The sequence below is a fragment of the Mirounga angustirostris genome, unplaced genomic scaffold, assembly GCF_029215605.1.
Source record: "Mirounga angustirostris isolate CCGP_5_RB_7025 unplaced genomic scaffold, mMirAng1.0.hap1 SCAF_8, whole genome shotgun sequence".
Lineage (NCBI taxonomy): Eukaryota > Metazoa > Chordata > Mammalia > Carnivora > Phocidae > Mirounga > Mirounga angustirostris.
The window spans coordinates 16938866-17083044 of NW_026991716.1; the positions used below are offsets into that span (position 1 = coordinate 16938866).

The following is a 144179-nucleotide window of genomic DNA, read 5'->3' on the forward strand; positions in this document are numbered from 1 at the left end:
AAAACAATTCTACTGAGAAAAATACCCAGCTATTTTGGATTTTTTTTTAAGGGGTTTTATTTATTTATTTATTTCAATTTATTTTATTTTTTAAATTTAAATTCAATTAATTAACCTATAGTGTATTATTGGTTTCAGAGGTAGAGTTCAGTGATTCATCAGTCTAATATAAACACCCAGTGCTCATTACATCACATGCCCTCCTTAATGCCCATCACCCAGTTACCCCATCCCTCCCCCCACCTCCCCTCCAGCAACCCTCAGTTTGTTTCCTATGATTAATAGTCTCTTATGGTTTGTCTCCCTCTCTGGTTTTGTCTTGTTTTATTTTTCCCTCTCTTCCCCTATGATCCTGTTTTGTTTCTTAAATTCCACATATCAGTGAGATTATATGATAATTGTATTTCTCTGATTGACTTATTTCGCTTAGCATAATACCCTCTAGTTCATCCACATCATTGCAAATGGCAAGATTTCTTTTTTTTTTTTTTTTGATGGCTGATATTTTGGATGTTTTATGCCACTGGGAAAACAGGCCAAAAAAAAAAAAAAAACAGATTATGGTTTTGGCTAGATTGATAAACACTGATTACAAGGGATAAATAAGGTTTCTGCTGCAAGTGAAGGGCTAAAAAGATTATACTTGGAACTTGGCTGCTGGTACTACCGTGTCCAGGGGGATGAATTAATAGGAATTCACTTCCATCTTATACTGCTGTGCAATTAATTGTCAGAATTCCTGCAGGAATGATAACTTCAATCGTACCACCAGATGAAGCAGCTTAACTAACTGCGGTTTGGGGTGTGTTCGGTTGGTTGGTTAGTTGGTTGGATTTTTGGCAACTTTTCATATTGATATATTTTCATACTTACAGAAAAACTGGAATAACAGTACAAGGAACTCCCTTATACCATTTACCCAGATCCACTAAATGTTTGCATCCATCCCATTTACCATTCTGTGTGTATACTTTTTTTTTGTGAAACTTTTGAGAATATGTTGGAGACATCATGCTACCTTATACTCTAGACACTTTGGTACAAAGTACAAAGAAAAATTTTTTTATATAATCAGGAAATTTAACAATGACACAATAGTATTATCTGATTCATAATCCACATACTATTTTTCTCTATGATCCCAGGAATGTCCTTCATACCTTTTCTTTATCCTTCCAGTTGAAAATCCAATCCAGGATCATACATTGCATTGATTTTCATTTCTCATTAATCTCCTTTAGTCTAGAAAAATTCATCAGTTTTTCTTTATATCTTTGAAGAGTACAGGCCAGTTCTTTTGTACAGTGTCAATCAATTTTGGTTTGTTTGATGTTTTCTCATGACTACAACTTCAGTTTATATACTTTGGTAGGAATACCAACCACCACAGGGATGTCATGTTCAACTCTGCTTTCTTCCAGGAGGTCTGTGAGTTGACTTGTCCCAGTGTTACTGATGTAACTTCACTCACTTGATTGGGGGATATCTCCAATTTTTTTTCACTGTAAAGTTACAATTGTACCTTTACAACTAATAAATAATCTGTGGGAAGATATTTTGAAACTGTAAATATTCTGTTCCTTATCAAACTTTTGCCCACTAGTTGTAGCAACCATTAATGATGTCCTAACTCCATCATTCGTTCTGTATTTATTAGTTGGCCTTTTACTGTAAGAGCTTTCCTTCCTCCTCCATTCATGTATGTATATATACATGTAGGGGTTCATGAACTCATTTTATTAATTGGGTTACAATCTATTACTTTCTGGGGTGCCTGGGTGGCTCAGTTGGTTAAGCGACTGCCTTCGGCTCAGGTCATGATCCTGGAGTCCCGGGATTGAGTCCTGCATTGGGCTCCCTGCTCAGCGGGGAGTCTGCTTCTCCCTCTGACCCTCTTCCCTCTCGTGCTCTCTATCTCTCATTCTCTCTCTCTCAAATAAATAAATAAAATCTTTAAAACAAACAAACAAAAAACAATCTATTACTTTCTAAATATTTATTTTGATGCTCAGAGTGTCCCATGTTAGCCAGTAGGAACCCCTTCAAGGTGACTCTGGTGCTTTTGATTTGTTCTCATCGTTCTTTGAGTACTATCTACTTTCTGGTACCACGTTATGGTGCAGACTCATACTTTCCCCGCCCAAACTCCAGATCCAGTCTTTTCTCCAAGGAACACTTGACTGTGAAATTTTAGCAAAGCCAAGGAATACATGGGTAAAATCGAGTCCTAGCATCCAGCTACAGCCTTGGTGATCAACTGCAGATAGCAAAACTCTAATCTCAAAATGTCCCCTCTTGAGGAGAGGCCTTGCCTGACAGCCTAATGTTTTGTTTTGTTTTGTTTTTAACAGGGTCTTTTTCTTACTTGAAGTATAGTTTATATACAATAGTATATTAGTTTCAGGTGTACAGCAGAGTAATTCCACATTTCTATGTGTCACTAAGTGACCACCATGATAAGTCTAGCTAGTCAGTGTACAAATTTATTACAATATTTTGATTATATTCCCTACATTATACTTTATATCCCTGTGACTTATGTATTTTATGACTGGAAGTTTGTACTTCTTAAACCCCTTTACCTGTTTCACCCATCCTCCACCCCCCTCCTCTCTGGCAACCACGATTTTATTCTCTGTATTTAGGACTTTGTTTCTGTTTTGTTTGTTCATTTGTTTTACATTTTGGATTTCACAGGCAAGTGAAATCACGGTATTTGTCTTTCTCAGTCTGACTTATTTCACTTACCATGATACCTTCTAGGTTTATCCATGTTGTCAAAAATGGAAAGATTTCACTTTTTTATTGCTGAGTAATATTCCATTGTATTTATATACATATACATCTTCTTTATCCATTCATCTATCAATGAACACTTAGGTAGCTTCCATATATTGGCCATAGTAAATAATGCTGCAATAAGCATAAGGGTGCATATATCCTTTTGAATTAGTGTTTTTGTTTTCTTTGGATAAATACCCAGAAGTGGAATTGCTTGATTATATGGTATTTCTATTTTTAGTGTTTTGAGGAACCTCCATACTCTTTCCCCATAGATCCTGCACCAATTTACATTCCTACCAATAGTGCACAGAGTTTCCTTTTCTCGGTGTTACGCTGAGTGAAATAAGTCAATCAGAGAAAGACATGTATCATATGACCTCACTGATATGAGGAATTCTTAATCGCAGGAAACAAACTGAGGGTTGCTGGAGTGGGGTGTGGGGTGGGAGGGATGGGGTGACTGGGTGATAGACACTGGGGAGGGTATGTGCTATGGTGAGCGCTGTGAATTGTGCAAGACTGTTGAATCTCAGATCTGTACCTCTGAAACAAATAATGCAATATATGTTAAGAAAAGAAAAAAAAGAAGATAGTAGGAGGGCAAGAATGAAGGGAGGGAAATCAGAGGGGGAGACGAACCATGAGAGATGATGGACTCTGAAAAACAAACTGAGGGTTCTAGAGGGGAGGGGGGTGGGAGGATGGGTTAGCCTGGTGATGGGTATTGAGGAGGGCACATTCTGCATGGAGCACTGGGTGTTATGCACAAACAATGAATCATGGAACACTACATCAAAAACTAATGATGTAATGTATGGTGATTAACATAACAATTTAAAAAGTAAAAAAAAAGGAGTTTCCTTTTCTCAACATCTTCACCAACACTTGTTATTTCTTATCTTTTTGATACTAGCTACTTTGACTGGTATGAGGTGATACTTCATTGTGGTTTAGATTTGCATTTCCCTGATGATGAGTGATGCTGAGCATATTTTCACACATATGTTGGCTATCTGTATTTCTTCTTTGGAAAAAATGTCTATTCAGGTCCTCTGCCCACTTTTTAATTAGATTGTGGTGGGGTTTTTGGTGGGGGGGGTGTTTAATTTGTTTGGTGTTGAGTCATATGGGTTCTTTATATATTTTGGATATTAACCCCTTATCAGATACATCACTTGTAAATATCTTTTCCCATCCAGTAGGTTGCCTATTTCATTTTGTTGATGGTTTCCTTAGCTGTGCAAAATTTTTTTAGTTTGCTGTAGTCCCAACTGTTTGTTTTTGCTTTTGTTGCCCTTGCCTGAGGAGATGATCCAAAAAAAAAATATATAGCTAAGACCCATGTGTAAGAGTTTACTGCCTGTTTTCCTTTAGGACTGACAGCCTAATCCAAAGGAGCCCCTCTCTCTCTACGTCTGTTGATCTCTATCACCTCACTTTGTTTTCTTTTCCTCACAGAACTTAATCACTATCTAAAATTATCTTGTTTGTTGATATATTCTTGTAACTTTTCTGTCTCTTCAACTTCAATATGAAAGATCTATCAGTCTTAATACCTAGATATATTACCAGAAACTGAACCTGGCACAATTTCTTTGTTAAATATATATGAACAAATGGAATCTTCCTGCTTAAAAATCCTATGAAAACACAACATATTTCTTTACCTTTATTTTATATAATGAAAGTTTTTCAAATGACATTTGCCCTGATTCCCACCTTTCCTTAGAAAAGTTTCCTTGGGGCACCTGGGTGGCTCAGTCGGTTAAGCATCTGCCTTCGGCTCAGGTCATGATCCCAGGGTCCTGGGATCGAGCCCCGCATCGGGCTCCCTGCTCGGCGGGAAGCCTGCTTCTCCCTCTCCCACTCCCCCGGCTTGTGTTCCCTCTCTCGCTATCTCTCTGTCAAATAAATAAAAATAAATCTTTAAAAAAAAAGAAAAAGAAAAGAAAAGTTTCCTAATTACATATACAGATAGGAAAATTTTGATGTATGATAATGACTACCACATTAGTATTTTAAATTTCCTACATTTTCATATATTTGTCTACCAGTCCATAATGTATTTAAAGTCACTCTGTTGCTTTTTGTAACTGTATCCCCAAAGAATCCCATGCTATTACTGTGGTTACTCTTTAAACCATTCTTCTTCCACTGGGTCATCTCTGATACACAGCCATGCAGGTGGAAAGTCTAATTTAAATACTTCTTGCTGAGTCCTCTGTAAAGGCCACCACATGAATGCTAATTGTGGAGCTTCCATGCCTGGCCCACTCAGAGGTATGCAGAAGGGGATCACCAAAGGTGTTAAACGTCAGAGTTTAAATGTGTAGACATGGCAGTAATCAGTGCTTTTCCTCTTAGCTCTTCATGACCCATTAAATCTATTTAGTGAAATCCTGAGAAAATGAATCTACATTAGAGTTTTCCAACCAGTGAACTGTAAGATACAAGATACATTTTAACCACCATACACCTGTTTTCTTCTCCACCATTTTCTTAGTGATATGACTATGGATCTACTCTTCTTTTTCTTTTATCTCACTTCCATAGTCTGGAATAGAGAATGTACAGAATTTTCCTCTCCATAGTACAATTTTCATCGGGAAATATCACTTGAGACCGGTCCCTCGCTTTCATTTGGTCTAATATGATGGTACTACATGTTATTGGGACTCACGACATACCATCTGGTCTGTCCTGTGCAAAGGTAAAAGTCATCTGGCCACAACTCTCAACACACAGCTGGCGCAGAGTTAAAAACCAAACAAACTGGTTTTGATCATTAAACTTTGATTATGTAAGATGTTAGCATTGGAAGTAGCAGGTTGAAGGATATACAAGAACTCTTTGTCAGTTTTGTAACTTTTTCTCTAAGTTTAACCTTATTTCAAAGTAAAAAAAAATTTTTTTTTTAAGATTTTATTTATTTATTTGACAGAGAGAGTCACAGCGAGAGCAGGAACACAAGCAGGGGGAGCGGGAGAGGGAGAAGCAGGCTTCCCGCCGAGCAGGGAGCCCGATGCGGGGCTCGATCCCAGGACCCTGGGATCATGACCTGAGCCGAAGGCAGACGCTTAACCGACTGAGCCACCCAGGCGCCCCCAAAGTAAAAAATTTTAAGGAAGCCCTCTAAAACCCTACATTTTTGCCTTGTGTACCTGGCCTGAAGTTCACTAATACTTCACTTTAGCTGAAATAAATGGCCTGAATTTCATAAATAATTCACTTTAATCTTGCACTAACTTTCTTAACTGTTTCTCCTCATATCCTCAGCTCCTGATGACAGTTAAGCCCGAGATTCCCTTCTACCGTTTGACGATTGATGCTGTTCATCAGTTTCTGAATTCTGTCCTCTTTTCTTAAGAACCATTTATTTTTGGATCATTCAGCCCACTTATCTGATATAGACCCCAGGATCCTTCCCAAGATATAGGTTAGGCTTCCTGGACTCACAACAGGACTTGCCAAGTTAGTCTTCCAGATAGCTACAGTGGGTACCCCACCTTCTAAGTTTGTAGATGTTCCTCATGGAAAAGTGAGCATGGGCAACTTCACCTCTTACCCTCCTCCTCTCAGACATATTGCTGTTAGTTCTCTTGCCAAAGTCAGAACTTGGCTCTGAGAGGTTGACCTCTGGTCTATTTCCCATTGGCGCTTAATCCCTGAGCCATCCTGACCAGAAGAGGGAGTAGTTACAACAAGGAATCTTCCAGCTCAGTCATTAGTAGTCTTCTCAAACTTCAACTGTTTGCTTAGTCTGTTCAAAGGGATCCCTGCTCCAGTTTCCCACTTGACATCAACTACTATACTAAATTCTTACTGTTTAAAGTTTAGGAGTAGTGACTTTTTATCCTCATTTTTTGAAGTAATATATGCAAAGGAAAATTTTAAAAACTAGTCACCCATAATTGTATCATGCAACAAAAAAAGAGATAGCAACTGGGATATATATATATATTAGAGTCATAATATATTTCAATGTATCTTTATTTTCTGGTATTCTTTTCAATAAAGAGTATCTACCAGAAACCTATATCAAACCTCCAACATCATGCACGAGAGTTAACATGCCCTTTAATGTTGGGAACAACTCAAGGGTACCTGCTATCATTGCTACCCTTTAAAATTGTGTTGCAAATTTCTGCCAATGTAAGAAGACAAAAATAAAAAAAGAAATAAGATGATTTAATTTTGGGAAGGAAGAGGCAAAACTGGTATTTATAGATAATTTTCAGAAAATGTGAGGTATAATAGATTGAGAAACTATTAGAGAACACATTTTGATGACTTTAACAATTTTGACGGGGTACTAGTGGGCTATTTTGTAAGCCCCGCTGTTTTTGTCTCATATTTTGCTCATGATTAGATTGGACTTCTGGGTTTGGAAGAGGAAGACCACAGGGTGGCTCAGTTGGTTGGGTGTCCAATTCTTGATTTCAGCTCAGGTCTTGATCTCGGGGTTGTGAGTTCAAGCCCTGCAATGGGCTCCATGCTGGGTGTTGAGCCTACTTAAAAAGAAAAGAAGAAAAGAAAACACAATGAGAAACTATTAGGAATAATGAAAAAGTTTAATAAAATCCACATACACGATCAAAATCAATTGTTTTTCTTTATGCTACCAACAATAAAACAAATAGATTTTAAAACTCCCATTCCCCCCAAAAATAAAAAATAAAAAATAAAAAACCCATTCCCAGTAAGCACAAAGAACTCTTTAAAATACAGGCAATTAAGGGCGCCTGGGTGGCTCAGTCGTTAAGCGTCTGCCTTTGGCTCAGGTCATGATCCCAGGGTCCTGGGATTGAGCCCCGCATTGGGCTCCCTGCTCCGCAGGAAGCCTGCTTTCCCTCTCCCACTCCCCCTGCTTGCGTTCTCTCTCTCTCTGTGTCTCTCTCTGTCAAATAAATAAATAAAATCTTTTTTAAAAATACAGGCAATTAATAATAACATGATATGTGCAAGACTTGCATAAGAAAACTGTATTAGTAAAATACACAACAGGGGGCCTGAATAAATAGACATATTACAGATCAATATTGTCAAGGTATAATTACCTCAAAATTAATCGATATGAATTCTGTACAAATTCCATTAAAATCCTGACAGGATTTTTCAAGGAATTTGATAAGCTGTTTCTAACATTTGCCTGAAAGTAAATGAGCAAAAATTACCATGAAAATGTTGAAAAAGAGCAGTAAGGGATTCTTTGTCTTGCCACAGAGCAGAGATTTACTGTAATTTTTGAAATACAATTTTGGCATGTGGATCGACAAAAAAATCAGTAGAGCAGAATAGATTCCAGAAAAAGACTCCCAAATATATGAGAATTTAATACATAATCATATTGGCATTTCAAAGCAATGGGGGAAAGGTATTGGGATAACTGGTTTTCCTTAGCAGAATAAGAATTTAGGGGCCTACCTGAAATCATATGACAAAATAAATTCTAGATGGCTAAAATCCTTAACAGTTAAACAGAGAGAGAAGAAAAAAAAAACAACTATGAAAGTTAAAAAAGAAAATATAGGTACAGTTTTGTATCATCTTTTGTGTGGGGAACATGTTACAGGTGAGGTTCTCCAAAAATCAGGCTCTAAAATGATTAGTGTGCAAGGGAGCTCTTCACATTCAGTATTTATGGAGGAAGAGAAGGGATTAGGATTAAGGAAAGAAGCTGGGCTGTGACACAATAAAAATAAGGCCTTGTTCCACCCCAGAGAGCTCATCAGGTGCTATGGGCCCAAGTTAAGGTGAGGGCATTGGGCCTTTATAGCCCCACACCCTCCTGGCATTGGGTGTAGGCTGACCCCAGATGAGAGTAATTTCCAGGGAAGGCTAACAGCTTCAGTCCTGAGAAGATCGCATTTGTCCAGTGCACCATCCACACTTGAGCAGCTTGGATCAATTTTGTCCTATAAACTGAGAGAGCAGCTCCTCCAAATCCTGTGAGTGTCCTTTCTTGGGGAAAGCTTATAAAGGGAAGATTAGTGGAATGACCTACAGCTTCCAGCACTGCAGCTGGTCTTGAAGTCATAACAGATACCCAGTGTCTCCTTCTTCTCTTTCCCATTTCAGATTCCCCATATCCTTCACTAGCACCTCTGCTAGTCTGTATGGCTTACTTGGTGAGGTGACCCAGACCCTCATCTGAGAGTCTGAGCCTCTGATCACCATGTACTTCTCATGCCATGGCTATTATACTTGTCATTTATCCTCAAAACTGAATAAGGGAATAGTAAGAGAGGCTTGACTGGAGCATCTTGCAATGCCAGAAAATAAGAAAGTGTTCAAGGAAAAACCCACAGTGATGGGGATGTGTCAAAGACTTGGAGCCGACTGAAAGAACTACCTATGGCCATAGCTGGAACAATTGGAGAAAAAAAAGGTAGTACTGGATTATTTATTTTTTTTAACATTTTATTTATTTGAGAGTGAGGGAGAGTGAGAGAGAGGCCACGAGCAGAGGGGAAGCAGGGAGCCTGATGCAGCACTCGATCCCAGAACCCTGGGACCATGACCTGAGCCAAAGGTAGACACTTAACTGACTGAGCCACCCAGGTGACCAAGGTAGTATTGGATTATAACCTGAAGTTTAAAATAAACATCTATGAGCCCACGTTGATGTAAACAGATTTTTTAATAAGTAAATTGGGGAAAAGAGACAAATCTCCTTTATAGAAGAATTCTAAATAATTTATGTATTCTACTCCAAAGAAGGTGGAGCATAACTCCCTATTCCTTATATACAGGTTGCGAATAGTGACTTCCTTCCAAAGAGTACTGTATGGAAAGGGGAAAAAAGAGTAGCTTTTCAGTGGAGAAAACTGACAAACAGTACTTAAGTCAGGTGATCAAGGTTAGCCTCAACTCTGATAAGTCATGTAGAAAGAATGGACCCTGGCTCTTCACCTCTGTGGTCTTCCTCTTCCAAACCCAAAAGTCCAATCTAATAATGAGCACAACATGAGACAAAATTGAGGGGGGCACTTTACAAAAGAGCCAACTGGTACCCCTCAAAACTGTCAGGGTTATCAAAACAAGAGAAGTCTGAGAAAGTCCTAGCCCAGTGAAGTCTGTTGACTAAACATGATGTGGCATTCTAGATGGGATCTTGGAACCAAAAAAGGACATTAGGTAAAAATTTAGGAAATCTAAATAAAATGTGCCATACTAATGTACTATGTTGATAATGGGAAACTGAGTGGGGTGTATATGTGAACTTTCAGTACTATCTGCAATTTTTCTGTAAAGTTTCTATAAAACTAAAGCTATTCTAAAATTAGAAGTTTAATTATTTTTATGTATGTATGTATTTATTTATTTGTCAGAGAGAGTGAGACAAGCAGGGGGAGTGGCAGGCAGAGGGAAAAGCAGACTCCCTGCTGAGCAAGGAGCCCAATGTGGGGACTTGATCCCAGGACGCTGGGATCATGACCTGAGCTGAAGGCAGATGCTTAACCTACTGAGCCACCCAGGTGTCCCTATGTATTTTTTTTTTAAAGATTTTATTTATTTATTTGACAGAGAGAGACACAGTGAGAGAGGTGGGAGAGGGAGAAGCAGGCTTCCCGCCGAGCAAGGAGCCCAATGTGGGGCTCAATCCTAGGACCCTGGGGTCATGACCTGAGCTGAAGCAGAAGCTTAACGACTGAGCCACCCAGGCGCCCCTGTACTTTTTTTTTTTAAGATTTTATTTTTGAGTAATCTCTACACCTGACATGGGGCTCAGACTTACAACCTTGAGGTCAAGAGTCAGGTGCTCCACTGACTGAGCCAGCCAGGCACCCCTCTGTTTGTATTTTTTTTGTAAAAATGCTCAAAGAATTACCTTGATAAACATGGTCTTTAGTGGATATTAACCAACCATCAGATAAAAATACACAATAGCCCCAAAGGTGAAAACAATATATTAATTTATTTCCAAGATAACAACATGGACCATCATTGCAAACAAGGACGGATTTAGTAGCTTCAGCCATCCCCATGGGCTAGCGGAAACCCACTTGCCCAAACACTACAATCTTCCAATATTAAAGTATTTAAGAGACACAGAGATGACCAGCAACAGACATGTAAACATCTTCTATTCCAAAAGAGTTCTCGTTCTAGATGAGAAAGATCCAGTGTAAAACATTTCTTCTCGGGTGGGGTCATTTAAAGAAGTTGAAAAAAAAAGATGATTCTTAGACTCCACCATTAGCTCTGGGTGTGTTCCCTACGCTTCAAGCCTTTACCACTCTGTGCAGCTCCATCTTTTTCAGTAGCAGGGAAAAAAGGCTTTATTTCAAAGGCATTCCCTTAAATACGATTAACATTCAACAGGCACAGTCACAGAAAAAAAAGAATAAAAATAGTGTGAATTAAAAGGTATCATTAGTTGTAGTAACTTTTTTTTTTGTTAGAATAAATAAATATTAAGGAACTCAATGGATTTAGGAGTACAAAAGTAGACTTCACATTTTTCTGAGGTGACAGCACATTTTCTCATATTAACACTGAGACCATTCTTAAAACCTACCCTCTCTGTTATACTAAATATGGCTTTATTTCACCTTCTCTAAATATTCTCAGGAAACTGAACTGAGACCAGTAAGAACATCCCAATCCTCAGAGAATTCATTTCCTCATGCTTATTAACAATTTCTCTAAGCCTCACTTACTTCATCTGCAAAATGGAGGTAATCATGTGAGCCTCCCAAGAGTGCTGTAAGGTGTTAATGCAATGAGCCATAAGGGAGCTATTCGGATGCCTACAACACAACAGGATTTAGCTTCTGTCTATTCCTTCCTTTCTCCCTTTGGAATGATCTCTGATTTAGACCTTGATTTCTTTTTTTTTTTTTTTAAGATTTTATTTATTTATTTGAGAGAGAGAGAACGAGTGGGAGGGGGGGCAGAGAGATAGAGGAGAAGTGGACTCCACAGTGAGCAGGGAGCCCGACATGGGGCTCAATCCCAAGACTCCAGGATTATAACCTGAGCTGAGCGCAGACGCTTAACTGAGCCACCCAGGCACCCCTAGACCTCGACTTCTAATTACTCATATTCTTGGCCTGATATCCCAGTCTATAACTCTGCATATGAATGCATTAAAATACAAGCAATCCGTGAGATTCTCTAGAGCAGCCTTTCCAACGTTGATGCTATGACCAAGAATTTTAGAGTGAAAAAGCTTCTCTCTTCATTTTCTCCTTGTGTCAAATCGGTCTGGTATACAATAGGCACTCAAGAAATATTTATTGACTGCATGCTGAGTGAATGAATTGGATAAAGGATAAGGGGTAAGTGTAAGCACAAGGGATAAGTGACACAGTGGAAAGCTCTTAAAAATCTAGGCACTCTTATCAGCACTAAGCATTGTAAAGCTACTCAGAGAATACTCTCTGAGAATAAGCTACTCAAAATCCTCTGGAGTCCTTAAAGCCTTCATGGTGTAGAATTTGGACTCCATTTTGCAGGTAAGATCACTTTGGTGGGGGTGGAGGGTGGTGACCGAAGAGGAAAGTGATTCATTCTGAGGTTAGAGATCTGGGACAAGATTCATGCAATAACACCTCTCTTCTAGAAATATCTTCATTCTGTGGGAACGTTTCAGCGTTCTCCATGGAAAGCAATGGTAGAGGGACTAGTGAGCATTCTGACACACCACAAGAAATGTCCTGTTTCCCTGCGATTCCTTTGCAGAAACAGGAGGTAGTGGCCGCATTCTATACAGGACTTCAGACACAGTAAACTGGGAAGGCTAGTGTTGAAACCCGGGAACAAGATCTAGTTCTCCCTTCTGGTAGCTCAAGTTGTAAAGGAGATTGCTGAGTTGCCCAGAAAGTTGTTTCTATGCCTACGTGTGGCTGAACAAAGAGGAGTGGTGTCCACGGATGTGTGGCTATAGATCCGTCATAGAAGATTCCTTCAAAGAAACACAATTGCTATTTTCCTAAACAGTATTATCTACAGTTCTCCTTTTCATGAGAACATTTCTCTATAATGAGTATCCGGTGCAGAGGTCTGACATCAGTTCAGTTGATCACTGATCAGAGAGTTAGCCTGACGCAGAAGGAGCATCAGGAGGCTGCCATTGTGGCCAAAATGCCAGCATGGCCCTGTGCAGCCATTCCGATAGCAGAGTTCACAGTGTCCAGTGGATGGCTGGCTGCACACAGAATAACATGGCCAGGTCCTGCAGCCATAACCTCGTTCTGGCAACGATTCACATAAGCAAGGCAAAGTTCTCTCACAAAGAAAGGCTCTTCTTCCCAGCTGCAAGCGCCCGTCGAGCCCATGTTACAGTGGATCAGAAATACCAGCTGGGCTGTATTACTGTTTCACTCTGATTTAGGGTTCTTTCTCGAAGCCTCAGTTCGAGGCATTCCACGGTGAGGGGGTACGTGGAAAGCTCAAACTTGTTAGCAAAGAGGCTGGGTGAATTAATCAACCACTTCAAGTCTCCGTTTCCATAGATACAGATGCCGTGGACATAGTGGCCTGCAGAGGAGAGAACAAGAGACAGTCAGAACATGCTGGTTTTCCAAAGTTGGGGGTAGTGAGGCTGCCCAGCCGTAGAGTCTTGCCTGCCTACGGAGTAGCTAAAAGTGTGCCATGTGCTACAGGATTTGAATGAAACAGGATCGTGTAGGCCCAGCCCACAAGGAAGTTAAGCTCTTTATAGGAAGACAAAGGGAACACAGAGGTACTTAAGTAACAGGAGAGTGAAATAATACAAAGTGAGAACATAATAGGTGTCACAGGACAATTCGTGTATTATCAAGTGAGCGTGATGGATGAGAGAGGTTCTAGAAGTGTACAGACGGGACAGGTCTTGATGGGTTGAACTGCTCAGGCCTGTTCTGTGAGCCTCTCCAAGTGCCTACTTTTATCTCCACTTAGGTGAGAATGAACCTCACTGATAGGACATGTCAAGACTCAACTCCTCACCCACCTCCAAGTCCCCCTGGGTACTTCTCCTCCTTTTTCTCACACCCCACATCCAATCTGTCAGCAACTGTGTCAGCTCAACCTTCAAAATACTAACAGAATTTGACCTCTTTCCACCGCCTCCACCACCATCATCCTGGCCCACACCACCTCCACCACCCTGTCTGACTTGTTACAGTAATAACTGGATTCCAGTGCCTCCACCTTGGTCTGTTAGTATATTCTCAGCACAACAGCCAGAGCGATTGTTCTAAATGTTAAGCACATCGTGATGTCTCCTCTGCTCAAAACCCTCGAAGGGCTTCTCATCTCATGTGGAGGAAGAGCCAAAATGTGAGCAATGGCATTGAAAACTCCTCAGAGTCTGGCCTTTACCTCCCACCACTTGCTCATTCACTTACAACCCTTGCTCACTCGCTTCGGCCACACTGGCTTCCTCGATGGACCCGAGCACACCACGCATGCTGTACCTGAGAATCCACGTTGCTCTTCCTCCCCCCGCCAGCCCCCTTCCACCAGACATCCTGGAGGCTCCCTCTCACACCACACCCCAGGTTATCTGCCTCAAGGCTGTGTTCTCAGTGAGGCCTTCTCTGACCTCTCTTTCCTCCTTCCCTGATTCATCTTCCTCTTGGCTCTCATTACCAACAGATAGCTATGTGTGTCAGTGCCACGGAGACAAATATTTTGTTTATTGACTTTCTTTCCAGATAGTTGTTTATTGTCTTTCTCCCAGGACTAGAACATAAGGTCCAGAAGAGCTGGAACTTGAGACCATTTTGTTCTCCTCTGTGTCTTCTGCATCTGGAACAGTACCTGGTAAATATTAGGAGTTACATTAATAGCTACTGAGTGAATGGATAGAGAAGGATGAGTGGAGAGTTAGTAGAAGCATAGAACTGGCGGTGGGGGCGGGCAGCAGGGGCACAGACGGTGGCTTCATTTGGGGACAATGCCTCTGGAAAAAATGTGCAAAGGTGTGAATTCTCTGCTAGAATCTGGAGTTTGGTTGGGAAGTGGGTTAGAAGAAAAATGGTAGGAAGTTGAACCTCTTTTCTAGAGGTTTCTTGGCATAGAGTAGAATGACTACAGTTGACTGACCTAAAACAAACTAAAGGGCTGGGCCTTTTTTTTATCCCATAAATAGGCAAAGTCTTTGAAGATTTTTGAATGGAAGAATCAAATGGTGAAACGAATTTTAGCTAGATTAATTTTGCAGAGCTTTGCAGGGTACATTAGAAATCAATCATGAGGCCACACTAACAACTTAATGTAAACCAGAGAACTGGTTCAAAGTTAATGGTTGCCATAAGTGGGGAAGGAAGGGTATTAGAAACAGAACAGAGAAGGGCTGACAGGATTTGTGATTAATTTAATGTGCCTGGGAGGAAGTACAACAGAGAGTGGAAACCATGGGGCACAGAAGCCAGAGTTGTGGGAAGTCAGAGGAGAACCCAGGGGGGAGGTGGTGAGAAGTGAATGCATAAGCAGCACGTCAATGCTTAAGAGAATGAAGTGAACAGGAGCGACCGTTTCACGTGGATGGAGTAGAGGCTACACAGACAACTTGGTCTTCCGGCTAGAGGCAATCACTACACACTTGAGAGAGAAGAGAATCACTCCCCACCAGCACAGAGGGCAATGCAGGACGGCAAGAGAGCAAGGGGATCATTTAGGGGAACCTGCACAAAGCTGAGACCCCCAGACCCAGGTTGTGAGGATGGGTAGCTTTTCCTCTCAGAACAGGAAGGAACAATGAGAATGTGTGCAAAGTACCCTGAGATGGAGGAATGGAAATGGCATGACAAACTGGTAAGGGGATTTTGATGGTATGTCTTGAAAGTTCTTCCTCAAGTTGAAATTGTTACCTTTTGAGGGTGGAAAGGCTGTAAGATTAAGAGGTTAAAGCAAGCAGGAAAGATGAAAAGGACACCAGGAAGATAATGAGGTGAATAAAAGAATAAATAGGCAGCCAGGAGAGGAGGGTCTAGCCTCCCTATCGGGGGTGAGTTTGGGACAGTTCTGTAAGAAGTCTCCAGTGATGCTCTGCTCAGGGAAACACAAATGGCATAAAGCAGATGCTGGTAATCGTTATGCATAGGAATGGACCTTGTAGGGTCAAATGGCAGAGGAATCTGGAATGTCGAGTGAGAACAGCATGGGACGGCTGACCCAGTACACAGGCTGGACAGAAGTCCTCAGAAGGAAGCTAGTAGAAGGAAGCAGCTGAGACAGTTGAAACCTTGGCAATCCCAATTTTAAAAAAGCAACCCCATTTCAAACAACAACAACAACTTATTTTAGGTGTGGGGATATAGCAATGAACAAATTGGTCAAAAATCCTAGCCCTCTTGGGAGCTTCTATTCTGCTCTGGGGAGAAAGACAGGAAGATATAAAGTATGTAAGTTGGTGAAGAAAACTAGTAGACTGACAAAAAGACTGTAATCAAAGGAGGAAGCTCCAAGTTCAAGACCACATCTAGGTGGTCCCGTGATTCTAAGTGCTAACAGGGCCTTATAGAGTGTGTACACATCCACGGGTTTAGGACAAATCCTATTACTCACAACCAAGGGGGAAAGGTCCAGATTGGACTCCTGACTTGCTGGTTTGGCATGTACTGTTCTGCATCCTCTGGGTTCTTTTTCTTTTCCCTATCTAGTGGTTTGGGGGACAAACTATTTTTCTGCTCTGCACTGTACAAGGCTTTCAGATATTCATGGCATTACAGGTGCTAAGAGAAGAAAAATGAGACATTTGTCTGAGAGGCTTGGGCTGCCCAAGCTTTGTACCCTAGGTAGGTCCCTGGCTCGGGGATACTCTCATGGGCCCACCTGTCATGTGATAAGTAAAGATCCCTCTAAAAATGCAAACCTGACTAGCCTATATCTTCTCTATGGGGTAGGGCCTGGACACAGGTGAAGACAAGGAGACTGAGGGTAAGGCTCTACGGAGGGGCGGGGGTTTGGTGACTGATGCAGTGGGACAGAAGCTTCTGTGCGGGGGGCTGGAGCCACAAAGTAATGATGTCACATGGGTCCTGCTGTGGAGGCTGAAGTTCTCCCGAGTTACAGCTGGAAAGGAGGTGGAGAAGCAGATCAGAGGATGACCACGGTGGTCCTCGAGGGAGGGTGACAGGGTTATGGGAGGACTTTGGGGAAGGCAACACATCTCAAATATTGAGACCCCAACTGATGGTGATGGTCTCTCTTCTAAAGAAGACTTAGGACATCCAAAAGCAAAGCAACCTCCTCTCCACCTGCCTCCTTCCACCAGGAGGTCAGGCCACAACGAAATGCAGGCAGGTGGCACGGGCTGTCCTTTGGGGACAATATGTTGGCTGATTAAGGTAAAGACATGAATACACTAAAGAGCAGACTATACAGTGACATGAGGATATTGCCATCTGCAGCACAAGGGGATGCTCAGAAAGACAGGTGAAGGGGGTGGAGCGTAATGGAGAGCTGCAAAGAGGCAGCTATTTGGAGGTTTTCCTCTGAAATATTAAGTGTCAATGCGATGGGCCAGAGAGGGAAGCCAGAGACTGCAGGTGGATGGACTGATGGACAAGTGGAGGAAGCAAAGCTTTGTCACCACAGGGAACAAAGGGGAAACCCTCACACTTGCTCTTTCACTTAACCACTCGCCCACCTCCTGTTATGGGCTGAATTGTCCCCCTCCCCAAATTCATATGTTGAAGTCCTAGCCCCCCATACCTCAGACTGTGACCATATTTGAGACAGAGCTATTCAAGTTAAAATGAGGTCATACAGGATGGGCCCTAATCCAGTATGAGTGGTGTGGGTATAAAAAGAGGAGATGAGAACTCAGATGCACACAGAAGGAAGACCATGTGAGGCCACGGGAAGAAGGTGGCCATCTGTGAGCCTCTCAGGAGAAACCAAATCTGTAGCCACCTTGCTCTCTAACTTCTAGCCTACAGGAGTATGAGGAAATAAATTTCTGTTGTTGAAGTCACCCAGTCTCTTGTACTTGGTTATGTTAGCCCTAGTGAATGAATACCATGCTCACTATGTATCAGGCAAGAATCTCAATGGAATGTAGACCAGGGCTAATGAAAGCCCTTCTTTATAAAGTTCTATAGAAATGAAAACTACTGGGGCGCCTGGGTGGCTCAGTCGGTTAAGCGTCTGCCTTCAGCTCAGGTCATGATCCCAGGGTCCTGGGATCGAGTCCCGCATCAGGCTCCCTGCTCAGCGGGGAGTCTGCTTCTCCCTATGCCTCTGCCTTCCCCCCCGTTCATGCACAAGCACTCTCTCAAATACGTAAAGAAAGAAAGAAAGGAACTATCTCATTCTTGTCCGTCTGGAGGAGAAATATCTTGTTAGTGTTGCCTGCCATCATGCCAGAGCTGCAGCAAATACCTCTAAGCCAGCTGGAAGCTTGTCCGCGGGGGGGTGGGGGGGACCAGAGGCTGGTGTGAGAGGCAGGGGTGGAGGTCCAGCTTGCTCCGTGGTGAGACCATGACATCACGTCTCATCCTGACCACTTTCCCCTCCTAACCGCTGCACTCCCAAAAGGAACAGAAAGAGGAGTAAGTAAGAAGAAAGCAGAAACTAGCAAGAAAGTATCATCATAAGTTGAGCCCACCCACTCGGTAGTCAAGAGTCGGAGAACATCAGTGAGATAACTTCATGTCATGTCATTTCTCTTCTCTTTCTTTCTTTCTCTCTCTCCCTTTTCCTTCCTTCCTTCCTTTCTTTTTTAGCAGGTTCCATGTCCAGTGTGGGGCCCAGTGTTGGGTTTGAACTCATGACCAAGAGCTGAGCTAGGATCAAGAGTTGGATGCTTAACCAACTGAGCCACCCAGGCACCTCCCTCCTAAATTTACAAAGTCTTGAAGTCTCTAGCTACTCCAAGAACTCACAGATTGTTCTAAATACACCAGCCGTTCTCTCCATGAGAACCCCTGTATTTCACAACGACCTTCATGCCAACGCCAACAAGCACTCAAAGTATGGCCTCAAAGTATGGAATCAGTGGCTCACCATGGCAGCCTCCATGTTTATCTTCCATGTCAATCCACTTGACAGCCCTGAGGTTACCGGTCCACGATGCGTTTGGCATGGAGCCAGGGACACCTGCAATGTTGATAAAGAAGAAAAGCAGAAATGAGAACCAAGAAAGAAGGGTGTCATTTCATCAATGAAGCCTCCAAGTTATGCTTATGTTTTTGGTAGATTATCTTTCATGTTAGATTTTCCATCGTCGGTGTGCAAAACCTCAAAAGCTTACAGTGTGAATAGTTGGTGGTTATGAACCTTGCCTTGCCACCATTAAAAAAATATATATGCATAATTTTTTTGGTCATAATGTGTGCCCAAGCCTGCAAAATAGAGTTTAAGAGATACCACAGCATGAAATCATAATGCAGATGGAAAAGTTGGGGGATTTGAGGTTATCTCTCAATGGCCTTCAACTGAATTTACTTTCAATCCTAATATTACAGCTTTTTAAGACTTCAGATGACTTGTAACTTAAAATGAAGCTCAGAAAACCAGCTACTCTATGTGCTAAGCACTAATAAGTGAGAGCCCTTTATATGAAGTTGCAATATTCAGCATACAGAAGGGAAATATCTTGTTCACTACTTATAAGCTCAAACAAATCCCTTAACACTCTATCCTTTTTAAAATTTTTTTTTTTTTACAAGCAATCTCTATACCCAGCATGGGGCTCGAACTTATGATGCCAAGATCAAGAGTCCCACACTCTATTGACTGAGCCAGCCAGGCCCCCCTGACACACTATCCTTTTTGTTAAAGTGCTTCTTGAGCATTTGATGTTGCCAAGCATTGTGCTGGGCCCTGGGGAGAGCGAGAGAGAAACAAGATGATTCTCCAACACCCAGTGAGGATAAACTGTTGACCCCAAGCAGTAAGTTTGATCTTTGCGTTTCTTGGAGGAAGATTGGCGCGCACTGACCTACCCATCTTCTCTATTTCTTTCAGCTGTTCTTTGGCCCAAAGTTTAGTGGCTGATCCATTAACTAATGAGTTATCTAATTCACCTTTAAAATGTAAAGAGCCTTAAAAAGGGGAGGAGGGCTTTAGGTCGCCACTAAGCTAGGGCTTTTCCACCTTGGCATTACTGACACTTTATTTTTGCATATTTTAAATATTTATTTATATACATTTATATTTTTATTTTATTTTAAACTTATTTTATTTTATTTACATTCAATTAATTAACGTACAGGGCATTCTTGACACTTCAGACTGGATAATCCCTTGTGGTAGGGCCGGTCCTATCCTGTTGTTGATATTTAGCAGCGTGCCTGGACTCCACCTACCAGATGCCAGTAGTATATAGCCCTCAGCTGTGATAATCAAAAACATCTTCAGGTGTGGCCAAATGTCCCCAGGAGGGAGGGTGGTTGGGCAAAACTGCCCCATTTGAGAAACGCTGTGCTAAACTATTTTTTTTAAGATTTATTTTAAGATTTTATTTATTTATTTGAGAGAGAGAGAGAGAAGAAACAGCATGAGAGAGGAGAGGGTCAGAGGGAGAAGCAGGCTCCCCACTCGATCCCAGGACTCCGGGATCATGACCTGCGCCGAAGGCAGTCGCTTAACCAACTGAGCCACCCAGGCGCCCCTAAGATTTATTTATTTTAGTGAGAGAGAATGAGAGAAAGAGAGAGAGAGCATGGGCGGGAAGGGTAGAGGGAGAGGGAGAGAGAATCTCAAGCAGATTCCCTGCTGACATGGAGCACGATGTGGGGATTGATCCCAGGACCCTGAGATCATGACCTGAGCCAAAATCAAGAGTCAGACATTCAACCAACCCGAGCCACCCAGACACCCCTGTGCTAAACCATTTCAAATAACCCTCTCCATCTCAATAAATTTTGGATAAGTCAGAGATTAAAGGGTCCATTTAATCCTATAGAGTAGAGTAGTTTTACGCCAAGATTTCCATTACTGGAAAGTAGGTATATGGGAATCAAAGGTAAACGCAACAAAAGAACTATTTTGTTTTATAAGAGCTCCAACAATTTTCACCAATGAGCAATACAATCTGAACATAATTTTGATGTAATGGCACCACGCTCATGACATCTGTACCCAGACTGTAATAGTCCTTTCTCAGAAGATCCAGTAGGCAGAATAACGCCCCTCCCAATGACATATATCCAAAGAAGTCTGGATTCTAATCACTGGAACCTGAAATTATGTTACGGGGCAAAATGGACTTCAGTTTGCTAATCAGCTAACCTTAAAATAGGGAAATTATCCTTAATTATCCAGGCCGGACCAATGCAATCACAAGGGTCTTTAACAGTGGAAGAGGGAGGTGATGAGCTGGTCTTTTTTTTTTTTTTTTTTTTTTTTTACCATTTGAAGGTAGAGGAAGGGGCTAAGGAACATGGGTGGCCATTAGAAAAGGCCCAGACCCTACAGAAAGGAACAGAGCCCAGCCAACGCTTTGGTTTTAGTCTGGTGAGACCCATGTCAGACTTCTGTCCTACAGAATTGTAAGATAATACATTTATGTTGTTTAAGCTGCTAAGTCTGTGGTAGTTACAATGGCAAATAAAAAACTAATATACATACTAATGAGAAAAAAAATTACCTAGGATGATAGATATTTTTTAATAAGAAAAAAAAACTGGACAAAACCAATACTTTTCAAAAATTTTAACTGGATTAGGCACATAAACATGTTTCCTCTTTAAGAACATTAATAAAAATGTGCATTTTCAGAAGAAAAAAGCTCTGTTCTTTTTCCCTGATGTCACATGACAATTATATGATGATCTAAATCAAGAATTGTACCAAGGTCTCCCAACTAAAATTAAATTTTGCACAGCGTTTCCTGTAAATGGCATGAATTCTTACCCCTAAGGGCTTGCTATAAGACAGATTCTTTTTCTCTTCTCGCTGCCAAACTTGTAAAGTTTGCTTATAAATATTGAGTAGTCCCCAAGAAAAATACCATTTATTAAGCGATATTTCTTCCTATTGCTTTGATTTGCATTTATTACTTTAAAAATTACTTTAGCGCTTGCTTTCCCAAGAGAAGCTTCTTTATTTTGTTCTTAGTACACATTTTAAAAGAATTTAGAATAAAACTTGCCTTGGTTAAGTTGGGGGTGGGGGGGAGGGCACTCCAGAAAACAAAGAGATAATTTGGTATATTTACTTGTGTCTACAAGATTAGCTGACATGGATGTAATTTTTACAAGTCTATTTTGATGAAAAGCTACAGCAGAAGAGTGTGAAGAACATATTGCCCTAACAAAATGTCCCTACCCTCCTTTACATGAGTACATTTTTTAAAGGACAAGATATTTTTTTCCTCTTTCATTCTGCACCAGAATCGGCATGTTCACAAGATCCCCAGAGCATCCCGGCACGTAATCAAGTCTGAGAAGCTCTGGGCTGTAACCAGCATTTGAGTAGACCTCTCAAATCACCTTCTTTTTTTTTTTTTAAGATTTTATTTATTTATTTGAGAGAGAGAATGAGATAGAGCGAGCATGAGAGGGGGGAGGGTCAGAGGGAGAAGCAGACTCCCTGCTGAGCAGGGAGCCCGATGCGGGACTCGATCCAGGGACTCCAGGATCATGACCTGAGCCGAAGGCAGTCGCTTAACCAACTGAGCCACCCAGGCGCCCTCAAATCACCTTCTTGAAGACCATCAGCCCACCTGGCGTGGGGAAAAGCCGTGTCGAGCAGAAGACCGGTCCTCAGGGTGCCTTGAACTCACAGCACTGGGCCCACGGGGGATTCCCAGTCAATGTTAATGGAGTGAATGGGTGTGGCGTGCAAGGGTTGCCCAGCAACTCAGTCTTCAGGGGTGATGGTAGGACCACTTAGATTGTGTGTGGCTAAGACAGGCCTGCTTGCCACCTTGGTTTCCCAACAGGTCACTGTACTTGCAGGTGTAATCATGCTCTACCTCTCAGTATGAAAAGTATTTATTCTCCTCTCTTAGCCAAGGCCAACCTGTTTCAGTTTGCCCTACAGCAATTGCTTAAGCGGCCATCAATCACCTATTTGCCACATCGGTCCTGCCTGGTACAGCTAGCTTTGGGAGGTGTTAAAAACCCTCAACAAGACTTCTGGAGACAGCTCAAATATCAACTCAATGTGAATACTTTGCAGGCATCGCTTGATTATTATTGTGAGGGGATAATGGCAAGCAAGAGATTGAATGGTCTAAATGTACCGTGTGCCCACTATGCAGTAATTTAATGTGGCTTGGGTTAAAACACACGTGGAGACCCCAAAGCTAGATCCCATCCCAACCCGGATGCCCCTTCTACTTCCTAAAAGTATCTACTAAGCATAATTTTCTCCCAGAGATTGACCTGCGGCAGACGCCACCCTCACCCCACCTCACCCCCATGCCCCCGTGGAACACACTGGCCTTTCCCCTGGGATTGGGGAACTTAGTTCTTACCCTAGCTTTGTCACTAACCAGCTGTGTATCCTGGAACCATCATTTAAGGCCACAGAGACTCACCTTTCAAATGAAGTGTAGAACAGATCAGTGATTTCTCAACCGTTTAGACTGCAATCCACAAAAAAACAATTTACGTCATTGTAGGAGCGCAAACATACATAAAGCCAACAAAAGTTTTACAGACGCCTTAGGCTTATTACGTATGGTGCACTTGTTTATTTTGTGTTATCTTCTCATATTAAAAATACTGGTCAAAGCCTACTAAAGTGATTTCTGGATCCACTCGTGGGAAAGCGTGCTCTTTTAAAAATACTGGACTGGATGACTGTGTTTTTTTTATTGCTGTTATGATTATGATTATTCTTACTTGTCAGGATTCTAGGAGGGTAGTTATGAGGTATATGGATAAAGTCTACCCTCAATTCACAGTGTCCTAGGAAGGGTCTCTTTTGCATTATTTCTAGGATGGGGCAAAAAGAAGACACTAATAGTACTGGAGAAACTATTTTAAACTATAAACTCCAATTCTCTCATTTGCTCTTCATAGGCTTATTTAAACAAAAGATTTGAGATAAGTTTACAGAGTAACCAAGAATGTTTTTCTTGGAGCTTAGCCATTATTAGTCAAATAACTGCATTTGTTGAATTAATGAATACGGTTCTTTGAAATGCAAGCTTTATTTATATTGACTTGACTTTCTTCTTACTGTTCTCACACAGTGTAGTCCTCATTTTGGGAGACCTACATGTGGTAACGAAGTCCAGCAATTGCTTATTATTGAAGCTCAGATATATACTTTTTAATTTATTGAACAAACGGGGCGCCTGGGTGGCTCAGTTGGTTAAGCGACTGCCTTCGGCTCAGGTCATGATCCTGGAGGCCCGGGATCGAGGCCCGGGATCGAGTCCCGCATCGGGCTCCCTGCTCGGCAGGGAGTCTGCTTCTCCCTCTGACCCTCCCCACTCTCATGTGCTCTCTCTCATTCTCTCTCTCTCAAATTTATTGAACAAACAAGGGATTTTGTTTTTAAGTGTCAAAAGCCAATGCTGATGCTCACAATGCTCACAAATTAATGGTGGTGCCGTAAATTGGTATAACTCTGGAAAATCAATTTGGAAATATGCAGGGAAAGCCTCTATAACCCCCAATTCCCTCTGGCCCTTTAAACCAATAGCTTCAAAATGAGCTAAGCTAAGCCTAAGTATCTGTATGTGAAGATGTTCCTTTTGACATTATTTATACATGATTAACAGCACAGGCTTTGAGGTCAGAGTCCACATTTCAAATCCTTATCTCGGCTATTACTGGTTGTGTGACCTCGAACAGTTACGTAATCTCTTTAAGCTATCACATACTAACCTTCAAAACGTTACAGGGTTTTGTTCATGTGAAATAAGATAACGGATGTCTTGTGCTTAGCACGGTGCCTGGCACACTTCCCTAAATAAATGGTTGCAAGCATAATCCCTCTATTAAAGTCACGGGGACAGCTGTAGCTGTGGAAGAGACTGCTTTTTTTTTTTTTTTTTAATTTTTTTATTCTTATGTTAATCCGCTTACATTACAACATTAGTTTTAGATGAAGTGTTCCATGATTCATTGTTTGTGCACAACACCCAGTGCTCCATGCAGAATGTGCCCTCCTAAATACCCACCACCAGGCTAACCCATCCTCCCACCCCCCTCCCCTCTAGAACCCTGTTTGTTTTTCAGAGTCCATCGTCTCTCATGGTTCGTCTACCCCTCCGATTTCCCCCGCTTCATTCTTCCCCTCCCGCTACCTTCTTCTTCTTCTTCTTCTTTTTTTTTTTCTTAACATATATTGCATTATTTGTTTCAGAGGTACAGATCTGAGATTCAACAGTCTTGCACAATTCACAGCGCTTACCAGAGCACATACCCTCCCCAGTGTCTATCACCCAGTCACCCCATCCCTCACACCCCACCCCCCACTCCAACAACACTCAGTTTGTTTCCTGCGATTAAGAATTCCTCATATCAGTGAGATCATATGATACATGTCTTTCTCTGTTTGACTTATTTCACTCAACATAATACCCTCCAGTTCCATCCACGTCGTTGCAAATGGCAAGATCTCATTCCTTTTGATGGCTGCATAATATTCCATTGTATATATATACCACATCTTCTTTATCCATTCATCTGTCGATGGACATCTTGGAAGAGACTGCTTCTTTACTATAACCAGAAGCAAGTTTACCAGCCTCGATCGCTTCTCGGCCTTTTGGCCAAGATCAAGTTTACCAGCTTTGGCAGTACCGACATTTGGGCGGCAATGACATTCTCATTGCTGGGGGGGCTGACCTGAGCCTTGGAGGATGTGGAGCCTTTATCCACTAGATGCTAGTAACAGTCCCCATACCTGTCCCATCCTCCTACCTCCTACCCCCCCACACCCCATGACAACCCAAAAATGTTTTCAGATGTAGCCAAATGTTCCCTGGGGAGCAAAACTGCCCCGATTGAGAACATTAAACTGTACATTATTAATAAAATCATGTGCAAATATTTGCATGTAAAATGAACTTTTTTTTTTTTAGTTTGCAAAAACTTCTTTAATGTTACTGCTTTTATATTTTTCATACGTTTATTTATGTACCTCTGAGGCTTCCTGGCTTTGCTGACTTAGTCATTGTACTTGTGAATATTCTAAGAATAATTCAACAAAAGACATAGAAATGCACAATGTTCAGTGGTGATTGGCTTTACCAACCAAAAAAAAAAAAAAAAAAAAGGAAAATTACCTAGTAAGTGGGAAATGCGGTGTGAAGGAACTTGTAGCCCTTTTTTCTCACTGTAATTGGGGTCATGTTTAGCAATAAAAAGGTCTATTTTTGTTTTTACCTACAAAGTTGTTCATTAATCACTTAGGACTTTTAACGCATGAAATTTACTAAAAGAGATCCTGTCTTGTTTCTTATGGATGTTTTCTAGAGTTCTGAGTCTTTGTGATCATGGCATAGTATCCTTAAAAAACGACACCCCTGCATTTACCTCTAGTAATTGTCAACAAATTGATTCTTCTTTGGTTGTAAAAGGAAAAGATGAAATGAGTAAAGGAAGAAAAACCCAGAATTTTAGACTCAAAGGGATTTTAGAAATTTTAATATGCTTTACTATTTTAATATATTCCTTCTCATTGGCATGCTGTGTAAATTTAAGTGAATTGCCCAGGAGTGTGGACGTCCTTAATAATTTACTGATTTTGTTTCAAGATAATTTACTCAATTATTCAAACAGTTTTCTTGAATGTTTCTTATGTTCTAGAGTAGATGTTGAGGGTAAAGCTATGAATGAGATGTTCTTGGAGCTTTTGGCCTAGTGTATCCAGAAGGGTTTATATTTATTAATATTTCTACTAGCAGCCCAGACACCTCTACTCAAGTCTTTCCCTGACAGTCTTCTGGTGAAGAACAGGGAAGGTCAGTGACACGTGTAGAAAGGTCGAAAATCTCTGACCCAGAGCAGTTCAGATTTCAATACAATCCTGACCTAAAGGCTGACCTTGACCCATTGACCAGCTGCCTACATTTCTCTTTGGCTGCTTATCACCTTTAACTCTTCTCAAACACTCCTTTATTCATGGCACATTTTTCTGAGATGGTGAAGCCCTTCAGTTTTACCACTTCCAGGCTTGGAGGTTGTCAACTTGCCTTCCTTTCTTCCACTAAACCATGACAGTTTTCAAAATCCTTCACCTTTGCAAGGAACCCAAATCCACTCATTAATCGCTTCCAGCTACGACTTCACCATTTTGTGCAGTACGGGAGCCCCCAACTGATTTCCAATCTACCGGTGGTTCTCCCTGGCTTATAATGATGTTGCTTCCCTTTGCTGGCATGGTCGTAATTCAGGGGCTTCACATCTCTCGCCAGAGACTACTCTGACTGCCTCCAATCTGTCCACTTTATTGGCGATTCCACTAGATGGCTTTTTCTATAATCAGGGTTGACCTTGTTTACCTCCTATTTGGGGGGGTGTGCAGGATTACTTTGAACTGTCTGCCCCATGTCTGTTTCTTCAAGCCACTTTGAGATGCTTACCCATCAACCACTCATCCCCCAACAAATGAAAGCAAATTCAGACTTGCCATCATCTCAAACCTCTCCCAAGGGGGCCCATTCTGCCTCTTACTGGAATTCTCACTCCTCACACCATTGCTCATTTTACATTGCTGCTTCTGATCCCCCTGGACCCAGTTTAACACTTATCTCCTCCCTCAAAAGCTTGACTCTCAACCGGCATTTTTAACTTTTGGCTTCAGACTGTCACTAATCAAGCAGCTGGCCCCAGCTAGCTCCTCAGAATGGAAACCCTGGCTGAGACCAGCAGTTCACTGCTAGAGTTCACATTCTGGCCAGGAAGGTACCAAAATACTGACCATGACAACAAAAGGATCATTGCAATCTCGTCTCCCAGGCTACAAACAGAAGACGGGCAGCTCATAAGCCACATCTGATCGCAGGCTTATTTGGTTTGACCCTCATCAAAATGGGGGTTGAACACTGAAAAAAAACAGAAGGTTCCCCACAGAACTTTGGACTGCCAGTGTCCAAATAATTTGGACACTTGAGAACAATTCACTGGGGCTTTAAGAAGCCAGGAACTCTCCTGATGCCCTGATCCCCATCATACTTCACTCATTCATCTTGTCTACCTGGCCCGGATCAACACATTGTGTGTAATACTCGGTTTTAAGACCTCATCTTTCACACTGCCCACCTCATCATGCATCACTGTCCACACACACCTGGCTGTCCTGGCACCCTTTTGGGAATTCCTGAATTGGTCTTCCATTTTCACTGGTCATTGGTTAAGGCCCAGATACTGATGGTTTTCAAAATGCCCATATATAATCGTACTGGGTAGCCAGGGTTGAGAACACCTGTTCTTCACAGAATATTTTATGGAACATCCCTTCATAAGGATAATCCTTTTTAGCTTCTCAAACACCAAGCATTGTGCCTCAGTAAGGAGAGATTTTATTTTTCACCAAATAAAGCAATTTTAAGTGTTAGAGGTTTTAAAAGCACAGAAAAGTGCAAAGAGACCAGTTGTTTATTTTCCAACTCCCCAAAATTAACCAGTGTCAAGCACTATGGTACATCTGCCTTGTGAATCTTCCCTTTTTCTCTTTCTAAAAAATATTATTCTATAATTCGTGAAAAACTGAACCCTGGTTATTAGAATGGATTCAAATAATGCATAACAGTACAAAGAACAAAAATGAAAGTTAAAAAAAGAAACCAAAACATTACAAAATCTTACACGTACAGATAACAATCATTAAGAGAAGATTATTTCATAAGAAACAAGTAATGAGGACGTGGAGAAAAAGGAACCCTTATGTACTGTTGGTGAGAATGCAAACTGGTGCACCCACTGTGGAGAACAGCATGGAGCTTCCTCAGTAAGTTAAAAATAGAACTACCCTACAGTCCAATAATTGTGCTACTGGGTATTTACCCCAAAACCACAAAAACGCTAATTTATGCACCCCGATGTTTCTAGCAGCATTGTTCACAATAGCCAAATTATGGAAGCAGCCCAAGTGCCATCAATAGAAGAATGGATAAAGAAGATATGGTATACATATACAATGGAATATTACTCAACCATAAAAAAGAATAAGATCTTACCATTTGCAATGATATGGATGGAGCTAGAGAGTATTATGCTAAGTGAAATAAGTCAGTCAGAGAAAGACAAATATATGATTTCACTCATATGTGGAATTTAAGAAACAAACAAACAAAATGGGCAAAGAGAGAGAGAAACCAAGAAATAGACTCTTGACTATAGAGAACAAACAGATGGTTACCAGAGGGGAAGGCGGGTGGGGGGACAAGTGAAATAGGTGATGGGGATTGAGGAGGGTACTTGTTGTGATAGGGTGATATATGGAAGTGCTGAATCACTATATTGTACACCTGAAACAAATATAGCACTGTATGTTAACTACACTAGAATTAAAAAAAAAGAATAAAAAAATTTTTTTCATAAAACATCTTCTTATACAAATAAATACTTCCATGTCCCCTTAGGACTTCAACATAGCTATTAACTAGTTGACTCACCTATATTGGATATAGATTGCAAATAACCTTTCACAAGCAGCTTTTATCATTGAGATATATGGGTTGTTGGGGCACCTGAGTGCCTCAGTTCGTCAAGCGTCTGACTGTTGATTTCAGCTCAGGTCATGATCTCAGGGTCATGAGATCGAGCCCTGGGACAGGCTCCACGCTGCTGAGTGTGGAGCCTGCTTAAGATTCTCCCTCTCTCTCTCTCTCCCTCTGCCTCTCCCCTGCTCACGTGCATGCTTTCTCTCTCTCGTTCTCTTTCTCTCTTAAAAAAAAAAGAGAGAGAGAGAGATGGATTGGGTTTCTTTAAATGAGTCTGGGCCCACTCCATATGCACAAGTTTACCACTTTCATAGGTTTATCAAGTCAAAAACTGTTTCCTGAGGACTTATGTTTTTATAGATTCTAGAAACGGGAGATTCTGTTGTTATTTGGAGCATGTGAACATCAAGTACTGTAATTTTCTCTTGATCTGTTTAGATGTGTTTGTTTACAGCCTCAATTAAGTATATGCACTTCAAGTGGCATTTCCTAGATTTTACATGACTGTTTCAAATAAAAGCATTTATCAGATTGACTTCCCTTCTCACTCCATTACAAGATAAGGGATTTCATGTCAGGATCATTCCCTATTGGAGGTAAGAGAACATTGCATGCCCTGTACTACTTCGTTGGTTGTCTGGGAAAAGGTTCTTAACAAATCCATTAGACAAATTTTTATCTTGCCCAGTACACAGTGCCTTCTTCACCTTCAAAACAAGGCACCAGGCTACAGCCAGTTGGACGTAAATCAAGAATTCATTCGCAAGTTGTAAAACATTCCCTCCAATTCCATGTAGAAGCAGCCAAATAAAAACCATACTTGCTTAGGACTCTTGTCTAATTTCAATCCCTATTTTCAACCCAAGACCTTTAACAAAAGAGTTAAAGGTCAGTGGTAAGTTCCATTTGTTGCTGCATGTACTGGGGTATATATAAAGGTTGCTAATTCTGGGAACTAAGTGCTTATCTATAGCAAGCAATCTTTTATACAAAACTGGAGAAGTAGTTCTTCTGTTTACACTCTTCTTCTGCAAAATATGAGAAACATCTAAATAAACTTTCAAAAGAAACACAGGAGAAAGAGTCTTGGGATGTGCCCCTGGTATATGGGTATCCCCCACCCCCAACGCCATGGAGTTTGCAGCAGTTTGCAGCAGTTTTTAGAAATACAGAAAGTCAGGGCGCCTGGGTGGCTCAGTTGGTTAAACGACTGCCTTCGGCTCAGGTCATGATCCTGGAGTCCCGGGATCGAGTCCCGCATCGGGCTCCCTGCTCGGTGGGGAGCCTGCTTCTCCCTCTGACCCTCCCCCCTCTCATGTGCTCTCTCTCATTCTCTCTCTCAAATAAATAAATAAAATCTTAAAAAAAAAAAAAAAAAAAAAAAGAAATACAGAAAGTCACAGGGTAGGCCTAGCATTTCTTCTGGAAACATCTCCTGAATCTGAACATTTGGATAAAAAGCACAGGGCTACATTTAGGAGTCACAATAACAACACAAAGACAGGCGAAAGTAATTTTCAGTGGGGATGATTGTCACTCTTGGAAGTGACTGGAGGGGTTTCTTTGTGTATTAGCAGTAACATATTTTCTTGTGCAGGTTACTCAGGTAAGGATCAGTGGAAAATTCAGTGCTCAATTCCAATAAGTGCAGTTTTATGTTTATGTAGTATTTCAATAGAAGTTTAAGTTATAGATGTATTTTTTTTAAAGATTTTATTTAATTATTTGAGAGAGAGAGCACATGAGACGGGGGAGGGTCAGAGGGAGAAGCAGACTCCCTGCTGAGCAGGGAGCCTGATGCGGGACTCGATCCAGGGACTCCAGGATCATGACCTGAGCCGAAGGCAGTTGCTTAACCAACTGAGCCACCCAGGCGCCCAGGAATGTGTATTTTTATAAATTTGTAAAATAAAACATGAGACTTCAAAGAAACGTTGGCCCCTTCAGTTCCTTGCCCTGGCCCCTTTTCTTCTGCCCAGGGTCATCCTTGGGATCACGGTGCTGGTTTTGGGTCTCCAGCTTTCAGGTTTCTGGGCCCTGATTCTGAAGTACTTGATATTGGTGTTCTCATTTGTATGATAGTTATTTCAATATTTTAGAAACTCTGAATTATGGACATTTTTAGATCAAGACCAATGATTAATACATTTAATTTATAGTAAAAGATAAACTCTTAAGCCACCTACAAACCTAGACAACTCTTCTTCTGTATGAGTCTTTTGTTTGTTTTTTAAGTAGGCTCCACACCCAATGTGGGGCTTGAACGCACAACCCTGAGGTTAAGAGTCGCATCCTCTACTGACTGAACCCGCTGGCGGCCCCCAAATGAATTCTAATAAGAGGTCATATTAGGATGTTGGGATGTGCTCATTATGATGCTCTCGTATGACTGAGTGAAAGGACTCACGATGGAAGTTTTGTGAATCTGTCATATGTGTTTCTGGAATAAAAGTGAAATTAAGCTTGTGATGTTCCTACTGTTTACAGATCTTCCTTGACTTCCACTGGGGTTAAGTCCCAATAAACCCACTGTTAGTTGAAAATACATTTAACACACCTAACCTACCGAACATCAACACTTAGTCTAGCCTACCTCAAGTATGCTCAGAATACCCATATTGCCTTTGGTTGGGCAATATCATCTAACACAAAGCCTATTTGATAATACGGTATTGACTACCTCATGTAATTTAACTGAACACTGCATTGAAAGCGAAAAACAGAATGGCTGTCTGCGTACAGAATTTGTCAGCGCCTCAGGGTGATGGGCTTGTGATGGCAGGGCTCACTGGGATCTGCAGCTGGCTACTAAGTCCCATGAGAGGGGGCAGCATATCACTAGCCCGGGAAAAGATCAAAATTCAAAATTCAAAGTACAGTCTCCACCCAATGCAAATTACATTCACACCATCTAAAAATTGAAAAATAGGGAGTAGAGCCAGACCCATCCTAAGTCGGGGACTATCTGTATTCGGAATCACAGTTACCATCAAATCAAAGCTAACAAAAGCTTACCAAATTAAAGCTTAGTAATGATATAACTACGTACTGCATTTACTTTTAGTTTATTACCCCAGTGAATAATATTACTAAAAAATGACCATGCTTTTTTTTTTTAATAATAAAAGCTCCAACTGATTCTATTATTTATGGAAAATAATACATAAATAATATGGGGAAAGTCTGCTAAACGGAACCAATTATCAACAGCTATTAAGACGCCAGAGGGTCTATAAGAAACTATCATATTCACCTTGGAACTCACAACATTTATTCCAGGCAGAGGGAGAAGCAGGCTCCCTGAGGAGCAGGGAGCCCAACGCAGAACTTGATCCCAGGACCCTGGGATCATGACCTGAGCCAAAGGCACACATTTAACCGACTGAGCCACCCAGGCACTCCGTATTCATTAAGATTTTTAAGGAGGCTGAATAAGAAGCTGCTTTTCCAGACCCCAAAGGCTACATACTCTAAGATTCCATTTTTATGACATTCTGGAAAAGGCAAAACCATAGGATAGAGAACAGGTCAGGATTTGCCAACGTGGTAGTGGATATATGACATTATGCAACTGTCAGAGCACATGGGACTCTGTGAAAAGTGCATATGAATTTAAAAATAAAAAAGGAAGCTTCTCCAAATTCAACAATATTGTATAACAGAATAGGTCTCCTTCATGGTAAATGGATATATTGAAAAATTCCATTTTGTAGTATACCAATAAAAAATTTTCATTTGAGGTATATGAATATTCACTACCTTTTTTGATGAATTTGGAACACATTTATAGAATCTCATCATTAAAACTTATCTTTCAGTATTGGATAACATACATACCAAAATGTTACTGCCCTTTTGCTCCAAAATCTAGAGTATTTCAGAAATAAATTGTGAGAAGCACTAGACAGACTATTGTATTATGACTTAGAAGTCCCATCATCGTGACCCAATTCAGCTGCTAAATCAGGTGACCCAAACAAATCACTTCACCTTCCTGGGCTTGGTTTCTCTAAACCTAAATGATGCGAATATCCCTTCCAACTCCAAAACAAAATTACCCATTTCACTTCACAAAGTCATTTTGTTCTTCTTGAAGTAGCCATTCCAAGTTTTTACTCTTTCTGCATGGTCCACTTAAAACAAAAACAAAAACAAAACCTATCCCGAAAACCACATTCAGTGAGCACCTTCTGTGAGTCAGGAGTGGCATTATGGGCCTTAGAGTTCTGGCTGGAGTTATAAGTTACTAATTATAGAGTTACGGTACAGTTAAGAGTTACCACTTGATTCATCTTAACAACACGTGCTTCCTTTCCCATCACCACCATGAGATTAGCAGCATCATTCCTAGGCTGAGGAAATGGAGTTTGAAGAATTGAAGGGATCTGCCCAAATCACGAGCTAGAAGAAGCCATGGTTTGAACCCCTTCCCCTTTGAGGGAAGGGAGCCCACATTCCTCATTCTACCACAGTTCTCAATTCCATGTGGGCCACTGGAGGGCTCTGAAGGTAAAGGAGGCCATGTCTTTCATCTGGCACACTCCTCACTCCACGTGTCCTTCTTGGGACACAATGGATGGAAGCGGACAGGGAGATGGACCAGATGCTTCCCGAGATACCGTTTTAACCTGGTTCAGGTGCCCCCTCATTCTGGTGGAAACAATACTGCATTTTTTTTTCAATTGGGGCAGAGAGGAGATTGAGGTTATCTGGAAATTGTAGGTATCCTCAAGAGTCAAGATGCCAACATTGACACAGGATTGTTGTTGAACACCTGTGTTTCTTCGTATCTAAGCATGAACTTGCCCACCAAAAAATGATGCACGTGAGACAAATACTCTCACTAACCAGTGTCATACTACAGTTACTCTTTTCCTCTCATTTCCACACAAGGAGAGTAGTATTGGAAGCTGGGGGGGAGAGGAAATTCAAGCTGATTTTGTCTGAGATCCAAAAAATCTTCCAGATCCTTTGTAGTAATCTCAGAAGCCTTTGCATCATGGAAAAATTGTGTTTTCCCAGTTCCTGTTGTCTCTTAATGAGGACAATTGGGTGGAATAAAAACAAAAACAAAAACCTAACAGTTATTAATACTTACCAGGCACTATGCACGATTTTTGGCATTTGATATGTATTACTACACATAATTCACTTACAATAGTAGGTACCATTATTGTCCCCATTTTACAAATACAGAAACTGAGATTCAGAGTGATTACATCATTTGCCTCAAATTGTATACACTAGAAATCTGCAAAACTGCATTTGAAACCAAGTCGTCTGGCTCCAGAGGGCCTCCTCCTCTCCCCCCCAGTTATATATTACACTAGCCTTCATCTAGCTCAGTATTTATGGGCGTGCCCAGAAAATACTCTCCAGAAACAAGGAGAAATGTGCTATATTAAGACAGCCAGGCAAATGGGGTTATTGTGTTAGTACTCAGTAACTAACATCCTCATTTGGTTAGAATTTTACAGCACAAAAATCACCCACACCCACTGCCTATGATGATTGGCCTGAGTTTTATTAAATGCTGGCAGGAGTGGCAGTTGGCATCTAAACATAGACATAGTGACTGTGACAAGGAGAGAAATTCATTGCCCAGAGGCCATTGTTCCAGTAATCCTGTACTGGAAAAAAGGAAGGATGGAAATGGTCATACAATCAACGAAGGCTGAACTGGGAACTACCTTCTCCATCATCTTATAAATTGCTAGTATTGTCTCCATTTTATAGATGAGTCAACTGTGGCCCACATAGGATAGGTTAACTGCTCAAGATCAGCCAGCAGGTAAATGAATGTGTAAAATTTTTGCTCCTTCCACTGCATGCTCCTGAGTTAAAGCAAAATAATGCAGGAGAATTTTTCTGAGATCACCCAGCCCACTTTTTTCCTTTTACTGAGGAGGAACCTGAGGCCCAGAGAAGTTAGGTGACGTACCTAGGGTCCTACAAGGACAGAGGCTAGAACAGAGGCTAGAAGATAATTTTGCAGTGTGCATACCTAGGTCATTGGCCCTTCTTATGTGGTCACTGCAGTGGTTGGAGTGTGAAGAACTTATGAAAAGGAAAATAAAACATTCACACCAGGCTCGTAACACTTACAGTCCATTTGTTTAGTATTCTACTGTTTTTAGATGTGCAGTGTGAAGTGTTGAAAAAACTCAAGGTCCACAAACTGCTGTTCTAATTCTTTTTTTTTTTTTTTTTAAGATTTACTTATTTATTTTAGCGAAAGAGAGAGAGAGGGTGAGAGAGAGTGAGGGGCAGAGGAGAGAGAGAATCTCAAGCAGACTCCCCGTCAAGCTTGGAGCCTGACATGGGGCTCGATCCCATGACCCCAAGATCATGACCTGAGCCAAAATCAAGAGTTGGAAGCTCAACCAACTGAGCCACCACGCGCCCCTGCTGTTCTAATTCTTGAGTGTCCTTTGGGGTCATCCCAAACTCTCCTCCTTAGAGCCACCTCAAGATTCTTCTGGCTCTTTTACAAGCATCTTTGAAAAGAAATACTAGCAAGTCAGAGCCACTGCTGTGAAATGCATTATTCTACATATTTATATATTGAGGAGTGAAATTGAATCAGAACTGCCCAACACACAATCTTACTTTTTAATAAATTCCCAAATACCTTCCAAACTTTCTCTAAATTCCTAAAACCAAAAATTAACTCGGGCTCAGGTTGGTAAAGTAAACTTGCCCAGTGTCAGACCAGCTGTTAACTGATGAGGCTGGGATGACAACGTTGAAATTCGTCCCTCCACACAGTCCTGCAAGATGAGAGGAGCCTCGTGCAAAGCTCGGAAGCTTGAAACCTGGGGAATCTCAGATGAAATCACACATGTGAAAAATTAACAAGATGACTGAACCCAGCAGAGAAGGCTTGGGGCGCCTGGGTGGCTCAGTCGGTTAAGCATCTGCCTTTGGCTCAAGTCATGATCCCAGGGTCCTGGGATCGAGCCCCGCATCGGACTCCCTGCTCAGCGGAGACCCTGCTCCTCCCTCTCCCTCTGCCTGTGCCCCCTGCTTATGCTCTCTCTCGCGCTCACTCTCTCTCTCTCAAATAAATAAATAAAATCTTTAAAAAGAAAAAAAGAGAAGGCTCTGCGAGAACCAGCGGTCATGTTAAATACATTGATATATAGCTGAAAGTGAAATATCCTTGTGTCATTTCCAAGTCAACATACAAGGACTCTTAAAATAAGAAGACCGTGTATTTGTCCTTCTTTTGTTTTGTTGTGTTTTTCTTAAATAGAGGAAGTGGATATTCAGTAGCAACAAGAGATGAACAAAAGTATCTCTGAACACTGCAGGTGGAAGGGTCTATCCCACTAAATGAGTTTTACTATTCCTAATAACATAACAAGCATCATTCTGACTCTTGCTTTCTAAGGCTTAAAGAGTTTGTAGATTCAGCTTTGTCCATTAAAAAAAGGGGGGGGGGCTGGAGAAGAAAACACAATCTGGTTGATGTAATAGATCCTAAAAGTTTAGGTTGGATAAAAAGATTTTCACTTTTCAGCAAAACACTATCATGGGATACGCAGAAAGTCTCAGCCTGGACTACTGGAATTTTATATTTCCTTTGAAAAGAGGAAGCTACTCATGTCTGAAAATTATAGAGTCAATTCAAAGATTTTTCATAAATTTTGTTTTCTGGCTTTGGGTTTGTGTAGTATGTTGGCAGTTGGAGAAACTGGTTGATGGGCACAAGAGGGTTATGGAGCTGCGTGTTGGTGAATTTCGTATTAGGGTTTATAAATTATCCCTGTGTGAGTAGCTAGGAGGGGTAACGTTTGTTTTAACTTTGAGGAAGTTGAACACCCAAAATGGGAAGGATGTGGCTGAGCCAGAAAAAACCTGTATAGAATGATTGTGAAAAAGCTCTCATTTCTTTCAGGTCCTGGCTGTGCTGATTTCCTTTTCTGAGAAATTATATCATGTTCTAAACAAATACCACGTAAGTCCCTTCTGGGGCACGGTATGCTTTCAGAAAACAAAGCAACCTATGAATCCCAATTCCTGTTCCTTTCACCTGATGTGTTCACAAAAATGAAGTCCTGAAGACAATACTGACATCCTTTGGATTTTTAAGGAAACACTTCTTATGGATAATACACACCCAGCAATATTCGTGTGAGGACCAAGTGAACTATTTTAGTAGTTTCAAAAATTACACCGATTACACTAAGGGAAATCAAAATTACAAAGAATAAGTGCCCATCCCAACATGTGAAACTTGCTTACATTTTCCTATACTTCCTCCTGGTTTTCTCTGGGTATATCTACATCCAGTTGTACTTGGTGGTGGAGCCATAGTGTAGACATGCTTTTATAGTAAAAAGATATTTAAATTAATTGTATTTAACACCTTGAGGATCTAGTTAGTTTAGGAACTCTAGACCACATTAAGGTTTTCTTTATACATATTCATATTACTAAGTGGATAAACACCTATCCTGTCACTCATGACACTCAACTTTTTCATTTAATTCTCAGAACTTATTTTTTTTCTAATTCTTGCATAAGCTTTATTTATTTAAGTCATCTCTACACCCAACATAGGGCTCAAACTCACAACCCCGAGATCAAGAGTCCTGTACTTGACCAACTGGGCCAGCCAGGTGCCCCTCTCAGAACAACTTATTAAGTAGCTGTTGTTATCAGGACCGTATAGATGAGGTGTCTGAGGTTAGAGTTACCCACAGTCACCAAGCTAATAAGGACCAAGCTAAAACTCATCAGCGGGTTTGCCTCATTCCTGAGCGCAGGGGATATTTGCTCAATAGGAATACTTTCCCACCAGGCCTTTGCACAGCACCTTTACAACACCTTCTATTTTCCTATTTATACACCCTCAGTTTCCTTTGTCCTGCTGGCTGCCTTTTTTTCTCAGTCAAGGAGAGTCTCTGATGGAAATCAACAGAACCAACATTTGCTGCAAATCTATACGTGGGCCAGTCTCCGTAAGAGAGGGTCTCCTAGACAAGGAGCACCAGGATCCCCTGGGAGCTTGTTAGAAATACAGATGTTGGGGCTTGCTCCAGACCTGCTGAATCAGAAACTCTGGGGGGAGGGCCCAGCAATCTGTGTCAACAGGCCCTGTTGGTTCTGGGGCTCTGTCTGAGAACCACTGCACTATATGCATTATCTTACTTAATACTTATAACTTCTCTGGGAACTAAGTGCTATTTATTATTCCCATCATCACAGATGGGTAAACTGGGGGTCAGCATACACTAAGGCAATACCACATAGTTAGCAAATAATAGGATCCGGGACTTCAACTTTGTCTGGCTCCCGAGTCCTTTTCATAGTATTGTGTGGACTCAAAGGCAGATGGAAGGAGATGTTGTTTAATGGTTCAGAGAAACAGAGTAGAGATATTTATGTTAAAGAGATCATTTTGACATTGATTATACATTTATTAGGGCTTTGATATACAAAATATTTTATGTTGTTGCTTAAAGAGTCATTGAAATGCAATATTATGTTTTTGTTTTTAAAAAAAGGCAACTAAGGCTTCTAGAAAATATTTGTCTTATACAATTTGTAGACAGTGATGGCAGGTTGAAAGAACGTTGGACAAATGGTCTTGCCAGTTCTGAAATGGTAGCTACATTAATCCTTTCCGCCAGAATTCAAGTCATGGTAAGCTCAGTGAATATTTACCAATCATAATGGTATTTATATTTAATTAAATCTTCATATATACTTTAATCCAATTTTTTGTCTTGCATAATGTTGTTTTAGAGATTAGGAATTAAAAGCTAATTAAGAGCAGTGTTTCCGGACTTTTTCCTTCACAGGGGTGGGGAGCAAAGAATGTTTGGGCATAGATTCTCCAGGAAAGATGATCCAAATATTACAGCACAGCCAATGCCTGGAGGCATCATAAATGATCCTTCAACTGCCTACGGCTTCAGCAGAACTTAATTATCTAAATAGTAGGCAACCTGCCTAAGGTTTCTCTACCAGAGCTCACCATTTCATGATATAAACTTACCAGTCTAGGTACTCAAGAGCCAGGATAAATTGTAAATCATCAATCTTCCCCAAATTACTGGCCCGAGAAGAGCCTTGAGCCCTTTTCTAATGGAGGAAAAACAGGGCAAAAGGCTCAAATCACTGACATAATATTTTAAAAATCATGTCCAAATTTATTATGTGTATTTGGTATTATCTGGCTATACAAAAGTGGCATCATTTTATTTATTTTTTTGAGAGAGAGAGAGAGAAAGAACATGCATGGTGGGGGGTGCAGAGGGAGAGAGACAGAGAGAGAATCTTAAGCATGCTCCACGCCCAGCCTGATGAGGGGCTCAATCTCATGACCCCGAAATCATGACCTGAGTTGAAATCAAGACTCGGACGTACAACCAACTGAGCCACCCAGGTGCCCCTAAAGTGGTATCATTTTAAAACTGTTAAATGCATAAGGATCCATGGAAGTTTCTGTTTTATATAATTTCTCCTTCAACCAGAATTTATCTCCACATCCAGTGTGGATTATCATCTGGCCACACACACAAACTCAGCTTTCTGGTAGACCTGACTGTTCTAATGACATTCATGAGGACAGGACTCCACCAGGCCATCAATGTTTCTAATTCTCGGTCATTGGTACAGTCAGCATGATTGAATGCATCCTTTGTGGTTCTCGAAACTGACTTCTAAATTTAGGCTGATGTACAGAGCATACAATACATACTTTGAAAAGAACTGGGACTGAGCCAGCCCTGCCCAGATTTAAGGGCCTGGTAACCTTTCCGTGGAGAACACATAGCTTCTCAATGGCTCACTGTTTACATTTGCTGGGAGCTACACCTGGAGAAATGTTTCAAGTTTTCTTTCTATTGTTGGCTTTTCCTAGCCTTTCATTTCCTTATACTCAGGGTTTTTGTTTTGTTTTGTTTTTCCTAATCCATTAGCTGCGAAGCAGCCTAGATCAAATTACGGCAGTAGAAGCCCACTGCAGGAACGTTGAGTAGGTCAGGAAGAAGTACCACCCGCAGGGTTGGGTGGGTGCCAGGTTGTGGGAGAAACTCAAACCAGGTGCAAGTAAGGTGGGAACTAACTGGAGGCACCCACATGGGGTACCAGTGCTTTCTCCTGGAATCAGATGCGAATGCATGATGGGCCCAGAGCGGCTACCTGGAAACCAGATTTTTTTAAGGAGGAACTTTGCCCTATTAACATTTCAGCTGGAACTCGGGCTTGCCAATTTCTACAACGTCTTTCTGGTATCTTTCTCTTTCTCTTTACTGATACCATTGGTGGGACTTCGTTATTGTGGAATGACACCTCCAAGCAGTATCTTACCTCCTCTTTCTCCAATCCTTACTCGAAAATTCGCCCCACCCCACCCAGAGACAGGACACTTTTATACATCCTTCCAAGCTTCTCATAACTATCTAGCCCCTCCCCACACCTTCCCCACAGCCATCCAGCAAGCTATAAATCCTCAAGTCAGGCACGGTGGTAGGTGGTAGTGTGGGGTAGTGATAGGGAAGACAAGGATGGTCGTCCTATTTCTTACCCTTAAGGAACCCAAATGCTGAGGGGGTAGGGCAGAGGAGATCCACACTTAGCAGGAAATTATAATCCAATGCTGGCAGCAGTGCACTGAGTAGAGGAGAACCCAGAGTTGGAGTCCCAATGATCTGGGAGGTGGGTGATTGGAGACGGCTTCCAGAGGTGCCATCCAAGGTGGCTTATAAAGGATGAATCGGAGTTACACAGAGATGGTAGGAGGGATATCCCAAAGACCGCCCCTCCCCCCAATTAAGTGAAAATTGGGAAAGTGTGTAGGGCTAAGGAGTTGCTGGAACATGAAGTCTGAGGCATCAAGTAAAAATAAAGTAGAGAGATGGGTCAGGGAAGGGCAAGGGGGAGAAGAAGTCAGGTCATGGAGGTCATGTCACAATAAGAACTTCAACCTGATCCTCAAGATCATGAAAAGCCACTGCAAAGCTTGACGCAAGGAAACAAGCATTGTACTAACCTATCTGAGAGTTGCACGCACTTGCCATTGTTGCGTTCTGGGAAGCAAAGATCGCTGGAGACTTAGTTCCACCAAACGGTTTGGGTCCGGATTATAAAATGCTTCCAAATAAGAAAAACGTAAGCATTTAAATTAAAATCAGCTTCCTAAATATCTGCATATGATCTATGTAAATAAATAACATATCCAGTAGTCCTTTGTTTCTCACGAACAATAGGGTGCCTAAAATAAAGATCATTTTTCTTTTTCTCTGTATTTTTGGGGTAAACTTAAAAACAGTATATGTAAAATGAACAAGAGGCGCCAGGCTGGCTGTGTCGGTAGAACATGTGACTCTTGATCTCGGGGGTTGTAAGTTTGAGCTCCAGGTTGGGTGTAGAGATTACTTAAGAAAAAAAAAAAATCTTTTTTTAAAAAAAAAAAGACTTCTACTCATTGTAAAGACAAAGTCCTCAAGATACTTCACAGTGATTAGGTTGCTCCTCCCCTCACCAGCCTTTTGTAAGAACATTAACTGAAGAACACCTCCCATTTCCACTGGCTCACAGAAGGAAGAGCCAGACCAAAGCCTGTTGCAGATGGGGACTGAGGAAACTGGCACAGAAGCCTGTGTGGGGTTGGCAATCAGTTCTGGCAAGGACACCTTCCCATGACTCCAGCTGGCACAGTGGCCCTGCTAAGCCTCAGCATGTTCACTGTGTTCCAACACACACACACACACACACACACACACACACACACACTAGCACTCCATATTCCTGCTAACCTTATTTCCAGCTTAAAGTGGTCAGGTGGAGCTTACTTCCACTGTTCTTCCCCCCCCACCCCCCATCCTTACCCTATCCCCTTTCGGGAATTCTGCAGGGGATTTGCTTTACTTTTTTTTTTTTTTTTTTTTTAAGATTTTATTTATTATTTGAGAGAGAGAGTGCGTGTGAGTGTGTGAGAACAAGCAGGGGGAACGGAAAGGGACAAGCAGACTCCACACTGAGCTTAGAGCCCAATGCAGGGCTTGATCTTAGGATCCTGAGATCATGACCTGAGCTGAAATCGAGAGTAGGACGCTTAACCGACTGAGCCACCCAGGCGCCCCGGGAATTTGCTTTAGATATAGGAAAGAAGAAATGATTATTCCTTCCTTTCCTGGTGCAAGTTCAAACTTCAGGTCACACGAATCCAGGATTAGATCCCAGCTTTGCTTGGACAAGCTGTGTAAAGAGGAGCATATTACTTCAATCTCTCTAAGCCTCCTTTTCTTCCTCTGTACATGAGGATAACAATGATTATTTCTTATCCTTGAAAGAAATGATGTAGAACATAAATCTGGAGCAAACTATATTAACCAAAACAGTATTAGATGGCACCTAGTGCATATTTACATGTGTTTAAAATAGTCATTTGTAAACAGTAAGAATGAACACTCACTACACTCTGGTAAGTGTTGGTTTACTCCCACTCCTACAAGTCTTTGTGATTTGACAATTCAGTAGCCCACAGGATAGAACATGTCTCTGTTCCCAGTCACCTTGCCTGTCCTCTTTCTGCCCTGAGTAGACTTTGTGACCACCACTCCAACTTGGCTCTTAGGAATGCCGAATAATTGAGAAAAGAGTCACAGCTATGAATCTACTTTCAGCTATGAAGGTAGCTTGAAACCTCACTCAAATGTGTCCTTGATAACAATAGTCCACATAAGCGCAGGGATAGGGCCACCCTCACAAGGGTTGATAACCAGAGCCACGCTGTCACAACAGTGGAAACTCGTTTATTGGGCACACAGGTGTTCTCAGACAACATACGGAAAACAGAATTTTGAAAAGAAACTCAGTCCTGAATCAAAGAGGGAATTTGGAGCTGTTTTCTGCCTTCAGTGGCCCGGCGTACCTCGGACCCCTTTCCAAATGATCATAAACAACAGAAAAGGCTTCCCAGTCTATGAAATCAAGAGACTGCAAAGTGGAATTTCCAGTAATCTGTGACTTCAAAATTGAGAATTTACTTTGGATCACCTCCAGCTGTTGATCAACTCTGGGGATTCCAATTCATTTTACCCATTCTTCTCGACAACAAAATATCAGACTGTTTTTGTTGAACCAAGTTGGTTGAGACCTGGGTACTTGATCAGGTCTTAGATTAGAGACATTTAACTGAAGAGACAATTTATCAACTTCCAAAGAAGATTCACAGATTCTAAAAACAGCCCCACCGACTTTGAGCAATGACTTTGAGGATGAATGGGATACTGTGTGACATGCTCTGAAAGAAACACTACCTATTTCAAGTCATAAATTCTAGAATGCTTATTAAAAATCAATTTCAACACGTTATGGCTGTGCTTATCAAGGACATGAAAAGCATTCATTCACAAGACTGAGCTAGTATATGTCAATTACACTTCAATTAAAACACACACACACACACACACACACAAACAAAAGACTGAGCTACATGATACAAGATCAAAGACAGCTTTGCCAGAGCTCCGGCAGCTCTTGCATACTTCTTAGATCACTATACCGCACAGAGTTACAAGACAGTTGGCACTAAGCTGGTCACTAAAAAACAACCAGACTAATAGTTTTCTAAGCATTAAATTTTTTCTTTCAAATAATTTCAAACAAGTCTGTTCTCTAGAAGCGTTGGATGTTAGTGAACTCAATCTATGAGTAAGAAAAAATTGGAATGGAAATCAGCACATACCTGGAACCCTATTAAGTGTCACCCAGAAATGTTCATCGGGGCTGTAAGTATCTTTTGACCAGTGTAGTAGATCAATGGCCCTTTTGTCATGGAGGACAAAGTTGACAAACTCTCTGGTAAGGGCCACATAGGCAGTGCCAAAGTAGATGGTCAGCTGATGTGGAGGTGAGGTTTTCAAAATATTAGTATTTTTCACAAAGGAGCCATCTTTGCCTATATGCTCCCGGTGGACGAATTTAGTCCGCTTGATTGCGTGAGCTGGGGGCAGCACCCCCGGGGTAATGTTCTTCCCTTTAAAGCCTTTCAGATACCGAATTATCTCCTTGTTGGTTTTCAGGGGGAAGTCTTGCCCGCACGTGTTGATGGCGTACTTCCACGGCACCTTGGACGCCGCGAGGTCTTTTAGACAGTTCAGGTCAGCCTGGAGCCTGGAGATCCCCCCATAGACCACTGGCTCCACCTTGGAAGCAACAAAAGCATTTGGGAAGCAGCTCAGTAACTGCCACACAGATTCCTTAAACTCAGCTGTGGCTTTCTCATCCACGTGAACGCAGTAGACATTTTGGGGCATATAGATAGCCCTGAAGAGCCTTTCAAAAGTATCAAAGTCCTTATGGATGACCATGACATAAGCCAAAGGAAAAGCAACTTCTTCTTCCGACAGGGGGCTGGTGATGTAGTGATTTTGGATCAGGTAGTCCTTACACGGGACACTCCCCAAAGGTGATGGCAAGGTCTTTCCCCACAAAAAAGTGGACTTATCTTCTAAGGCGTTATCACAGGCATGTATTCCAAAATACCTGTGACTGGAGCTATTCAGCGTCCCGAAATTCTTTGGCAGGTGTAACGGGCTATTATAAAATATCACAAAAATAACCCCACTGAACACAGTGAAAGCAAAAAAGCAGTACCTCCAAAAGTTCATTATCTTCACTTCCTTGGGGAAGGAATCTCTCTCCAGGGACTGAGAAATGACCAGTCCCTTAACCCGCAAGTGTGAAGAGGTGGAACCGCCTGTCTTCCCAGTCCTGAATGTCGGCAAGCTTCTCCAGAGGGCTTGAGTCCTTCAATCCTCATTTACTGTCCGCTCCAGCGTGGCGTCCATCCTCTGCGGCGCGGGCCGGACGAGAGATGCTGCCCTAGCTCGCACCGCTCTTCTCGGACTCCGGGTGCTGAATCCCGAGCAGCCAGCAGCGCTTCGCTCAGCCCAGCCCCGCTTCCGGGAAGCCCTCCTCATATGCATACGAAATGCAAGTGGCGGATCTTAGCAAATTACGTTCTGGAAAGGACTGACGGGTCCTTTTCACTGGGGCTGAGTTTCCCTCGCCTCACCCCGCCCCCCTTCCATCCCATCAACTCGGATCTGGTCTCCCGGCTCTTCTGCAGCTCTCTCCTCCTCGCCTTTCAGAGTAAGTGCTTCTACTTTTTCTGCTTCGCCCCCGCAAACTGCCAGCCCCCCTTGCAAACCACAACATTTAGGACTTCTGCCCCTCGGCTTTATCCGTCTTCCCGTTTCTCTGCCCCTCTTTTGCATTTCAGTGTTATTTCTGCCTCTGGGCACACAGACACAGATAAGAAAAAAAAATGCACTTGTAATGGGCGGAGGTAAAAGATTATCAGTGGCCAAAGAGTCTGTGGCGAGCTGGGTTAAATCCGTTTCCAGTGGTGTTACATAGCATATACATGTTTGTGTAGGCTATGTATGGGAAGAGAGAAAAAAGAATTACACTCTTGGGGCATGGGATGAGGGCAGAAGGAACCTAGCAGTGACTTGTAACATTAAAGGGTCGGTGTGGATGACATAAATGAAAGAAACACACTTCCGTTTGCACGCGAGAGGGAAAGGTGATAGTGATTGCTCCCAGAAAGTTGGTTCCCATTTTCACACAGAGCTTCAGATATCTTCAACTCCTGACACGGCAGTATCTACAATATGTGGAGTCACTTGCCCCTGGTCTTTGGAAAAGTCTGACATCTTCCGATCTGAGGCCGTTTCATAGAAATCAAAGAAGTCTCTTTCCCACCCAGCCCCCTCTCTCCCACTTCCTTACTCTGAAGAAACAACAAAGGCTTCGGAGCTGCTGCAAAATTCCTGGAAGTACCAGTCAGTGTAATTCAGGGGAGGCAGGACTGGAAGCCCAGCAGGTCTGGTCACATTACAGAGTGGTTGTCATAGCTCACCTCTGCAGGTGCCTGGAGCACTCAGCAAATGTGGAGTGCGCTGTAGACTTAAGAGGGTGGTAAGGATGCTTCTGGGGGAAAGGAACTCGTCCAGCTAAAAAAAACCATCAATTATGGCAGCCACAGTGGTAGCTGAAAGTGGCCTGCCCCCCTTGCAGCCTGCAGTCACCCAGCCTTCCTACCTATCTGGGCACCGTGTGGCCATTGGAGCAGTTGTCTCTGTTAGGAAAGTGTTTGCTGTATAACGCGGCAATCTCCCTGCCCCCTTCCTGTCCCACACCCCCCTTAGCTTACTATAATCCACGGAGCTAATGAATGACAACAGTGGCCTGGAGGTGACGGGTATTGATTTGGAAACAGACTCAAAGATCATCTAATACGACCCTTTATTTTACAGATGAGGAAATGGAAGGCAAGAAGAATATTTTTTTTCCAAAGTCATTCAGCTGGACTGAAGCCAGAAACCTTCACTCTGCAGCTCCCTTGTCCAGATGCTGAAGCCGGTCTATTTGACTTCAAATCGCCTCTGGTCAGTGACCAGCTGAGAGACCAGGCTAAAGTTACTTAACCTCTCTTAGCCCTGGGTTCTTCCTCTGTGAGATGGAAAAATGACAGTGGTTCCCATTTCTCGCGGTTGTGAAGAATAGTAAATGCGATGACTCTTGTTGAAGGTTTGGGTATACGATCACGTGTTCAATACGCATTACCAGCTACTGTTGTCATTTCTCTTTTGAAAAATATCCAACATTTCTTACCGTGTGAATGAACTGATATTTTGACTTCTGTTCTTAGTAATGGAAAAGAGAAACATTTCCACTGGGTTGATTTATTCCCACTGAACACGAGGGGAGGTTAAATCCCATTCTTTTTCTTCCCCATCGCTAGCCCCCTTTGGCCCAGACAAAAAGTAGAAATACGGCTATGGGAAGGGAGGAACTGAATTGTCCGTTTGGATGCCTTCACTTCCCTTCATTCTAGTTAGAGCCACACCCTTTTCTGAAAAATACATCCTTGGTCAGACTTGTGGAGAGTAGGAGGGAAAGAGCCAAAGGGAGGAGGGGAAGCACGGGGCTCTCATCACAGATTCTGTGGGTTCTTCCTTCTTTTTGCCTTGAGCCTTGACCGCACAAGAGGGAGCCCCGCTGGAATGCCCATCCAAAGCAAACCCAACAAATCTTTAATCATGATTTAGTCAAAGCAGATTGCAAATGGGGTGGGGAGTGGTGTGAGGTGATTGAGAGTTCAAAACACCAGTACCCCAGAAACCCTTCTATAGTCTGTCCCGCCTTATTTACAGTGCTTTGGATGAACAACCTGTCTTGAAAATGGGATGCCTGCTAAGCACTTAGCCCAGAGGGTAGGTTTGTTTTGCTTGGTATCTGGGGCAACTGAACAGGCATTTTCTTCTAGCAAATCACTGGGCGGGCTAAGCTATCAACTTCCAACCAGTACGTTATTTCTGCTCTGTTCACTCTAGTTGGCTTCACAAACTGAACACTGTCGTCATGTGGACATTTTGTATCACACTCCCTGCCTCTCTCGGTCCCAGGATAATCTTGAACATCACCAACAAGGAGACAGCACCTGGACAGCAGCTAACTGTGCATAATCCCCTCAGCTCAACATGGAAGCAAAAGGCGAGGCTCTGGGGGGCTTTCTGAGAACACTGTGGGATCTTTTTTCCCTCACAGGCCCGTAGTTCTCATGAACGTTCTAGGAGCTCTGTGTCCACCGCAACTGGGCCGCGAGAGGTAACCGCGAATGCTGGTGCGGTGGTCACAGGGGCAGGGGAGGAATCCGAGCCTGACTCCTTCCCAAGTGCTCATAGTTCTCCTTGACCTCAGATCGCTCCTCCCAGTTTAATTATCGCTACAGAATCAAGGTGATGCTTTTTGATGGGCCCCCTCAACTCGGCCAAGGGTACACCATTGGGTGTCAGTCTGACAACCCGAAAGACTTTGGCTGCACGGGAGATCCAGAAAGTAAACAAGATCTCCCAGCAACCAAAACAACCATCACAACGCCATGGACTGGACTCACACACTGGAACATATAGAGGACCGTAAATGAAAAAAAGAAGTGAAGCTGGTGGAGGAAGGGAAAGACAGGGCTAGTAAGTTCACAAGTGGCAGCGAACACTTGGCCAAGGTGTCATGGACACCTTGAGGGTGAGGGGAGGGTGGGGACTACAGCAAAGAGCCTGGGTCCCACCTAAAGCAAGCAGCAGCTCCAGCTCAGCGCCAGCTATTAATGCCATGCTGGCCATAGGGCCAGTGTTGCCAACTCTTCAGATATTTTAAGAGAAGTGAGAAAGCTGGATTTTATATATATATAAAATCCCAAACTCTCTAAATGTTACCAAGTCACTAACACATTTGTAAGACACAAGTGCATGCATGCATATGCACCCCCAAAGACTGCATTTGGCCCTAAAGATGCCAGTTTATCATCTTTGCTTTAAGCATTAAAGGTCATGTACTTTGAATCCCCCTTGAGACTTAGCCTCTGGACTCTTCGTTTAGACACAATCGTAACAAACTGACTCGGAACTGAACAGATAAGAAGTCACAGATTAAAAGAGGGACGTAGCACTGGGGAACGGGGCACCCTCGTCAAGAGGTGGTGGACAGAGGATGAAGTAGGTTCCAGAAAAACTCCAGGAGCAGAGCAGTGCACGATCATTCAATAAAAGGATGGCTGGCATTCATACAGCTCAGTGACTATTTTATTACTGTTGATCAGGACCTCCAGTATTTGTGAATTATCAAATAAGTTAATGTCACCATGAAAGGGCTTGACAGCCGTAAAGATCACTGCAAACATTGGGCCAACCAGACTTTCTTTGAAAACAAGCAGAGTACTAACATCTAGCAAATAGAAATATAAATGTATTTCTATATCTTATGTATACATGCTGCAGATGCTATTTAAAAAGTCATTTGTGGGGGCACCGGGGTGGCTCAGCCTGCCTTTGGCTTGGGTCATGATCCCAGGGTCCTGGGATCGAGCCCCGCATCGGGCTCCCTGCTCAGCGGGGAGTCTGCTTCTCCCTCTCCCTCTGTCACTCCCTCTGCTTGAGCTCTCTCTCAAATAAATAAATAAAATCTTAAAAAAAAAAAGTCTTTTGTGAAATATGTTTATTCAGAATCTTTTTTTAATAACCTTTTTCTGTGCAAAAGGGGACGCTTTTGGTTAAACTCACAATTATGACAAAAATTTTTCCCTGAAAATATTAGGCAATTATGTTAACCACATGATCCTATATCAGGCATCAGCATTTCTTTTATAAAGGGCCACGTAGTAAATATTTTAGGCTTGTGGGACTTTTGGTCTCTGATGCAACCACTGAGTGCTGTTGGTCTCTGATGCAACCACTGAGTGCTGTTACCTACTTTCATGCTGAGTGTCCCAGCATGAAAGTAGGCATAACCATATTGCCTGTGTCTTGCTAAATCTTAATTTATGGATACTGACAGCTCAAGTTCATGTAATTTCCATGTCACCAAATCGTCTTCTTTTGATTTTTTTCCCCAACCATTTATTTTTTATTTTTTTTAAGATTTTATTTATTTATTTGAGAGAGAGAGAATGAGAGAGAGAGAGCACATGAGAGGGGGGAGGGTCAGAGGGAGAAGCAGACTCCCCACCGAGCAGAGAGCCCAATGCAGAACTGGATGCCGGGACTCCAGGATCATGACCTGAGCTGAAGGCAGTCGCTTAACCAACTGAGCCACCCAGGTGCCCTTCCCCAACCATTTAAAAATGTAAAGTCACTCTTAGTTTGTGGACACTACAGAAACGGGCCAGATTTAGCCCAGGGGCTGTCTGTAGTTTGCTGATCTCTGTTCTAGATTGCAATCGTGATCCTCCAGGCCCACATTTTGCAGTATTGGAGTCTTTGCCATCACCTAGAATTTCTGTATCTTTGCAGATAAAGGAATGTGAAATGAGGGCAAATAGTGATGTTGGTCATCCTTAGACCCGCATGGAGGCCCTTATACACACCGTCTGGGCTAGAGTGCAGGGCACTGGATTATATGCCTCAGTGTCCTTCTTTTTCTAGAAAAGGGAGGTGCTAAGAAGACTGACCTAATAGGGTTCTAAAGAGACTTATTTATTTATCTATTTTAAGATTTTATTTATTTATTTGATAGAGAGAGAGAGTGCGCGTGCACAAGCAGGGGGAGCAGCAGAGGGAATAGGAGAAGCCGGCTCCCCATGGAGCAAGGAGTCCAAAGCGGGGCCTCGATGCAGGGCTCCATCCCAGGACACTGGGATCATGACCTGAGCCAAAGGCAGTCGCTTAACCGACTGAGCCGCCCAGGAGCCCTGGGTTCTAAAGAGATTTAAATAGGTCGGGACATAAAAAGAGCTTAGAACAATGCCTTGAACAGAAGAATGACTCAACACATCTTCAGGCATCTCTCTGATGGCAAACTTGGCTCACCTAGGAAACTACCTGACCCGTCTGCCTTCCTAGCTATGTTTAGTGAAGCAGAACAGCTGTGCTTGAGAGGTCATTCTGCCACCTAAAAGATCCCGAAGGATAGGCAGGAGCTCTCAAGGCCACTGTTATCATGGGTAGCATTGGCCTCTTCTGCCCTGTCCCCCTGCCTCAGGGTGGGGCAACTACTCTTCATTCCCAACTGCAGCCCCTTCAGACTCTTTTTTCAAACCACATCCAAATGGTTACCTCTTCAGAGTGCCAGCCTGCTGGTGGACCCCACAAAAAGGCTATGATAGAGACAAATACAACCCCATAAAAAGGTTATGATAGAGACAAATACACAGCACAGTGGGGAAGACTGAGGCTTTGGAGCAGGGTTTAAACAAGGCTCTGCTGGGGGCGGGGGTGTGTGCCTGGGTCATCCAGTCGGTTAAGCAACAGACTCTTGGTTTCAGCTCAGGTCATGATCTCAGGGTCGTGAGATGAGCCCGGCATTGGGCTCCACGCTCAGTGTGGAATCTGCTTGTGATTCTCTCTCCCTCTGCTCCTTCCACTTGTGCTCTCTCTCTAAAATACATAAATAAATCTTTAAAAAAAAAAATCCAAGGCTCTGCTGTTTCCTACACGACCCTGAAAAAGTCTCTTGGGATCACTTTACCTTAGTTTCCCAATTTTTAAAAAAGGAGTAGTCTATCCAAGTGGTGGAAAGTAAATCTGGCTAAGAAGGCTTCTTCTGCATTTTCTCCACCTGCTATGCCACACAGCACAACCTCATTCTTCCGGGGTCCCACTCCTTTTCCTATTTTCCTAGAAGTAGTATTCTTCGGGTAGCAAAGTTCTCTCCCTTCTGGGGTGAACTGCCCAGATTTAATTCTAATTGCCCACACAAAAACAAAAGTAAAAACCAAACACAAAACACAAACAAAAATTTTTATCTTTGGTTATATTCTGTTGAATTTCAAGAACAGAATAGGTGACTGTCTTTCTATGCAACTTTTCTAAATGTCTCCTTTGAGAAAAAAAAGATTGCAGATTCATGAAGAGAACTTGCATGTCCAAGGTCTGTCCTGATCTAGGATAGTCTTCTGCCACCTTTCTGACACCAACTACCTCCAAACTCCTCCATCTCCGTATTTTTGATCATCGAACTGACATTGCAAGGGGATGGTATTTCTATTAAGAGAGTATTTTTTTTTAATTTGGCAGTTTCATTTATTAAATAAACCATAAACCTTTTACCAACAGATAGCATTACTCAGCAAGGCGATGGTTAATTTATAATCATTAATTGTACTGGAAGAGGGCTTGAAGCAAACATCTCCATTTTTTTTTTTTTTTTTAAGATATATTCACTGGGGTACTTAGGTGGCTCAGTCAGTTGAGCATTCCACTCTTTGGTTTTGGCTCAGGTCATGATCCTAGGGTCATGGGATTGAGCCCTGTGTCGGAATCTGCACTCAGCAGGGTGTTTGTTGGAGATTCTAAGAGACAGTATTTTATCATTCAGCAGCTGCCAGAGAACTGTATCTTGAAGATACTCCTTATCTTTTGAACATTTTCAAATAAGTGGAAGCAAAACCATCTTAAAATAGAGATAGGCAGTGGCTCCCTCCAACTTCTACTTTTAATAGCCCTCTTAAATTCTTGACTCGTGTTCAGTTTATTCAATCCACTCTCCTACTAACATCTTTCCCACAGAACCTGTCATTAACTTGAGTTTAGACAGTTTATTAGGGCAGAGGGCTTGGATCAATCCCAAAACGCAGACACTTCTTCTTTCCTAGACATTAAAATGCTGGAACAAATTTTTCTCCAAGATATGTCCTATGTTTGCACTTCATTGAAGATCTTTGCATTTGATTTCTTCCACTGGTTAAAGTGGTTTTAGATTCAGATTTTATGTGTACCCATTTATCCTTTTAAATGACTTCCTTAAACTCTAGCCTTTCTCCTCAAAAACAATGGAAAAATTGTTATAAATAGAGTAGGCTTGGCCCCAGTCTGCTTTGGTTAGGGCCCTCGTGACTGATAGCGCAGTTTCAATCACTACCCTTTAACCTATCTTCAGTATGATGAACCTGCATAACTGAGTGGTTTGATTATAACCTGTTTCCAGTTTATTGATCAGTGCTGTTCTATGGAACATAAATATCTTGATCCTGAGATGACCTGGGCATTGGGAAATGAGTAGGAATGTGCTGGGGCAGCGCTTAGGGTAACCATCTGTCCAGTTTGCCCAAGATGGAGAAATTTCTGGGGAATGTAGGATTTTTAGTGTTAAAACTGGGAAAGTCCTGGGCACACCAGGATGAACTGGTAACCCTCGACACCAGCAGTCCTACCCACTCACAGCTGAGAGGTATTTACTTAAGAGTATTCAGTAACTGATCAGTGTGTGGGGCATCTGGGTGGTTCAGTCGGTTAAGCCTCTGACTTTTGATTTCAGCTCAGGTCATGATCTCAAGGATGTGAGATCAAGGCTCCCCACCCTGCCCCGTACTGGGCGTGGAGCCTGATTAAGATTCTCTTCCCCTCTGCCCCTCTTCTCCCTCCCTCTCTCTCTCTCTCAAAAAAAAAAAAAAAGAAAGAAAAGAAAGGTTAAAAAAAAAAAAATACCAGGGGCGCCTGGGTGGCTCAGTTAGTGAAGCATCTGACTCTTGATTTCAGCTCAGGTCATGATCTCAGGATCATGAGATCAAGCCCCACATTGGGCTCCTCACTCAGTGGGGCTCCGTGCTCAGTGGGGAGTCTGCTGGAGATTCTTTCTCTCTGCCCCTCCCCCTGCTCGTGAGCTTGCACGTGCCCTCTTTCTCTCTCAAATAAATAAATCCTTAAAAAAAAAATAACTGATCAGTGTGGAAGGGAAAGAAATGTTTAAGCCATTATCTGGGTGGGGGAGCATGCAGACCATCAAAAGTCTGCAAACTGTAATGCATAAAAACTACATAACCCTTCCCTACATATCCCAAACCACTGAGGAATGGGGACAAAATGATTAGCATTTGTGGGACAGCTTCACAGTGAACCAAAAAGAACACACATAAATTGTTCTACCTACACAGATGTTCCCCACTGGATATAAGAATGTCTTAATAACAACCTACATAATGAAGGGAGAACCCAAAAGGAAAATAACTGTTATTATAGTGTCAATGGATTCTGAAATCCCCTCCCCTCCACATCCCATGTGACTTGAGAGGTCTTCTTTCTGTTAACACAAGACTAATAAAAAATATGGGGGTCTTATGAATGGAAACGCTTATTTTAACATTTGCAATAAATGAGGCAACAAAGCCAGAAAATGTTCACTTATTTACGGAGCAGCAGAGTCAACCAGCCATTTGAGCTCTCTGACTCTCATTTCCCAAATTTGTACAACCTTAGGATTGGAAGTAGACTCTCCCTCGGGCTTCTTTCAGCTCTAAATGCGGTGATTATTCTAAATTCTGCCCAGAATAAAGAGGAGGCTGTTTTTACAGGAAAACTGCACTGGGGAGTTTTGTTTGGATTCACTAAGTGCAGGGGAAAGTCCAAAATGTGGTAGGATAACTGACCCATGATAAAATCAAGAAGACTTGGAGGCGGGTAGAGGGCAGTTAGCTCAGACAGACCAAAGTCCTGGGAGAGGAGAAGCCAGATGGGGGTGTGCAGCCTCTCCAAGAGACCACCGGACACCTAGCCAGGACTTCAGGGTCTAAACTGCGCAGTTTTCAGGTGGGATGTGGGAGAGCGTTTGGAGTCCCAGGCAGGAGGTCCTTCTTCTTGTAGACCCCCAAGGAACTCTGACTTGAAGCCAGAATTACAGATTTTCATGAAGGAGGAATCCTGTGAAGATTGGGGCTAAGGAAGGCGGTGGGGAAAGAGGAAGTGTCTAGAAGAGGGGACTTAGGATGGCAGGAAGCTAACTGCATTAGGATGATCTGAGTATCTTCAGTCTGCTAAAAAAATAAAAAGGCAGTTTGGGGGCTCCTGGGTGGCTTAGACAGTTGAGAGTCCGACTCTTGATTTTGGCTCAGGTCATGATCTCAGGATGGTGGGATCAAGCCCCGCATTGGGCTCTGTGCTCAGTGGGGAGTCTGCTGGAGATTCTCTCTCTCCCTCTCCCTCTGCTGCTCCCCTGCTCACATGCACACGTGCACTCATGCTCTTTCTCTCTCTTTAAATAAATAAATCTATATAAAAATGACAGTTTTACTCCCCAAATGTTCACAATTAAGTTCTGATCTTTTAAATCTGGCTGAAAAGAAAGATTATAGGGAATCAATATCATCCATCTATTCTCTGAAAACATGGCACTGACGTAGATACGGGATAAATATATTTTGGGGAAAACCTGACATTCATGGTTTTGTCCAGAAACATCTCAAGAAAGAATGTCAAATACTCTGTAGGTCGGAGGATGAGATAAAGACAGGCTTGTAAACAGCTCTGGCATTGAGAAACCACACTAAGAAATGGTTAGTTAGGAAAGTAACTAATACATCTACTGCTTTGGATGTAATTTTCTAAGATTGCAAATTGTCTACTCTGAGTTTCAGAGAAAAAAAAAAAAAATCACCCAAGATCTTAACAAGGTCATTTCCCTAACCAACTGATGAGGTCTTTTTTCCATCAAAGAAGCAGCCTTATGGGGTGCCTGGGTGGCACAGTTGGTTGAATGTTCAACTCTTGGTTTGGCTCAGGTTGTGATCCCAGGGTCTAGGGATTGAGCCTTGCACTGGGCTCCCCACTCAGCTGAGAGTCTGCTTAAGACTCTCTCTGCCCCTCCCCACTGCATGCTCTCTCTCTCTCTCAAATAAATAAATAAATCTTTTTTAAAAAAGCAGCTTTATGAAAACCCAGGGGCCTCTACTGTTGGGCTGTTCTTTTTACTTCTTTGGTGCAGAATAAGGCACCAGTTTGGTAAACTCAAAGATGGTAGACCTCAGATTGAAGCATAGTCTGGCTTGAACCCATACTGCTCCCAAAATAAGCTTGGCATTGGGAAGCATTCCCAAGGTGAGCAAGATGCTTTGGAAAAACTGAAGGAGAGAGACCAGTCCCATTGCTGTTTACCAGGAGCAGAAAGGACTTCAGTAAATGTCCCAGAAAGACTGAACATGGCTAGAAAATGCTGTCTTAAGTTGATCCCTCAGCACGTTGCAAAGTAATCTAGGTTGTGTGTGTGTGTGTGTGTGTGTGTGAGATGATGGGGGTGGGGGTGGAGGGGATGATGATTTGCAGCTGACTGAGCAGAAGGGCTGAGCGGCATATTAAAAATTATTTCTATTTAGAAAAAACAACACTGGAATTATCACAATCCTGGATTTCAAGATATACTACAAAGCTACAGTAACCAAAACGGTATGGTACTGGCACAAAAATAGACACATAGATCAATGGAACAGAGTAGAGGGTCCAGAAATAAACCCACACTTATATGGTCAATTAATCCATGGCTAAGGAGGCAATAATATACAACAGGGGAAAAGGTAGTCTCTTCAACAAGTGGTGTTAGGAAAACTGGACAGCTACATGCAGAAGAATGAAATTGGCTTTCTTACACCATATACAAAAATAAACTCAAAATGGATTAAAGACCTATATGTGAGGCCTGAAATGGTAAAATTCCTAGAATAAAACATATGCAGTAATTTCTTTGACATCAGCTGTAGAAACATTTTTTCTAGCTATGTCTCTTCAAATGAGAAACAAAAACAAAATTAAATAATTGGGACTACACCAAAATAATTTTGCACAGTGCAGGAAAGCAGCAAAAGACAACCTACTGAAAGGGAGAAGATAATTGCAAATGATATATCTGATAAGGGTTAACATCCAAAGTATACAAAGAACACATAAACTCATCACCAAAAAATCCTATCTGATTAAAAAATGGGCAGAGGACCTGAACAGACATTTTTCCAAAGAAAAAATACAGATGAACAATAGACACATGAAAAGATGCCCAACATCACTCATCATCAGGGAAATGCAAATCAAAACCACAATGAGATATCACCTCAGACCCATCAGAATGGCTAAAATAAAAAACATAAGAAATAACAAGTGTTGGTGAGGATGTGGAGAAAGGGCACCCTCGTGCACTGTTGGTGGGAATGCAAGCTGGTGCAGCCACTGTGGAAAACAGTATGGAGGAGCCTCAAAAAATTAAAAATAGACTTCCATTGATCCAGTAATTCCACACTGGGTATTTACCCAAAGAAAAAAACCCACTAATTTGGAAAGAAAGACATATGCACCCTTATGTTTATTCCAGCATTATTTACAATAACCAAGATACAGATGCAATCCAAGTGTCCATCTATAGATGAATGGATAAAGATGTGGTATATATATACAAAGGGATATTACTCAGCCACAAGAAAGAGTGAAATCTTGCCATTTGTGACAATATGGATGGACCTACAGGGTATAAATCTAAGTGAAATAAGTCAGCCAGAGAAAGACAAATACCATAGGATTTCACTCACAAGTGGAATTTAAGGAGAAAAAAAAAGTACAAAGAAAACAGAGACAAACAAAAACCCAGACTCTTAAATACAGAGAACAAACTGGTGGTTGCCAGAGGGAAGGTTTGGGGGGAGGGGGGAATGTTAATAGATCAAGGGGATTAAGAGTACACTTATCTTGATGAACACTGAGCAATGTATAGAATTGTTAAATCATTATATTGTACACCTGAAACTAATATAACACTGCATGACAATTATACCTGAATAAAAAATTATTTCCTTTTAAATCAATTCAGTAACTATTCTTATCCCACTGGATGCTCACTATGTTGGGCTGCCAAAAATATAAAAGACCCAAAAAGAGATTAGATAGTTCAGTCAGGGTAATACGATAGTCACATTCAAAATGTAGAGGAGATTATAGAATGACATGAAAGAGTTATGACAAAGGTTTACAAAGTGTATAATTGAAAAAAAAAATCAGGGGAAGCTTCCTAAATGAAAGCCACTGAATGCGGTCATATTAAAACCATTATTTAAATGTGAGAGATGGAGGAGAATGGCCCATGTAGAGAGAATGACCTGAAGAAGAAAAATGCCAAAGGCAGGAATACAAGGCACAGTGGTTTTTCTGGGAAAACAGCAGTGGGAACTGACAATGAGGTGAGAGTTACTAGGAATATGCTGATAGGCAACATGCCACATTGAGATGTCTGTACAGAGTAATTTAATAAGCCATAAGAGCCATGCCTTCATGAGAAAAATATGTCAAGAGTGTTAGAAGAGAGAGACCTGGGCTAGAGAGTGCACTTGGACGGGTCTAACGACTTATTAGAGTGGCATGATGGGCTGGGGTTATAGTGCTAACGATGGGAACAGGGCGGGTGATACTCGCTAGAAACCATCCCAGACAGAATGTACAGAATGTGCTGATTAGATATGGGGTGGAAAGCCATTGGCTAACAGGAGAGAATGGAGGTGGCAGTCACAGAGATTATTGAGAAGTGGGTTTGTGGGGAGTAGGGAGGTGGAAGGGGGAGCATGTCAGTGGGAGCCTCAGGAAGAGATAGCCAATAGATAGGCGGAAATGCCTGGGAGGGCCTGGGGGGCACAATGCAGGATTATGATTCATCAGTACCAAGCAGTGATGAGCTGCAGACATAAATTAGAATCACCGAGGGAGAGAGAACATTAAGAGCCAAAAAAGCAAGCTGAGGAAAGACCCCAGGGGGACGCTTATTGAAAATTCAAATTTCCCTAATTCTGAATTTCTCTGAGAATAGTGACTCTAAAATCAACTATTAACGAAGTCTCAACTCAATAGTCGGTAACCAAGAGTAAGAAAAGAACAAAATTATCCATTTAAATACAAGTTTCTCAAAGAGGGATTATAAAAGCAATGCCCTTTAACACATTTGGCAACATGAGAGCTTTTATTGAATCATAGCTGAAGAAGTTAAAAATAGAACTACCCTATGATCCAGCAATTGCACTGCTAGGTATTTACCCAAAGAATACAAATATACTAATTCAGAGGGGTACACGCACCCCGATGTTTATAGCAGCATAATCTACAATAGCTAAAGTATGGAAATAGCCAAAGTGTCCACTGACTGATGCACGGATAAAGAGGAGGTAGTATCTATACATGATGGAATATTACTCAGCTATAAAAAGAAAAAAAAATCTTACCATTTGCAGTGGCATGGATGAAGTTAAGAGTTAAGAGAAATAAGTCAGAGAAAGACAAATACCATATGATTTCATTCATAGGTGGAACTAAGAAACAAAACAAATGAGCAAAGGGAAAAAAAGAGAGGCAAACCAAGAAACAGACTCTTAACTCTAGAGAACAAACAGATGGTTAAGGGAGGGAATGGGGGTGGGGGGGGGCGGGATGGGTGAAACAGGTGAAGGGGATTTAGGAGGGCACTTGTGATGAGCACCAGGTGATGTATGGAAGTGTTGAATGACTATATTGTACACCTGAAACTAATATTACACTGTACATTAACTAACTGGAATTTAAATAAAACTTAAAAAGATAGGGGCGCCTGGGTGGCTCAGTCGTTGGGCGTCTGCCTTCGACTCAGGTCATGATCCCAGGGTCCTGGGATCAAGCCCCGCATCGGGCTCCCAGCTCTGCGGGGAGCCTGCTTCTCCCTCTGCCACTCCCCCTGCTTGTGTTCCCTCTCTCGCTGTGTCTCTCTCTTCAAATAGATAAATAAAAAATAAAATCTTAAAAAAAAAAGATAATGTACCTTTACAGGTATGTAACAAATGAAAAATAAATCAATAAATAAAACTAGATAGTCCTCAAGAAAAAAAATTTCCATGACAAAGTATTGTTCAAAGACTACTGGCTTTAGTCTTTGATAATTATCTCTTTGCCGCTCTTACCCTATCTGCCTTTCTAAGTAAAAATGATTTTTATTATTTCTTTATTTTATTTGAGTGAGAGAGCGAGAGAGAGCATGAGCCAGTGGGGGGGCGGGGTAGCGGGGGGAGGGACAGAGGGAGAGGGAGAAGCAGACTCCCTGCTGAGCAAGGAGCCTGACACTCAACTCGATCCCAGGACCCTGGGATCATGACCTGAGCTGAAGGCAGACGCTAACTGACTGAGCCACCCAGGTGCCCCTAAAAATGACTTCTAGAGAAGAATGATTCTATACATTCACTGTAGGGAGGACAGAGAACACTGGATTAGCCCCAAACAATTTGAATTCATGTTCTGAGTTTGCTGATTACTAGCCGTTCAATAAATTCAAGACATATTGAGAGAAAGATATGCATCCTACAGGGAGTTTAGGTTGCCAGGTCAGTGTATAAAGGGGAAACAACATACAGTCAAAATTCCTCTGGAGAAATCCCTTGGGAATGTGCCACATTAAGATGACAGGGAGTCTCCATAATTCTAACATGACCGATTTTCCCTTTAATCTTGGTCCAGATGGTGGTTTCTTCTAACAAGCACCAGATGAAGAAGTTGGCTCTAGTTGAGGAGCTATCTTATGCGATATACACAGTATCTTTAACATTAGGGAGCCATGGGAACCAAGGCCCATCATGGGAATAAGCAGAATCCACCTCATGTTCACTCTCCAGACAAATTGGGTAGAATGGAGGGCAGGGTAGGATGGCCAAAACCATCTAAATTTACACATTGTATGTGCATGCATGCACTCGCATGTGTGTGTGTGTTTGTGTGTATGTGTGAATACAGTTGAGTTTATGCAAGTTAAATGAATATAAGTTGAGACTCCATTGTATTGAGCATTGCTCATGTACCAGGGGTTGTGCTAGGTATAAAGAAAACAAAAATTAGCAGGTGCAGTTTCTACCTTTGAAGCTCAGTCTAGAATGCCACTGGGAACACAAACACAGCATTCCGAGACTCTTAATAGTACAGTATGATACAGGAGAAGTGAGTCCACAGGAGTGAGAATTACGAAAGTCTTTTTAGAGAGTGACTATAAGCTGAATCTTAAAAGAAAGGCAATGGCAGTCAAATGAGGGAGAGGGAGGAAAAGTCCAGAGCGTCCTGTCAGGGGGACTGACATGAGTCAAGGCAGGGAGGGTGGGAGTGGCACATTTGGGACTCACAAGTCCTCCAGTAGAGCTGGATTACAGTATGGGATGCGGTGCGTAGCAAGAAAAGGTGCTAGAAAGGCTAAGAGTGCCCTGTGCCCAGTGAAGGGCTGGGATGTTATTTTGGAGGTGATGAGGATGCATTGAAGGTCGTCAAGGAGAGAGATGATTGCATGATCAATTTTTATAAAGGTCATCCTGCCACTATGGAGAATGGGTTAAAGCAGGCTGAGAATGGAGTCAGAGAAAACACAGTTGACCGTTGAACAATGCAAGGGTTAGGGGTGCCCACCCCTGTGCAGGAGAAAATCCGCATACAACTTTGGACTCTTCCAAAACTTAACTACTTATAGCCTACCTTTGACTGGAAGCCTTACCGATGACAACCAGTCAACACTTATTTTGCATCTGATATATATCATATACTCTATCCCAACAATAAAGGCACCTGGACAAAAGAAAGTGTCATTAAGAAAATCATAAAGAAGAGAAAATATTTTACAGCACTGGATTGTTAAAAAGTCCACGCGTCAGTGGACCCACATGGTTTAAACCCGCGTCGTTCACGGGTCAGTGTAGTTAGAAAGAAACGAGACGGTTGTAGGAGAGAGACAAGGGGACACAGATGGCAGCACCAGGAGCGGAGAAGAGCCGGATTCCGTTTATTGACTGTTTAGTCTGTATCCAGCGCTATGCCAAGAACTTGTACTCATCATCTTGCTTTTTCTGCCAGTAACCCTAAGAAGCTGGTGTTGCTGGGTCGTGTCATCCCCGTGGCCGTCCCATGAGGGCCTTGCCCACCTCATCCCAACTCCAACCCTCACCGTCCTGCTCCCCTGGGACCTTTGCAAGCCCCGCCCCTCCACCTGGCACCTTTTTCTCAAGGGCATGGCTGGCTCGTTCTCATTTGGGAGGAACAGCTCATGTGCTCCTTTCTCCAAGAAGGCTTCCCCGACCCACCCCATTTTGAAGCAGGTCGCTTTCTGGATCAGCCTGTCTTTCCTTCATAGCACTTACCATAATCTCTAATTATCTTATCTGTCTGCTTATTCTTATCTATGTTCCCCATCTAGAACATACGCTCCATGAGGCCAGCGGCCTTCTTTGTCTCACTCACTACTATATCCCCATACCTAGCATGGTACCTAGGTGCTCAATAAATATTTATTAAGTGAATATGCATTTTATAGGTGAAGACAACAAGAACAATAATAAAAATTAACACTTAAATAGGGGCTGGGCACTAGTCCAGTTCATTTAAGCCTCATATATTTGATATAAATGTTATTATTTTCCCTATTTTATAGATGGCAGGTAACCTGTCCGAGGTCACACAACTTGTAAATGGCAAAGCAGGGATCCAGAGCCGGGCAGTCTGGCTACATGCTTTCAATACCTTTGCTCTATTACTCGAAGCTGGTGCTTTTTTATTAAGTGTCGGGCCGCGTGGCTGGGGATGGAAGAACTAGGATTCCAACCTGGGTCTCTCCAAGTCTTGGAACCCAAGCTCCAGGGAAAGCCAGATCCACAGGGATGGGGCAATGAGAGAGCGAGAGAGTGGGAATCCAGCCTGTGGGGTGGAGCTAAGAGAGGACCGTGTGGGATTCAAGGGCACACAAAGGTGAGGGTGTAGGTTGAGGTCTGAGTGTGCAGGATTTGATGTTCTCGTTGTACCCATTCTCTCCTTCGCTGTGCCTTCTACTTTTGGAGCAAGGCACATTACTCAACTATTCCGATTCCATCTTCTCGTTGGTAAAATGTGGGTTTAAGTACTGACCGGACAAGATTCTTGTGAAGATTAAACTAAGATAAGGCAGACCCATTGGCAGATGTACAGTAAACAGTCCCCTCATTTTTCCTGTACCTCCCACTCACAGGAAAAAGCCCAAGTTCCAGGAAAATGGGCTAACTATCCAGATGACATAAGGAACAAGAGAGAACACTCTTGGGTGAGGGTCCAGCCATCTAACCATTCCACAAACTTTTTTTTTTTTAAGATTATTTATTTATTTATTTGATAGAGAGAGACACAGCGAGAGAGGGAACACAAGCAGGGGGAGTGGGAGAGGGAGAAGGAGGCTTCCTGCTGAGCAGGGAGCCCTATGCGGGGCTCAATCCCAGGACCCTGGGATCATGACCGAAGGCAGACGCTTAACGACTGAGCCACCGAGGTGCCCCTAACCACTCCACAAACTTAACAAGACCTACAATGAGCCAAGTTTTGTCTTTGGAACACTTGCACTTTTTACAATAATTAAATGAAGAATTCATTAAACTAGGTACATTTTAATCTAAATGTATAACACAAGTCTACCCTCTCCTTCTAGATGTTTCTTTTCATTCTTACTTCTTGCTAGGTATATGAGGTATTTATCTTTGGACAAGTCACATATTTTAGTCTTCAAGTTTCTCATCTGCAAAATGGAACAGTAGTCCTTTTATAGGGGTCTTATAAGGATTAAAGATTATGTGTAAGTACTTTTGCAAAATAAGTACTCTCCAAACATAACAAAGGAATGTTATTAAAAATGTTTTTATGGGGGTGCCTGGCTGGCTCAGTTGGTAGAGCACGTGACTCTTTTATTTTTATTATTATTTTTTAAAGATTTTATTTATTTATTTAACAGAGAGAGACACAGTGAGAGAGGGAACACAAGCAGGGGGAGTGGGAGACGGAGAAGCAGGCTTCCGGCCAAGCGGGGAGGGCGATGCAGGGCTCGATCCTAGGACCCCTGGATCACGACCTGAGCCGAAGGCAGACGCTTAATGACTGAGTCAACCAGGTGCCCCTATTTTTATTATTTTTTAAAGATTTTATTTATTTATTTTTGAGAGAGAGAGAAAGAGAGAGGGAGAGCACAAGTGGGCTGGGGAGGGAGAGAAGGAGAAGCAGACCCCCTGCTGAGCAGTCCTGATGCCGGACTCAATCCCAGGACCCTGGGATCATGACCTGAGCTGAAGGCAGACACTTAACTGACTGAGCCACACAGGTGCCCTGAGCATGTGACTCTTGATCTCGGGGTTGTGGGTTCGAGCCCCATGTTGGGTGTAGAGCTTACTTAAAAATAAAATCTTAAAAAAATACGTTTTTATGAGGCAGAAGGGATATGCTTCTTGAGATCATGCCACTTCCACAAAGTAACTTAATTAGTATTCTCCAAATTACAATTGCTCAAGGGCTTAAAGTTTTATATCTCAGCTAAATCTTGCCCTTCTAATACCAGGTGAGATAATCATTAACACCCTGCCCTCAGGACAAGGAACGATTTTGCTGTGGTCTAAGGAACCACCTTCCACCATAGTCTGCCCCCTTGCGAAAGTGACCTAAGAAAGGCTGGTCAACATTCTTCACCCCTGCACCCCAGTTTGGTTAGGGATAGGGATCTGGACCAAGCAGGACCAATATGAGGACTCCCCTACACTGTTGCTGAACTCTCAGGAAAAAGATTTTCTTGTCCCCCAGGAGTGCCAGGGGTCAGAACCACGTACCCGGAGCTACTTCTGGCTATTTCTGACACCATGTGGGGAGAACCTGCCTGAATGGGGCCAACACACAGAGAGAGAGAAGGTCACCAGCTCGTCCCAGTTTGCCAGGACTTTTCTGATGATAGCACTGAGAGTCCCGTACCTAGGACCTCCCTTTAGCTCTGGGCAAACAGAAACGGTTTTTCACCTCCTAGAGAGACCGACCACCTGGCAAGAAAGAGTCCTGAATATATTGTTTCCACTCTCGATCCAGCTTTATTTGGAGCCTTTTGAGCATCTCATTTCTGTGACCCAGTGGGTTCTGGTGTCTATTTCAGGAACTTTGAGTTGTGTTTCTGCCATTTGCCACTTAAGGAGTCAGAGCACACTCCCAAAGAATGTGCACATATAAATAAAACTCGAAGTTAAAGAAGCAAAATAAATCGAAGTAGGAAACATGCTATTTTTAGATTTGAAAAATGCGGAAATGTGATCATGCAGTCACTTCTGAGGTTGAGATAATTTATTTGAAGTAGGGCTCCGAAAAAAGAAAATGTATACAAAATGGAAAAAGGAAGCGAGGCAAATGAAAACATTCTTATGGAAGAAAAACCTCATGGCATGAGAAAGGTCAGAGTAATGCATGAGCAACAATTCAAAAGAACAAACTTACATAGTGAGGGGGGTTAAAAAAAAAAATAGCTGGGAAAAAAAGTAACAGCTTTGCTTTTCCATTGAAGATGGACAATTTGGTCAGGAATCTACCTGCAAAAAACAAGCCCAACAGCTGTTTCTGCAGATACTGATCAATTTCACAAGATTTAAAGCAAAAATCTAAATGGCCTCTGGCTCTCCACCATGGGGCAGGGAGGCCAAAGACAGTGCTATAGGAATAACCAGAAAAGCTCGAGAACATGGTCTTTGGACTATGGCTAGGAGAACCTGGTGCTCTGTAGTGTTGGTCAGAGAAGTGTTGAAATCTGACCTCCTGGAGGGTTTCCTCTGGGAATATGGCCAGAAGGGAGAGGTCTAGATAGTCTATCTCTGCAGGAGCCGCACAGAATGGAATGACAGCCCCCTCTGTCTGGCCTCCCCTGAAGAAGGATGAGAGACTGGGGCCTTTTTCCCCAAGGGACTCTTTCTAGCCTGTTTCGATACCATTTCTAATTCCAGTGCAGAATGGAAAAAGTCGAAGGGTTGAAAACCAAGAGAGAAATCATTTTCTAAATAGAAAGATAACATGGGGAAAAAAAAAAAAAGCCAGTGAAGCTATGTGATTCCGGGCTACCTCTGTGAATATACTTTCCACTGAGTCTCACCAACTTTAAACTATTTTCACTTGGTTTTCTGATATCATCTCATTAGAGGGAACTAGCCATTTTCGTGGTCCTGTTACTTTGGTGGGTGATTTGGGGAAACTGAGGTGCCCTGGCACGGTCTTTCTAACACAACCACTTTAATTGAGGATGGTAGGGGGAAGAGAGGAAGGAACTTTTGAGGGAGGAAAGGAACAACACTATCTGTACTTGCACATTTTGCAAAGAAGATGTCAACACTGTACTTGCTGAAGGGCTTTTCCTCTTTTCACATGACATTGAAAATAGAAGAGCTGGTATCATTTGAAGTTGTCTGGTAGCAAAGAACGAGATTCACACACTAAATCTTAAGTCACAAGAAATACTCAAGCTTAAAACCCGGGAGCTCCTTGAGTGTGTGATTGGATTTTACATTGCCTTTGAAGATGAAGACACCCAACATGGGCTAGAGCGTTTGATGATTTGGTTTTTTTAAAAATAACTTGCAATTCAGGAAGACCCCACCTACAAGCAGGATATCCTGCTTTCTCCCTGAACCAGGATGCCATCCAGCGTCTAAGAAAGGAGTCAAAGCCACAGGAGATGTCATGCTGTCCTGAAAAGCATCCCTTGCAGAATCAGACCTGAGGGATCACTGATTCTGGGCTGTGCTTGCCTTCCTCCCTGGGGGATGCTCATGGTGGAGCTCTCACCTCTGAAGGAAATGGAATGCATTCGCCAAGGCTAATGGGCAACTGAGAACCCTGACTCACCAACATTTATTTCTACCTTCCTACAAATTCCTGATAGCTGCGTGCCAGGTGTTTATATGGTGCTGGGCAATGTGTCTTCTGCAAGGAAAGGCACAGGTAGAGACAAAGGGGGTCTTCTTACCTGGGCCCTCATTTGGTAGTTGGGGAGATTTGAGGTTCCAAGAGGTTATGTGATTTACATGGAGTGACAGGGTCACTCCGAGAGGGCAGAAGCCAGCAAGCATACCACACCACAAACCTATAGCAAAAATGGTCTCCTCTCCTGGGCTTATCTACATAACCATCTTGGTCTCCCACCTTGTCTATTTGACTATGGCTGGAAAGGAGAAGGAGACTAAGGGGAAGAAAAAGAAAAAGGAGGGAGGTGAAAGATTCTTTTTTCCCTTGGTTTTCTTCTATAGATTTGACATTGAGAAGATTGATCGTCCACCTGTCACAGTAACCACAGACTTTTAACACCAGCCCCAATCCACATTTTTCTTCTTTTAAAAAGTGATTCAGGCTTTTGTTAAGTTAACGAAATGCCCTCACCTCAAACCATATGTAAGGAACCACATACATAGTACTGACTTTTTATAAATCAAAAGGGAATAGTGAGAATAGAAAGGGACTACATATTTAAATATGAAAATCAGCCTTGACGTACCTAACGCTCCCAAATCATATGCCAATGATGGAACAGCAGACAAGAGGTGAAAAGATGGGGGCCAGGCAGAGAGGGGAGGTCAGGGGAGCCAAAGCTCACAGTACAAGAGCAAACCCTATTCACCAGGCCAGTCGCCCTGGGATTCACAGACCAAACACGGTATTTTCCAGAGAATGTTGGCATGTTTATCGCCCAGCAGGCTCTGCCCTGCAGCCTGAGAGCACCGACCAGTGTTTCCAAGTTGGCAGCCCCCCAAAACCAGAACAATGATTGCTTTTCTCTTGCTATAATAATGCTGTTGAGTTCATCAGAGATCCATTTTGTATTTTTCATTGAGTCCAAAGCATGTGATTTCCTTCAGAAGAAATCCTATCAAGGTTTATGTAGTTTTAAAAATAACTGATCTGGTCCATTGGTAAAGATAGAAATGTTTTGTTGAGAGAAGAAGGAGCTGCTCCTAGAATCTCATTATTGATCTGAATAAAATGTTTAAAAAAAAAAAGCCAACTCTACACATGTGATATAGTATATGCATGAGTCCAAATATTTCTCAGCTCACTGGGTCTTAGGGAGGCAACTATGGTGTAAAGCCTTATGCTTGGTCATTTATTCATTCATTTCATTACTCAATCATTTATCGAATTTATCGACCATTTTACTATGTGTTCTAAGCATTGAAGATGCAGCTGTTAACAAGATAGAAAATGACCCCAACATCATGGCACTAATAATATAGAGAAGGCCAAGAACAAACCCGTGCAAATAAGTAAACATGATTATTCCAAATTAAAAAAAAATGATTATTCCAAATTCCTTTGAAAGAAAAACAGGGTGGGCTGGTCAGCTCAGCCTCTGTGAGCTGTAACATCCGGCTGACCAGGAGCCTGTGCAGGTCTGGGGGTACGAAGGAGAATGGCTGAGGCAAAGACCCCGAGGTAAGAGCGAGTCTGACAAATCTGGGGGAAAGCAAGAACACCACCGGGGACCAAAAAAGTAATGCCTATTGTGGTAAAGATTTAATAAGATGAACGCAAAAGAACACGATCGGTTTTAAAGCAATACCACTCAAAGGTATTACTTGGCCATGCTAGACCATGATTCTGCATCTGGAAAGGAATAGAGGGAGAACCATGGATTTCACTTTTCATCTTCTACATCCACTAAAAAGGAGCAGGCTCTGGAGAAGCCTTTCCAAGTACAGCACGTTGACGTCATGTGAAACACGGAACCACACATACCTGGGATCCTATTGAGCGTCACCCAGAAATGTTCATCAGGGCTGAAAGTGTCTTTGGACCAGTGGAGCAAGTCAACAGCCCGTGGGTCGTGGAGGACAAAGTCGGTGAACTCTCTGGATAGAGCAACATAGGCAGAGCCAAAGTAAATGGTGAGGTTATGGGGAGGAGGTTGTTTCAGCGCTGTGGTTCTGATCACATAGGAAAGCTCTTTGCCCAGGTGCTCCCGGTGGACGTATTTAGTCCGTCCAATAGCGTGAGCTGGGGGCAGCACCCCCGGGGTAATGTTTTTCCCTTTAAAGCCTTTCAGATACCGGACTATCTCCTTGTTGGTTTTCAGGGGGAAGTCTTGCCCACACGTGTTGATGGCGTACTTCCATGGTACCTTGGACGCCACGAGGTCTTTGATGCAGTTCAGGTCAGCCTGGAGCCTGGAGATCCCCCCATAGACAACTGGCTCCATCTTGGAAGCCAGGAAAGCATTTGGGAAGCAGCTCAGTAATTGCTCCACTGAATCTTTAAATTCAACGGTCGCCTTTTCATCCACATGAACACAGTAGACATTCTGAGGCATGTAAATAGCTCTAAAGAGCCTTGCAAAGGTATCGAAATTGTGATGGATGGCCATCATATATGCCAAAGGAAATTCAGCTTCTTCTTTAGATAAAGGGGCCGTGATGTAGTGGCTTTGGGTCAGGTAATCCTTGCAAGAAGACTTCTCGTACATTATCAGTTTGTTTCTCCACAGGAAAGGCGTTTGGCCTCTGACAAAGGATGCGCAAACTTGAGTCAGCATCAAAGTGTCTGAGTTATTCAGCCTCTGGAAGCTTTGCTCTCCCCCAAAACTGAGCACGTAGAACACAATAAAAATGATTACGCAAGAAACAGAAACTATAAAGAGGTAACGCATCGAAGGCATGCCTCACAGAGGAGCAAGATTTCAAAGACGGGCAAAATCTGGAAGTCCTTCCCCAAACTTACTTTTTCCTTTGAGTTCTTAGTTTGGTACATACTCCAGTAATTCCTAACCTGAAGGCGACGCTGGGAATTGATTGCGTTTCGCGCCGGGAGTCCAGCTGGGGCTCCGTCCGTCCCCCGTGCTGATACTAGCAACTGGTCCCGCCTCGTTCTCTGCTTCTCAGAGGCCCTTTGTCCAAAGCCCCGCGGCAGGTTCCCGAAGCCCGGCCTTTTCCCTCCCTCTGCCTCCCTGCCCGCTTCTGCTCGCTGTGGCCCCCGATCTCTCCGGCAACTCCTTTCCGCTGCAGGATGAGCTTCTCAGATGTCTTTGAGTTCCCCCGCGTGCTTCCCCCTGCCCCCATTCAGGGGATTAGCGCCGTGAAAGCCGAAGTTGAAATAATGTGTTCTGGCAGGCGTGCTGTTTCCTGCTAGTCACCCGCAGGCGGCGGCGCCCCCCCCCCCCCCGGGCTGCTCATGGCAACACCTGGCCCCTCGGCCCTTCCAGTCCGATCCACGGGATGTAATGTGGCCTCCGTGCGCAAATGCTTTCATGAAAATCATGCTCTGATGACAAAAGTGACTGAAGAGACAAGATCGAAAAGAAAAAAACAACAGCATACAGCGCGGCTCCTTTGTCATGGTGTCGAGCCCTGCCCTACCCTTTACAAAAACAAGAGATTACGGGACTCCCAGTCCTAGGGGACCTGAAAACGCAGGCTCCCTGGGGCCGTGACTTTGAGATCAGGTGCCAGCCCCTCTCCCCGCTTACAGCATCCAGCATCCACGGTGGTGCTTGTCACACGAGCAAGTCCCAAGCTACAACCCCGGATTTACTTAAGGCTTTAAAGTTTCCCTGGAAAGAACTTGAATCCTGGCCACAAGTGACGTTCAGATTAGGGGACCTGGGGGGCACTCAGCTCTTAAACACCCAGAGAACATCATCTAATACTCAGAGAAGTACTTTATACCTGCCCAGTCAGGCTTATTGACCACCTAGGAAAAGCACACTGTTTCCCCCCACCTGTAAAGGGTAGTGTTTTGGCTAAAGAGTATCAAGCTCTTTGGGGCGCCTGGATGGAAAACCAATGTGAGCCCCCACCATTCAAGGCACCGTACTCCAAGTGATAGACTTCCTGAGCACACTGTATTGTTGGTTTGTTTTTAAGTAAACTCTATACCCAACACGGGGCTCGAACTCACAACCCCCCGAGATCAAGAGTCACCCGCTCCACTGACAGAGCCAGCCAGGTGCCCCTCTGTATCTTTTCTTTCTGCTGGTTTCCATTGTTCCTATTTTTTGTTCTTCCAACTCGTACCTTATTTTCCTCTCCCCTTCACTAAATCCTCCTCATTCTTTAAGACCTGTCACAAATAAACTCCATGTAGAACCCACCTTCAGATTTTTATGCAAAGTAGAAAAAAGAAAATGTAGCCATTATGTGGGTAAAACAGATAAATCTAATTCTTAGTGTCTTCCACGGAATAAAGCAAAGAAAATGACAGCAAAGTGCATGATAATGGAAAAGTCAATCCCAAGCTTCTCTTTTTCCAAATTATACCTTTAAGTATTAGGTTATTGTGTATTTTATTTCAAAACAACAGACAGTCATTTGAGTATCTAGTTTGGCAAAGCCTTTTGGCTTAGAATGAATGTTAATATATTTGCAGCCTGACAAAGTGTTCAGGGTGCAGATGCATGACTTAATTAGGCCAACAGAGGCTGTTTACTTTATTGTTTCCAACTGGCCATTAACACAGGGGTTCGGATCTACACAGGCTTGGGAACAGACATTATAATGCCATTATATTAAGAAATACACACCAGCCGAATTAGGGGCTATCCTAATGTTTCTGTATTCAATCTATTACTTCCAATGGCATTGTTTGTCTGTTGAAAATATAGCTGTTTTCCCTCTCTGCCCTTTTGGTTGTCCTTGGGCCAACTTTCCTCACCCCTAGGTTCTGGTATTTAAAAACAAAATAACAAAAAAAAAAAAAAACCAAAACCCACAGGAGAACTTTTTAAGAAACCGCATGTCGAAACAGAGAAAGGCTGTAATTGTTACCTTTCCTTCTTAATAGGCCATAAGAGCTGCTTACCCAGAACAGACACCATGTGTTTTTTTGCTACTGAGACTGACCAGCTTAGCCTTCCCTCCCTCTCCACCTTTGACGGCAGGCAAGGACCAGGCGGGCACCTGTAGGCCTAGCAACTGAGCCTCGTCGCTCACTTTGGAAGCAGTTATTCCCCAGCTAGCCAATTAATCAGGCAAGCCGTGTTTACCCTCCCCTGGGGCCACCATCAGCAGTTGCTCTTTATTCCATCCAGTTTTTATGTTTTGTGCATCTGTAGATAATTCTTCCAGCTCTGGAGCTATCTTAGAACACAGCCCCCAAATGAAGAGAGTATCCTTTCTTGGAAATGATAGAAGACTCAGAATCTCTGTGAAATAAAGAAATCGTCAAGGGAACGGAAGAAGATCCTCTGACACCTCAGCACCCTTAGGCTTTCTGTGTGAAAGAGGACAGCATTGAAGGGGGCGGCACCACACGAATCATGGCTCACAAGACTGTCGTAAAGGACCTCGCATAAGAAACTGGGCTTCCATCTTGCTGCAAAGGAGCACCATCCAGGACACTTTTGGGTGGAGGAGCGCTCCCAGGCCACCTGTGCCAGATGAGGGAGGACCAAGAGCAAAACAAATCGCGGTGAGGAAGTATTCATCAGCCCATACATGCATACTTCACCCACTGATAATAATAACAAATAATAAATAAATCCATTATTTATGTATTCATTAATGATGTTTCCTAGAAACAACCCTGAGGCTTTAGTCATGTAAATACAGAACATCAGATGCTGCAGCTTTGGGTTTTTTTCTTAAATAAAAAAATACAGATAGAGGAAGGATTTAAAGTCCCAGGGTCACTAAGGAATTCATGGGCTGGGAATTAGTGGGAAGTCTAGACTTACTTTTCCATTCGCTCAACCTTATAATGTAGAAATATGTATGTTACCATATTTATACTATTTATTTACCTGTTTGTATGTGTTCAATGAATGAATGAATGCATGAATGAATGAAGGGAGTCCACATCCCCCACAGTTCCAGGTAGCCATAGGTAAATGCACTCTTAACTGGAATTGGGAACAGAGGAACTGGTATCTTTTATTTTGACAAACAAAAGCTCTGACCAGATTGACTTTATTTTCTTTCTTGTTTTTTTTTCAATCAATTAACATCTAATGTATTATTGGTTTCAGAGGTACAGGCCTTTGATTTATCAGTCTTATATAACACCCAGTGCTCACTACATCATGTGCCCTCCTTAATGTCCAACACCTAGATACCTTATCCCTCCACCACTTTCCCCTCCAGCAACCCTCAGTTTGTATCCTATGATTAAGAGTCTGACCAGATTGATTGACCAGGTAGATTAAATGACATTAAAAAACCCACAACTTTCAATCAAGTTTCTGCGGGAAACCATGCAAGATATGTTTTCACTTATGTGTCAAGAAAGGCTGTCCAGGGGTGCCTGGGTGACTCAGTTGGTTGCAGGTCATGATCCCGGGGTCCTGGGATCCAGACCCCTGTCTGGCTCCCTGCTCAGCCGGGAGTCTGCTTCTCCCTCTCCCTCTGGCCCTCCCCTCTGCTCATGCTCTTACTCGCTCTCTCTTTCTCTCTCTGTCAAATGAATAAATAAAAAATCTTTAAAAAAACAAACAAACAAGGGTTGACTATTAACCCTCACAATATTACTAACAGGGCAATATTATTAACATGGTGCAAAAATCAGGACACTGGATCCTAGTCCCTTTTCTTTCTTTTTTTTTTGTTTAAAATTTTTTTATTGTTATGTTAATCCCCATACATTACATCATTAGTTTTAGATGAAGTGTTCCATGATTCATTGTTTGTGCATAACACCCAGTGCTCCATGCCGAACGTGCCCTCCTCAATACACATCACCAGGCTAACCCATCCTCCCACCCCCCTCCCCTCTAGAACCCTCGGTTTGTTTTTCAGAGTCCATCGTCTCTCATGGTTCGTCTACCCCTCTGATTTCCCCCCCTTCATTCTTCCCTTCCTGCTATCTTCTTTTTTTTTTCTTAACATATATTGCATTATTTGTTTCAGAGGTACAGATCTGAGATTCAACAGTCTTGCACAATTCACAGCGCTTACCAGAGCACATACCCTCCCCAGTGTCTATCACCCAGTCACCCCATCCCTCCCACCCCACCCCACCCCCCACTCCAGCAACCCTCAGTTTGTTTCCTGAGATTAAGAATTCTCATATCAGTGAGGTCATATGATACATGTCTTTCTCTGTTTGACTTATTTCGCTCAACATAATACCCTCCAGTTCCATCCACATCGTTGCAAATGGCAAGATCTCATTCCTTTTGATGGCTGCATAATATTCCATTGTATATATATACCACTTCTTCTTTATCCATTCATCTGTCGATGCACCTTGGCTCTTTCCATAGTTTGGCTATTGTGGACATTGCTGCTATCCTAGTCCCTTTTCTAACTTTAAATGAGTATGTGGTCTTAGGTCCCTATTTGCTTCATCTTTAAAAAGGATGTTCTCTATAGTCCCTTTTAGCTAAAATGAGCTATAATTCAGTATTTGTATGGTGAATCCACTAAGCAGCAGTGACAGAATGCAGGATGTGTGAGGAATGGCCCCTGTCCTGTAGGAAATTCCATCTTCACTAGGATTCAAAATACAGACAGCTGAAAATACATGACCAGCAAAACACAGAAGACTGTGGATCGGTTCCAAACAAGAGGACATCCAGTAAATGTGATGGAAGCTCAGAGGGGAAAAAAGCTCCCTTGGAACTGGGACGGTGAGAAAGGGCTTCCAGTGGGTAGATTCTGACCCTCAGAACATGGAGAAGGCATTCCAACTGGAGAGATTACAAGATCGAGCAAGAACAGAAGAACAAGAAAGCCCAATGTGGAGAAATTTCCTGGGGCAGAGTTGTGAATCTGGAACTTCTCTGGCTTAGCAGCAGATAAAAACCTTCCTATCAGCTAACCCTGACCTCAGAGTACCAGTCACGGTTAGAGGATGAGCTCAGGAGAGGGGGGACATTTTCTCCCTGTTCCTATCATGGTCCAGCAACTCAAACAGCCTTCCCTCATGTTCTGGAAGGTGAGCCATTTGGCACACACTGTTCAGTGCTTGTTGAACAGGTCCAGAATCATCTGGGCATTTGAAAAGTACAGTCTTCACCAATGGAAAAAGGACTGTTGAAACCTATATTTGCCCATTGTTCTAATTTGTAAATTAGAACAGCATAGGCTAGGAAAGCCCTCCATGATTTGTGATTTTACTGTTTCAGTATTCCTTTTTTTGCTCGTCTGTTTTGAGCATACACCTGCAGAGACCTATGAATGTACCACATTGGCCCTGAACTCTTTTGCACTTCCTCACATACCTTTTCTTTGTTTAATTGCATGTACTTATGCAAACTTCATTATGGTTTCATAATTGTTCTGGGACTGGTTTTTCCATTCTCAATTAACTGCTGTCCTTTAGTTGGGAAAGAAATGGAGGGGACACAGGTTTGAGCAGGCATACAACATTTAAAATGTTAAATAACAGCAGAAAGGGTCCCGCAAGGACAGGGTCTGATGAAGTTTATCGAAGTAACATTGAGAGCTTAAGTCTCATGGCAGAAAAGTTTGGGTGAATGAGGTGAGATGTTATCATTTCTTGGGCTCACTGATGGGTGTCCTTTGGAAGGTCATTTTTGTGTGGTTTCCTTTGTTATTGAAGCAGGTCAAATGACTCAGGGATTTATTTTTAATTGAGCTAAGGGTAATTCACAGGAAAGTAAAGAATGGTGACAATCCAATTCACTTTGGACAGCCGACTACATAATTCTGTCCTGGTGACCAGATAGTTTGTAAATGGAGGTTTTTGGTTTTCTTTTTCATAATGATGATCACGATGTTAAAGAGAAGAAAGAAGACATTTCCAAAACACATCTTCAACTAAAACAACAACTCCCATAACTGAGGAGTCCTCTGATGGGGTTCTCTGGGGAAAATCCACCTTCTCCTGAGACCCAATCATTTTGCTTTCTATACCATTCATCTAATTAGCAACAGAAGAATTTGTTGTCTAGATCCATGGGACCCAAAGCATTATTTCAAACTCTCATCTCAGAGGAGGGAAGAAGTTTAATATGCAGAATTTTAAGACCTGGAGAGCAGGTCCAGAGGATGGTTATGCTACACCGTATCACAGTGGTGTGAGCTGAACTGATCTGCATCTGATTTTGATGGAGCAAAGGTATATGGAAGTACTTCCTGGATGTTAAAGGATGCTTTGCAAATACTTGCAAAAGATAGCATATACATATTCAAACAGGCAAATGCCCAAGCACGTGCAGATAGGCAGCAACGTTCTGATAGCATAAATGTACCAATTGGAAATAGGAAGAGCCTGAAATTTGGAGGCTTAGAAAATGAAAATGAAATTACCCCAAATAAGTCACAGCATATTAACATTCCAAGAGGAAACTTACCACTGAATTTATATGCGGAAGTGAACTGCTTAACCCTGGAAGAACCAAAACATTTGTTTCTAAAAGTATTCAGCCAAACGAGGTGTGTCTGTGGCTTCGGGATAAGGATTGTCCAGATCAAAAGTATGCAAACTTCTGTGAAGCATCCCATCCCCTGGAAAAATATAGGTTGCAGGGCCCACACCCCAAGTGGTCAGTAAGTTCCAGGTGGAACTTAATGATCTGCCTTTCTTTCTTTCTTTCTTTCTTTCTTTCTTTCTTTCTTTCTTTCTTTCTTTCTTTCTTTCTTTCTTTCTTTCTTTCTTTCTTCTTTCTTTCCTTCTTTCTTTCTTTCTTTCTTTCTTTCTTTCTTTCTTTCTTTCTTTCTTTCTTTCTTTTTTAAAGATTGATTTATTTATTTGAGAGAGGTGGGGAAGGATAGAGAGAGGAGAGAGAAACTCAAGCAGACCCTGCACTGAATGTGGAGCCTGATAGGGGGCTTGATCTCACCATCCTGAGATCATGACCTGAGCCAAAACCAAGAGTTGGACGCTTAACCGACTGAGTCACCCAGGCAGCCCAACAATCTGTGTTTCTAACAAGCTCATGGGACCAACTGTTTGAGAGCCAATAGATCAAAGACCAAAATTCTTTGGTTTTGTTTTTCCTCAATGACTCTACCTGATCTATTTTCCTGTGACTAAGCAATTTACCATAAAAAACAAAACAAAAAAAAACAACCAAGGTTTTGGGGAAAACAATATTGCACAATTTGGGAAAATACTGAATAAACATGAGCTCAAATGGTGGATAATCTGATCCCTTGCATAAAATTTACTATGGAAAGCTTATCAGCACCCTCAGGAAAATGGAAGAAAATGGATGTACAGAAAGGTACCATTTGCTGCTCTTTAAATGACAAAAGTCCAGGGGCGCCTGGGTGGATCAGTCAGTTAAATGGCTGACTCTTGATTTCAGCTCAGGGTCATGAGATGGCCCGCCTCCAGCTCAGTGCTCAGCAGGGAGTCTGCTTGAGATTCTCTCTCCCCCTCTGTCCCTACCCAACCTCACTCTCTTAAAAAAAAAAGAGAGAGAGAGAAGCTCTAGTTACAAGGGTCCTGCCCCAAATGCCTTCTCTAATTTACTGTATACAGCAAGCACACCTGTGCATAATCCCAGTCTCCTGCAAAATATGGAACAGGATTATTTACTGACAAACACTAATGTGTTTGTGTCTAATTATGTGTCTAATATGCCATAAATTGAATTAGAGGAGAGGTGTAGGAGAGAGATTAAAAAACAACAGTTGGTTAAGCGTTAGATTCTTGATTTTGGCTCAGGTCATGATCTCAGGGTCATGAGATCCAGCCCCACGTCGGGCTCCGTACTTCAGTGTGGAGTCTGCTTGTCCCTCTCCCCGTCTGCTCCTCTCCCTCCTCTCACGAACTCTCTCTCTAAAATAAGTAAATAAAATCTTTAAAAAAATGAATAAAAATAAAAAACAACCTCCCCCCCCAAAAGACAGAGAGAAGCAGAAAATACCAATTATTGGTGGCAGATGTGGGACAACCTGAATCTCACGTGTAGCTGGTCAAAGTGTGAATGAACACAGCTCTGGGAAATGCAGGATCTACCAAAGTTGAGCAGAGGCAGGTGCTCTGACCCAGTAATGCCATTCCTAGGGATTTACTCAACAGAAATGCATCCGTGTTTATCAAAGGCCATACAGCTCCGTATTCACTGCAGCCATATTCACAACAGACCCAAATGCCCATCGGGGTTTCTCAACCTTGGCACGACTGGCATTTTGGGGTGAATATGCCTGTTGTGGGGGCAGCCCTGTGCATTGTAGGATGTTTAGCAGCATCTCTGGCCTCGACCCACTAAGTGCCAGTAGCATCCGTTGCCCCCAACTGCAAATTGTAACAACCCGAAAGTATTTTCAGATATCTCCAAATGTTCCCTGGGGGGCAAAACCATCCCTCCTCACCTCATGCACCTCCTTCTTTCTACACAGCGATGAGAATGAAAAAATGTAACTGCTTGCAACACAAAAAGTGAATCTCATAGACATAACATGGAGCAAAAAAAGCCAGACAGAAAAAGAGTACATGCTGTTTATTTCCATGTATATACAGGACAGAAGCAGGAAAAAGTAATCTATGGTGTTAGACATCAGGATAGTGACGGGGAGGCAGGTCATGTTCTGTGTCTTGATGGTTGTTACTTGGGTGTGTTCAGTGGGTGAAACTGTACCAGGCTGAACACTCCTGATCTGTGCACTTTCCCATGTTATACAACTCTTCACCAAAGATGAATGAATGAATGAATGAATGAAATGAGTCATGGTCCTTCTCCCAGAAAAGCTCTGCCAGGTGTCTTCTAGGTGAGTGGGTCCTTCTAGGATCTTCTAGGATCAGGCATCCTGGAATAACTAATATTTATGGCTTATTACCCAGAGTGATCAAATACTCTGCAGACACATACCAGAGCCCACTCACTTCTTCCTCAAGCAGTCGGACTGCTACGGGTGTCTTCAGTCTGGTTCCTGACACCAGCCACCCTGGGCCATGACCCAGCTGGCCACCTCTCCTTCCTGCCAGTGAGCAATGTCCAGAAGAAAAGGAGTCAAGAGAAAACAGAACAGGAGGCCAAAAATGCAAAAGCCCTTTGTGCTCATCAACACATTGCTGTGTACTAGCCCTTAGGGTAACTGTCACCCGGAACAGATGTGGATGGAGGAGGCACCCACAGAGACAAACCAAGTGCATGAATGACAAAGCTGATAGCTGGCATCCGGGGCTATCACCCCTACCTGCCCAACGAGGAACTGAGACTCGGGGACCTTCCAGCCCAGGGTCACTCAGCAGGGAGGGGTGACCTGGGACTGAAATGGGGGTCTCTGTGTCATCCTGTGCGCCCTGAGGCAGGCCCAGGAATGGCATAGCACCCAGATGGTCTTCATGGAGAGATCATGAGAAGGAATGGGGTCTGGGCTCACTTCCAGTGAGACACAGGCATTCCTTTTCTCCAATACTTCTATTTTCTGATTCAAGTTCAATCAGACAGCAGTGTTGAGAAAGCACACAGCACAGAAACATGAAATGTTTCCTTTCCTTTCAGCTTCTTTTTTCTATAGCTCAGAAAAACCATCTGGACAAATCTTTTCCCTACGGCACATATTATGATTGATTTCCAAACTCCATCCCTCCCTCCCCTCTTCAGGTGACCACATTTCTGCATGTTCTGACTGGTCACAAGCAGAAGGCAGGATCTAGGGAATTCCTGGCCTAGGCTGAACTGGGGTCCTGAGGTCTGGCCCCTGAACTAATTACCAGGTGCTTGGTAACAATCTGGAGCAATAGAGGCCCTGTGCACCATCCCTCTCTCTTCTCTTTCTGCAGAGAACAATTCCCCACGCCCAAAGTACTCCTTCCTCTGTTCTGATCTGACTTGGGGATGCCAGGTGCTCAGATCTTGCTTCATGCTTCCTGGATTCCCAGCCCTTCCCATCCTCAGACACCTGCTGTCCTGGTGACTTCTGCTAAGGTTTTTTTTTTAAGCTTTCCTTTCTCAGGAAGACTAGGTGTGAGACCATCCACATGACTGATAAATTTGACAGGGGTTTGATACACTATTGCAAGAATTCCATCAGAATCAGTTACCTGTTTGACCAAAACATACCCTCACCCCCTCAACTTGAAAAACAGAGTTAATAGCGTCCATTCGGCTCTTTTATTTATTTTTTTAAGGATTTTATTTTTGGGGTGCCTGGGTGGCTCAGTTGATTGGATGTCCAACTCTTGCTCTCAGCTCTGGTCTTGATCTCAGGGTTGTGAGTTCAAGCCCTGCCTTGGGCTCCATACTGGGCATGGAACCTACTCAAAAAATAATAGTAATTTAAAAATAAATAAATAAAGATGTTATTTTTAAGTAAACTTTATACCCAATATGGGGCTCGAACTCATAGCCTTGAGATCAAGAGTCACTGCTCTACCCACTGAGTAGCCAGGCACCCCTCCATTTGGCTCTTTTAGGTCCCTCCCTCTGTTCTCCACCCTGCAGGAGGGTTGACTTATAGCGAGTGTATCAAGCATCTCTGGCTCTGGTTGGGCACAAGAGAGGGCTCAAGGTGTTTGGTCCCCAGCTCCTCTCTTGCCAGTCACAGCAGGATAGCTGCCTCTTTTGATTGAAGTTCTTCTCAAAGGAGCCCAGTCCACATCTTTTCCAAGCACTCCTTCTTTCAGGTCTAGAAATGGTAACAGCAGTTCCACTATTACTGGCCCTGGGTATTACCATACTCTTTATAGTTTCCCTCCACTCTGCCCACAGAGTCCCTTCGGTCAGTCTTTCTTGATTAGCCTAATTTAAAGATTTTATTTATTTATTTGAGAGAGAGAGAGCGCGCGCGTGCGCGAGAGCATGTGCGTGCATGAGGGTGGGGGGAGGGACAGAGGAAAAGGGAGAGAGAGAGAATCTCAAGCAGACTCCTTGCTGAGCACAGAGCCCAATGCGTGGCTCGATCTCATGACCCTGAGATCATGACCTGAGCCAAAACCAAGAGGCCAAGGCTCAAGCAACTGAGCCACCCAGGCGCCCTTTGATTAGCCTAATCTAAGCATGCTATCTGTTTCTTGCTGGGGCTCTGACTGATAGAACACTAATAAAAGATAACATTGAGAGAATACTTGTCAGGTGCCAAGTATTTGGTCACTCTTTCACACAGGACTTCATTAATGCTCACCGCAACCCTGTGAAGTGATAAGCACTATTCTTATCCCCCTGTTACAGATGAGCAAGTAAGACTCAGAGAGGCCTCCAAATTACCCAAGTTCATGAAGTCAGGTAGAGTTGGACCCTAACTTTGTATTTTACATATTTCCATATTTACCTGCCTCCCATTACAAATACATTTATGATGGTATCGAAATCATTCAGAACTCCTTCTCTCTCTTCCCTGCAGCTAGTGGGAGGTGGATCCTGGGAGCCGGACTGCCGCTGAGCACCGTGAGGGGGAGGACTGGTTTCACAGAGTGGAAGCAAGCACCGAAGTGAATACAGTGAGGAGAACAGGGGGCTGGGTCCCTCACTGCCAGGGAAGGAAGCGGAGGGGATCGACCCTGTAGTTGGTGGATCAGAACTGCAGATATCAGTGTCACTTGTGGTTTGAATATCTATTTGAAAAGCTAACATATAGATGGGTATGTGTGTGAATGTGTGAGTGACTTGGAGTGCATGTTTGTACATGTGTGTGTCATGTGTATACACAGACGTTATGTGTACACATACATATATTTTTTTCCCTAGCTCTACGCCCTGAGAGGGCATAGAAGTAATAATGTCCTTGAGTGCCCAGACCTTGGTTTCTCAATATTCTCCATGAAATGGAACCAGGGTTCCTTGAAGAAAATGGCTGATTCCAAGACAGGGGGCAGGTTTAGTACAAGTAAGGAAGTGCTCAAAGAATAATGGGGTTGGTTGAAGGGATTCAAAAGTCACCCTGAAGGGCCCCCCACTGGCTGAGCCTGAGACAATTTCAGCAGCAAAGTAAGTAAAAATTGTAATGGATTATAACGCACTGAGTAAAATGGGAATCCGTGTCCATAAGGATATAAATAAACAAACACATCTACCTTTTTTTTTTTTTAAAGATTTTATTTATTTACCTGAGACAGAGAGAATGAGAGACAGAGAGCATGAGAGGGAGGAGGGTCAGAGGGAGAAGCAGACTCCCCGCCGAGCAGGGAGCCCGATGCGGGACTCGATCCCAGGACTCCAGGATCATGACCTGAGCAGAAGGCAGTCGCTTAACCAACTGAGCCACCCAGGCGCCCACAAACACATCTACCTTATAGATGAATGTCAACTAATAGACATAGAAGGAGGGAGTTAGGAAAAAATCATCATTTGGCAACCACACAGTAATAATTGGGCCAGGCAAGAACCATCAGTGGACGGTAGAACTGGGGAGTGAACGTTTCATGAAGAACTGTATATCTAAAGAGTCTCAAACGGGCTCCACGCAAAATGTTTATTAATGACGTAGTAATAAATACAAAATCTTACTGATTAACTTTATAGGGAAGCAATTGGCGGGTACTACCTTACCCCAGAGACAAAAGTTAACATCACCACTACTAGAAGAAATAAACATTGCACGCTTCCACGGCATCATTTTTCTGGTGTCTTTGCCCAAAAGGCATAACTTGAATCTAATCACGAGGAAACATCAACACTGCACTCTTCAAAAATGGTAAGAGCTGGGGGGACACAGGCTGAGAAATGGTTCCAAATTAAGGGGGATTAAAGAGGGAGGGCAGCTAAGTGCAGCTTGAGATCATTACTCAGATCCTAGATGATGAAGGACGTTTTTAGTACAACCAGTAAGACTGGAATAGGGTCTGTGATTTGAAGAGCAGTGACATGTCCCTGGATGGTGGTGCTAGTCATATAGAGGAGTTCCTCTGTGGTTGGGAAACACTATTTGAAACAGTAAGGAGGAATTGACAAGTGGCTCAGGAAAAATTTATAAAAGAGAGAGGGAAGGGGGCGCCTGGGTGGCTCAGTCGTTAAGCATCTGCCTTCAGCTCAGGTCATGATCCCAGGGTCCTGGGATCGAGCCCCGCGTCGGGCTCCCTGCTCAGCGGGAAGCCTGCTTCTCCCTCTTCCACTCCCCCTGCTTGTGTTCCCTCTCTCGCTGTGTCTCTCTCTGTCAAATAAATAAATAAAATCTTTAAAAAAAAAAAAAAAGAGAGAGAGGGAAGGATAAGATAAGGCAAAGGCAAACGTGGTAGAATGCTATGGGTTGGGAGATGTGGGAATGAAAGGTAGAGCTCTATACTCTTCTTGTAAGCATAATTTTGAAAAGAGTTTAAAATAAAAGGTTAAAAACTCATTGAGATCTTTAAACATTTTCTAGATAACCAGAGTCATGTTTTTTTTTTTTAATTTTAATTTTTGAAATTTTAATTCCAGCATAGTTCACATACAGTGTGGTATTAGTTTCAGGTATACAATATAGTGATTCAGCAATTCCATGTTACTCAGTGCTCATCACAACAAGTACAGTCCTTAATCCCCATCACCTATTTCACCTACCTCCCCTTTGGGAACCATCAGTTTGCTCTCCAGAGTTAAGAATCCTTGTTACCCGGGCGCCTGGGTGGCTCAGTCGTTAAGCATCTGCCTTTGGCTCAGGTCATGATCCCGGGGTCCTGGGATCGAGCCCCGCATCGGGCTCCCTGCTCCACGGGAAGCCTGCTTCTGCCTCTCCCACTCCCCCTGCTTGTGTTCCCTCTCTCGCTGTGTCTCTCTCTGTCAAATAAATAAATAAAATCTTTAAAAAAAAAAGAATCCTTGTTCCCGGATTCAGCTCTTCCCTACATTTTATACCAAGTGGAAAGTTTGCCCCTCTGAGATTCTGAAATCTAGGGTCTAATGTGAGAATGGTATATTAAGGGATGATACTTTGATGTCACAACGTATGATACCACATACTTTTCCACCGTTTTTACCCCGTGACATCTACCGAAAACAATCATTTGTCTGGCACTTGTAAAAAATATGGACCAAAAAAAAAAATATATATATATATATGAAATATAAATATAGAAATATATATAGAACTATAGACATATATAAATGTGAATTTCACATAAATATATGTGAAATATATACGTCTATATAAAAAAATATGTATATATATATACATAGACAAAGCTCTCTCCCGGCCAGAGGTGTCTGGCCAAGGGACACCAAGTGCCTGGGACCTTGCGTGCCGCCGGGATCGATGTGTAGCTGACCTACAACCACCGCCAGCCTATCAGCTCACATAGACGCTGGGAAGTTCAGCAGTGAGCACCAAGCACAACAAGCAAAGAGGCTGCTCTCACGGGAGATAGTTCGGGAACAAGCTAAAAGCACTGCACACACTTTGGCAAAAGGCCGAGCTGTTTCTAGCTGCACTATGCATTCGGCTGTGCTGGGCCCTGTGACCTTCAGAGCAAGTCAAGGTCTCCACTCTCAGGACCCACATTTTGTTAGTAGTGAGCGATCACTGTCAGTCAGTTCCTTCCCAATCCTGCCGTGTCCTTGATTTCATTTCCCTCCTGTCTGAACCTTCCCTTTTATGGCTTCAGAGCAGAAACCAAGCAGAGCCTTAAACCCCGTCCCTCGCCTCGCTTTTGCCAGATTCATGAGACTGAAGACACTGGAGTCTCTCAGAGCAGGACTGAGCCCTGAGAAGTCCCAAGAGCAGCTAAAAACAGTGGCGCACGGCTCGGCATTTGAATGGGAAGTTCTACCAGGGGGACTTTACCTTTTGTAAAAATTTGTTATGATTTTTCACCAAGGCTCGAAGGAGGTCAGTCAGGATTGCAGAGATTATAGGAATTTGAAACTCACTTCATTCCTAATAAGGAGAAAACTACAGAGACACATTTATGAATCCTCTGAGGTTAAAAAAAAAAAAAGCAAAAAAACTGGTTGTGAAACTCTGTGAGACGCTGCCCTGAATTTGTCAAGCTCTGTAAGCCAAGAATTAGCATTCAGAGCAGTACACTGAGGTGACTGAGACAACCTGCCTCCTCAGTGTCCAGGTGCCCGAACGCAGCCACCACAGACTGATGCATCATCCCCAGAATGGAGACCACAGGCACGGGGCACCTCTTGAGAAATGGAAGGAACAAAAAGTAAAAGCTGTAGAAACCCCAACGAGGACTCCAACACAAACCCTTCCTTATAAAGAACAGGGAGGATAAGGATGGGGGCTAAAATAGCCCACAGGGTTTTATCAGAAAGGAGGGAATTAGAGCCATTTGCTTCTTAAAAAGAGGAGGAATTGTGGTTTGCGTAAACCCAGAGAGAAAGGGTCCTATCACAAGTAACTGCGTCTCGTTTACATGGGTTGCTTTATTTATTTTTAAGAGATTTTCTTTAAAGCTTATTTATTTAAGCAATCTCTACACCCAACATGGGACTTGAACTTACGACCTGGAGATCAAGGGTCTCGTGCTCCACCGACTGAGCCAGCCGGGCGCCCAGTTTTATTCCTCTTTTAAAGAAGTGTTAGCCAATTGCTTAGTCAGAGGATTCAGAAGGCAAAAACCTTAACATTTGGGGCCATGCAGTGTGTTCTTAATTCAGTGTTGGACAATTTCATCTCTCAGTCCACTCCACCCTCAAACAAATTTAATATTCTTGACTCTGACACTTATGAACTGGGTGTCCTTGGGAAAGTACCCCAAATTCTCCATACATCCGTTTCCTCATCTATAAAATAGGATTGCCATAATACCGAGATGCAAGGAAACAAGGTCTAAAAGGCAGTTCGTCTTCTCAGAAGATCTATCAAAGGCCAGCAAAGACATGAAAAGATGTTGGACATCGTTGTTCATTAGAGAAATGCAAATCTAAATCACAGCTATAATTTTATAGCCACTACAATGGTGTAAATAAAAGAGCAGGCAGTAAGAAGTTTTGGTGAGGATGTGGAGTAATTAGAACCCTCACAGACTGCTGGTGGGAATGCACAATGCATCACCTGGCTTTGGAAACCAGCTGGGCAGGTCTTCAAAATGTTAAACATGGAGTAACCACATGGACCAGCAATTTCACTCTTGGGATCTACCCAGGAGAAATGAGAACCTGTGTCTATACAAAGACTTGCTCAGGAATGTTCACAGTAGCACTATTCATAATGGCCAAAAAGTAGAAGTAACCCAAATGTCTATCAACGGATCAATAAATAAGATGTGGTACATCCATATGATGGAAGAATAGGTGACCCATCTAAAGGAGTAAAGTACCGATTCATGCTACAACATGAACAAACTGCAAGAATATCACACAAAGCAAAAGAGCCAGACATGAAAAAATATATATAATTTGATTTATATATAATGTCCAGAAAAGGCATATCCATACAGACAGGAAAGTAAGGTTTGGGTGTGGAAATAGGAAGTGGCTATAAAGGACAGGAGGTTTCTTTTAGAGGTGATAAAAATATTCTAAATTAGGGGCACCGGAGTGGCTCAGTCGGTTAAATGTCTGCCTTCGGCTCAGGGATCGAGCCCCTCATAGGGCTCCCTGCGCGGCGGGGAGTCTGCTTCTCCGTCTACCTGCCACTCCCCCTGCTTGTGCTCTCTCTCTCTGTCAAATAAATAAATAAAAATCTTTTTAAAAAATATTCTAAATTAGATGGGGGTCATGGTTGCACAACTCTGTAAACATACTGAAAATCAGTGAATTGTACATTCAAAATGGGTGAATTTGGTGTTTTACGGTGTGTGAACTAGACTTCCGAATCACATGCCTCACTTTTGTGGTATGTAAATTATACCTCAACGAAGCAGTTAATTTAGGGGGGAAAAAAAAAAAGAAAGAAAGAAAAGGTAATTTGTCCAATGCCTGACATTGTAAGGACTCACACCTTCTGGAAAGGCTTCACAGCACCTAAACCTGGGGCTGAAAAAGCAGCTGGTCATTCTGTCAGCCTAGTGCATGCTGTCAGTGACTTGGACAGTAGGAAACTTCTGGATTGGCATGAAAACAGCACCCTATTTATTTTATACTAACAACATCAGGTGAATTGAATTCAACCTGATAACCTGACGACCTCTGTGTGGGTTGAGGTTGGCAAAGACGTAAAGCTCTCCAGACCCTCCGGAGCTGCATTCCATCAGGCCCTGGAGAGGCTAAAATGACAAAAGCCGAACGAGAAGATAAGCACTATCCAGTTAGGTAAAAACAGATAGATGGGGCACAGAGGGCACAGGTGGACTCTGCCTGGGGCTGGGGCTGGTCAAAGGTTTCACAGTAGACATTACAACTCAGCTGGGCCCTCCAAGATAATCAGGATTTCTCCAGACACAGAAGGGCCCAGGGGGAAAACTGGCAGAAAGGCCAAGAGGTCTGTTTGGGGCCTAGCAATTATACAGAGAATTCAAGTGGTAGTCAAATAAACCACTTTACCTGTATTTTCTGGATTTTTATAATTCACTTGTTTGTTTGTAGGCTCCACACCCAGCCTGGGGCTTGAACTCACAACCCTGAGATCAAGACCTGAGCTGAGATCAAGAGTCGGACCCTTAACTGACTGAACCACCCAGGTCCCCTTTCCCCCCAGATATTTTAAAACAAAGCCTCTCAAGGCCAACATGACTATGGCAAATTCCCTTAATTGTTGATTCCACTTTTCCAAAACCTACAACTTCAGTCTTCAAAATGCATAAACGGTGATTTATGCTGACCTTAGCAATCAGATGACTAATAACTCCCACAGGCCAACTGCACTCCCAAGAGTGTTTTCAAATAGATGTAGCATAGGCGTATCCTTTGGAAAAGTAGGTGGGAAGTGGGGCGACAGGTCCTGCCCTGTGGACTGCTTCAAAGCTGAACCAGAGTTGAAAAGAAAATAAACTTTCTGCAAAGCTTGAGAAGCGTTTTCCTCGTTTGTAGAAAATATTGTATTAGACAAGCACAGTAGGACTTCTCTCTCCCACTCCTTTGCTCCTCATTCAACATGATATGGGAACCCCACAGAATGATAAGGCTAGGCAAGTGTCTCAGTCTTCGTGCCAGTCATTCAGTTCACATTCTCATATTTGGGGGGCATGTGGTGGGTGACTGACTGGGATCCACGCAATAAATTAAGATGCATGGAGGAGACGTTATAATCCAACTAGGAGTAAAGTACATGGGGAGGGCGGCTGCTTGATCTGAAGAAATGTCTAGACTGGGCAGTGAGAGTCAAGAACATTCCAGAACAATGGGACAGCACCAGCAAGGGTGGGGAGACTATTTGTCTTTGGACCAATCTAGAGCAACAGAAGCTTGGCAGAGTGAGAGGCTTTCAACTAGTCCCAGAACACTACTTCCTAATAAGAGGAAAGAGAAACCAACTACTTAAGGCTCTACACATGTGACATGGCCATGAAAAGCTACAGCTGGGGGTCATCTCGTGGGCCCCATACCCATTTCTAGCAAAATATTATCCCTGCACCTTCAAAACCAAATATTCATGAGTTTTTCTGGTCACACACAGAAGTTTTAGAATAGTAACACTAAAACCTCAAAAACCGACATCCAAGAAGTTAGTCTGTTCCCCTCTTTCTGGACATTGAGTTCCTACAACGTGATCCTTCCAACACAACGAGATATTTTATCTTCAAGATAAGATGAAGACTCAGTCTCAGAGAAATTAGGCATCTTGCCCAAAGTTATAAAGCGTAGGTGGCAGAGCTAAGACAGTCTGCTTTTAAATCCCACCAGCAAATGGAGGCCACCCTCTGACTCCACAGAGTAAACAGATCTTTAGATCATTTATTCAACACACTCCACAGACCACTGAAGTCTGAAATGCATTCTAACTGACCATTGACTCTAGTTCAGTTAGGCCTAACCCTTCCTTTTTCTTTCTCGTCAATCTACTTTTATCTTCCTCAGTCTAAAATTAAGATGGGTCACCACAGGAAGAAATGCTATCTCTGAATATTAAGTATTACTATCTTCATTAAATTAATTAAATCTAATATTAATATCTTAATTTAATTAATCTAGGGTCATGTCTCCGCTTATTCCTCAGAAATCCCAGAAGATGTTCTAATTAACAAAGCAAACTTGGTCATATATGTCAGCACTATGATGCAAACCATTTTTGACAGTAATATATGTGGATATGTAAAATGCATATAAATAAACTAAACTGCATCTTAGGGCAATTTCTGATTTGCAGAAATTATCATTATTTTGAGTTTAAAAACTCAAAAAAGTGAGCTCTCCAGTGGTCCTTGGCTCTGCTGAGTCATCATAAGCAAGTAAGCCTACTATTCCATAACTTAAACCATAAAAGACACTGAACGTCTAGGTGACCTTAGTCCTATCAGGGTGTAACCGTCAAGATAATACAGGTCACCCTCTTGAGAGAAAAGAACCAGGAGAGAATTGTCTAACTTAGTGAGGAAGGATAAAGAGGAAAGTAAGGATAGAGTATGAGTCACAGAATGCTCCAAGAACAAATTCAGTGACTAGGGAAGGAGGGCAGATAAAAGTATGGCACAGATAAGATCATTCAAAGGTTGCAAACCACTTCCCCCTGTCCTGCCCTCATTTCTTGTGTAGAAATAAAACTAATACCACTATTTCCTTGCTAATCTATCTACGTAAAGGTGAAGTGTGTCATGCCATTTATCACCTTCTCAAGAGACCCTATTTCCCTGAAAAGAACTCATGGGGGCCCCATTCACCGATTCCCTTTCCTGAAAGTTGACAAAATTGGTATTTTCTAGCAGACATAAAAAAAATATTGTTCAAGCTAATAGTAAGACTTCCACCAGCCCCAGCCACAAGTCTGCCCATACACCTAGTGGCTTTTTTGGAAGCTCTGTGAGCATAATGTATTTGAGGAACATAAATTCCCTCGGGGCATAGCAAGATCCCAGCCAAATCACTGGGGCCAAAGGATGAGTTCCCAGGACCATGATTCAGATCTGTTCTTGCCTGACTCCTGTAGTTGCGTCTCTCAAGAGACTGGCACCTCTGATTGCATTTCTACAAAGATAGAAAATAAAGAGATTAGCCATCGCAGATAATGGTAGAGTCACTCTATTATGGACTCTACAGCAGCAAGCTTCCCCTATCAAGGGCACAGAGGTACAAGTAGGACACAGAAAACCATCAGGGCTGGTCCGTAGGCTGGCTCCAGGGGGAAAGAAAAATGAGAAGCAGGGAGTCTGCCTTCCAGGTCCTCTATCTTCAGCTCTCTTCCTTTCTCTGTTCCTTTCCCTCATGCACCTTGGCATTCCTTTCTCCTCCCCTCTCCAACAAAACCTGCGGTCGGGTTTCTTTTTTCACTCATTCAGATTTTAATATGAATTTCAAATAAACTCCCACGGAATCATATTCCAAATACTCCTTTGTAGCAAGTGAGGCAGAAATCATTGGTCAGTTTTTAAATCTTTAAATCCGAGGAACACTCGATGAACATAACACCCACTGGTGTTTCCCTAACCCAGGTGGAACCGTGCAAGCCAGACGCACACAAGAGGAGAAACTCAGAAGCAAAGTGGGAGGCCAAGAACTTGCGCCTGGGGCCTACAAATGGATCTTTTCCCTAATTGGAAATCATGCCCAGGTGAGTCAGAGGATTAAGAGGCTGCCATCTTGTTGCAGTCTGGGTGAAGGAAGAGATGGGGAGGAGAGAGTTTAGAGAAAAGTGGGGGAAAGATGGAGGCACAGAGGCGAAGCAGGGAGGGCAGGAAGCCCTAATTTCACAACAGCTAGTGAAGTTTATTGGGCAACCTCTTTATATTTGCTTTAATTTTTATTTATTTGGGGAGGGAGAAATCTCTTTAAGAACATAAGCGGGGGCACCTGGGTGGCTCAGTCGGTTAAGTGTCTGCCTTTGGCTCAGGTCGTGATCTCAGGGTCCTGGGACAGAGCCCCGAGTCAGGCTCCTTGCTCAGTAAGGAGCCTGATTGCTTCTCCCTCTCCCTCTGCCCCTCCCCCTGCTCATGAACACGTGCTCTCTCTCAAATAAATAAATAAAATCTTCAATAATAATAATAATAAAATAATAATAAAAAGACCATAGGTGAACTCCTTCTCTGTGACCCTTCTGTCCTCATGGGCACCCTCACCTGTGGACTATGCACAAATTCTTACCTTCTGAGGCTTCCAGAGGACCTGCCACTTCTTAAGGCACCTCTTATGGACGGGGCGGGGCATGTTTTGTTTCGTGCTTTAACCCACAGCTGACCGGAACAGCTTGAGACCTAAATGAAGGGCAGCCATGTACAGCGCAGGCAGTGTGCCTATGACTGATGTCAAATGAGAACAGGGACTCATCCTGCAGTTCCTACCTGACCCAAAGCAAGACTCTCTGCGCATATCGGAAGGGGCCACGCGACGTCCCCCGAACCCCAAGGCACCCGGCAGTGGAGGGGGAAGATGCAAAGAGCACGAGCCATAGGGCAGTGGGCAGCACTAGCAAGTGAAGCGCTGAAGCCGGGGTGAGAATTTCAGAAAAGGAAGCAGGCAAAGCCAAAGCAGCAGAGGGGACCACACTGAGACCCAAGCGTGGCTGACTCCTCGATGCTGCTGGGATGCCTTCGCTGTTGTCCCGCCTTTTTACCCAGAGTGGGGAGGACACCTGCTGCGAGTACACCAGCCACACGTACAAATGATATTTGGGGTATACTCGGTTAGATACAATATATTATTTAAATTAATTTCCCCTCTTTGTTTTTATTTTTTATATGTTTAAATTTTTTTTATTTAAATTCAAATCAGCCAACATATAGTACGTCATCAGTTTCAGATGTTCAATAATTTATCAGTTGCCTATAACACCCAGTTTGTTTTTATTTCTTTTAATGTGGCTACTAGAAAATCTAAAATTACATATATGGCTCACGTTATATTTCTATTGGGTGGTGCTGTTCTAGCTCCCCATGAGGCCATTTTGTCTGTGAGATTTTTTGTCCTGGCCCTGTTACTTCTTTGAGAATCCTAATAAACCCCCAATCACTGCAGTCAACTAGAAAAACCTTAAAATGTCCCAAACAATCAAGCAGCCAATTAATACATCAACTAGAAGTGCCCTCAAAACAGAATTGACTCAGATTTCCACATAGCAGGAGTGATAGTTAAATAAGACAAACGCTTAGGTTTCAGTTCCGTTCCCTCCTCATGACCAAGCTCTCTACTAAGGCTCACCCAGGTCCTTCATGAGCCAGCTTTACCAGTGAGGGGGCACCGGCTTCCAGAAAGGATCCTTCAGGGGTGCTTGGGTGGCTCAGTCAGTTAAGCGTCTGCCTTCGCTCAGGTCATAATCCCAGGGTCCTGGGATCGAGCCCCATATTGGGCTCCTCGCTCAGCAGGGAAGCCTGCTTCTCCCTCTCGCCTCCTTCCCCTCTCTCTCCCTCTCTGCCCAATAAATAAATAAATAATCTTAAAAAAAAAAAAGGATCCTTCATACATACAAGACAGAAACTACTTCAAGGGCTCACTCTTCTAAGTTTTGCAGCAGTGCAATGGTTTTCCATTGCTTCTCTGATCTGTAACTGATAACCAGATGTGTAAAAATCCATTTCCAATAGATAAACCAGGTTGAGAAGCCAGGGTGTTAGCCTTAAGTTTCTGTTCAACAAACTGATTAGAATCATCCTTTAGGATCATGGAATCTCAGAGTGGAAGAGACTCACAGGCCATCTTATCTAACACCTGATAAATGAGCTGCCTTCACTGCATTTCTCCTTCTCTGTTTCTACCTATCCCTTTTACTTGTTCATCACTGAGGAAGATACCCATTCTAATTCCAGATTGACAGGTTTTTAAATCTCCCACCACTGACCCTAGATTCTTCTTCCAAATGAGCAAATCTTTTAATTTTGTGAAGACAGTGATCCTTTTTCAAATCTTTTTCAGATTGAATAACCTTTTTGTTTGCCTTGGTTCTTTCTAGAAAAAAAAAAAAAAGGGATTTGGTCTTTTATCCTTCTTGGCTGCTATCTTTGGAAACTGTGTTGTTAACATCTTTGCTTAAAGTATGGTGCTCATACCTAAACAGTCAACATCATGGTTGATCCAGGCAACATGTAAGTCAGAAGTGGGGTTATTCCTCCCTCATTCTGGACACTAGAATTCCATATAAACAATTATATGGTCATGACTCCCCCCCTACTTTCTTGAGTCCTGATTTCTTTTATCACTACAACATTACCCCTTCCAACTTTTGGAAATCCGCAGATTTAAAAAGTATTCTATGAGATGTCACCTCACACCTGTTAAAATGACTATTATTAAAAAGACAAGAAATAGCAAGTCTTGGCGAGGATGTGGGAAAAAAAGGAACCCTCTCGCACTGTTGGTGGGAATGTAAATTGGTACAGCCACTCTGGAAAACAGTATGGAGGTTCCTCAAAAAGTTAAAAATAGAACTGCCCTGGGGCACCTGGGTGGCTCAGATGGTTAAGCATCTGCCTTCAGCTCAGGTCATGATCTCCAGGTCCTGGGATTGAGCCCCACATTGGGCTCCCGGCTCAGTGGGGAGTCTGCTTCTCCCTCTCCCTCTGCCTCTCCCTTTGCCTCTCCCCCTGCTCATGCTCTCTCTCTGTATCTCTTTGTCTCAAATGAATAAATAAAACCTTAAAAAAAATAGAACTGCCCTATGATCCTGCAATCCTACTTCTGGGTATTTATCTGAAAAAACAAAAACACTAGATGAAAAAGATATGGCACCCCCTGTTCATTGCAGCACTATTTACAATAGCCAAGACATGGAAACAACCTAAGTGTCCGTAAGTAGATGAATGGATAAAGAAGATGTGATACATATACAATGGAATGTTACTGAGCATAAAAAAGAATGACATCTTGCCATTTGTGACAACATGAATGGACCTCGAAGACATTATGCTAAGTGAAATAAGTCAGACAAAGAAAGACAAATACTGTATGATTTCACTTATATGTGGAATCTGGGGGGAAAAAAAACACAAAGCACTCACAATACAGAGAACAAATTGATGGTTTCCAGAGATGGGATGGGGGATGGGGGGTCAAATGGGTAAAGGTGGTCAAGAGTTACAAACTTCCAGTTTTGTTTTGTTTTTTTAAAGATTTTATTTATTTGACAGAGAGAGACACAGTGAGAGAAGGAACACAAGCAGGAGGAGTGGGAGAGGGAGAAGCAGGCCTCCCGCTGAGCAGGGAGCCCGATGTGGGGCTCAATCCCAGGACCCCGGGATCATGACCTGAGCTGAAGGCAGATGCTTAATGACTGAGCCACCCAGGTGCCCCTACAAAATTCCAGTTTTAAAATAAATAAGTCATAGAGATGTAATGTACAACATGGTGACTATAGTTAATAATATTGTATTATACTGTGGGGCCCAAGGGCAGCCCACCCCAAAAATGTGCCACCTTTTTTAACTAAAGTTACTTAAGAAAGAGACAGTGCATTACCCAAATAATACAAAAATACAGATTTGAAGGGGTATGTGCTCCCCAGTGTTTACATTACTAGCATTATCAACAATAGCCAAACTATGGAGAGAGCCCAAATGTCCATTGACTGATGAATGGATAAAGAAGATGTGAGATTTATATGTGTATAAGTATATAAATATATAAATCTCATATATATACATATATAAATATGAAAGTCTCATATTTATATACACATATAAATATAAATATCTCATATATACATATATAAATATAAAAATCATATATATACACATCTATATATAATGGAATATTACTCAGCCATCAAAAAGAATGCAATCCTGCCATTTGCAACAATGTGGATAGAGCTAGAGGGTATTATGCTAAGTGAAATAAGTCAGTCAGAGAAAGTCAAATATCATATGATCTTACTCATTTGTAGAATTTAAAAAGGAAAACAAAGGAACATAGGGGAAGGGGGGAAAAAAGAGAGAGGGAAGCAAGCCATAAGAGACTCTTAACCACTGGGAACAAGCTGAGGGTTGTTGGAGGGAGGTGGGTGGGGGATGGACTAGATGGGTGATGGGGATTAAGGAGGGCACTTCTTGTGATGAGCACTGGGTGTTGTTTGTAAGTGATGAATCACTGATTTCCACTCCAGAAACCAATATTGCACTGTATGTTAGCTAAGTAAAATTTAAATAAAAGAAAAGAAAAGAAAAGAAAAGAAAAGAGCCCGCACAAGAGCAACATCCTGACCCTCCCCCCACCTTTTGTCTCCAGAAAGCAGGAAATAAATCTCCCGTGGAAAGCTACACTCCCTGTATCAGGAGATAAAGGGACATCCTTCTCACCAGAGGTAGGAAATTCAGAGCCGAGAAGAATGGAGAAACAAACCTTGGTACTTTTACTAATTTATTACCCCAGCCCAAATCCTGTTTAGAATTTCTTAGTAATTGAGGCTCCCAACCATAAGTTTTCTTTGTCCTGTCAATTTCTCACAGATTTATGTCTCTTTGTTTAAAATGTATAAAAGCTAGATGCCATCATCATTTCTTTGGGTCGTACTTTCATTATTGGTTCTCTGCACACAAGTAATTAAACTTCGGGTTTTTTTCCTCCTGTTAATTCATCTCATGTCAATTGAATTCTTAGACCAGACAGAATAACGTTGAAAAGAAGAGGTAAATTTTTTCCTCTCTGACAGTATATTTGAAAATTGCTAAGAAAGCTCTTTATTATTATTATTATTATTATTATTATTATTATTATTATTATTTTCAAGAAAGCTGTTCCTAAATGTTCTCATCACACATACAAAAAAATTCTCATCACAAGAAAAATAAAATTGCAACTCTACGTGGTGATGGATGCTAACCAGATTTAGAGTGGTGATCATTTTGCAATATCTACAAATAGCAGGTCATGCTGTATGTATACTTGGAACTAATATAATGTTATATGCTAATTATACCTCACTTAAAAATAAATCTTAAAAATAAATGAGAGGTTGTTTTCAAGTGGTTAAAAAAAAGGCATTCTAAGTCTATGAAGTTTTGTATAACAACATCTAAAACAAGCATCTGCAATGGTTCACAGCCCTGACTGTCCCTGAGAATTACCCAGAGACAGAACAAATACCTAAGGTGAGGCCCACCCCAGAAGTCAGGCCCTGTGGGAAATGGGGCCTGACCTTATGTATTTTTTAAAGCTCCAGGTGAATGTAGTATGCATCCAGGGTTGAACCACTAATCTCAAGAAACCATGACTGATGCTCAAATTGATTCAAGTTACTTTTCCCTTGAACTGTGAATCTGAATTTTTATTCTGAATTGAACTAGCAGAACTGAATCCGTTCACTAAAAACAACTTGAGATCATTCAAATCATTTAGAACTTGGGCCAAAGGAAAGGTGCAGTTAATTTAGTAACGACTGAGATCTAACTGAAATCAAAAGAACATCAGGCTCAGGAGACCCGGTTTATATCACTGGCACGATCGCTCACTAGCTGGGTAGCTTGAGGACTTCACACAATCCCATTGAAGTTTCTTTGTCTATAAAATGAAGGTACTGGTCTAGAAACCTTTAAGGTGCTCTAAATTTCTGATTCAATTCCAGGAAAGAGCTTGCAAATAAAAAGTTTTAAAGTCGTACGCTGCTCCCATTTTGAAAGCATGTGAATTTAGCTATTGGAGCTTTGACAGGAGTGAAAGTATTATTAAAATGTTCAAATTGCCATTCCAATTTACTTTATAATACTTATTCCTGATTGTAAATGACATCACACTTAAAGGAGAATTGGGTTTAGTCTTTCAATGGCATAGCCGGCTTTTCCTCAGTCCTTTGCCCTATCTCAAGGCTACAGCACATATCTGATGTTGGTCTGTGGGTCCAGAAAGGCAGTTTGACATAGCAGCAAAATCGAGTCAGAGGGTTGAGCTCTACCTCTGCCCTGCTAATCCCTATGCCTTAGTTTCCTCATCTGTAAAATGGACATGAGCCTTATCATGAGTGACATCGGTGAGCAGAACTGCTATAAAGATTTTTTTAATTAACATTTAAAACTGCAAAGATCTTTGAAATGTTAACCTTTTTTTTTTTTTTTTACTATTTTTTAAAGCAGTTCATTCAGTATCGACCATGCAGTGTTTACCCATAAGAACAAAAGTTAAGAGACACACATACCTGGGATCCTATTGAGGGTCACCCAGAAATGTTCATCAGGGCTGTAAGTGTCCTTGGACCAGGAAAGCAAGTCAAGTGCATGCTGATCTTGGAGGACAAAGTTGGCAAATTCCCTTGTGAGGGCCACATAGGCAGTGCCAAAGTAAATGGTCATGTTGTGAGGAGGTGGAGTTTTCAATTTTGTTGTTTTAAGCACGTAGGAATTTTTTTTGCTTAATAGCTCCTGGTGGATGAATTTAGTCCGTCCAATAGCGTGACCGGGGGGTAGAATCCCTGGGGTAATATTTTTCCCTTTAAAGCTTTTCAGATACCGAATTATCTCCTTGTTGGTTTTCAGGGGAAAGTCTTGTCCACACATGTTGATGGCGTACTTCCAGGGCACGTCGGACGCCGCGAGGTCTTTGATGCAGTTCAGGTCAGCCTGGAGCCTGGAGATCCCCCCATAGACAACTGGCTCCATCTTGGAAGCCAGGAAAGCATTTGGGAAGCAGCTCAGTAATTGCTTCACTGCATCTTTAAATGTATTTGTCGCCTTCTCATCCACGTGAACACAGTAGACATTTTGGGGCATGTAAATTGCCCTAAAGAGTCTCTCAAAAGTGCCAAAGTCTTTGTGGATGGTCACCGTGTATGCCAAAGGGAACCCCGCTTCTTCTTCCGATAGTGTTTCTGTTATATAGTGACTTTGAGCCATGTACTCGTAACAGGTAGATTCACTGAGGGTGGTTTTCAATGCATTCTCTCTTGGGTAAAAAACCTTCCCCTTAAAAATCCGATGACAGACTTCTGCTAACAGTGAAGCATTGGACAGAGATGCCTTCAGAAAATGCTTCTCCTCCCATAACTCGTTATTGTAAACAAAGACAAAAATCAGGGCAGTGATAAGAGACACGGTAAAAAGACAATGCTTCCAAGAGACCATCATTCAAGACCAGAAAGTGAGGGAGATGTCTCTCGAGAGCCGATCAGAATGTAGATATATTTAACTTACATTTTCTCCAGAATCCATAAATCATCCTCTTGGTAGACGCAATTCTGATCAGTGGTTGTGTGCCCTTCCTGTTGACCGTTTTGTCCTTTTGCTGTCTTCCTTCCCTGCTCATTCACCACTGTTTCATTTCCACCTTTCTCTGACACATCTCTGAAGTAGCTCCCTTGGATTTGCTTTGCTCTGGCTCCTGTTAACCTGCAACCTGTTACCACACAAAAACAAGCGGCCTCGGGCAGATTCTGATTCTGATGCAGCCACCTATCTCCGCGGTAAAATCACCGAAGGGTGAGGTCAGCATTCCGCAAGTGATCCCCCTAAGACTTCTACCCTAGGCTCTTCTCCAGGCCAACAGCTGGCAACCGTGTCAGCTCCCCAACTTCTGTTAATCATTGCGTTCAACTGACTGGCTTTGTTTGCTTAAACAGCACTGCCAAGTTAAAAGCTTCAGTTCTAAGCATGTGAACACTGCCTGGAGAGATATTCTGTCAATAAATATTTAGTGCTTAAAAATTAATCTCTTAACCTATCTTTTTCCACACACGCTCACCCTCCTCCCTATATTGGCTGGGTATGCTGTAAAGCAAGGCATATGACTGGCTGTTGAGCCAAATTCTTTCCAAGGCTTAATTTTCTCTGCTGCTAGGTGAGGTCCTTAAAAAGGCACACTTGCAAGCTTACCTGACCACCTAACTTATTACACAGAGTGACCAGGGCACTGGATGAATAAAGGCTAATTAAAAAAAACAACAACCCACCCCACCCCTGCAAACAGCTGTCCTTACCCCAAAATTGTGTAAAACCTAAAACTGAAGTTAGTGGAATGCCAAGGTGATTTCACCCTAGCCCAAATTGGGTACCTGCAGAGCAGCCTGATGTCTGGAGAGGAAAAAGAGAGGAGCCGTCTCAGTCTGGGAAGTTCCAGAACTCAAGGGGAGAGGTTTTACAAATGTACAAACCCTTTCAAAGGGGTTTCCCCTATGTAAAAGTGAAAATAATTCTACCACCTTCGTAGGTCAGTCATGAGAATAAAATGAGATGACATGTCTAAGAGTTCATGGGCATGGCCAACCACAAGTAGGGGGGAGAGAGGAGTGAACAAAAGCCCCTCCCCCATCACGTGTCAAGAAAATGACACAATCGCCACCTTTCCTTTGAAACCTTTTTACACTTCCCTTATTCTCTCCTCCGCGATCCCGTGCCTGTTGGATGATACATCAAAGAGAGCACGGATCAGTTTTACTTTATTTGGTAGTTAGCTGCATGTGAGTGTGAACGGTCCACACTCAGAGGAGCAGTGCATGAGCACTGAGCTCACACATCCCTCATTTGTTTCTAGCTCCCACCACTGTCTGCACATGCTAGACAATCAAATATGTATTGATCGAGTGCTCTAGTTTTCATTTCCCTGTTTCCCTGGACATTTGTGTGAGATTCCAAGTATTAAGGACTTCTAATCTTTGTGTCTGTGGATGTGGGTACATTCAACATACCTATTTTCCCAATATGTCTTAGTTATAAAACAACATAATATTACAGACTGTAAACAGTGTTTTCATGTCTGGTAGTCTATTTACCTCTTGCCCATAGACATACATGTTTTGATTTTTACCAAGAACACAGGGGAGATGCAAGTTTGCATTCCTGCATTTTGCATTTACTATCAGTCTTCATTGGGATTATCTTCACAATCATTACCTTAGAACACAAGACTGGAGTTATTATTTCTTTTTTCCCAGCCCAGTTGAAAGTTTTATGCATCTATGAGGGGATCTTCGGGAGCGCAGGAAATGATGATAAGAATGGACCCAGGGAAATTCTCCAGAACTAGGTGAGTCAGTCTTACTTGTTTTTGGAATCTGATTTTATAGCATGATTCAGATGCACCATCTTGTCTATATGACCCAAAATAGAATTCAATCAACCCAAATACCTATTTACATAACTATCTCTCATGTGTGTACCTAGAATTCTTTTTTTTTTTTTTTTGAATTTAATCTTTATTTACAGGACACTGCAAGAGAGGAGATTCCACATAGAAATAAGAAACCCACTGAGAGGAGGAGCTTCATACAGGTTGTACAGTTTGGAACTGGTCAAGTAGAGTTTCCTTGTAAAAAGTGCTACAATAACAAAACACATTTAAAAAGAGTTCTTAGTAGAGAAACAGTAAGACAAACTTCTCCCAAACAGAGTACACAACAAACAACTTTCTGCCTCAGCTGTACAATCTAAAAGTTAAAAGTCCCAGGAGTGCCATCCTGAACTTGGAACGTATAGCCTTCAGAGGTAGTTTCTGGCACAACATTCTGATCTTCCTCTTCCTCTACAGAGAAATACTTCTCAATCAAGTTTAATGAAGCTTTGTACACAGACTCATTTTCATGGTTTTGTAGAGCTTCAATTTTGTCCAAACCTCCACATTCTTCAATCATTATACTTAGTTTCTCAGTTTCCCCTAGTTTCTCAGCAGCCTGAAAGATGTTTGAAATGGCATCCAGAATAACCAGAATAATTTTGGTGTCTTTTGCAGTTAAGAGGTTCATCAATGGTTCTATTATGCCACAATGAACGAGGTATACAATCTGTTCAACTGTCCCACCACTTGTATAGTTGGTCACAGCCCAGACAGCTTCCTTCTGTGTCTTAAAGTCTGCCTTACAGAGAACACCAATGAGGAATGGGACTAATCCATGATTCACAACTTGCTGTATCTGGTCCTGGCGACCAGCTGTGATGTTTGACATTGTCCATGTAGCTTCCTTCTGAATATTAGTTTTGGGGTTCGTTAGGAGGCTGGGAAAAACAGCAAGTGCTCCTGCATCTATTACAACCTGAGTCTGTTCATCTGTCCCAGTGAAAATATTTCCTATGGCTCTAAGCGCAGGAGTCACAATGGGCAATTCAGTAGCTCCTAGAAGCTTCACAAGCTGGGGCACAACTCCTGTTTTCACAACCATTTCAATCTGTTCATTTGGACCATCAGTAAGGTAGGAAATGGCCCAGCAGGTATCTGCCAATACTTCTGGATCATCATGATGCAGGAGACGAACTAAAGTAGGAAGAATCTGCTCGACAGCATCTAATGGGGGTGCAGGATTCTTGTTGCGACAAAGGTTTGAAAGTGTCCAAGTAAGGTTACGTAAGTAACCATACGCTAAAGATGACATATCAGGAACTGCAAGGAGAGCCAATAGTGGGTCAACTGCACCATACTTAATAACCAAGTCTCGAAAAACTGAACCATCACCTGCAATGTTTCCTAGAGCCCACACAGCTTGTTCACTGATGTGGGCATAGGAAGATGCCAACAGAGAAATGAATGCTGGGATAGCACCTCCATCTACCATGGCCTTGGTCTGTTCTGACGTCCCAGAAGCAATGTTAGTGAGAGCCCAAGCAGATTCAAACTGAATGGGTCTACAATCAGTTCTGCCCAAGAAGGACACAAACTTTGGAATCAAACCAGCCCGGATTATGTTGTCTATGGGGAGCTGTTTTTCCCTAGAAAGCAGTTTCCTAGCAGCTTGAGTAGCCTGGAGCTGGCTTTCCAAATTGTTGCTATTTATGCCTTTGACAATGTCCTCAACAGACCAATTTACAGTGCCCTGGTTGTTGCGGTTTTCCTGTAGTGGAGAGGTAGCATCATCAGGAAACGAGCTTACGTTTCTCCTTTTCAGCATCTGGTCATCCTTCTTAGCTTTCCTCAGCTCCACATTAACTTCTATTCGGCGCCGCCTCATTTCTGTACTGTCTTTCCCCTTGTTCTTGAATCTGTTAAGGCGGGCAGCTGGTGAATTAGCATTCTCGTTGGTGGACATGGTTATGAGACAAAGGGAGAAAGCTACACGGCCGGCTCAGGCTTCCACAGAAGGCAGTCCGGGGCGCACAGGCTGCAGGTCAGCTGCCCTCAAAACGTCCACTACGGATCACCCCAAAGACGGTGTCTGTACCTAGAATTCTTTTGAACAAATCATTTCTTCAGTAGAGTAGCCATACAAGAATAATCTTTTCTGAAATGAGGAATCAAATTTTTCTCATTTAAAAAAAAATTGTGGGGTGCCTGGGTGGCTCGGTCGTTGGGTGTCTGCCTTTGGCTCAGGTCATGGTCCCAGGGTCCTGGGATTGAACCCCGTATAGGGCTCCCTGCTCCGCGGGGAGCCTGCTTCTCCCTCTCCCACTCCCCCCTGCTTGTGTTCCCTCTCTCGCTGTGTCTCTATCTGTCAAATAAATAAATAAAATATTTTTTTAAAAAATAAAAATAAAAAAATAAATAATTGTTACTCTCCCTCTAGGTAGCCACTGTCCACATCAAATGAAAGGGACCAGGGATGATTAAATGAAACCATCAATACCTAATTATGCATACTAGTCAAATTTTTACAGCTTCTTCTCCTAATATATCCAGATAATTTTCTCTGTTTGTTTTGGCTCTCACCTTCCTTCTTGGCACAGTCCCATCCCTCCAGACAGTTCATGCAGAAATGCATCTCTAACAGTTTGCTGGCTCTTCTCTAAATCTACAACTCTCTGAATTTATAGTTACAGGGTGAAGGACATTTACAGTTTAATATTTCACTGCAGTGAAGTCCTTAATTGTACCTCACCTGAACTGCTACAAGGGTCCTCTGATTTTAAGCTCTAGAAACATTCACAATTATTTAAAATAGAATCCTCAACAATGTTAAACATTTTTAATTTAATTTATTTATTTCCTTTAAAGATTTTATTTATTTACTTATTTGTCAGAGAGAGAGATAGAGCCCAAGTAAGGGGAGTGGCAGAGGGAGAGGAAGAAGCAGACTCCCTGCTGAGTAGGAAGTCCCATGTGGGACTAGATTCCAGGACCCTGGGATCATGACCTGAGCTGAAGGCAGATGCTCAACCAACTGAGCCACCCAGGCGCCTCTCAACATTGTTAAACATATTTTAAAGAATTAGTACCAATCTGTCTTTTTCCCCCCCATCAACCCAGTCTATCTGATGCTTACCTTCTTGGTTCTCATGTCGGAAATGTGGGAAATACTCGTTCTGGTCCTCCTGGGCCCTATGCAATGTACCACTAATCATCCTCCTAAATCCTGAGCTCTGGGTTCTTGCATTTGTGTGAAGTAATAGAAGGGGATGGTAATGGGTGACCAAAAAGAACAGTGCAATTCTTCGTCCCAGCTGGAGCATTAGATCAAAATTAATATCCCCAATTCTAAGTTGGAGACCATGGTCAGGTAGGATGGAGTTCTGAAGAAACTGGGAACCAGTTCAGACTTGTGGCTTGGTCACTCAATAAATAGCAGGGTATAAATTTATGTCCCAGCGTTCAAACTATGCTTGCCTGTTAGTATTTTTTTAAGCTTATTTATTTATCTATTCCTCTGCTTATTGATGTATTTACTAATGTTAAATTCAATACCCTGTCTTATCCTCATCAATGCTTTTTTATAACCACAGGAAGAAACAGGGTTTAAAATAGAGGAGAAGAGTCCTGGGTTGGGGGTCAGAAAGTCTCCAGTTGGACCAACGCCATTGTGGACAGTTTGGGAACCCCCAAACAAGACATTGTATCTCACACCTCACAGCACCCTTTTGGGTAAATTTGAGGAAACACCCCTTGCAGTTACTCTAGGGTCTCCAACCCGCAATGGCTGCTTCCTTCCCTGCCAGGACATCCACACCTCTGAGTCTTGGGTTTTCAATTCCAAAATCTAGGCGCCATCATCAATCTCCTGGTGGAGCTGGGAGGATTCTGGCAGGAATCCAACACCCAGCTCAGGGCTGGCCAGAGATGTCAGACCTTGAGGGAAAGGCTTGGAAAAACACAGAGTGCAGGGAGAACATGGGGGAGGATTGCAGGCATTTAACACAGGATAACTGGATCTAGGAGAGCATGGAAATGTGTGGAAAAGCTGGTTCTTTTCAAGCAGTCAATTAAATAGCAATGGGAAAATGCAGAGCTGAGGAAAAGAGCTGAAAGATGAACAGCATCTCAGCAGCATTAAGTAGAGTCTATGGCACCAAAACACTTTCCAGCTTATTTGCACATGAAGAGATAACTGGTCACCCTCACTTTAAATGCCAAGGGCTAAAGGAGTCTGAGCCCACGGACCTCAGATGCTTGAACAGTCTAACCTCTCCCAGTTCATAAAATCCTCAGGTTTGGAATTTGGCTGGATTATCAAGGTTGGGTGTCAGGGGAGAAACAACAGGGGTCCAATCCTGGTGCCAGTTTGGCTTTTTTACCTTTCTAAATTTCTATTCTTTCCTTTTCTCACTCTATTCCTCAAGAAGTCCTTGATTTGGTTTGGAAGTTATAGGAACTTAAGGCCACTGCTGCAGTGAGTGTTCTTACCACAGGGGAGACCTTGAGCTTCTGATCCCGGAGAATAACACGCTGAAAGAACAGAGCCTCCCTTCTTCCGATTGCAACATGCTGTTCAGTCAGAACAGAGTGCAAAGAAGGGACCCCCTAATCTGTACAGTCCCAGCTGCTGGAATTGCAATGTTGCCATTTTTTCTTCTCAAAGCCCACAGTCTACAAGAAACTCTTGGATACCTACTCCCTATTTGGCCAATCCACTCCCAGATGGGGGAAAAAAACAAACAAAAAAACCCTCTTTACAAGAGGTGACTACCAAAGGCCCTGTGGAGCGCAAGATGAAATCGCTCATGTCAAGTAGTGACATAATCAGGAAAGCAGCCAAAGGCTCTGCCTGGTTGATTGCTGGACCGAGATCCTCCATGGCTTGAACATAATAAGCAGTAGGCACCAAGAGCTGACTACGTGCTCGCGGATTGACTTCGCCTTTGGTTCGTTACTTTCTTACTCCTTATTGTACCTTTCTTCCTTGACTTTGTATCGTGTTTTGTTTTGGGTGCCATGTTTGAAGCCAAGTTAAATGCACGGTGAAATGCCATTGAATTTGGAATCCTGAACCTGCTTTACAACTGTGTTTACCTGGCTTTATGATTGCATAAAGCCGACCTTGTGGAAAGATACAACCCCTTGACCCGCCTTCAGAGCGGGCTTGAGATAGGCCCAGAGTGAAAAAACAGGAAAACCAGAAAAGTAGCTCTGCATTTGGCAGAACCTGATTTTAAGTAATAGATCTGTCTTTAGTTCTGGGAAATGGATTTTCGTAGAAATCACTTGCAAACCTACCTCATTGCTTTTCTAGTTTGTCCAGTTTTACCTATTCTCAACTGGAGTTTATGCCTCACCAGAATGTTGTGGAGACTCATGAAATAAAGGTACGTTTTAACCCACCACATAGTGCCAAGTACTTTGTTAAATTCTGGAAGCATTTTCCCCTTGCCTGAAGAAAACTGAAGAACATAATGTCAACCATTAAATTAGAAGTGAACATTGTCCTTTAATAAAAGTTTAAAAGTTTTAATTAAATATATATGGATATTAATGATTTAACAAAGCAAATGAAAACAATCACAGTCCCCAGTAAGTCCATGGCATAAGGAGACCCCACACTACCCTGAGCTATTCTTTGAAAAACCTTTAGAAATGGAAATCCTATGTACCACTATCGAATGATTCATTCACTCATTCAACAATCATTTTTTGTGTGCTTACTTTATGCCAGACACTGTGCTAGGTTCTGGAAATAGAAAACGTAAAGGCAGCCCACATAAACTTAATCCTACTGGATTGTATACTGCTTGGGATTAAACAGAGGTAACACTCTAGGGTCTCCAATCCGCAATGGCTGCTTCCTTCCCTGCCTTCCTTCCTTCCTTGCTTTCCTTCCTTCCTTCCTTCCTTCCTTCCTTCCTTCCTTCCTTCCTTCCTTCCTTCCTTCCTTCCTTCCTTCCCTGCTGTGCGCCTCTCCTTCCAATCTCCTCTCTCCTCTCTCGCTCTCTCTCCTTCATTCCCAGGAGGATGAAGTTGCCCAGAGGCATCCTACTGCAAATACCTCCTTCTCTTTAAGGTAAAGGCAGGTTAACCAAATTAACCTTAATGTTTGAAAGTGGGATAACAAAAGCTGGAATGTGGACACACAAAGATGTGTTTGCCTTTTAGTCCCACCCCCAAAGGGCTGGCCTAGGAACCAAAGAAGGATCTGTGCCTGGAGTCTTGATGTCTCAAGTTACTGTTATCTAGTTACTACCCTTCCCTACAGAATCCGGAAAGGCTTTGAATCTAAGGCTTCCAACCCCAGGGAGGTTTTAAGCAGTTAACAGGGAAGCAGCTGTTGTGCCATAACTGGATCTCCCACTAGGATGCTCTAATGTAGGATGCATGAGAATTATTCTCTGGTATTTTTCTGAGACTACCCTCCATTTTCCCCACTCAACGTTTGCTTTTGCCAGAGAAGGGATTTTTGGATTCTCTTCACAGATCATTGGTACTTGAGGTTCACCCTTAAACTTAGTTCCAGATGGGAAATCCTATAGTCCCAGGTCCAGAGTGAGTTATAATGGATTAAGATCTGTGTTCCTCACTCAGATCTGCTCACTAAGGAAGCAAAATCACAAGGCAACAGGATTTAGTAGAAAATGCCCTGGGTTTGGAGTTAGGAGGCCGGATTCTACGGTCCATAAGTAAAGTTGTATACCTTGAATGAGTTACTTCACCATGAGCCTCAGTCCAGGCAAACAGAAGGGCCTATGTGCTCTTTACATACTCTTCCAGGAATGAATTATGATTCATGTTCCGGGGAACAAGCTAGATGCTATTATACTTTTACCCAGCTTCATCTCTTCTCATAAGTGGTTGGAAGCAACTTATAATATCCAATGGGTTTTAAAAAACAAAATTGGCAGGGGAACCTAGGTGGCTCAGTCAGTTAAGGGTTTGCCTTCAGCTCAGGTCATGATCTCAGGGTTGTGGGATCACCCGGGCTCCCTGCTCAGGGGGGATTCTGCTCCCCTCTGCTCATGCTCTCTCTCTGTGTCAAATAAATAAATAAAATCTTAAAAAACACACACACACACATGCACACAAAATTTGCAGTAGAGTCAAGAAAAGCCAAAGGAATAGCAAGTCAGCAATTCTTAAAATAACTTTTTCCTGAAGAAGAGACTAAAAGAAGCTCAACTGTTGTAATAGAGTTTTCTTTTGAGTGTTGGGATTCTGAGAAATTACTGTTTTTATATACTTGTTCCTGTTTTTCATATTTATGGTCATGGATTATTTTTCTAATTGGAAAAGAAAAGTTGTAACGGCTTTGGCTGATTATCTTTCCCCTCATCCTCGGCCGAGCGTTTGTCCGATTGACAATTCAACTTCCTCTTTAGCATTCAACTTCCTCAATTTCTTCACGGCCTGGCATTCTGTACCACTTGCAAAAGTATGAAAAAATAGACCCTACTCCATAAGAATCTTGCTAGAGAAATAAATACAATGCTTTATGAGATTCGACGACTTTTACCAACAAAGGAATAAAATCATCAGATACCTATTTTTGTATACGTGGGTGTTTTTCAAACCCTTCCAGCATTGGAAGGTGAAGGAGGGTAAGGGGAGAAGAAGCAGCTTTTCTGAAGGTTAAGGATTGAGTCCTCTCATTTTGAAAGAGCCAGTCAAGCCAAATGATCTCAGCCAAAGCTGATTTTCCATTCTTGGCAATGACCTAATTACTTCACTGTACCCCTTAGCAGATCCTGCCCATTCAATTACTTCAGGACTTCCCTGCTCTTCAGGGGCTCCATTCTCTTCTCTGTATACCCTATCCTTGCTTCTCTTGACCCACTTAACCTGCTCTTCTCTTCTCCATAATTAACAAGAGAACATTTAAATTCCATGCCCACCATGGAGAAAACTTGGCAACCCACAAAGACAAAGAAAAAGGGCTAGTAGACGTTAAAAAAAAGATTCACCTTCACTGAATTGCAAATAAAAACAAAAACACAGCTCTTTTTCTCTTTAATTCAAATAGCTTTTAAAAAGAAACACCTAAGGGGGCGCCTGGGTGGCTCTGTTGGTTAGGCATCTGCCTTCGGTTCAGGTCATGATCTCAGGGTCCTGGGAGGGAGCCTGCTTCTCCTTCTCCTTCTGCCTGCGGCTCCCCCAGCTTGTGTGCTCTCTCGCTCTCTCTGTCTGTCAAATAAATAAAATCTTTAAAAAAAAAAAGGAACACCTAAGAATATCCACTGGCGGCAGAAGTGTGATGACATAAGCCCTCTTGTACACTGGTGGTCTGATTGAAAATTAGAACATATTTTGGGCGCCTGGGTGGCTCAGTCGTTAAGCATCTGCCTTCGGCTCAGGTCATGGTCCCAGGGTCCTGGGATCGAGTCCCACATTGGGCTCCCTGCTCTGCGGGAAGCCTGCTTCTCCCTCTTCCACTCCCCCTGCTTGTGTTCCTGCTCTCGCTATGTCTCGCTCTGTCAAATAAATAAATAAAAATCTTTTAAAAAAGAACATATTTTGAAAGGTAATGAAGGGGTTCCGAGCATTCAGAGTATGCTACCCAAAGTCTGCAACTCTGACATAAGGATGATTGTGATCTGAAGTGATTCAGAAGAAGCAAACACAGGAAACTCTGCCCTTCCTCTCTCTAGCAGGAAAGGCAGGATGATTCTTCACACTTGATCTTAGCCAAATGGCCATGAAGTGATAGGATGATTCTTAACCACTGAAACAACTCCAGACCCTTATGGACAAGGCACCAGAGGAATCTAGATCATAAACCCTACTGACTAGCTCTTATCTTCTATTAGTTGCACCCACATATTTCTTTTACTACAATTTGCCACCCCTAAGAGCCTAAACTCCTTTTCCTTTATCTTTTTCCTTCTCTACAAAGGTATCATTCTTTGGTAAGATGCTGTATAAACCCCAAGTTTTAACCATTCCTTTGAGTTACTCACCGCTGAGTCTCTCCTGTGTGGTGTGCGCTGTATGTGTTAATAAACTCTTTTTCTCTCTACAACCTGTGTTTTGTCAGTGTAATTGCTAGAACTTTGGCTGAAGAACCTAAGCCAGTAAACTCAAGGTATTCTTTTTCCTCCCCCAGACAATTTTGCAATATGTATCAAGAACTTAAAATGTTCCTATCTCTCAATTTTTTTTAAAGATTTTATTTATTTTTATTTGAGAGTGAAAGAGAGCACAAGTGGGAGGGGGGGCAGAGGGAGAGGGAGAAGCAGACTCCCCCCTGAGCATGGATCCTAACGCTGGGCTCCATCCCAGTACCCTGAGATCATGACCTGCTCTGAGATCAGGAGTCAGCCACTTAACTGAGTGAGCCACCCAGGCGCCCCTCAATTTCTTTTGTTAATGGCTGTTAGGATGTTTTTACTGAAGTATAGTTGACACACAGTGTTACGTTAGTTTCAGGCGTATGACATGATGATTTCATTCTTTCAATACATGAAGTTTTTGTTCCAAAGGCAGTAACGCTAAAATGTGACAAAGCTTTATGTGAAAAGGTGTGACTTACTTTCGATGTTCTTCAACATCGATTATGATAATATTTTCCACAGTAGGAAAATGGAGATGAATGCTCAACAACTAACTGGCAAATTATGCTTCATCCATACTGTGAAAAAGAAAGCAGTTACGTCATATTTCCAAGAAGACAGGGCAATCATTCTCATATATTGTTAGGAGAAAGCAGGATACAAAATTACATAAATCAATATGACCTAACTACAGGGGTGCTTGGGTGGCTCAGTCACTTAAGAGTCTGACTCTTGATCTCAGCTCAGGTCTTGATCTCAGGGTCATGAGTTAAAGCCCCATGCTGGGCATGGAGCCTACTTTAAAAATATGTATATTTATAACCTAACTACATAAAGCAATACATGGAGAAGGAGATAAGTAATACAAATATTTTCACAGCAATTATTTCTCAATTTGTACGATGTATAATTTTTGTTTTCTTACAATTTCTACTTAGCAATTTTACTTTACTCTTCATTTCCCAGGTTTTCTACAATAGGACTGTATTTTAGAATAAGAAAAATAATTTTTTAAAATTTTCTGCCCATCAGAAATACAAATCAAAACCACAATGAGATACCACCTTATACCAGTTAGAATGGCAGAAATTAACAAAACAAGAAACAACACATGTTGGTGAGGATGTGGAGAAAGGGGAACCCTCCTACACTGTTGGTGGGAATGCAAGCTGGTGCAGCCACTCTGGAAAACAGTATGGAGGTTCCTCAAAAAGTTAAAAATAGAGCTACCCTATGACCCAACAATTGCACTACTGGGTATTTACCCCAAAGATACAAATGTAGTGATCCGAAGGGGCACCTGCACCCCAATGTTTATAGCAGCAACGTCCACAATAACCAAACTATGGTAAAAGCCTAGATGTCCATCAACAGATGAATGGAAAAAGAAGATGTGGTATATATATATATATATATACACACACACACACACACATATACACACACAATGGAATATTATGCAGCCATCAAAAAATGAAATCTTGCCATTTGCAATGATGTGGATGGAACTAGAGGGTATTATGCTAAGTGAAATAAGTCAATCAGAGAAAGACAATTATCATATGATCTCACTGATATGTGGAATTTGAGAAACAAGGCACAGGATCATAGGGGAAGAGAGGAAAAAATGAAACAAAATGAAACCAGAGAGGAGACAAACTGTAAGAGACAAGAGACTCTTAATCTCAGGAAACAAACTGAGGGTTGCTGGAGTGGTGGGGGGTGGGAGGGATGGGGTGGCTGGGTGATGGACATTGGGAAGGGTATGTGCTATGGTGAGCACTGTGAACTGTGTAAGACTGATGAATCACAGACCTGTACCCATGAAACAAATAATACATTCTATGTTAATTTTTAAAAATAAATAAACGGAGAAAAAATAAATAAATAAAAATTTAAAAAATTAAAAATAAAAAAAAAATTTCTGCCCATCAATAACTAGTATAGGGTTTTCAAATTTTACATGAAGAGTGAGTTCCTGGAGACTCATCCACACCTGGAGTACAGAGCTAACAATGAATGGTGGGATTTCTATTCACCAAGCTAAGTGAGGCTGCCACATGGCCAAGCCTAAACATAGTCTATACTTCATCTGGCCAACAGTGCTGAATTCTTGAAATTCTTGACAGCTTAAAAAAAAAATAAGGGGCACCTGGGTTGCTCAGTTGGTTAATCATCTGCCTTCAGCTCAGGTCATGATCAAGTCCTGCATTGGGCTCCTTGCTCAGCAGGGAGTCTGCTTCTCCCTCTGCCTGCCACTCCCCCTGCTTGTGCGATCGCGCTCTCTCTCTCCGATAAATAAATAAATAAAATCTTTAAAAAAATTAATTTGGACATATTTGCATTATTTCAAATTGTTCTTATAGGGATCTTACTGACTTTTTTCAGATCTCAAATTTCCCAAACTCACACAATTCAAATTTGCATAAAATGAGACCATAACAAATTATGCATGTTGAAGATAATTGAATTCCTGAACAACATACTATAATTGCTTTAAAAAGTTTCATGTGTCCTATCAAAGATTTGTGACATACCATGCGGTAAAAATTTAATAAGTATATTCTATAAGCAAAAAGTATATTATTGATATGTAAAAAGTGTAATTTATTTTATATGAATTCCATTGCAACAGATGCACAGGGACGCCTGGGTGGCTCAGTCGATTGAGCATCTGCCTTCTGCTCATGATCCCAGGGTCCTAGGATCGGGTCCCGCATTGGGCTCCTTGCTCGGCGAGGAGACTGCTTCTCCCTCTCCAGCTCCCCCTGCTTGGGCTGTCTCTCTCCTCTCTGTCAAATAAATAAATAAAATCTTTTAAAAAAATTTTTTAAAAAGAAACAGATGCACAAAACAGTCTATACGATGTTCATAAAGACTGGAAACATAGGTGAATACATATAAAGCCATCAAGCACATTTTCAAAGTGTAAAACATACACACACACTGCTCCCAGACGTTATGTAGAATGGAAATCAAGTTTCACATATCTGGAAATCTATTGAGTGTCCCCCAGAAATGTTCATCAGGAGAGTAGGGGTCCTTCAACCACCCAAGTAAATCAATAGCCCTCTGGTCTTAAAGAACAACTTTGGCAAATTCTCTTGTAAGGACCACATCGGCAGAGCCAAAGCAAATGCCAGGTTGTGAGGAGGTGTTTCTCTCATCCAAGCCTGCAGCATAAAGAAAAACAAACAGCATCCCTGCTCTAAGTGCACGTCTTTGGTCCTTCTGATAATAGAAGGAGGAGGTGGCACCCCTAGAATTACAGTTTTCTCTTAAAATCCTTTCAGATGCTAAACTAGTTCCTTACTGGTTTCAGGGGGATCTCGCCCATAGATATTGATGGTGTACTTCTACGGAACTTCAGAAGCTACAAGTATTGCCAGGCTGCTCAGGTCCGACCGAAGCCTGGAAATTTCTACGTAAACCACAGGCGCCCTCTTGGAAGTCAGAAAGGCATTTGCAAAGCAGCTCAATAGCCTTCCCACTGCATCTTTGAAAGCAGGGATGACTTTCTCATCCGCATGAACATAGTAGAAATTTTGAGGTGTGCAAAGTCTTGAAGAGACTTTCAAATATATCCAAATCTTTGTGGACGACCATCATCCACATGGTCATACCATCCATGGTATGCCGAAGAGAACTCAGCTTCATCTTTACACAGAGGTTTCGTTAGGTATTGATTTTGGAGCCAGTATTGTTGGCAAGTTATGGTTCTCAATGGTGTTGATGGGATTCTGGGAAGCCTGCCCCAAATATGCCTGTTTGGCATATTGATTATTTTGAATTAAAATTACTTAAGAAAAAGCTGGTGCAAGAAGATGCACTGAATCTCCTATGTTCTCCTGGAAGCAGGAAATACATCTCTCATGTGAAAGGTACCCTCCCTGTACTTACTAGGAGAAGGAGAGACATCCATATCACCAGAGATAGGGAATTTAGGGCCAAGAAAGCTGTATAAGCAAACCTTGTTACTTTTTCACTAATTTACTACCCCAGCCCAACCTTCCTCATCTTTTCAATTCTTCAACAAATTTATTGTTTCTTTCTCTAAAACGTATAAAAGCTGCCTACTTGGGTCACTTCTTTGAGTCTCATATTTCTATGAGCTCCCATACATATGAAATTAAATTTGTTTTTCTCCTGTTAATCTGTTTTATGTCAATTTAATGATTAGACCAGCCAAAGAACCTAGAAGGGAAGAAAGGGAAACGTTTTCCTTCCCTACAGTGTCACTGGTATATTTTCATCCCGGAAGATTTTCTTTCCTTACATGTCACAGACTTCTGAAAACACTGGAGTTTGAGATTTTCCTCCCTTGCAGGTAATTTTGTGAAACTAAATTGATATACAGGAACAAAAGAGTTATAGAAATGGCTGTAAGCCTTTCAACAAACTCAAACACCTTCAGCTTCATTTTTCTTACCATCTCCTCTTTGTCACTTGCTGAACTTCATGTCATCGCTGAAGTCAGTCTGCAGGTCTATCCTTAGATTATTAGGGAATCTGCTCCCACTTGACATTTTGAGCAAGAAGAGATATATTGCCACTCACTTAAGGGGATCAACCGCAAGTTTGCAGCTCTTCTCTTACCTTGAAGGGGTTGAGCAGATCTGAGAACATGAGCCAATGGAGCCAATGGAGCCAATGGAGCAAGAGCTGGACAGTGTTGAGTACCTCTGTCTAGGCCATCCTCAAGAGAAGACCCTGACAAACCTGTCGCAGCTGCCAACTCAGAGGGGGTCTTCTCATGTGGGGTGAAGGTGGGACGTTTGTCCATCTTGCAGCCCTTTTACTCCATCACAATCACTGATGTCATCTTTGGATACAAGGGACAGTATATTTCTTCAACTTTGGGTACTTTCAGTTGTGGTGAGGCAGGTCACCATTGACACTGAAGTTGACAGCACCCAGAACTGCTCAATGGCAGTGTTTCTCTTTATTTAAAAACAAAAATCAGGAATTCATAGAACTTCAGGGCTGGACAGAGTGTTGCAGATTATTCAGACCAACTCATCCAATTCACAAATGGAGAACATGGACAATGAACTACAGTATTCTATCACACTCTGGTCTCTGTCTTCTCACTGACAACGGGTGAGATAAGCATTGACATATCCATCGGGCACGTGAGGAGTCACCAGTAGAAGCCCACATGTACACTGACTTGGCTCACAGCCAATAATGAGTTAATGGTAGTCATCCAGGTCTCAAACCTAATTCTTCTGACTGCACGGGTCTTCTACCTGGAATATTCTCTCCCCTCACGTTTTCTTGATGGGTTCCTCTCATCCATTAGGTCCCCCTGTGGCACTCCTTTCTTGGTGTCCCTTCCCTACCCTTCCAAATCTGGGTTAGGAGCCCTTCCACCTTCCTAACTGGACTTTGTACCCTTCTAATTGCTCGTTTGCTCCACCACTAGGCTATGGAAGACTCTTCTGTCTACTGGTCACTGTATTTTCAGCACCTACCTTCCAGTAGGAACTCATCATTGAATTAAGTCTGGTAACCCCTCTTCCCTCTACACAAACTATGGCAGGGGGGGAAGGAGGGGGCCCCAATCCAGGCTTCTGCATGTTTTTGTACAGCCTGTGAGCTAAGAATGGTTTTACATTTTTAAACAGTTGAAAGAAAATCTGAAGAAAAAACTCCTTCATGACAGATGAAAATTATATGAAATTCAAATTTTAGTGTCCATAAATAGAGTTTTATCGGGACACAGACACACTGATTTGTTGACAGATTGGCTATGGCTGCTCTGACGTTGCAACAGCAGAGCTGACCAGTTATAACACAAGCCATCTGGCCACCAAAGCCTAAAATAGTTACTCTCTGGCTTTTCACAGAAAAGGTTTGCTGATCATCTTCCCTGTAATTACTGATGTCTCTGCGAGTTATATGTTTTCACCACATCAAGGTGATTGTTGTGGACTTGGTACAACTGTACAACTTTTTGCCTCATTTTCTAGATTTCCTTGTGCATGCTAGAATAACATCATATTTAATAGGAGGGCATGGGTTTTAAAGAGAGACTTCTGTGGTTTTGCTGGTTCCTAGCTGGGTGACCTTGGGCGAATTGCTTTACTTTTCTATTTCAGTTTCATCATCTGTAAAATAAAGATAATGCCAGTGGGGTTTCTTGTGAATTAATGACTTAATAAGTGGGATGCACTTTGGGCAGACTCTGATGCAAAAAAATATTCTCAAATGCTGGTTTTTATTATCTGCACATGGTCACTTTAAAAGTCTACCAGCACCCCTAGTGAATTGAAAAGTCATAGCACAGTGCTTTGCCTGACTCACTGGGCCCAAACTTTGGCAAGATCTGGTGCTGTCACTCAGTGGCTCCATACGGTGTAGCTTGATGTGCCTTTCTTTCCCTCTCCGTGGTTGAAAATCTTGTGAATGAGAGGAAAGAAGAATTTGCATGGCATTATAGCATTCTGTTCCCCACTAGATGGGGCATAACTTGAAGGAAAGAACATGTCTTCAGTGACATAGAAGGAGTGCTCAATGTGGCGTTGGAGGGGTCCTGGAAAACATATCCCTCTAAGGTCTCCATCCCACCAGCCAGCCAAGGAATCCAGAATGCTAGTTAAGAGGTCTTATTAGGAGGCACATTGTTTGAGTTATTCAAGAGGGATGACACAATGGATACTTCTTGGTATCTCATTAAGCCATTAGCAACCAATGACACTCAGCAGACCTTCTGAAAAAAATGGGATGAGGGACAGGTTAGATTAGATGGAAGGAAAGCAAGCAAGGTCTGGAGTATGGGGTGCTACTGGGGATCCTTTGGAGCGTGCTGGCAGGGAAGGCAGCCCAGAGAGAATACAAGGGTGGGGAGATGCAACGAAGGGTCATGCACCATCACTTATATTATCATTTTCAGAATAAGATATGTCTTACAAATCAAATTTTCCCCCAATGTCCTAGGTACACTCACCTCAAAATTCAAGTTTCATTTTAATTCTTCTCATGTCATTTGACTATTAGATTTTCAATTCTATTTCTTTCTAGAACAGTTAAATGGTTACAGAGGAGAACAGTCCAGGGATACAACCAGAAAGAAGGTTAGAGGTCCTCTTAGCCCATGCTGTCACTTTACAGAGGAAAGCAAGATGCCATCCAGAGAAAGAAAGTGACTTGCTTGAACACACAGAGCTATCAAACACCCGCCCCAGGAGTGGTAGCTGGCCCAGGCAATCAGCTACTTCCAAAAATGTTTCCTTCCCTTGTCCAAAAGAGAAGACTTCAGAAAACACAATTTCACAAGCACTTGCCTATCCAGAACTCTGAAGGACAAATTAAACAAAGGATGAGATTATCTGAACTTCATGAGATTTGTTCTTATATTCAGTCTCTACCTTCAGAAACCCAGGCTAAAGGTAATATTTGTGCTCTTAAACGAGGCTGGTAAAATATTTACACTTCGCAGCACAGCAAGATAACACTTCTTCTGGCTCGTCATATCAGGATTGGGAAAATATATCCACAGCAAAACAACTGATTTTGGAAAATTCGTGACCAAAGCCAATAGGTACATTCAAAACTCTGGTGAAGGGCCCCTAGTTGTAATGACATTTATGTTTATGAATCTCCTCTAACTCCTTAGTTATCTTCTGCAAATAGATTATTTCTCATAAAAACAAGAATTAACCCAACACCTCAGCCTATTTCCAAGCTCATATTCAGTGTCTCCTCTATGGGGTCCCACTGCGGATCTTTTCACCCGTCTTCCTTCCCATGCCCTCCACCCTGTCCTTCCACAGTTGACCTAAACTTGCATTTCTGTCCGATGGGCTGGAACAGGTGTACCTGCAGGAAAATCTGACACAGAATCCCTTTCTGACCCCTAATACTGAGGTCTGAAACCTGTACAATTCTAATTCTATCCTTAGTCCCTGACATTGAAGACTTGCAAAGTCATTTTTTTTGTGATATAAAAACACATAATAAAAACTTACTTTCTTAACCACCTTTAAGTGCACAGTACAGTATGTGAACAATACCTATATTATGCAACGGAGCTCTAGAACTTTCATCTTACGTAACTTTCATGTTGCAAAACTCTACACCCACTGAACATTTCCAAATCTCTCTCCCCTCCCCCGCCAACAGCCCCTGGGAACCACATTCTGCTTTTTTTTCTATAAGCTTGACTACTTTAGATACTCTTTGTTTCTATGAACTTGATTACTTTAAAAAGCGCATGTAAATGGAATCATGCAGTGTTTGTCTTTTTGGGACTGACTTATTTCAATTAGTAATGTTCCCTGAAGCAGTTTTTTTTTTTTTTTAAAGATTTTATTTATTTAATTGAGAGGGGTACATACGTACACACACTGGAATATGAACAGTGGTTATCTCTGAGTTATAAGATTACAGATTATTTCTGTTACTTTCACTCCATTCCAGAGTGTACATTGCTTTTATTCATGGGGGAAATGCATTGTTTAGTTTCATTGTTAAGAGCTAAGTACTGGAATCCAGGAATATCAAAGCGGAAGTGACCTCCACTCCGGGAGGATCTCAGTGAGCTGAGTGTGAGCATCCTGAAAAAGAACAGTGTTGCAAAATTATTGCGGATCTGCAATTTCTAAGAGAAATATCCAGATACTTCTGGCGGCATCCATTCATGAGAAGAAAAAGAAATCCTATCTGATATTTTTATTAAGTTCTTTTCTGTGTCCTGGATAATTTGATTCAGTTTAATGAAATTAAGAGATTAGTCAGGAAGAAATAAAACACTGCCTTTCTTTCTACATATTCTTTCCAGAACCAAGAAAGATTGGTGGTCGGGGCTGTGTGCAGAAGCAGTCATGTCCTTCAGTTCCTCCATCTGCCCTCTTCTTGACATTGACCTTCTGGCTACCGAGCGAGGCACACAGGCCACCTGTTACATCCTTCTTGAGCCATATGCTTCTAGAGCGGAACCCTGGACTGACTGATTAAAACAGTGCTCAAGATCAATGTTTGCTTTATTTTGTTCCGCTATCTTATATTTCAAGTTTAAATGCCTACTAGTTATTTATCAACTTTTATTATGGATTTACTCTGCAAAAAAAGGTGATTTGATAAATACTAATCTTGCTCCCCCCAGGACTGATAATTTTAACTAACCTGTTAAAGGTTCTGAGATGCCATGTGGTCAAGAAACCTGCTTCACTTTATTTAATTCAGTGTTGTCCCAACTCATATTTTAGCACTTTATTGTTTATTTTATTGTGGTAAAATATGCGTAATATTAAAATGTACAATTCAGTGGTAGGAAGTGCACTCACAATGTTATACAACTATCAGATTAGTTCCAGAACTTTTTAATTATCCCAAACAGAAATTCTGTGCCCATGAAACAATATCTCCTCACCCCCACTCAGGCCCCTGCTAACCTCTATTCTTGCTTTCTGTCTCTGTGAATATGCCCGTTCTAGATACCCTTAGGAGTGCAATCATATATTTGTCCTTTTGGGTTTGGCTTATTTCACTCAGCATAATGTTTTCAAAGCCCATCCATGTTGTCACATGAGTCAGAATTTGATTCTGTTTCTGGCTGAGTGATATTCTATTCTTTGTATGTTACACATTTTGTCTATTCCTTCATCTGTTGATGGACACTTAGGTTGTTTTAAACTTTTGGCCATTGTGAATTGTGCTACTATGAACTTTGGTGTGCAAGTATATGTTTGAGATCCTGCTTCCAGTTCTTTTGGATAGATCCCTAGGACTGGACTTGCTAGACCATATGGTAATGCCGTGTTTAATTTTTTGAGGCAGAGTCAAACTGTTTTCCATATGACTTTACATTCCCACCAGCAATGCACCAATTTCTCCACATTCTCACCAACACTTGTTATTTTGTTGTTTTGATAACAGACACTCTAATGAGTGAGTGTCCATACTCATTTTGGCACAGAACGCTTTCATTATAGGAGTCCCATCAGCAACCCAAGGAACTAGTTAATATCACACAGAAGGCACTTGAGCAATGCTGGGTGGTCCATTCAGCGAGTGGGATATATTACATTCCAACTACACTCACAATGTGAGTATAGCTGGAAAATGTCAGACACACTTACCTTTTTTTTCAAGATTTTTTATTTATTCATTTGAGAAAGAGAGAGAGAGAGAGAGAACACTAGCAGGTGGGAGGGGCAGAGGGAGAGGGAGAAGCAGACTCCCCGCTGAGCAGGAGCCCGATGTGGGGCTCGATCCCAGGACCCCGAGATCATGACCTGAGCCGAAGGCAGACGCTTAACTAACTGAGCCACCCAGGCGCCCTGGGACACACTCACCTTTTAAAGAATTCTCAGTAAGGGTTTTCGCCTCCTTTTTACCTGGGCAATTGACACCACCAACATACTCAATATCTTGATTCCTATTTTTTATATTACATGTTGCTTTTTAAAATATGTTCTATACTCGTCTCTCCTACACCGTAGCCCTGTCTAGCATAAAGGGCAGAGATCACACAGGTGCAAATGCATGTGTGTGCACAGGTGTTCAGACATTAATGTGTGTGGGGCCCATGCACACTCATGGGCCCTCTTCTTCACTCAGGGAAATGAAAAGCTGTATTTTTTAAAAGTCAGGCATTCTAACTAGACCAAGCATTTGGTCTTACCTTGATTTTGAGAAAAGCTTTTTTTTTTTTTTAATTTATACATTTCTGTGTCACTTGAGTTTGTTATAGTGCATAATTGCCTTTGAGATATTGAGGAATTTTAAAGAGATAAATGTGGGGGGCACCTGAGTGGCTCATTTGGTTAAATGTCCAACTCTTGATCTCAGCTCAGGTCTTGATCTCAGGATTGTGAGTTCGAGCCCTGCACTGGGCTCCACGCTCCACTTAAAAAAAAAATCTTTAGGGACGCCTGGGTGCTCAGTCAGTTGACCAGCCTGCTCTTAATTTTGGCTTGGGTCATGATCTCAGGGCCTGGGATTGAGTCCTGAATCAGGCTCCACACTCAGCAGAGTCTGCTTGAGATTCTCTCTCTCCCTCTCTCTCTCTGCCCCTCCCCTTGCTCAGCTTCTCTCTCTCTCAAATAAATAAATAAATAAATCTTTAAAATTTTTTTTTTAAAAATAAAGGAAATAAATGCTATTCAGATATAAATATACTAACAGAAGTGTGAAAGATGAGTTGAAGGCCAGGCTTGGGAGAAACAAACAACAAACAAATAAGTCACATAAAATTTGGGTTCTGGAACAAATTTTAATAATAATTAGAATATAAATAGACTCTTATTAGAAATAAGAGTAACAAAGAGACTCCAGTAATGGTGAATTTGAACCTCAGAAGAGAAGCAACTGAGGACCACCTCTAGCAGGAGTGGGAAAGCAAAAGGAAGCAAACTGCAAAATGCTTATTTGGAGCTGAACTGGGACCCTCCACCACCCCAATCGTATGTTGAAGACCTAACCCCCAGTACCTCAGAATGTGACTATATTTGAAGATAGGGTCTTTAAAAAATTTTTTTATATCTTTATTAGGATATCTAGAATTAACTTTTTTATTATAAGACTTTTTCTCATTAGACTTGTTTTTTTCTTTGAATTGGTATTTTTATTCATAGATTCTTCATTGTCTATCTTTACTTTTCTTTTTTGTTATTTTTCTTAATCAGAAAGTATATCCATATGTAATATTGAAGCTTTAAATTCCTCTACTATATTTCAGAGTTACTTTCTCAGTGTAGTTTTAAGTAAGGAGGGAGGCCTTCTAGTACATATGCATCTACATAAAATCAGGATTTTTCTTGGGAGAACTTTCACAATTGTCTTTTTTTTCTCTTGTGACCCATTTTTATGAATTCAAATGTTTATTTATGTCTGTATAGATTCACATATACTTATTTTGTAGGTTTTTTAAATGATTTTATTTTTATTTCTTTATTTATTAAAAATTTTTTTTTAGTATACTTGACACACAGTGTTACATGATTTCAGGTATACAACATAGTGATTTAACTTCTGTATATGTTATGCTGTGCTCACCACAAATGTAGCCACCATCTGTCATTATACAATAATATTACAGTGTCATTGACTATATTCCCTGTGCTGAGCTCTTTATTCTTGTGATTTATTCATTCCATAACTGGAAGCCTGTATCTCCCACTTTCCTTACCCATTTTGCCAATCCCCTTACCTCTCCTCCTTTCTGGCAACCATTTGCTTGTTCTTTGTATTTATAGGTCTGATTCTGCTTTCTATTTGTTTATTCATTTGTCTTGTTTTCTTTAGATTCCACATATAAGTGAAATCATATGGTATTTGTCTTTCTCAGTCTGATTTATTTCACTTAGCATAATATCCTCTAGATCCATCCATGATGTTGCAAAGGGCAAGATATCATCCTCTTTTATGGTTGTGCAATATTATATATACGTAGTTTCTACAGAAACTTCCAGCCACATCTTCCTTATCTATTTGTCTGATGATGGACTCTTAGGTTTTGGCTCTTGCCAATAATTCTGCAATAAACATAGGGGTACATATATTTTTTCAAATTAGTTTTTGTCTTCTTTGGGTAAATACCCAGGAGTGGAATTACTGAATCATAAAATAATTCTATTTTTAGTTGTTTGAGGAAGCTCCATACTGTTTTCCACAGTGGCTGCATCAGTTTGCATTCCCACCAACAGCACACAAAGCTTTCTTTTTCTACACATCCTCCTAAACAGTTGTTATTTCTTGTGTTTTTTATTTTAGTCATTGTGACAGGTGTAAGGTGATAGATTATTGTTGTTTTGATTTGCATTTCCCTGGTGATGACTGTTTTTAAGCATCTTTTTATGTGTCTGTTGGCCATCTGTATGTCTTCGTTGGAAAAACGTCTTTTCGCATCCTCTATCCATTTTTTAATTGGATAGCGTGGGTTTGTTTCTTTGTTGGTTGGTTGGTGTTTAGTTATATGTGTTCTTTATATTTTTTGGATATTAACTCCTTATCAGAAATATCATTTGCAAATAGAAGATGAATTCCTTAAAGGGGTAATTAAAATTCAGTGAGATCATTGGGATGGGCCCTAATCCAATGGAACTGGTGTTCTAAGAAAAAAAAGATAAGTACAGAGAACACACAGAAGGAAGACTATGTGAGGACACAGTAAGAAGGAAACCATCTACAAGCCAAGGAGAGACCTCAGAAGAAACCAATCCTATTGACACACATCCTTATCTTGAACTTCCAGCCCTCAGTACTGTGAAGAAATAAATTTCTGTTGTTTAAACCATCCAGTCTATGATACTTTGTTATGGCAGCCCTAGCAGATGAATGCAATATTTAATCAGCAAGAACAAGGTCGCTCTAAGGACCAGAGGTCTGTGGTAACAAGAATGAAGGATTCCCAGGGTCAGAGTCAGGTGCCAGCCCAGATGGTGAGGGTCTTAGCAATTACATGATTGCAAAGGACAGTAAACCACTCAAAGAAGTTCGATGAGAAAGGAGTTGTTCAAGTCCAAGAAGCGTAGCTGAGTCATATGGACAACCATTCTCTCTCTCCCCCACTCTGGGCATCTGTAGACCACCTTCTCTGCTCACTCATCCACTTGCACGTGGTCTCCTTTTGCTGCCTCCAAATCATGGGCTCCTCAATCAAGTCTACAGAAACTTCCAGCTCAACTTCCTCACATCCAATGAACTAAAGCATTAAGAAAATACTGACTTTTATAGACATTCCTGGAAGAATGTGCTAGATTCACCTGATTTGGATCAGATCTCCATCCTAATAGTTGCGATTGGGAATGCCAGAGGAGTGGGGAAGAGCAATGGGTGTAGTTCTAGGTCACATACCCTCATGGAAAGAAAGGTTCTTTTTAAAAGGGACTATGAGTGGAGAGAAAATTCTATCTCTAGTTTGGAGAGAAAAGTCTCCGCTGCATCAGATCCAACTAAAATCCAGAAGAATGGATATGGGACTCAAACTTGAAAGAACGTCACTCTTCTAGAGGTATAGGACTAATAGTTGGGCCTAGAAAGTGAAGTGCATAAATCAGGACAGCTTGAATTCAAACAATTCAGGTAAGTAGAGAGGCCTATGGTCAATAAGAAAATGGAAACCCATTGTCCTTGGAAGAAATTATGAAGCCATTTTATACTATCTCTTGGAGGAGGAGCTGTGGTTTTTTATCTGCTCTGATAATAGCCCACCTTCTTTTCAGGGAAGTTGTTCCCCCATACCATGGAGTTCTACTGAGGTTACAATCCACAGTAGCCTTCTTTTCTCACACTACTAGGATATGTAGGTTCAGAATTAAGGAATACATTATCCAAAATAATTCAAATAAGTTATCAATACAAAATGAAAGCTCAATTAGATAGCTTTCAATAATTAGGACACAGTTACACTTCATCTTTACTGTTGCTAACAGTTTTCAAAACAGGACATCAGACAGATGGGACAGTGAACCCTGAAAAAGGGGGATCACATGCAATGAGTCCTATGATTGTTCCAGCTTACTGAGAAGGGTGAGTTTCCCAACCACAGAGTGGGGAGGAAGAAGCCAGGTGGAGTCTGCCATCTTCTTGAGTTGTGCAAACAGATTTGGGAGTTCTAGGAGGTCAAGAAGCATCACAGGAGACAGTGTTGAAAAGAGAGAGTTAAGACTTGCCTTTGGAGACGTGTCTTGAAAGAAGTTATTGTGGCTGATCTATAAAGAACTTATCAAACTCCACACTCAAAAAACAAATAACCTGTCAAAAAATGGGCAAGAGACATGAGCAGACACTTCTCTAAAGAAGACATACGAATGGCAAACAGACACATGAAAAAATGCCCAACATCACTAGCCATCAGGGAAATTCAAATCAAAACCACAATGAGATACCACCTTATACCAGTTAGAATGGCAGAAATTAACAAAACAGGAAACAACACATTTTGGCGAGGATGTGGAGAAAGGGGAACCCTCTTACACTGTTGGCGGGAATGCAAGCTGGTACAGCCACTCTGGAAAAGAGTATGGAGGTTCCTCAAGATGTTAAGGATAGAGCTACCCTATGACCCAGCAATTGCACTACTAGGTATTTACCCCCAAAATACAGATGTAGTGAAAAGAAGGGGCACCTGCACTCCAATGTTCATAGCAGCAATGCCCACAATAGCCAAACTGTGGAAGGAACCAAGATGTCCTTCAACAGATGAATAGATAAAGAAGATGTGGTTCATATATACAATGGAATATTACTCAGCCATCAGAAAGGATGAATACCAACCATTTGCATCAACATGGATGGAACTGGAGGGGATTACGCTAAGAGAAATAAGTCAAACAGAGAAAGACAATTATCATATGGTTTCACTCATATGTGGAACATAAGGAATAGCACAGAGGATATTAGGGGAAGGAAGGGAAAACTGAAAGGGAGGAATCAGAGCGGGAGACGAACCATGAGAGACTATGGACCCCCATAAATAATCTGAGGGTTTCAGAGGGGAGGGGGTGGGAGATTGGGGTAGCCCGGTAAAGGGTATTAAGGAGGACTTGTGTTGTGATGAGCACTGGGTATTACATGCAAATAATGAATCATGGAACACTACATCAAAAACTAATGATGTACTGTATGGTGACTAACATAACATAATTAAAAAAATGGAAAAAAAAATAAAGGCTGAATAATAAAAAAAAGAAAAGAAAAAGAAAAAGAGAAAGAGAGAGAACTCCAGACTCATTCAGATGATGCCCTCAAGTCTCAAGCTGAGTACTGATCAGAAAAGAGGTGTAAGAAAACTATCCAAAGCCAGGGAAAGAATAACCAAAAAGGATTAAAGAGAAGAATCAGCAAAGCTTACATGGGGCTGGCAATAGTGTGTGTTCCTACCAGCCAGAGTAGAAAAATCTGGTAATTCAAAGTACATGGGAAAGAATACTAAGAAGGGGATTTCCTCATTAGTTCAACAAAATTGGAGCTAGACTAACTTGCAACCAAGTTAGTAAGGATGTAGAAGATTTGAACAACACTTGATCTAACCAACATTGAAAGAACATCTCATCCAGCATTATCAGAATACATATTCTTTTCATGTGCACAATTTGGAAGTTAATAATGGGAAGATAATTAGAAAATCCCAAAATATTTGGAATTTACAGAGAAGGAGTGGGACTTGAAAATAAAACCATAGCAAGAAAGAAAGAAAGAAAGAAAGAAAGAAAGAAAGAAAGAAAGAAAGAAACCCATTTTTTTTAATTTAAGAAGATATGTCTAAATAATCCATAATCCAAAAAAGAACTCATAAGAGGGATTAGTAGTACTTCAAACTTCATGAAAATGAAGACCAAAATGTATGGGATTCAGTTAAAGAAATGCTTAGAGAAAAATGTATAGTACAAAACACCTACATTAAAAAAAAGAAAGGTGTCAAAGTTAAAGTTTCAACTTTAACAAACTAAGGGGAAAAGTCATATTCATCCTGAAATATGCAAAATAAAGGCAATGCTAAAAAGCAGAAACCACTAAACTAGAACCAAAAAAGTAGAGAAAGTCTATCAGAAAACAGAAAATACATTGACATCAGACTCTTGTTTTTTAAAAAAACTGACCACACCAAGTGTTGGTGAGGATGTGAATCAACTGGAACTTTCCTAGATTGCTGGAACTGTAAAATCATACAACTACTTTGGACAATAGTTTGGGAGTTTATTAAAATGTTAAATACATAACTTTCATAAGACCCCCCCATTTCACTCCTAGGGTACAGTAGATTCTCATTATTGGAGGTAGGTATTGCTATAAAGGCACCACAAACTCTGAATTAGCTAATACTGAATCACTGCTCCTTGAAGAAAAAAAAAAAAATATATATATATATATATAATATAAAATATATAGAGAGAAATATATGAGATATATGTATCTGAATCACATAGGTTACAATGTTAATTCCTAAAAACAACTCATCCTGGTAGATTCTATTTTTTTTATTTTATAAAGGAGAAAAAAAAGTTCAGAAATGTTAAGTGAATTGACTGAGGCCAACCCACTAACAGGTGCCAGGGTGGGGATTCAATCCTTATTCAACCGGCCCCAAGGCTGGAAGTTTTTGCACAACATTGTGACGCCACATCGTGTTCCATTCCTCTGGTCATCTCCGTGTGACAGCAGAAACAAGGAGGCAGGCATCAGAGTACTGTCTTGTTTGACATCAGTTGGGAATTTGCAACAGCTCTGCACATGTGACCATGAGTACTGATTTTGGGGTTACAAATTTTAGTGAGTAGGTAAATTTGCAAATACTGAATCCATGAATAGTGAGGATCATTTATATTTACTCAAGAGAAATCAAAGCATATGTTCATACATAGTCTTGTGCATGGTTTTCAGGGTATGGCTTCTCAGGACACCTTTATTTGCAATGGCAAAAGAACTGGATATAATACAACTGTCCATCAATAGATGAATAGATTATAAAATTGTGGTACATCCACACCGGAATAGTTCTCTGCAATAAAGAGGAATGAACTCTTGGGGCGCCTGGGTGGCTCAGTCAATTAAACGTCTGACTTTTTTTTAAATTTTTTAAAATTTCAGTTCAATTAATTAACATAAAGTGTATTATTAATTGCAAAGGTAGAGTTCAGTGATTCATCAGTCTTGTGTAATACCCAGTGCTCATAAAAGCATCCGACTCTTGACTTCAGCTCAGGTCATGATCTCTCATGGGTCGTGGGATCAAGCCAGGCCATGCACTCCTCTCTGGGGAGGGAGTCTGCTTGAGATTCTCTCCCTCTCCCTCTGCGCCTCCCCCCAATCACATACTCTCATGCTCTCTTTCTCTCTCAAATAAATAAATAAATCTTAAAAAAAAGAGAGAAAGGTATGAACTTTCGATACATGCAACAACATGGATAAACCTCAAAATATTTGTGCTGAAAGAAACCATACAAAAAACCAGTACTTACTATATGATTCCATTGATATAAAAATCTATAGTGGCAGAAAGCAGATGAATGGTTTCCTAGAAATGGTAAGCAAAGAAGGGAGAGATTACAAAGAGAAACAAGGAAACTTTGGGGTCTGATGGATATGTTGGGTATTTTGATCATGGTGATCGTTTTATGGACATATTAATATGTCAAAACTTGTCAATTGTACACTTATGGGCAGTTTATTGTACATCAATTATACATCATAGTGTGGGGATGTCTGACAGGAAAAAAATGAGTATACTAATCTATAGGATAGTTCGATATTAAAATAATGCATATTAGGGCGCCTGGGTGGCTCAGTTGGTTAAAATAATGCATATTATATTTTTATCCTGATGCCCAAAATATAAACGTATGGAAGGATATGCAAGATTTGCAAATGTGCTGGGCACTGTTTATGCCCTTTACTACAATAAATCATTTGAAACTCACAGCAGTTCCATGAGAGGAATACTCTTATTATCCCCAAGAAAAAAACTGAAGCACTGAGAGGTTAAGTAACCAGCCCATGATCACACAGCTCAGAGCAGGAGAACCAGTCTCAAAGGCAGGCAGTTTGGAGTGAGGACCCACGCTCTTGGCAGCAACGCTATGTCATCTCATTGGAGGAAGGAAATCAGCATTTATCAAGCATCAACCACATACCGAACATTGGGCTCAGTCCTTCAGCATTTGTTGTATAACTTAATTTTCATAATTGCTCAGAAAGATGGTATCATTCCAATTTTTGAGAAGAAACAGCCTAAATTCAGAAAATGGCCCACAGTGATTTTTCTGTGTGAACGTAAACCTCATTTCGCCTGCCTCACCTTCCATGACTCGTTCACCAGTCTGTTTCCTGCTCACCTTTATGTCTTAGGTTCCCAATTCAATCTCTAAATCAGCTATGAAATAATAGACACATTCTCTATCCCATAACACAAATAAGTGGCAAATTATAAGGAGGGTAGGATGGAGCAGAATGATCCCCAGTTCTTGGGGGAAAAAACCAATCTAATTATTCCCACCTCAGGAGGTTGAGTTCAATCCCCCCGTCCCTGAGGGTAGGCTGGATTCAGTAACTCACTTCCAAATTATAGAGCATGGAAAGGGAAAAATCATGACTTTACTAGGGAGGAATCTGGCAAACATTACCTTGACCATGTGATCAAAATGAACACGTCAGTATCATTGTATGGTTGCCAGGGACTCCCTAAAATGATATGATGAGCTGGGCACTTCACTTCATTCTTCCCCCCCAAAACTCCAAACTGCAGGATAATTTTGAGAAAATGCATCAGACAAACCTACATTGAGGACCATTCTAGAAAATACCTGGCCAGTACTCAAGTCTATCAAGGTCATGAAAAACATGGCAAGAGAGAAATGGTCAGAGACCAGAGGAGACCAAGGAGACCTGACAACTAAATGCAATGAGGTATCATGGGTTGGATTCTGGGCCAAAAAAGTGTGGCAGAGTGGTGGGGTGGGGAGTGCGAGGGGCTCTGTAGTGAAAATACTGGTGAAATCAAATAAAGTCTGGAGTTCAGTAGTAAAGTACCAGTGTTAATTTCTTAGTTTTGACAAATGTACCACAGATGTAACGTGAAATGGTAGTTAGTGAAAGCTAAAACCAGGTGAGGTGTAGAGAGGAACTCTCTGTACTATCTTTGCCACTTCTATAAACTGAAAATTATTCCAAAATAGAATTTATTTTTTTAAGATTTTATTTATGTATTTATGTATTTGACAGAGAGAGTGCACAAGCAGGCAGAGCAGGCAGAGGGAGAACCAGCTCCCTGCAGAGCAGAGAGCCTGACGTTGGGCTCGATCCCAGGACCCTGGGATCATGACTTGAGCCAATGAACGGCCCAAGCACCCTGCAAAATAGAATTTATTTTTAAAAAATCTAACTAGTAGTTCTAATTCAGGCAAAAGCAGTGAGATACTGAGGGCTTTCAGACCATCCAGCATCGCTGATGGAAGGAACCTCTGGCCCTGCATGCAGGTCTCCAAGCACAAGCCCCAAGTCCAGCAAGTGCCAATTGGCTGACGGTTAGCATTCGTTAGCACGGCTTAAACATTGACAGCTTTAGCCTACCTCTAAGTAGAAAATTGACCTCAGGTCTTTTATGTCCCTAAAGAGAATAAGGGTGGGTGTTCTTTCATTAATTGCGGCATCTGTTGATAATCTGATTTGATAACATTCCAGAAAAGTTTGGAATAAAGTGCAAACAAAACAAAACAAAACAAAACAAAAACCTGTCTGGGCTTATTGGATTGCTCCTCTGGTAAGAAGGGCAGAGTTTTGGTTCCTACACTTACTGTGTGAACTTGAGCAAGATTCTCAACGTCGAGGCACCTGGATGATAAATAGAAAGATGATAGAGAGTCGATAGAGGGATATAGGTAGGTAGATGACAGACAGACACAGACCTTACAGGTTTATCTCTGGGCAGACGCCCTCTTTTTTGTCCTTCCTTCCTGGGTGGCTGTCCCACCAGGCATTAGTGGTGCAATATCAAAATTTCCAGAACTCCACCTCTCTTCATAAAATCCCACCAATCTCACATCCTAACTCCACAGAGGTGACTTTGCTTTGGTTTTTAAAAATGTAAGCAGCATTAATCTATGCTGATAAGTACTAATAGTTGCCCTGCTCAGAACAGCTGACAGGTTGTAGAGATCCAAATAAAAGAAAGTTTAGGGGCACCTGGGTGGCTCAGATGGTTAAGCGTCCAACTCCTAATTTCGGTTCGGGTCATGACTTCAGGGTGGTGAGACTGGGCTCCATGCTGGGCGTGGAGGCTGCATAAGATTCTCTCTCTCCCTGTCCCTCTGCCCTTCCCCCTCCTCTCTCTCTCCCCCTCTCTGAAAAAAAAAAAAAGGGTAAATAAGTTTAGCTGAGCAGGGCAATGAGGCCAGTGTGTGCTTGGGGGTGGGTTGCCTATCAGATGCGGTGTAAATGTAATTCATTTCAAAAGCGGGCAATAAATCATACGATAAAAAAAAAATCACTTGAGATGATGCTCTAGAGTAGAAAATACACATATACGTGTATGCACAGAGAGACAGAGAAATATATATGTATGTATGTATGCTCCCAGAGAAAACATGGCCTTTCCTTAGTCTAAGGATTCCAGATATTTCCTGCTTTCACTGCCGGAAAGTACAAATGATTGCTGCTGGTGGACGTCGCCTGCGAGAATTCATTAGTGCCAGCATACCGCATTTGGTACCAACCCAATGGAGACAACTAGCCCCAACAATATCACAGAACTCTAGCCATGTGTTGCTTTTATAAAGGCAATTCTAAAACAGCCAAGCGATGAGCAGAAGTGAGGACCCCCTTGGCTTTTGGCTGCCAGGACATGACTTCACAAATAGATGACTGCTGCCCTGATAGGCACTTTCTAAGGCTGGCCAGAGACCTTAATGATAATGAAGATGCTCCTAGGAGAAACTACTATAAATTGAGTTACCATTTAATGCTATTCAATTAAATTTCCTATCCCATGACTAATGTTTTCATGCAAATGAGCCAAATACCTGACGTCTTTTTAAAAAATCTCCTAGACCTAGGCAAAATAAAATGCTGGAAATTCAAATGGCTCAGAGCAGGCTTCTCTAGTTACCCACCGTGATTCAGGGAGTTGGGATGCCTTCCCTGCCTTTCCTGCCAGGCACGTACTGGGCGGTGAGGAGGGCTACGGAGGGGTTCTTGATGCCACCTCCTTGCCCTCCTTGCAAGATTGGGGACGGCCCTCTGATCTCCATGCTTCCCCTCCCTACCCCTCCCCCGAGAAGAAAGTCAGTGTAGCAGCTCCAAAGCTTTCCAGCCCTTGGGAGGCCCAGCTGACCCCTGGGGCAGCAGAAGCACTGAGTGGGTTCATTCAGGCTCAGTCTTTTTCCTTCATCAATGCAAGTGTCAGCTGGGCTGTTTTGACTTGGCATTGATAGTAAGTAAGAAGGCAATGGAGAATAGGACGAGTGAATCTTTGAGAACCTTTGGTGACATTCCTTCCCCACGTCCCTGGGAGAGAGAGAGAGCCAGGATTCCATGGTGGCCGCCCAGACCTAAGAGGCAGGAGACAATCTCTTTGCAATTTTCAAAGGAGGGAATGTAAATGACCCGTTTTATCAAGGCAAGGTTCAAGTTGGGGCAGGATCAAACTTGCTGGAGCACTCCACCCTTCAACTTCGTTTGCATTACAAGAAGACCATTGTTGATGGTTCTAGAGAACAGGCCCTGGGAGCTGGGTGTGGTGCAGACACACTTTGAGAATGTACCTTCCTTTTCCAGAGCCTCCAGCGTCCCGCCATCTCAGATGCCAGCAGATGTCCCGTCCATCGACACAGAGGGAGGGAACCAAGGTCCTAGTGCTCTTGGATCAGTGTGAATGTTTTAGCCAAACCAGACTGCCTCAAAATCCATGTAGTTGCTAATTGGAATTACTCACCAGGATTTGCCATCACATTCTAGACTAAGCCTGAGATCAGGGTGGTGGCTGCAGGACCACCCAAGACCGGCTCACCTCTGCTTTGATGAATCATGTTTTTTCACCTCAGTAGCCAGTCCCTGTGTTGGAAGTATCACTAAAGAACTTGTCTACTTAAACCTCAGAAAAGGTTTTTGTTTTGCCATTCTCTCACGTTTAATCTTGATTTTTTTTTTAAGACTTTTATTTTTAAGTAATCTCTACACCCAAAGTGGGGCTCGAATTTACAACCCCAAGATCAAGAGTCATATGCTCCATGGACCAAGCCAGCCAGGGGCCCCTAATCTTGCTTTCATAATGCAAATTTTTATCATACATGTCAAAAGTATCTTAAACAATTCAATGGGTGTGTGGGGACAGCAGTCCAGGGGATCTGAGTGTAGTGCCGGCAAACAGGACTTTTATACTGTCCTCCCAACGAGCCAGTAATTATTAACCCATCTCTTGATAGAAGAGGAAACTGACCGTCTGTTAGGTCACATAACTTGCTGTAAATCACATAGTGCCAATTCTGCTCTGAACTTGAGTCTGTCCTGACTTCAGAGTCCACAAGCTGTTGGTCCCCTTGACCTTCCAAACCTCAGCCAAGGACAAGAGTACCTGGCAAACGTCCCACTGCTAGAGGCTCTTAATTCCATGTCAGGGCAGCAGTTAGGAATTACTCTGGAGTCAGATTCCCTGCATTTGTGCCTAACGATGAAGCTTCTGGAAACCTCACTTAAGTTCTGGAAGCCTCATCCATTCAAGGAGGATGATGCCAGTACTTCACCTACACAACAGCGTTGAGTATCAGATAAACAATACACCTAAGGTGTGTGGTGCTGCTAATAAAAGACGGAAATGTTAGCTACCCTGAGGACAGGAACAACTTGTGAAAGGAATACTTAAGTGGGCAGGTATCTATTTCCTTCCTCCCTCTTTGTCTGGAGCCAGGCCGCCCACTAGGAATATACTCATCCAGTGACGTATGTGATGTCAAGTTTTCTTGTAGCCACACTGAAAGAGTAAAAGGAAGAGGTACCTGGCTGGCTCATTCGGTGAAGCATGAGACTCTTGATCTCCAGGATGTGAGTTCCAGCCCCATGTTGGATGTAGAGATTACAAAAAGAAAAAAAAAAAGAGTAAAAGGGGAAAAAAAAAGTAAAAGAAAACAGGTGGAATTAATTTTAATATTTGACAATATATTATTACTATAATTATACATTAATAGATTATAGCAATATATTTATGATTCATATATTATATTCTGTAATATATAATATAATGTACAATTAGTATATTTAATTATCTAAAACAATATAATATATAATATAAATAATATACTTAATAATCTGAAATTATAATACATAAGATAATGGCTTAATATAATATAGTATAATTATATTAATGAAATATTATAGAATAATATAATATGTATATTTGATCATATAAATTTATATTATAATAATTTAACAATAGGATAAATAAAATAACACATTGGCTGATATAACAAATATATTTAAAATATATTTGACTTAATATATCAAAAATAGGGCGCCTGGGTGGCTCAGATGGTTAAGCGTCTGCCTTCGGCTCAGGTCATGATCTCAGGGTCCTGGGATCGAGTCCCGCATCGGGCTCCCTGCTCCTTGGGAGCCTGCTTCTCCCTCTGCCTTTCTCTCTCGCTCTGTCTCTCATGAATTAAAAAAAAATATATATATATATATATCAAAAATATTATCTCAACATGTAATCAATATAAGCAATTATCAGCAAGACAATTTACACTCTTTTTCTCATACCAAGTCTTCGAAATCCAGTGCATATTTTATACTTTACGACACACCTCAATTCGACCAGTCACATCTCAAGGGCTCAAGAGACACCTGTGGCCAGTGTCTACCACAGGGGCAGAGCAGGGGTTAAAGCGCTTGGGTTAAATGACCACTGAGAGCAATCCTCAAAGAAAACAGTGGACAAATCACTCCCTGAAAGGTGAATCTGTAGGGAGAATTAGAAGCAAGCCCTTCCGAGGGGGGGAAAGATGGCAGAGGACTAGGGGACCCTATTTCAACTGGTCCCTGGAATTGAGCTGGATATCTACCAGACCAGTCTGAGCACCCACAAAACCAGCCTGAGATGTAAGAAGATCTGGATCTCTACAGACAGAATATCGCAGGCAGTTGGTTTTGAGGTACGAAGCGGAGAGCCGTGATTCTGCGGTCAGATATCGGAGGATAAACGGCAGCCGGAGGGTGCCTGGCCGTGGGGATCCTACACCGCTGGTGAGTGACAGCCTCGTGGGCTGCGGATGGGCACAGACTCGCAGACCGGTAGTGGCGGGGAAAGGACTTTAGGGCAGCCCTCCAGGCTGGAAAACCAGACTGGCGGGGTCACACGCACGCGAACTGCAGCCTCCGAGGCGGAAACCCGGTGCGCCGGGGTGGCGCCGGTGAACTGCAACCCCCGGGGGTGGAAACCGCAAGCGGCGGAGTCCTGCGCGTGCAAATTGGGAGCGGCTGGTGGTTTTAGAAGCACAAAGGGCAGAGACGTGCCCCGACCTGGAGGCAGGACTGGGAGCGCTGCAGAGGGGCACACAACCCAGGCCGCTGCAGTTTATAGCAGCACGGACAGAAACGGAGACGGTGTGGCCTGGAGGGCTCACTGAAGAACAGACTGCGATCTCTCTGCTCTGAGGCAGAGGGTTGGAAACGGTCTCTTCTGCTCTGACTCACGGAAGAGACGCGGAAAGCCGCCAGGGAAAGGCACCAGAGAACAAAAGCCCCAAAGACTGATTCCCACTGAGTCCATCCCCCGCCACAGGGGCGCAGGGCCACTCCGCCCAAACAGGGTTGCCTGAGTAACAGCATTGCAGGCCCCTCCCGCAGAAGACAGGCTGGGAAAACAAGAGGCCCGCAACCCTAAAGTCCCAAGAAAACAGGTGCATCTTGCTTGGGTTCTGGTCAGTAATTTGGACTCTATACATTCCCTCAAACACCCATCAACAGAATGACTAGGAGGAGGAGCCCCCAAAACAGAAAAGACTCAGAGATTATGACTTATGCTGCAGATTTACAAATGGATGCAGATATAACCAAGATGTTGGAGATGGAATTCAGGCTAGCAATTGTGAAGACAATGGCTAGAATGGAGAAATCAATTAATGGCAACATAGAGTCTCTAAGGGCAGAAATAAAAGGTGAATTGGCAGAACTTAAAAATGCTATCAATGAGATCCAATCCAATCTAGTTAATCTAACAGCTAGGGTAACTGAGACAGAAGAGAGAATAAGTGATCTGGAAGACAGTATAATAGATAAAAAGGGAAAAGAGGAGGCCAGGGAAAAACAACTCAGAATCCATGAAAATAGAATCAGAGAAATAAGTGACACCATGAGGCATTCCAATGTCAGAATAATTGGAATCCCGGAGGGAGTGGAGAGAGAGAGAGGACTAGAAGATGTATTTGAGCAAATTGAAGCTGAGAACTTCCCTAATCTGGGGAATGAAACAAACATTCGTGTCCTAGAGGCAGAGAGGACCCCTTCTAAGATCAAGGAAAACAGGCCATCACCCCGGCATGCAAGAGTAAAACTTGCAAATCTTAGAAACAAGGAAACCATCTTAAGGGCAGTTAGGGGAAAGAGATTCCTTACGTAGAGAGGGAGGAACATCAGAATAACATCAGACCTATCCACAGAGACCTGGCAAGCCAGAAAGGCCTGGCAAGACATATTCAGGGTACTAAATGAGAAGAACATGCAGCCAAGAACACTTTATCCGGCAAGGCTTTCGTTTAGAATGGATGGAGAGATGCAGAGCTTCCACGACCGGCAGAAGTTGAAAGAATATGTGACCACTAAGCCGGCCCTGCAAGAAATATTAAGGGAGGTTCTATAAAAGGAGAAAGACCCCAAGAGTGATCTACAATAGAAATTTACAGGGACAATCTATAAAAACAACGTCTTCACAGGCAACATGATGACAATTAATTCATATCTTTCAATAATCACTCTCAACGTGAATGGCCTAAACACTCCCATAAAATGGCACAGGGTTGCAGATTGGATAAAAAGACAGGACCCATCCATATGCTGTCTACAAGAGACTCATTTTGAACCTAAAGATACATCCAGACTGAAAGTGAAGGGATGGAGATCCATCTTCCATGCCAGAGGACCTCAAAAGAAAGCTGGGGTAGCAATTCTTGTATCAGACAAATTAGATTTTAAACTAAAGTCTGTAATAAGAGACACAGAAGGACACTATATCATTCTTAAAGGGTCTATCCAACAAGAAGATCTAACAATTATAAATATCTATGCCCCCAACATGGGAGCAGCCATCTACATAAGCCAACTGTTAACCAAAATAAAGAGTCATATTGATAACGATACGTTAATTGTAGGAGACCTCAATACTCCACTCTCAGCAATGGACAGATCATCTAAGCAGAAAATCAACAAGGAAACAAGAGCTTTGAATGATACATTGGACCAGATGGACCTCATAGATATTTACAGAACATTCCACCCTAAAACAACAGAATACTCATTCTTCTTGAGCACACATGGAACTTTCTCCAGAATAGACCATATACTGGGTCACAAATCAGGTCTCAACCGATACCAGAAGATTGAGATTATTCCCTGCATATTCCCAGACCACAATGCTCTAAAACTGGAAATCAATCACAAGAAAAAATTTGGCAGAAATTCAAACACTTGGAAGCTAAAGACCACTCTGCTCAAGAATGTTTGGGTCAACCAAGAAATCAAAGAAGAACTTAAACAATTCATGGAAATCAATGAGAACGAAAACACATCAGTCCAAAACCTATGGGATACTGCAAAGGTGGTCCTAAGGGGGAAATACATAGCCATCCAAGCCTCACTCAAAAAAATAGAAAAATCCTGAATTCACCAACTAACTCTACACCTTAAAGAACTAGAGAAAAAGCAACAAACGATGCCTAAGCCATGCATTAGAAGAGAAATAATTAAAATTAGAGCAGAAATCAATGAATTAGAAACCAGAAACACAGTAGATCAGATCAACGAAACTAGAAGTTGGTTCTTTGAAAGAATTAATAAGATTGATAAACCACTGGCCAGACTTATCCAAAAGAAGAGAGAAAGGACCCAAATTAATAAAATTATGAATGAAAGGGGAGAGATCATGACTAACACCAAGGAAATAGAAACAATTATTAGAAATTATTATCGACAACTATATGCCAATAAACTGAGCAATCTGGATGAAATGGAGGCCTTCCTGGAAACCTATAAGCTGCCAAAACTGAAACAGGAAGAAATTGACAACCTGAATAGGCCAATAACCAGTAATGAGATTGAAGCAGTGATCAAAAACCTCCCAAAAAACAAGAGTCCAGGGCCTGATGGATTCCCTAGGGAATTCTACCAAACATTCAAAGAAGAAATAATACCTATTCTACTGAAGCTGTTTCAAAAATAGAAACAGAAGGAACATTTCCAAACTCATTCTATGAGGCCAGCATTACCTTAATCCCCAAACCAGGCAAAGACCCCATCAAAAAGGAGAATTTCAGACCGATATCCCTGATGAATATAGATTCCAAAATCCTCAACAAAATCCTAGCTAATAGGATCCAACAATACATTAAAAGGATCATCCACCACGACCAAGTGGGATTTATCCCCGGGATGCAAGGGTGGTTCAACATTTGCAAATCAATCAACATGATAGAACACATTAATAAGAGGAGGGAGAAGAACCATATGGTCTTCTCAATTGATGCTGAAAAAGCATTTGACAAAATACAACATCCTTTCCTGACTAAAACTCTCCAGAGTATAGGGATAGAGGGAACATTCCTCAAGCTCATAAAATCCATCTATGAAAAACCCACAGCAAATATCATCCTCAATGGGGAAAAGCTGAGAGCCTTTCCCTTAAGATCAGGAACACGTCAAGGGTGCCCACTCTCACCACTGTTGTTCAACATAGTACTAGAAGTCCTAGCAACAGCAATCAGACAACAAAAAGAAATAAAAGGTATTCAAATTGGCAAAGAAGAAGTCAAACTCTCTCTTTTCTCAGACAACATGATACTTTATGTGGAAAACCCAAAAGACTCCACCCCCAAATTACTAGAACTCATCCAGCAATTCAGTAATGTGGCAGGATACAAAATCAATGCACAGAAATCAGTTGCTTTCTTATACACTAACAATGCAACTGTAGAAAGAGAAATTAAAGAAACAATTCCATTTACAATAGCACCAAAAACCATAAGGTACCTCAGAATAAACCTAACCAAAGAGGTAAAGGATCTATACTCTAGGAACTACAAAACACTCATGAAAGAAATTGAAGAAGACACAAAAAGATGGAAAAATATTCCATGCTCATGGATCGGAAGAATAAACATTGTTAAAATGTCTATGCTACCCAGAGCAATCTATATCTTCAGTGCCATCCCGATCAAAATTCCAATGACATTTTTCAAAGTGCTGGAACAAACAATCCTAAAATTTGTATGGAATCAGAAAAGATCCGAATCGCCAAGGAGATGTTGAAAAAGAAAAACAAAGCTGGGGGCATCACGTTGCCTGATTTCAAGCTATATTACAAAGCTATGATCACCAAGACAGCATGGTACTGGCACAAAAACAGACATACAGACCAATGGAACAGAATAGAGAACCCAGGTATGGACCCTCAACTCTATGGTCAAATAATCTTCGACAAAGCAGGAAAAAACATGCAATGGAAAAAAGTCTCTTCAATAAATGGTGCTAGGAAAATTGGACAGCCACATGCAGAAGAATGAAACTCGACCATTCTCTAACACCATTCACAAAGATAAACTCAAAGTGGATGAAAGACCTCAATGTGAGACAGGAATCCATCAAAATCCTAGAGGAGAACATAGGCAATAACCTCTTTGACATCGGCCACAGCAACTTCTTTCAAGATACATCTCCAAAAGCTAGTGAAACAAAAGCAAAAATGAACTTTTGGGACTTCATCAAGATAAAAAGCTTCTGCACAGCAAAGGAAACAGTCAACAAAACAAAGAGGCAAGCCACAGAATGGGAGAAGATATTTGCAAATGACACTGCAGATAAAGAGCTGGTATCCAAAATCTATAAAGAACTTCTCAAACTCAACACCCAAAAAACAAATAATCAAGTCAAAAAGTGGGCAGAAGAGATGAACAGACACTTCTCTGAAGAAGACATACAAATGGCTAACAGACACATGAAAAAATGTTCATCATCATTAGCCATCAGGGAAATCCAAATCAAAACCACACTGAGATAACACCTTACACCAGTTAGAATGGCAAAAATGGACAGGGAAAGAAACAACAAATGTTGGAGAGGTTGTGGAGAAAGGGGAACCCTCTTACACTGTTGGTGCGAATGCAAGTTGGTACAGCCACTTTGGAAAACAGTGTGGAGGTTCCTCAAAAATTTAAAAATAGAGCTACCCTATGACTCAGCAATTGCACTCCTGGGTATTTACCCCAAAGACACAGATGTAGTGAAAAGAAGGGCCATATGCACCCCAATGCTCATAGCAGCAATGTCCGCAATAGCCAAACTGTGGAAAGAGCCGAGATGCCCTTCAACAGATGAATGGATAAAGAAGATGTGGTCCCTATATACAATGGAATATTACTCAGCCATCAGAAAAGATGAATACCCAACTTTTACATCAACATGGATGGGACTGGAGGAGATTATGCTAAGTGAAATAAGTCAAGCAGAGAAAGTCAATTATCATATGGTTTCACTTATTTGTGGAACATAAGGAATAACATGGAGGACATTAGGAGAAGGAAGGGAAAAATGGGCGGGGGGAATTGGAGGGAGAGATGAACCATGAGAGACTATGGACCTGAGAAACAAACAGGGTTTTAGAGGGGAGGGGGGAGAGGGGATTGGTTAGCCCAGTGATAGGTATTAAGGAGGGCACGTACTGCAAGGAGCACTGGGTGTTATACGAAAACAATGGATCGTGGATCACTACATCAAAAACTAATGATGTATTGTAAGGTGACTAACATAACATAATAAAATTAAAAACTACAAAAAAAAAAAAAAGAAGCAAGCCCTTCCACTTTGCTTTGGTGATGACAGGGAGATTGTACACAGAGAGTGTGTCTATGCTCTAAGTCTGCTTTTATTTGTTATTACTTATTGGAATGAGTGCCGGAGGCTCACTCCTGCCAATGCGAGTGCCCAGCTGCTGTGATGCTTGAAAGCACAGGGTCAGGGATAATGGCCTTGGCTTCTCATTACCCACTGCAGGACCAGCTCGGAGCTGGGCAACGTGGAACAGCGAGCGAGACCTGGGTTTAAACCTCATCTCTAGCCCTCATAATCTGTGTTCTTTGGAACAAATCCTTAATATCTTTGAGTTTGCATTTACTCTATTAGTCAAGGTTCTCCAGAGAAACGGGAACCAATAGGATCTTGATCTCTATTAGATAGATTCTGAGAAAGACTTATTTTAAGGAATTGGCTCACATAATTGCCTCAGTCTCTACTCTTCAGGCCTCCGACTGCTTGGATGAAGCCCACCTACATAATCTCTCACACTCAAAGCTACTGATTTAATCACACCAGTAGTTAATCCCTTCTGTGAATATCTCACAACATTAGACTGGCTTTGACCACACAGCTGGGCACCCTACCCTCGCCAAGTTGACACCTAAAATTAACCACTGTAGCCTGAAAAGTATGAATCACATCTTGGCTCCTTCAGAAGTCCTTGCAAGAACTGAATGCTTGCATGTAAGCCCCGCAGTGCCTTGCACAAATGAGATGCTGGGAAAGAGACGAATATAATTACTACCGTCACCTCTAATTTAAATGATCTTAAATAAGAAGTTAGCCTAATACATTGTAGGACTTTTTAGACAATTCTGGTGAGAATTCTGACTCCGCCTTCTAATGATGTGGCCTTGGGCAAGACATTCCTGCCCTACTGCACTTTCAGTCCTTTCTTCTGGAACACAGGGATCAAATGGCCACCTTGCAGAGCAGCTAAAGGCTGGAGAGAATGCAGGCGAAGCACACGGGATGCTGGGCCTATGCACACTGTCACTGTGGTTGTCATTATTATAATGCTGCTACTGAGCACCTACCACTCGGGGGGGCAGAGCCCACGCCAGAAAGATTTCCAGACAGCCCCGTGGTCAGCGCAGTTCATGAGCAGCTCTATCTGGAGGGCTCAGAGTAAAAATTAATAGTGACGGCGGTAGCTTACACACAGACCTTGGTGCACGCGTGCCCGGCCCTGTCCTAAGTGCTTTACAGATGTGAACTCACTTACTTTTCACACCAGTGCTATGAATTAGGTGCTTTCCTGTTACTTACTTCGCTAAAGAGGACTTGCTGGAGTCCCACAGGGGTCACAGTGGCAGGGACTGGGATCGAAACCCGGGCAGATGGCTCCTCCTCTCCTTACTATTACTCTGTACCCAGCATCAAGCCGGGGGACTTAGCTCAGGAAATCAGAATTCGTCTCATTTGGTGTCTTTGAATTATTTTATGGAGTCCTTCCAAAGCTTTAAGGAAACATGTTTGTCTGATTTTTAAAATCATTCATTCATTCACTCATTTGTTCAGGTCACAAGAGCACATTGCAAGCCCAGAGCTCCTCCTTAAGAAATGCCTCCAATAACATAAGGAATAGCATGGAAGACATTAGGAGAAGGAAGGGGAAAATGCGGGGAGGGGGGCAATTGGAGGGAGAGATGAACCATGAGAGACTATGGACCTGAGAAACAAACAGGGTTTTAGAGGGAAGGGGGGAGGGGGGATTGGTTAGCCCAGTGATGGGTATTAAGGAGGGCATGTACTGCATGGAGCACTGGGTGTTATACGAAAACAATGGATTGTGGATCACCACATCAAAAATCAATGATGAATTGTATGGTGACTAACATAACATAATTAAAAGAAAAAAAAAAAGAAATGCCTCCAATAAGGGGACGCCTGGGTGGCTCAGTCGGTTGAGCGTCTTACTCAGCTCAGGTTGTGATCTCAGGGTTGTGGGATCCAGCCCCCATGTTGGGCTCTGCGCTCAGCAGGGAGTCTGCTTTTCTCCCTCTCCCATTACCCCGCCCCCTTCTTCCCCCCACTCACTCTCACTCTCTATCTCAAATAAATAAATAAAATCTTTAAAAAAAAGAAAAAAGAAATGCCTCCAATATAACCCTTGTGAGCAAACAAAACGTAAGGCATTGCGTGATTAGCCCCCAAAGAGCGGGCACGGACAGAAGGGCCTTTAAAAGAACTCAGAGCAACGGGAACCTCAGTGGTTGTGGAAGTCTCCACAAAAACAATGGGCCACATCATTGTTACTGTGGGTCTAGGAAGATGGACATAGAAATAAGTAACATACAAATGTTCCGCTCTACTGATAAACCAAGACACCTGCTGATGAATGCCTGGAGGATGAGATGAACACAGGGAGGCTCGGCTTCCATGCCTACCGTATCCAGGCTTGCTTCGTGAGGGCTCTAAAGGCTTCTCTTCCTGTCACGTGTCCACAAGTGGACAGTCATCATGCTTAGCATCTGCTTCATGAAGCTGGTCAGAACATAGAGAGCATGCATCTTCCCCGCACAAAGTGACAGAGGCCCAGAAGACAACACCTGCGCCTTCCCAGCGACAGATGGCATGTGCCGGCCTTGTGTGGTTGGTGGGGCCACCTCTGTTCTGACACCTGTGACAGGGGGATGGGTGGCTAAAATGTAAGGTTCGAGGACAGACAGATGTGGTTTGAAATCCCTGTTTTTCACATCTTCACTGTGACCTTGGGCAAGGAAGGGGTTTACCTTCTCTCCATCTGCATTTTACCATCCTTAGGAGAGGGGCTGTTATGGATGAGCTTGTATCCCCCAAAATTCACGTGTTGAAGCCCTAACTCCTAATGTGACCATTTTTGGAGATAGAGATAATTAAGGTTAAAGAGGTCATAGGGTATGGTCCTTATCCAATATGACCAATGTCCTTATAAGAAGAGGAAGAGGGGTGCCTGGGTGGCTCAGTCGGTTAAGTGGCTGCCTTCGGCTCAGGTCATGATCTCAGGGTCCTGGGATCGAGCCCCACATCGGGCTCCCTGCTCAGTGAGAAGTCTGCTTTTCCCTCTCCCTCTGCCCCTCTCCCTGCTCACTCTCTCTGTCCGTCTGTCTCTCCCTCTCAAATAAATTAATTAATTAAAAAAATAAATTAAAAAAAGAAGAGGAAGAGACACCAGGAATGTGTGTGTGTGTGCAGAGAGAAAGGGTCAGATGAGCACACAGTGAGAAGGTGGCCATCTGTGAGCCAGTAAGAGAGCTCTCACAAGAAACCAACCCTTCTGGCACCTTGACCTTGGAATTCCCAGCCTCCCGAGCTGTGAGAAAGCAAATGTCTATTGTTTAAGCCAATCAGTCTGTGGCATTTTGTTATGGTAGCCTGAGCACACTAATACAGGGAGCAAAACGGTGCCAAACTTCCTGGATTAACATAAGATTGTGCACTTAGCATGGTGCCTGGTGGGTAGAAAGCCCTCAATAAATGCTTATCTCCATCATCATCATCATCTTCATCATCAGAATGTCATATATCCCAGGAGACACTCAGTGCTGATTTCTCCCAGGGGGTGGGTGTTCCTCATTAAGGTTCCTCATATCCCGTCTTACACATCTTCCCACATTTTCATCAATGGACAGTCATCATCCATAAAACTTTCCCACCACTGCACTGCTTTTCAGGGTGAAGCCCTGTGATTGTTGCTGACCGACTCAGGGCAACTTGCTGTCATTCACGGACCCTTCCATACTCTGGCCAGTGGTTGGAGGAGTCTTCTTTATAAATTTATCTGGCTTAGCATGGAGTAAAACTCACAATCTCATGAACACATCCAACAGAAAGGGCTCCACACACTGGCAGGGTCCCTTCAGAATGAAGAAGCAGCATGAGGCCACAAACTGGAATCAGCTCAGGAAGTTGTCACACAGCAGGAACAGAGGTGGGACACCCACATCAGGCACGAGCAGGGTGAATGAAGACCTCAGGGGTTTTCTCTGATATCAAGCACTGGGGACCAGCAAAGGGGTCACCAAGTCTGAGGATGAGGACAGGTGAAGGAAAGATCCAGAATCTTAAAGTCATTTGAAACTGGGTCGAAAAAGAAAAAGGCATGGAGATGAAGAGCCTGTACCAAAAGCCTTAACAAAGCACTGGTTTTCAGGGGTTGTTTGGAAAGCCTAGAGCCCATGTCCCATGAGTGTACCTTTTCTGTTCTTAAAGATGAGATACTTGGAGGTTATCATTCATTCAACAAGTACTGACTGAACACCTACCCCGTACAGGCACTTTGCTAGGTCCTACAGGGATAAGGCAGAATAAGGAAAAGGGTAGAGTGTAACAACATACCACGGAACAAGAGCCTTGCTTCAGATAGTTTCACTCCCAAGTAGCAGGTGAGAAAGTGTGTGTGGGATTGTGTGTGTTGGGGGACGGGAGAGAATGCAACTTACCTTCCCCTGAAAATGATTTATCAACACAAATTTTAAAGAAATATTTTTAAAGGGGACTTGCTCATTAGCGAATAATGCTGGGTCCTCAGGGGTGGCTGCAGGAATTAAACTTGAAGAAGTAACGGAAACCCAGCCACACCTAAGCACTCATAAATACCAGGGATCCTCCCATCCCCTACTTCTGGGAAGACAACAGAGAGAAAAGTCACAGAAGGATTTTCTCTTTTGTAAGAAATCCCACCCCATAAAATGCAAATATCAGAAACAATGGAAAGGGACAAACCCAGAAAGGCACCTTAATAGGTAATAAGGAGTCTAAAATGAAAAAACCTTGCCCATACAGATTGAATTAAGGAAGTATTGTGACACCAAGGGGAAAGTGTGCGCCAGCAGATAAACACACCCACAGTGCAGGAAATTCAGCAGCAAACACGGGACGAACACATTACCAACAATGAATTCTGAAAAATTATGAGCATTTACGGGAACTGGGAGGAAAAGCACCTGCTGTAGCCAGTCCTGCCACGTGCTGTCCACATGCTCTTACAGGAGAGAAGAGAGGGCTTCCTGGTAGAAAAGCTGACAGACCCTGGGCTAAGATCTTGTCTGGGAAGAAATGGTATTCAAGGCAATTTCCCTCATTTTGAGACACAGACCCCTTTCAGAATTGGATGAAAGCTGTGAGCCCTCTCTTTAAAACCATATAAGTTTAGGGGTTCACAGACTTCTCAAAGTCCATCCCTGGAGGGCCAGTTGAAGGACCCCTTATTCCCACCACAAAAAAGAAATAATTCTGTAAGCAATCATATTGTGATGTATGAATGTATCAAATCAACGTGTTGTACACTTTAAACTGACACAACGTTACGCATCAAATATATTTCAGTTAAAAACTTGCGCGTGCGGGCGTGCGCATGGTGCAACAACCCTGCGTGAGTGCAGCCTGGAGGCAAATGATGGAGAAAGTGCCTTGAGTCACTGTATTTGTCAACGTTGGTTGCACGCTGGGATCATCTGGAGACTAATGTAGGGAGTTGGAAAAGTACCAATGCTGGGCGCCACCCTGGAAAGTCTGAATAAATTGGTCTGGGTGCAGGCTGTGGGCATTTGAAGCTCTCAGAGCTCCCCAGGTAGTTGTTAACAGTGCAGCCAGAG

At 42.3% G+C, this 144179-nt stretch overlaps 3 protein-coding genes across 6 annotated transcripts; all 3 read right to left on the reverse strand.

Annotated features, from left to right (window-relative positions):
• Positions 1 to 5759: 5759 nt before the first annotated feature.
• On the reverse strand, positions 5760 to 69436 carry LOC123837467 (N-acetyllactosaminide beta-1,6-N-acetylglucosaminyl-transferase). Of its 4 annotated transcripts, XR_010413504.1 has the most exons (4): positions 44001 to 45285; positions 41301 to 41401; positions 18727 to 18819; positions 13253 to 13269 (listed from the first exon to the last, which is right to left on the reverse strand). XR_010413504.1 is itself a non-coding variant. In XM_054505738.2 (3 exons), the coding sequence occupies exons 1-3, from the start codon at positions 44923 to 44925 to the stop codon at positions 7195 to 7197; spliced, it is 1116 nt and encodes a 371-aa protein (XP_054361713.1). In that variant the 5' UTR covers positions 44926 to 45285; the 3' UTR covers positions 5760 to 7194. The 4 variants fall into 4 exon arrangements, 3 of the variants coding, with proteins under 3 accessions (XP_054361713.1, XP_045722344.1, XP_045722343.1); XM_054505738.2 differs by lacking the exons at positions 13253 to 13269; positions 41301 to 41401 and adding an exon at positions 5760 to 7292; XM_045866388.2 differs by lacking the exons at positions 41301 to 41401; positions 44001 to 45285 and adding an exon at positions 68089 to 69436 and having other exon boundaries at positions 10684 to 13269.
• Positions 69437 to 91585: 22149 nt separating this feature from the next.
• LOC123837224 (N-acetyllactosaminide beta-1,6-N-acetylglucosaminyl-transferase-like) lies at positions 91586 to 97131 on the reverse strand. Its single transcript, XM_045866118.1, has 3 exons — positions 96207 to 97131; positions 91926 to 92032; positions 91586 to 91738 (listed from the first exon to the last, which is right to left on the reverse strand). Exons 1-3 carry the CDS (start codon positions 97129 to 97131, stop codon positions 91586 to 91588), a joined length of 1185 nt encoding a protein of 394 aa, XP_045722074.1.
• A 2058-nt stretch (positions 97132 to 99189) lies between these two features.
• LOC123842644 (importin subunit alpha-1-like) lies at positions 99190 to 101135 on the reverse strand. The gene has a single exon (XM_045871901.3). The coding sequence runs from the start codon at positions 101013 to 101015 to the stop codon at positions 99426 to 99428; it is 1590 nt and encodes a 529-aa protein (XP_045727857.2). The 5' UTR covers positions 101016 to 101135; the 3' UTR covers positions 99190 to 99425.
• Between the last annotated feature and the right edge of the window lie 43044 nt (positions 101136 to 144179).

What these genes read in the sequence shown, in the direction of transcription:
- LOC123837224 (XM_045866118.1), bottom strand. Translation starts at nt 97,131, where the DNA reads ATGATGGTCTCTTGGAAGCATTGTCTTTTTACCGTGTCTCTTATCACT. An exon ending in GACCCTCAATAGGATCCCAG is followed by an intron (nt 92,033 to 96,206) that starts GTATGTGTGTCT and finishes TTTTTTTTCTAG; the next exon opens with AAAGAACCAAGGCAAACAAA. An exon ending in ATTTGGAAGAAGAATCTAGG is followed by an intron (nt 91,739 to 91,925) that starts GTCAGTGGTGGG and finishes ATGATCCTAAAG; the next exon opens with GATGATTCTAATCAGTTTGT.
- LOC123842644 (XM_045871901.3), bottom strand. Translation starts at nt 101,015, where the DNA reads ATGTCCACCAACGAGAATGCTAATTCACCAGCTGCCCGCCTTAACAGA.
- LOC123837467 (XM_045866387.3), bottom strand. Translation starts at nt 44,925, where the DNA reads ATGAACTTTTGGAGGTACTGCTTTTTTGCTTTCACTGTGTTCAGTGGG. An exon ending in GACACTTAATAGGGTTCCAG is followed by an intron (nt 18,820 to 44,000) that starts GTATGTGCTGAT and finishes TCAACATTGCAG; the next exon opens with GTGTCCCTGGCTCCATGCCA. An exon ending in TAAACATGGAGGCTGCCATG is followed by an intron (nt 13,270 to 18,726) that starts GTGAGCCACTGA and finishes TCTCCTCTGCAG; the next exon opens with GCCACTATGTCCACGGCATC.